General features: G+C 42.4%; 3 protein-coding genes across 8 annotated transcripts; 2 read left to right on the top strand and 1 right to left on the bottom strand.

Annotated features, from left to right (window-relative positions):
• The first annotated feature begins 2,427 nt into the window (after positions 1-2,427).
• On the top strand, positions 2,428-54,738 carry GPR155 (G protein-coupled receptor 155). Of its 3 annotated transcripts, none has more exons than XM_066612258.1 (16): positions 2,428-2,507; positions 15,252-15,766; positions 28,230-28,629; positions 28,969-29,131; positions 30,331-30,486; positions 33,105-33,188; positions 34,008-34,128; positions 34,861-34,945; positions 35,032-35,122; positions 37,216-37,429; positions 38,171-38,275; positions 41,493-41,626; positions 42,895-42,990; positions 45,633-45,697; positions 47,155-47,292; positions 52,719-54,738. In XM_066612258.1, the coding sequence occupies exons 2-16, from the start codon at positions 15,301-15,303 to the stop codon at positions 52,999-53,001; spliced, it is 2,601 nt and encodes an 866-aa protein (XP_066468355.1). In that variant the 5' UTR covers positions 2,428-2,507; positions 15,252-15,300; the 3' UTR covers positions 53,002-54,738. The 3 variants fall into 3 exon arrangements, with proteins under 3 accessions (XP_066468355.1, XP_066468356.1, XP_066468357.1); XM_066612259.1 differs by having other exon boundaries at positions 52,666-52,808; XM_066612260.1 differs by lacking the exons at positions 15,252-15,766; positions 28,230-28,629 and having other exon boundaries at positions 2,450-2,507.
• Positions 54,739-58,275: 3,537 nt separating this feature from the next.
• SCRN3 (secernin 3) lies at positions 58,276-73,935 on the bottom strand. 3 transcript variants are annotated; one of them, XM_066612257.1, is made up of 9 exons: positions 73,747-73,935; positions 72,291-72,462; positions 71,817-71,998; positions 68,605-68,804; positions 65,121-65,333; positions 62,125-62,287; positions 61,292-61,472; positions 59,887-59,997; positions 58,814-58,900 (listed from the first exon to the last, which is right to left on the bottom strand). In XM_066612257.1, the coding sequence occupies exons 1-8, from the start codon at positions 73,758-73,760 to the stop codon at positions 59,935-59,937; spliced, it is 1,188 nt and encodes a 395-aa protein (XP_066468354.1). In that variant the 5' UTR covers positions 73,761-73,935; the 3' UTR covers positions 58,814-58,900; positions 59,887-59,934. The 3 variants fall into 3 exon arrangements, with proteins under 3 accessions (XP_066468353.1, XP_066468352.1, XP_066468354.1); XM_066612256.1 differs by lacking the exon at positions 59,887-59,997 and having other exon boundaries at positions 58,276-58,900; positions 73,711-73,935; XM_066612255.1 differs by lacking the exon at positions 59,887-59,997 and having other exon boundaries at positions 58,276-58,900.
• An 11-nt stretch (positions 73,936-73,946) lies between these two features.
• Positions 73,947-105,771, top strand: CIR1 (corepressor interacting with RBPJ, CIR1). Of its 2 annotated transcripts, XM_066612253.1 has the most exons (10): positions 73,947-74,146; positions 76,472-76,566; positions 77,160-77,233; positions 83,750-83,763; positions 83,953-84,008; positions 84,626-84,674; positions 86,377-86,494; positions 100,070-100,176; positions 102,417-102,502; positions 104,243-105,771. In XM_066612253.1, the coding sequence occupies exons 1-10, from the start codon at positions 74,075-74,077 to the stop codon at positions 104,904-104,906; spliced, it is 1,335 nt and encodes a 444-aa protein (XP_066468350.1). In that variant the 5' UTR covers positions 73,947-74,074; the 3' UTR covers positions 104,907-105,771. The 2 variants fall into 2 exon arrangements, with proteins under 2 accessions (XP_066468350.1, XP_066468351.1); XM_066612254.1 differs by lacking the exons at positions 73,947-74,146; positions 83,750-83,763 and having other exon boundaries at positions 76,479-76,566.
• The last annotated feature ends 9,801 nt before the right edge of the window (positions 105,772-115,572 follow it).

Here is a 115,572-nt window from a genome sequence, read left to right as displayed (position 1 = left end):
AAATACAATAAATTAAATAGGTGACAATGCACTATCTTTCAGTGGAGCTCAAAATCTGCCACCTCTTTTACCAGCAGTGCTTGTTAAAACACCTATTGCATGCTGTCATGGGAGTACTGGGTGAGTGGATTATGTGTAGGGATCCAGTGTAATGGCCAATCGCATGCCTGTATAATTTTGGCTGTGAGAAGAAAACAGAAGGTACATACAAGTAATGTACTAAAATGCTCAAAAACCAAAAAAAGAGGGCTCCTCAAGAAAGAGTCCTGCTGCAGGAAGATGTGGGGAAGAGGGAAAGCTGCAGCGACTCAAAAAAATTGCTTAGGAAGCGCTAAGAAGGTAGGGAATACAATTTGGAGCACACCCCCTTCCTTCCCCCCCTTCCCTTTACTTGTGACAGGTTGCTCCCTCCTCTCCAGCCCTGCTCCACATTGATTCTCTTTGAAATGAATAGGACCAGAGGATGCTGGGAATCCCTGCTTCCATGCACTGTGCCCATCCATTCTACGTCTGCCCTCCCCCATCTCCATGGGGAGATGCACACGCAGAGGCAGCATTAGGGATGGGATTCAAGCAGCCAGGCATGCGCCACCCCTTCAGAAGACTCAGTAGTCAGCCCAATCTGATGCACATGGGCTCTTCTTGGACAATGTCTGACCTACTCATTGGTTTGAAACTGAGAAAATGTTAACTTCCACTCTATATTAGTGTTTCTCAGTATTTGTCCTCCACCGTACCACTTCACACGATCCATCTATTCAAAGTACCACTGGAAGTAACCAGCAATAACATCGCCAGTTACTTCTGGGTTGGGAGGCCAAATGCGACATGACAAGCACCAGTAAGAGGCTTAGGGTGAATACGAGGGCTTTTTCGAGCAAGGAAAAGCATGCTTTGGAGCTCTGTCTACTGAGCTGAGCCTCTTACAGCTGTTTGTTGTGTTGCATTCTTGGTCTCACTGCTGGGTGGCAGGGGTCCAGGGGTCCCATGAGTACCATCAGACACCCAGGGTGACCAGATATCATAACCACAAAAGAGGGCAAGGCACCCCAAAATGCAGGACATCTAACAAAAATATAGGACATGACAAGATCTAAAAATACTCAGATATGGATTTCATGGGTTAATTTAAACACTATATTACTTATTATTAAATTTTAAACTATATTACATATAATTTATTAAGTGCAAGAAGGATGTGCGCTGCCTTCAGGGGCCTGCTCACAGGGAAAAGGAGGGCATTTAAGTCCTTTTCCAGGCCACAAGTCTAAAAAAGAGGACACCTCCTGGGAAAAGAGGGCGTCTGGTCACCCTGCAAACACCACCTCAGGTAGTGGTGGTACCTGTACCACAGGTTGAGAAACACTGTTCTATATCATGTGTAGCTTCAAAGCTGCCTGTAATATTTTCAACTTTGTGATTATCTCATGACAAGATGTCAACTTGTCCTGCTTCTGCATCAACAATGTTGCCACAATGAACTGTAATAAATTCAAAGTCACACATCAGTCAGTGTCCATCATGATTCTTAAAGCAGGAGACCGAATAACTGAAAGGCTTTGTGCCAATCCTATGCCTGGGGATGGTAGGGAGGGAGAAAAAAAAAGACACTGGGCTCACAGGCTGCAATTCTACCCACACTTTCCTGAGAGTAAGCCCCATTGACCACAATAGGACTTACTTCAGAGTAGATTCACTGGTGGAACAGGACTGGCTCCCCCCTATGTAATTATTTATTTTATTTTAATTTAATTATTTATAATTATTTATTTTAATTTGCTTGATGATGTCACTTCTGGCCATGACATCACTTCCAATGGGTCCTGGACAGATTGTCATTCTAAAAAGTGGGTCCCAGTGCTAAAAGTTTGAGAACTGTTGCAATAAGGTGTTAGTAAGTTGACGTGTGTGTGTGTGTGTGTGAGAGAGAGAGAGAGAGAGAGAGACTCTACACGTTTTCAAAATCACTAAAATCAGAGCCTGGAGGAATAATCCCCTCATGTTATATATCAATCAACGCGTAATTTCATGCAGAATGCAATGAAACAAACCACATTGGAATATCTGTGTTCTAACAAAAGGTACAGCCAAAAAACAAGTGGGGGCGGGGCAATGGTCCATCACCACGCCCACCCCCTGAGGCGTTGCCCCGCCCACTACATGGGGTGACACTGGGGGCTCTAAGTTCCCAGAACTGTGGTGCGAGGGCTGATGCTACAGCACGTGGGAGAGCCTTGGTGGTGCGGCTGCAAGTCCCGGGGAGCGCGAGCTTTGACCAGCACCGGTGCTGCTGCTGCTGCTGCTGCTGCTGCCGCCGCCACCGCCATCTTAAGCAGGCGCTCGCTAGGGGGATGGGGCGGGCTTTGCCCGACAGTCCCGCCTCTGCGGTGAGCTCACACGCAGCAGGCTGGGCTCCGCCACACGTGAGCGGCTCCAGCAGGCGGCCAAGTGCTGGAGGGCCGGAGATGCCTGTGTTGTCCTCACTCCCGCTGCTGCAGCCCCCTTAGGTGAGCCAGGAGGGGAAAGGCGTCCAGCCCAGCAGGGGCAGCCGCCCTTCCACTCCGCGCCAGCTACCCCTTCCCTTCCCTTCCCTGCGCTGCGAAAGCAGGCAGCTGGTGCTGCTGCTGAGGGGGTGCTGGGTGGGCAGGCGGTGGCTGCCCGCAGGACGAGGGGCAGAGGGGGCACTAGCCAGAGGGAAGCCCCTGAGGGGAGGCACGTGGAGAGGAGGCGTCCACGCTCTTCTCTGAGCCATAATGCGGACCCTGGTTTGGGACCAGGACTTTGGCAGGTGTTGAAATCGGGGTGGGCGCCTCTCCTCCTACCTCACGGGGTGGGGGGTTGGAAATGTGTGGGGGGCTGAATGTATGGGGAAGTGTATGAGATGGATGGATAGGTGAAGGTGTCTGGCTTGATGTGGTGAATGTGGCTGTAACCCTATGTGCCCTTTTCCTGGGAGTCAGCTCCACCATGTGCTTAATGGGACTTACTTCTGGGTGGGCATGCTTAGGACTGGGCTGTGTGGCTCTCCTGGTGGTGCTTCCTGCAGAGCATGGCTTTGATGGGCACTGTGCTGGTACAGTATTGGGTTTCCCTGTGATTTCCTTCTGCTTCGGTGTTAAGCAGCAACGTCGCTTTGGCTGAAAATCCATTCAAAACCCATGGGTGAATTCCACTTCCTTGGAAACCCCACCCCATGGGCTACAGTAGGCCTTCCGTTTGCCCTCAGTGCCAATTTCTAGTCTGAGTCCTGTGTTTCAACAGTGATCCCAGGTCCATGTGTTCAGTACTGTACTTTTGGTTTTTCATGCGCTGTCAGTTGGGTCCTTGAATGTCTCAACTACAAGGTATGTATTTGGTTCTTTTATATCTGTATACCATGCAGAACATGCTGAGAAATTGATCTTGACCTAGTATTTCTTTTATAAAGTATTACAAGACACTATGTTACTTGTTACTTAGTTTTAGACTGGTGTTCTTCAACCTGGGACCCCAATAGGGTCGTGAGCCTCGGTTATGCAGTTGTGGCAACTTGAGGTACAAAAAAGGTTGAAAACCACTGGAGGAGAGCACTGCCAGGTAAAGGGGGACACATCTAATGTACCTCTTCAGGTACCAGGAGACTGTGTCCTAGTTTCTCGGGATCTCAGCAGTTGTGCTAAAATAGCTTTCACTAGTGCCAGGCTTCATGGTAACTTTTCCTGCTCTCTCTAATAAGAATATTTGGTTACAGTGAACAGTGCTAGGTGGGAAGAACAGAGGCAGACGTGTGTGGATAGGGTCCCAGGAGGGGAGCGGAATTGACAGTGAGTCCCCAGTTTCTTTCATCATGGCACAAAATAGGTTGAAGACCATGGTTTTAGATGATTTGCAGTAAAATAATGATGTTTGCAGCAGTTTTCTCATTGACAAATATCTGCACAAGGGGAAAATAATCAAATCAGTAATGGGCCAAATGCTGTGAAAGACAGGTGCCTCTAAAATCTTCTTTTAAATCCAAGAAAGCGTGTGTGAAAAAATCTCAATACTGTAATTGCATTCCGATTACTATCTCTGGCTTGCACTTTCAACTTGAAGTCTTAAAATCACTAACTTTAAAAGTACAGTTAAAATCACATGGACATAAATAGAACTGCAGTGTTTAGGTGATTGGTTAGATTAATCAATTAAAAACACCTTGATTGACGAAAAGGGTTACCCCGATGAGTTGGCCACTAGATGTGTAATAATGTTATTGACCATTTATTTATAACATTAAGGATACATATGCTGACAAAATGCTAACAGCTGGTATCGGTTTTCTTCCCATTTCAACATGCTCCTTCCTCCAGCTGGTCTGTCCTCTTCGCCCATTATTATATAGCAGGGGTGTCCAAAGTTTTTGGTAGGAGGGCCACATCATTTCTCTGACACTGTGTCGGGGGGCCAGGGAAAAAAAGAATTAATTTATGTTTAAAATTTGAATACATTTACATAAGTTTACATAAATTAATATACTAGAGGTGGAACTTATATGAATGAATGAAGGTCTTGCAATAGCTCAAAGCCTATAAAAGGCCTTGCACAAAGCAAGGCTGGCCTTTTCTTTTCTGCCGCTACTGCATCACAGACGTGAAACAGCAAGCAGTGGAGGGAGCTTACAGTTTACAGGAGAGGTCAAACAGTTGCCCTCACGCTGAGAGCAGTTGTGTTGGGCCAGTGCAGGCTCCAGCAAGTTTCTGGAGGGCCAGAGGCTTATTGGAGACTGGGGTCTCCCTGAGGGCCACATTGGGAGTCCTCGAGGGCCACAGCTGGCCCCAGGGCCGGGGTTTGGGTACCCCTGTCATATAGCATCCTTGACTGTCCTGCTGCTCAGTCTCCTCATTCATCCTGCCCCCCATTTCATACCTGCAAAAACTTCAGATAGCATCCTAAAAGAACTTAAGCCATGGATAGCCATGTAAATGGGTTGTAGCAAAAATAGTCTTGCAGTGCTTTAGAGAACAAGTTTATTTCAGAATTGTGGATTATACCATTTATGATTAAATAAATTGGTGAAAATTGAAACGATTAAATGCATCACAATTATGCTGAAATAAATTGGTTTAAAGTGTTAACGAGACTTCTTGTTGTCCATCTAAAGAGAAGGCATCCCTGTATAAGAGAACAGGGAATGTCTCTTATAGATGATGCTTGCTGTGGCATATGCATGCATTATCTAAGCACAAAAAGTATTGTGTCCTTAAACCAATTTTTCTCCTGTAGATTAAATCAACTAAGGGCACAATCCTAACCAGGTCTACTCAGAAGTAAATCCTACTTTGTTCAATGGGGCTTATTCTCAGGAAAGGGTGGTTGCAGCCTAAATCTTGTATGATTAATCAACTAAAATTTCATTTTGGTTGACAGCCCTACAAATCATTATTTATAAGACTGGGCTATTGTACCTCATTTATTTGGGTATCTGATTTTTTTCCTTCCAATCCTATGCATGATTTGAGCAAGCCTTATATTAGATGGGCTTGATGATCAACAAGACCATGATTGCCATTTGCCTGGGTCATTTGTGATATACAGGTATAGTGCACAATTGTTCCAGCATGGTTGCCATGTCAGCCAAGCCCAATTCAGCCTACATTGTTGGATGACAAAGAAGTTACATGAATTGGCCCTTAGTCCACATGGGACAGTTGGCTAAAGGAAGGTCTTGGGGAAGGGATAAATATATTGTGGCACATGGGCCAAATATTACCCTCTGAAATGAGATATATGGTCTGAAAGGACGGGGGAAGTTACTAGAACTTGCCAACAATTCATAGGGTTTGGTCACCCCATTCACTCTCTTCTTCAAGCCATGTTTTGCTTAATCAACGAAGATAGGGTAGTCCAGCATTTCTCAAATATTTTGCACTGGGCTCATGATCCTCTTCATTGACCTCCACAGGCCCTGGGATGGCTTTTGCATTTTGAAGCCTGCAGAGGCCAATGGAGTGGGTTGTGGGCCTGACACAGCCTGGAAGCAGTCTCTGGTGGCCCCCAGTTAGGCTTTGCAGCACTGTAGGATGCATCGGGTCACAAACCACCACAGAGAACAAAGTGGGCCATGGATCGAGGGGACAATTAAAACATGGCTAGAATTGTTGAAGGAGAATATGACCTGAGAGAAAAGATACTGAAGGCACAACTGTGAACAGTTTTCCCACAAGAAGAAAAGTTGGGAGATGCCTAAGGAAACCAATGCTTTCTAAAAAAAACCGAGAAGCAAAAGAAATATGTACTAGAAGCAGAAGGAGGGATAGTTAGCAAAGTAACAGTAGACAAGTATAACCCGCACCTACAGGGATGACGTCAGGGAAGCTAATGTAAAGAATGAACTGAGGGTGGTGAGGTCTGCCAAAAAATATTTTTAAAAGTGTTTTTTGGTTATGTGTTAAAGAAGTGGTAGGCCTCCTGTGTGAAGAAAATGGGGAAGTGATAACCAAAGAGGGAGAGAAGGCAGTGTTGCTCACTACTTATTTTGAATCTGTCTTCTCCCAGAGGAGAAGGTCACTCAACCTAACAGTTGAACTAATGAATAACAGGAGGGATAACACCTTGACACAAGTAAAGTGATAGTAAGGAAACACCTGGTTATTTTAAATGAACTTGAGTCTCGAGGAATCAGAACTGGATGAAGTATATCACAGAGCACTGAAGGAGCTTGCAGATGACATCTCGGGGTCACTGTCTGCAATCTTTGAGAATTTTTGGAGAATGGGGGAGGTGCTGTAGGACTGGAGACAAGCATATGTTCTCCTTAGATCTGGGAAACTACATACTGGTCAGCCTGACACCAATGCCTGGAAAGATGCTAGAACAGATTAGTGGAATGTCTATGAGCACTTAGAACATAACAGTTATTACTAAGGGTCAGTATGGGTTTGTCAAGAACAAGGTGTACCAGGCTAATCTTTAGTTGGTAGAGCGCGACTAGTTGGTAGTTGACAAAGTCTCCCATGCTATCCTTGCAGATAAAAAAAGTAGAAAGTGGAATAGTTAGTGCTACTGGTGAGTGTGTTCAAAGCTGATTAAATAGTCATTCCCTTCCAGTGCTCCATGTTAATCTGCAGGGGAGTGCTGAGTGGCAAGGCAGTGTCTTGGACCCTGAGCTTCTCAACATTTTCATAAATGATCATAGCGGCCCATACTAACAAGAAGTTCAGACAAATGTAAGTCCTGCTCCTAAGAGCAAAGAATCAGAGGCGCAAGTAGAGGATGGGGGAGACCTGACTTGGCAGCAGCATTTTTGAAAAATGTCTAGTTGTTTTAGTGCACTGCAAGCCGAGCATGAGCTAGAAGTGTGATGCAATTGCCAAAAAAGAGTGTATTGCTGGGCTGCATTACCTGGCTCATAGAGTTCTTGAGAAATAATTGTTCCACTCTATTTGCTGCATTAGTCAGACTTGGAATACTGACTCCATGTTCTAAGGAGGACATTGATAAACTGGTGCAGAGGAGGGCAGCAAAGATGATGAGGGATTGGGAACAAAGTCCTATGAAGAATGGTTAACAGAGCTTGACATGCTTAGCATGGAAAAAGGAAGTGTAGGAGGAGACATGATAGCTGTCTTCAAATGCCTGAAGGGCTGTTACATAGATTTAGAAGCAGCCTTAGTCTTTATGTCGTCTAAAGGCAGAATTAGAACCAAGGGGTTGAAGTTGATTTAGGCGAGACCTGAGGAAGAATTTCTTAACTCAGGGGTTAAGCACTGTGAGATATCGTCAGTGGCCTGTCCGACAATTATGGTATGAAAAATGAGGGATTGTCTTCATAAGCACAGTACGTATAAGTGAAAATCTGTATAGCTAGAGTACTTATGAAGAGGAAGAGTGTATGGGCATTATCTTAAAAACAAAGCATGAATGCTGTGTGCTTGAGAACTATTATTTTTCCCCATTCACAAATTTAATTTTGATCAATTTTTTTTCCAGTTGGGTAACAGCTCTATTTTGTAATCTCTTGTGAACTGAAGTGGTCTCGCAACAGTAGCATTTAGATGTTCTCAGAATAGAGATGGAGAACCAAAACTTAAAACTTTGCTTTCAGATAAAAAAGATGAGATTGCACCATTGTTTTGGAAAGTCTTCTCATCTTGCTGGTTTAGCAAGTATTTTTTTTTTTTAAGTTTAATTACGAGCCCTTCTAAATTATATGCGCTCTTCTCACTTTCTTGTTGCGGGGCATGATCGTTGTCCATCTGTAAACTGTAGGTTTAGATGGCAAGATGGCAGATATTTTTCTTGGTGTACAAGAAGAGAAACTATTCTGTTCAGGAGAGATAACTGGTATAACTTAAACCCAAAAATATGCATCTAACTTCCTCTTTTAGCGGTTTTACTTCTGCTTGGTTTAAAATAGCTCAACCTAATCAATTCAATGTAATTTGCTCAACCTTTGCAAAGCTTCCATCTTGGGTAGCAAATGTTGACAGTGGGGATGTTTCTCTTCATTATAGATGTTTTGTCCTTTTGACTTTTTTGCACTCAGTTTACTGCTATTTTCTGGCACTTTGAGTCTTCTGAAGTAGGAGTTTGAGTTGATCCAAATTAAGTCCTAATAAACATCTTAACACAGTGGTACCCATACTGGTGGGTTGCAACCCACCAGCCAGGGAAGCACTCCTGCCCCCTTAACAATCCCCAGGATCACATTGCTGCCAGGGACAGAAGGAATTTTTTTTCTTTACTTACTCTGGTAGTACTAGCCTCTGAGGGGTGCTAGGAGACCCACAGACACCTCCACAGGGCTTCCCAAGGGACGTGGTAAAAATAGCACTCAGAATGCACTTCTGGTTTCATGATTGAAAAGCAGAAGTGGGTTTTCAGGTGCTATTTTTATTCATTCTGGGGCTTGGGGGCTCTGTGGAGGTGTCTGTGGGTCTCCCACACCACCACCCCCAGAGGCTGGTACTGGCAGGGGTAAGTTTTGTTGTTGTTGTTGTTGTTGTTTTTTTAAAAAGCCTTCAATCCCTGGCAGCAGTGTGATCCTAGGGATCACATTACTGCCATCCCCCCACTCCCATGAAGACTTAGGTAGTTTCCAATCTGTGTAGAAATTTGGAAACCAAGCACAGGTATAAAGGTATAACCAGGTATAAAGCGGGCACAATCACATTTAATCTCACAGTGTTATATCCCCCCCCCCATTTGTGCACATGCAGGAAAAGCCATAGTTCCCTTCTTAAAGGGAGCTGCATATTCTCCATACCCAGTTGCTGTACTTTCACAGTGCATTTTAAAATGTCTGCATTTCCATAAGATTGCAGTCAATTTTCTCCTTTTGAAGAGCAGTTGAAGTTAAAGGGTAACATCAGTGTTAATTTGCCTGTATTGATAATATAGTCAGTTCCAGTTTACAAGCCATATCTCAGAGCAGTTCTCTGTCCCTTGTTAATGCATTGCAATCGTAGCAAAACTGACCAGGATATTAAAAAACTAGGCTTTTAGAAAAATGTTTGCTAACAGTTGGTAGGGTGTGCATGTGGGGGGGGGGGGGAGATGGCATTTAGGAAAGTAACCACAGAGACTTAAAAAGATGTCATATGAATGTGTAGCTCTTCACGATTGAGTAAATCAATGACAGGCTTCATAATTCCATCTCAAATCCTCATGTCCTATGTTTATAAATTACCTATTAATATAATATTTGTTTGGATGGGAAAAGTGAGAGGGATACAGTTGTATCTGCTTAATTTCAACATCTATGTTATTAGAACAGATTTGTCTATGAGTTTCCTGTCCCCAAATCATAGGGACTCAAAACCTTCTCACTATTCAGGAATTATAAGGTGACTTGTCAACCCCCAATTAACTTACACAAGCATAGCACACAGCCTCCTTCCTAAATGGTATAACCTGTCCTATCAAAAGAAAGGGCAGGTTGTGCATCTCTATAAACTTAATGTTTGACCTTGGTTGTTACAATGCCTTGCAGGGTAATATTTAACGTAAGAGATGCTTAAGTATATTATTTATTTGATTTATTTGATTTATACTCTGCCTTTCTCCCCAAAGGGCACCCAAGGCTGGTGTGTGTTCTCTGCTTTTGTGTGCAAGCTTAGGGTCATTCCATTGCATTACATTGCTAGCAAATCATGCACCAATGAAAAATGTTTCCATTTGAGCATTTAAGGGCGCAATCCTAACCAACTTTCCAGCATTGACATAGCTGTGCCAATGTGGTGTGCCCTGCATCCTGCAGTGGGAGGCAGTCAAGGGAGGCCTCCTCAGGCTAAGGGCATGTTTGTTACCTTACCTTGGGGACTGCATTGCGGCTAAGTCAGTACTGGAAAGTTGGTTAGGATTGTGCCCTAAGTCATTAAAAAGAGAGAGAAAAGTCACAGAAAGATTCAAAGTGGAAATAGACGAGATCATTGTTTATTATTAAATTTCACTTGAAGATGGGTGATGAATTTGTTGGCAATTGAGTCATGAAACTCAGTTATGAAAGTCTGTGTTTTGAATTTGGTTGCAGGGTGGTCTGTAAGACAAACTGATTCTTGTAATCTCTACAGGGTTGCAGCTCATGTGTACATAATGTCTTGTATATTTAGAAAATTGAACAATAGAATACAATATTTTAAAATTATTTTGACACTGGGCTTTGTTTACAGTGTGATCTTATGTCACAGTGCCCAATGGAGCACTAAACTACAGTGAGATATGGAAATGTCCATCTTGCAATAGTACAGCAGAGAAAAGCAAAACTTACCACCCAGTGACAACAAGGAGCTTGTAATCGCAACCAAACAGACGCATCATGGGAGCTGCAAGCTTCATACAGTATTGTGCGGAAGGAACTTGCTGGTGCTCCTAAATGCTATTATCTTATGCAGTGTTTCTCAAACTGTGGGTGTGGGTTGTGAGCCAATTTCAGGTGGGTCCCCATTAATTTCAATATTTTATTTTTCATATATTAGACTTGTTGCTCCATGCTCTTTGATGGCATTTGGGGAAATCTTACAGACCTGTACTTTTAACAAACTACTATGTATATTCTTTTAACAATGATGGTAAACAGGATTTACTCCTAGGTAAGTGTGGGTAGGATTGCAGCCTAGGTTTCTGAAAAATTTTCCTGCTTGATGACGTCACTTCTGGTCATGACATCACTTCTGGTGGGTCCTGACAGATTCTCATTCTTAAAGTGGATCCCAGTGCTAAATATGTGAGATAGCTATGCTATGTCTAATAGCATTGTTTCTTGTTTGTCCTGGGGTTGCAGATGTGACTAAACATGTAGGATTTTTTTACACGAGGAATACTTTTGCTGCTCTTTGCAGTGATTTAATAACAAATTAGTACCAGAGGTGTTGGTGTTTTCTGCCATGATGCACTCTACATTTGAGTCTATCACCCCATCCCATTCACAAGGCCATTTCTTTCTTCTGTTTGAAAGCCCTGCACAAAGCCAGTGCCTTCAACACAATTTCTTTCTTGAACCACTCTAATTTTGTCCTGATAGGTTCTCTACTTATACACTCTATGTATATGTGTATGTACATGTGTGTAATTGTGTGCATGTGCCTGAGAACTCGGTGTTCTGGGAATTTTTTCATTCTTATGAAGAAAACTGGAATAAAGTTTTTACCAAAAAGTCTAGTAGCGTCTTTGTTTTAATCTCAAAAACAGAAATCGCTACAAAATTATGCACTCTTAGCTCACTGTTCAAGAGAAACAAAATCATCAAAACCAATAACACAGGTCTGCAAAAAAAAAATTTTGGACAGCTGTTTTGGTTTTGTTGACTGATTCTTACGTTTTTTGGTGCGCTGAATCCAAAAACGATAGCAGTTTTGTCCTGGGACGTCAGGTTTTCGAACAAACGGGTGGTCATCGTTTTAAAAAACCTCTTAACGCAAATATTTTATTTACATGAAAAATAACTCATTTGCACAGGTGTCAACAAAATTAACACCACACTCAAGTAGATTGCTTGTGAAATCGTCTTTTTTTTAAACTCTAAACTTCTTTTTGAGCTTTTCCTCTTGTAGGTGGCTTCCGGAAGATCCCTATACAACATCCAGCAGTAGTCAGCCATCATCGTTACACTCCATTTCCCTTGATACCTTCTTTCCATTTCTTTTATATCTTGATGGAAACGTTCTCCCTGCTCTTCACTCACTGCTCCCAAATTTTCAGGAAAATAGTCAAGGTGTGAGTTGAGAAAATGGACTTTTAAGCTCATGGAGCAACCAGGCTTGTGGAACGCTTTCAACACTGTTTCCACCATTTCCTTGTAATTTGGGTCCTTTTGGTTTCCCAAAAAGTTATTTATGACCACAGTAAAGGCAACCCACGCTTCTTTTTGAGTTGGAGTCATTGAACTGATGAAGTCTTTGTCGGATATGAGTTTTCTAATATCCGGGCCAACAAAAAAACCCTCTTTCAGTTTTGCCTCCGTTAAACCTGGAAACTTGGATCCCAAGTACTTGAAGCATTCGCTATCTTTGGGAAGTGCCTAAACAAATTGCTTCATTAATCCTAATTTTATATGGAGTGGTGGTAATAAAACCTTCTCAGGGGGTACCAATGTATCTCTGAGAACATTCTTTTCACCAACAACTAGACTTCTTGGTGGCCAATTTTTTTGCTTCCAGTGATTTTGTCGGTCTCTACTGTCCCATAAACATAGAAAACAAGGGTATTTGGTGTACCCAGCCTGTTGTCCCAGCAGCATACACAATACTTTTAAATCCCCACATACCAACCAGTTTTGGTTTTGATAACCCACTTTCTTGAGTACCAACTCCAAGTTCTCATAAGTCTCCTTCAAGTACACCGAATGAGCAACAGGAATGGATGCATAACAGCCACCATTGTGAAGTAAAACTGCTTTTAAGCTTCTTTTGGAAGAGTCAATGAAAAGCCTCCATTCAGAAGAATCATACTGAATGTGGAACTGAGCCATCAACCCCTCTAAATCAGAGCAAAACACCAAATTGCCCTCATGAAAAAAGTAAGACAGAAAGTCTTTTTCCTGATGTCTGTACCATGCAAAAGATGTACCTTCCATCAACAAATTTTTGCTTTTAAGTCTAGAACATGTATATTCATGTTTTTGGGAGCACTGGCAGTGAAAATAAATTTGTTTTTCCATGTTCAGTTTTTTTCCCCAAGTATGATGAATTTGAAATTTAGCGATTTCCAGCTACCTGTTTGACCAAGGCACATTTCGATTGTGAAAAAACCTGACGTCCCAGGAAAAAACGGTGGTCATTTTTGAATTCAGCGCACCAAAAAACATAAGAATCAGATAAAATTATGAAAACAGCTTTTTGGTTGCAGACCTGTGTAATGACTGTTGGTCCAGCTACAGATATTGTAAAACTTGCCAAAACTAGCCTAAGTAGAAGGTAGGAAAAAAGCTTTACATAATTATAGTTCCCTTATTCATGATTGTAATCATTGATACTGTTTAGATATAATCAAATACAACTATGTTACTACATGGGATAGTTTGTGATGTTGTGCTGTTTTCACCTTAAGCTGCTCAGTGCATAAGCAGTTCCTTCCTCCACTTTATTTGACATGATGTCATTTTCATGTCAACCTATTAAAACAACAACAAAAGGTCCTTACTGCTTGAGAAAAGGGCTCAGAAAGTGTATACTTGAAGGCTGCATTTGGGACCAAGTGCAGTTGCACAAGGCTGAGGGATGGGAAAAATGTTATTTGTATAACGTATGTAGGTATTGCACAATTTTCTTGGTACAGAAACTAGAATATCTTGCCACACCATTTCGATCATTCTCTTTTCATGTAGACGTGACTCCTTATCATTCCTATTGACTCCTTATCATTCCTATCACCTGCTGTCATACTTCTGGGCAGAGACCACATTTCTTTTGACATACTACATTGCACTTGCCACACCGTTGGTACTAGATAAGCGTTTAGGGAGATCTCCTTTGCTTTCAATGCCTAGTGGGAAGTGGAAGTGCTCAGGGGTTGAAATTCAGAAGTTTTGTTTTGCTAAGTATGTGACAACAGCTTAAAGACTGTTTATATGTTGCATTCCTGGATCTTAAAACTGCCTTTGATCCTGTGAATAGAAAGATATTATGGAACATTCTGATGGACATGGAAAGCAGGCTCTTATATCTGATAAAAAATCTTTATCAAGATAATAGCTGCTGTATTAGACTTGCTGCCTCTAACATCTTGTCAGACCAGGTGCAAATTAATAAAGGAGTGAAGCAGAGGTGCATACACGCCTCCACACTTTTTAATTTATATCTTAATAATTTATCCCCTCTCTTAACTTCTATAGATGTTCATACACCATAGTTAGGTTTACTTCAGATTCCTATTCTGTTATATGCAGATGATATGATATTGCTGTAGCGTACTAAAGTCGGTCTGTCACGCTTGATTAATGCAACAATTGACTATTTGTCTAAACTCAAATTGGAATTAAATTATGAGAAGTCAAAAATTATATTTGGGAAAGTTAACAGATCTCTGAGTTTAAATATTTGGGTATTTGATAAAAGGCATCAGTGGGTTGCCCAATGTAATATGGCCATCAAATTTGCAAAGCTAACAGGCAGTTTTGTGATTTTCTTTTTTTGTAAACCAGGGGAACTCTTGTATCCCATCAACCGTAAAGGTTTTTAATACTAAAATAATCAATTGTTGTATGGTAGCCCAGTGTGGACGACAGGTTTTCTAAAATCATGGAGAAAGTTCAAGCAGCATTTCTTTATAAAATTTTTGTGTGGTGCATTGTGCACCTTATGTAGCTTTATGTCTTGAGTCAGGACAGCATAGAATACAGATGATAGCCTGGGCCAGGTATATTAAAACCTGGATGAATATCTGTTACAAGGCAGATGAAGATCCCTTGTTACAAGATTCTTTTCTATCCCCAGGATTATCCCAATTTTATAAAAAAAAAATACAACTAGGTCTTTCAGGTGATCTGATAGGCACCTTACCTCTAATATCTGCTTACAAAATAAGGATTAGATCGTGGGATATAGAAAAACAAGAACTAACAGCGGCAGCTAGAAAAACTTGCTCACCCCTTTTTTTCATCTATCCTGGGCGCCAGAATCAAGCTGCAATTATTTATACTGTTTGACCAATTCCCAGGAGCGCCGGGCCTTCACTTGATTGGGTTTTACTGAAAGAATACTTGGCCAAAGGCAGTCATTTGAACCTAAATCTCATAATTGGGAAAACATTTACTTGAAATAATCCAGTAATACTGCCTTTCTTACCTTGTTTTACAGATCGGAATTCACACACTATCTTTTCAGAAGTGGTGAATGAATAAGTGGTATGAATATTTTCACACACAGCAGCACAAAGAATCTCTCTTCTTCAGTCAACATGTCTGATCTTCATCTAGGAAAATTTGGGTACCACTTGAATTTAACCAGCAGTGCTCCTTCTATGTCAATAAGTAAGCTTTTTCCAGCCTTGTTACAATGCTTTGGCATAATCCTTTGTGGATATATAGCTGGAAGAGTTAACATAATCACATCAACTCAGGCCAAAGGACTAGGAAACTTCGTCTCCCGTTTTGCACTTCCAGCATTACTGTTCAAAAACATGGTGGTTCTGAATTTTTCCAATGTGAATTGGTCCTTCCTGTACAGTGTCCTGGTTGCCAAAGCATCAGTATTCTTCTTAGTCTGCATTTTGACATTATTGGTGGCAAATCCTGAGCAGCGGTTTAGCAAAGCTGGACTGTTCCCTATTTTTGCAACTCAGAGCAACGACTTTGCACTAGGGTACCCTATAGGTAAGAAGCTATTTTACTTTTGTCTGTCTTGTAATGTATTTTGTAAATTTCTGTATGCTTTAAGGATGCATCATACTCATTTACATAGTATACTCTTTATTTTCACAGTCATTGTTTAGTTCTTTTGAATTAGAATACATTCTGCTGCATTGAAATCTTATAGGTTGCAAGATGTGTCTGTGTAAGAATAAACACATCTGTTGACTGGTGGTTGCAGTGTTTTTGCATTCAGTCAGGTCTCTTAGATGATTCCTGGGGCTTTAAACTTGGGCACTTTGCCTCCCAGATGTTGTGTATCAGTTTTCATTTACATCAGAATTCTTTTGGTCTGCTTTGTAACTTTAACTTCTGCTTAACAGCCCAGTCTTAACGAACTTTCCAGTACTAGTGCAGAGTCATGAAGGCCACTTAAAGGGAACATTTGTTCCCTTACCTAGGGGCTGCACTGAAGTTGCATTGGTTTTAGAAAGTTGGTTAGGATTGGGCTATAAGCCTTTAATACTAACAGAAAATCGTGTTGAATAGCTTCATCTTACTATTTCTGTATGCTCCTGTTTTCTAGGATGAATTGCCATAACTATCTGTGCTTAGGTGGATAGATTTAGGTTGCAAGGGTGCCCAAACCCATTTCCGGCCCTCGGGGATTCCCACTCTGGCCTGTGGGGAGCACCCAGTCTCCAAAGAGCCTCTGGTCCTCCAAAGACTTGCTGGAGTCTATGCTGGCCCAGTGCAACTGCTCTCAGCATGAAGATGACTGTTCAACCTCTCACCTGAGCTGCTGGACAAGGGCTTTCTCCACTATTTGCTGTTTCATGTCTGTAATGCAGCAGTGGTAGTGAAGGAAAGGCTGGCCTTGCTTTATGCAAGGCCTTTTATAGGCTTTGAGCTACTGCAAGACATTCATTCTTATAAGTTCCTTCTCTAATAAATTCATTTATGTAAATTTATTCAAATTTTAAATGTAAATTAATTCTTTTTTTCCCCCGTCCCCTGACAGTGTCAGAGAGATGATGTAGCCCTCCTGCCCAAAAGTTTGGACACCCCTGCTATACACTGACATGGAAGTAAGGCTCATTGAACTCAATGGGGTTTGCTTCTAAGTAGCCTGTATAGGATTCTGCTGTGAATGCTTTCTCACATATTTGCCTAAATATCTGTCTTTATTTAGTATTGCCTGCCTATGTAAACCATCTTGAATTAAAGTCTGAGGAGAAATCTGACGACCAAGAAAGGCTGTATATAAATACCTGTATTACTGTTATTGTTGTTGTTATTATCTTATAAAAACCCCATGAAATCAGAAATGGAGTTCTTTTGAGGGCTATGTACAGTCTTGCTCATTAACAAATCAGATGAAAGCAACTTTTCAAGAGCTGCATTTTATGCAACTTAGCAATTATTTGAATTGGCTGTGGTGCTTATTTGCTATCTTAGTATGAGGACATTGGAATCGGCTCTAAACAATTGTAACCGCTTATGCCAGTTTTACAGATGATGGGTTGTATCCAAATGTTTTTCTTTTTTTGGCCTGAAGGAAGTTTCTTCTTCTGGAGCAAGGAGTCCTTGGGTGACGACCCACAGGTTTGCTTCAAAAAACTGATCAGACATAGCATAGTAGAGTCAACCCAAGACTGGGCCCCAGAAGTGGTATGTCAAATACTGCCTCCCCCATACCTGTTCATGTGCCAGTGTCTGCTCCTTTCACTTCTGAAAAAGAAGTACCATACTTCTATAATAGAAGACACTGCACAAGCAATTCAGTCTTTGGATTTAGTTCCTTTTAACTTGTGCAATACTCTAACACAAGGTATAAAACAGCATTTCCATGAGCAGAGGTTACCTTCCACAAGTGACTTTTTGGGTGTAACCCATAGTCTTTGCATTTTAATAGAATACTCCATTGGTTCCCAAACTGGTGAGTTGTGACCAGCCAGTGAAGTACTTAGTTCTGGCCCCGTAAGGGGTAGGGGCAGAGGAGTTGCAGCAATGCAATCCCCAGGATTGTGCTGCTGCTGGGAAAAGAGGGGGTATTCCTTGCTTTCCTGAAGCCAGTGACAGGGTCCGGGGGTGTGTGGGAAGCCCCGTGGGCACCTCTGCAAGACTCCCCATGCCTGGAAAATTTTAAAATAAAGAAAAAAAGCAATCCAATCATAAAACTAGAAGTGACTTCCAGTCGCATTTTTTTTAAATTTTCCATGCTTGGGAAGTCCTGCCGAGGTGTCTGCTGGGGTCCCTGGGCCCTGTCTCTGGCTTCAGGTAAGCCAGGAACCCCCCCCCCTTTTTCTTTAGCAGCAGCAGGATCTGGGGAATAGCATTGCTACAATCCCCCTGCCCCCACAAGCACTTAGGTCAGTGATTTTCAACCTTTTTCATCTCATGGCACACTGACAAGGTACTAAAATTGTCAAGGCACACCATCAGTTTTTGGACAATTGACAAGGCACACCTTGCTGTTGGTGGGTGACTCATATCCTCCATGGTCCTATTAATAAATGACCCTCCACCACCTGGGCACACCTGGGGACTATTTGTGACACACCAGTGTGCCACGGCACAGTGGTTGAAAATGGGTGACTTAGGTGGTTCCCTCCTCCTAAGGAGGACTTCTGGAACCACTGGAATACTCTGCTGGGCTATTTTTATACCAGTCTTTTCTGGCTCATTTTTAAGATCTTTCTGACTTTTTCAGTGCTACATTCATATTTTTGAATACAGTGTTGTGCCAACGAAAGGGAACCATGTTCAAAGGGGTTATATGAATGTGCACTCTTGGTATCTTGGGACTGGTTTACATGACAACTACTTTTGTATATTGAAGCCAGTGGTTCAGTACATCATATAGCTAGGCTGCTAGACCCCTATTTGTTTCCATGGGATTTAGGTCTCTGTGTAAGATAGTAGCCAATGTGAGTTGAGAGCATGTTCAGTATGTTGTACAGGTCTTATGACTTATTTGTGTTCAAATCTTTACTAATTATGCCTGGTAGTCATTCTGATTTAAAAAGGGAGAAATTTAACCTTTGATGTTTAACTTAAACTGAAACTAATCAAACCTGCAGAACTAGCTCAAGAGAAAGATAATACCCTCAATCCTTTAAGTGGAGAGGCAAGGAGCTGTAATACTGAGAAAGTTTAGCCAGGACTGTGTGTATATTATGTAATAAACAAATGTTGCCCTTCTCCAGAAAACAATCTGCAGCTTATGAAAAATTGAAGATATAGGTCCATCCTGCTTTTCTGTGGATTTGGGACCCACGGATTTACCTCACCGTGGGTTCCAAGCTCATGGTGGAGGGTTGGACTTGAGATCCCAGACGACATTAGAGACATTCACTAGTTGTGTTCGGGAGACTTTCTGAGGCCCACAGAGGTGGAACACAGCTTCTGTGGGCCTCAAAAAGGCCTCCGGAGGTGCCGGAAAAGTATTTCTAGCTTTTATGTGAAAACCTAACGTGCCTTTCTGACACCTCTGAAGGTGTTTTTGAGGCCTACAGAGACTGTGCACGACTTCAGCAGGCCTTGGGACACCTCTGGATGTGACCTAAGCACATCTCTGATCACCTCTAGAGATAACATTGGACTGACCTGTGGATTTGCTTATCTGCATGTTTTGGTATCCATGGGTGAATCTAGGAACGGATTCACCGCTGGCACGAGGTCCAACTGTAATTTACTTTACATACTTTATATTCTGATATTCATGGGGAGGGACAATGGCTGTGCAAAACCATTGAAGTATTATATTTAAATTAAAAGAGGAAATTTGCATTTCGTGGCCAATGCCTATTTCTGAATCCTGACATATTTGCAACCTTTGGCATGAAACTTTAAAAATACACATCAGGGAATCTTGGATACTGAGTTCTTTGGTTATTGTCAAGATAAATGTCATTCAAATGGCTAATATCCCTGTGTTCTCTGAAGTAATATTTTACAGTGTACATGTGCGTCATGTCTCATACGATGTTTAATCTGTGTAAGTCTCTCTTAAATGGAAAGGTAAACGAAGAGTCTCTGGCACAATATAAAAGCAAACATTGACTCATCAAAACCAGGTGGTTTCTGAATTCCTGTTATTAAAAGATACTTAACGGGACCAAAATCTTCTGTTGCATATCTTTCAAGAACCACAGATAATGTTGAGTGCTGTGAATAATTCCAATTATGCAGAGTGGAAAATTTAGTAAACAAATGGTTGACTTTGTGATGCAAGGTGAAGTACTGATTAAATAAGAAATCTAATATACAGTAACTTTTTTTTTTCTCTGTGATTTTTTTCTTTGATTGGTTTCTTAAACTTTAACCTATATCTTTTGGTAAGTTAGCACCGGGTTTCTTCTCCCAAGATTCTTAGCAAAGGTATTTATTTGCAATAACATTTGAGAATATGTAGACTGTGTGCAGGCAATTCATAGTTGTCTCTGTCAGTATGATGATGAAAAATATTTCTTGAGTTTACATAGGTCTCGTATAGATTGGCTGGTATTTTCTCCCTATAGTTACAAATTCTGCAGTTTTAGGGATGGATTATTGTGATATTTTACAGGAGTGGTTCTCAAACTTTTCAGTGTCTGGCACCCTTTTCACTCCTAAAAGGATTACCAGGGAACCCTGCTGGCACACGTACAGAATCCTGGGAAGCCCCACAGAGCCGGTGCTTGCACAGAGTGGCACAGCACTGAGCCCAGTGCCGAAGACTGGCAAAGAGCTGGAAACAGGAGTTCATGAGTCAGGAGGGATAGCTGAGCAACTGGGCAGAGGGCAGATGCTTATGATGGTGTATTTGTGGAGTCCCAGGGCTCACTTTGAGAAACACTGCTTTCCAGGATCCTAGCGAGGTTCCAGCAAAATTCAGCATGCTTGCCTTTGTCTTTCTGGCTGTACATGTCTTCGGCTCAGTATTCCTTGCAGAGTACCTTCTGTGATATATACTTCACTGCTTGAGATGTTCGGGTAGATCTTACTCTGTGTGCCTCCCATGTTGAAGTACACAAGACAGGGCTTTTTAAAAATGAAGATGGCACAACTTTGGAGCATCAGTAGTCCCATTGGGTCCGTCAAGCCTTCTTTTTCCATCAGTGATCCAGCAGATGTCTTTGGGAAAACCACAAGCAGGGCAAGAAGATAAAATCCAACACCTGTTGTTGCCACACTGCAACTGTTATTTAGTTTGTGTAATCACCTTTGAAGTGTTTAAGCTAGTGACCAGCATTACATCCTGCGGCAGCAGATTACATAAATTATGTCCTGTAAGCAGCAGTACTTCCCTTGTCTTTTCTACCCATCAGTTACAGTGAACCTCATAAGAACAGCCCTGCTGGATCAGACCATAGGCCCATCTAGTCCAGCTTCCTGTGTCTCACAGTGGCCCACCAAATGCCCCAGGGAGCACACAAGACAGCAAGAGACCTGCATCCTGATGCCCTCCCTTGCATCTGGCATTCTGACATAGCCCATTTCTAAAATCAGGAGGTTGCACATACACATCATGGCTTGTAACCCATAATGGATTTTACCACCAGAAATTTGTCCAATCCCAAAGATACCAAAAGGTATCTAGGCCCAATGCCATCACCACATCCTGTGGCAAGGAGTTCCACAGACCAACTACACACTGAGTAAAGAAATATTTTCGTTTTTCTGTCCTAACTCTCCCAACACTCAATTTTAGTGGTTGTCCCCTGGTTCTGGTGTTGTGTGAGAGGGAAAAGGGCATCTCTCTATCCACTCTATCCTTCCCGTGAATAATTTGTATGTCTCAATCATGTCCCACCTCCAGTGCCTCTTTTCTAGACTGAAGAGACCCAAACACTATAGCCTTTCATCATAAGGAAGTTGCCCCAACCCAGTAATCATTTTAGTTGCTCTCCTTTGCACCATTTCCATTACCACTATGTCCTTTTTGAAATGTGTTGACCAGAACTGGATGCATTACTCCAGGTGTGGCCTTACCATTGATTTGTACATTAAAATATTAGCAGTTTTGTTCTCAATACCACTTCTAATGATCCCAAGCATAGAATTGACCACCTTCACTGGCGCTGCACATTGGGTCAGCACTTTTATGGAGTTGTCCACCATCACCCCAATATCTCTCTCCTGATTTGTCACAGACAGCTCAGAACCCATTAGCCCTGCAGTTTTCAAACTCTCCGGGAGTTTGAAACCCGCAGTAAGTCTTAGTGGGGGTGGGGGGGGAGGTGTTGCTGAGGGGATTGCAGGGACCGGGATGCACCCTCAGGTCCCTGCAGCAGCTGTCCCTGTCTGTGGGGAGCCCTGCGCAAGCACCTGCAGGATGCCCCAGGTCAGGAAAAGGGAGAGTGGGGCGATCTGCTCTGCCTCCGGAAAAGCAGAAGCGGAGCGTGATCGCCCCACTCTCCCTTTCCCTGACCTGGGTCGCCCTGCAGGGCTCGTGCAGGGCTCCCCGCACACAGGGACGGCTGCTGCAGGGACCGGAGGGTGCATCCCAGTCCCTGCAACCCTGTCAGAAGGGAAAGCAGAGCGATCGTGCTCCGCTTCTGGTTTTGCGGAGTGGGGCGCGATCGCTCCGCTTTCACTTTTCCTGACCTGGGGAGCCCTGCCGAAGGTTGCGTAGGGCTCCCCGCACCACCAGGAGGCTGCAGGAGGCTTAGGTAAGTGCACTCAAGCCCCTGCAGCCCCCCTGAGTGGCACAATTCTGTGGATTGCGCTGCTGCCTTCCTCCTGTCTGCCCCCGCCCCTTAAGGGGGCAGAAGCCAGGACCCACAGGCTGGGGCATCGCGACGCCCCAGTTTGAATACCACTGCATTAGCCTATATGTGGTTTTGATTTTTTGCACCAGTATGCATGACCTTACACTTAATTACATTGAAATGCATCTGCCATTTCACTGCCCAGTTTCCCAGTTTGGAGAGATCCTTCTGGAGTGCCTCACAATCACTTCTGGTCTTCACTACTCGGAAAAGTTTGGTGTCATCTGCAAACTTAGCCACCTTGCTGGTCAACTGTTTCCAGGTCACTTATGAACAGGTTGAAAAGCACCAGTCCCAGAACAGATCCTTGGGGCACACTGCTTTTCACTTCCCTCCATTGTGAAAATTGCAAATTGACACCCACTCTGTTTCCTGATCATCAACCAGATCCCAGTCCATGAAAGGACCTCCCCTCTAATTCCCTGACTGTGGAGTTTTCTTAGTAGCCTTTGGTTAGGGACTGTCAAATGCTGTCTGAAAGTCCAGATATGTAATATCCACAGGTTCTCCCGCATCCACGTGCCTGTTGACCTTTTCAAAGAATTCTAAAAGGTTCGTGAGGCAAGACTTACCCTTACAGAAGCCATGCTAACTCTTTCTCAGCAAGGCTTGTTTGTCTATGTGCTTTGAGATTGTCTTTGATGAGGCATTCCACCATCTTACCTGGAACAGACGTTAGGCTGACTGGCCTATAGTTTCCCGGGTCCCCTCTCATTCCTTTTTTAAAGGTTGATGTGACATTTGCTATCCTCCAATCTTCTGGCACCGTGGCTGTTTTAAGGGACAAGCTGCATATTTTCGTCAAGAGATCAGCAATTTCATCCTTCAGTTCCTTAATAACTCTTGGGTGGATGCCATCAGGGCCCAGTGATTTATTGATCTTTAATTTATCAATGAGGTCTGAAACATCTTCTCTTTTAACCTCTATCTGACTTAATTCCTTGGTCAGTAGAGGCCGTTCGGGCAGCGGTATCTGCCCGAGGTCTTCTGCTGTGAAGACAGATGCAAAGAACTCATTTAATTTCTCTGCCCTCTGTAAGTCTCCTTTTATCTCCACTTTCCCTCCCTCACCATCCAGAGGGCAAACCGCTTCTCTGGCAAGTTTTCTGCTTCTAACATACTGGAAGAAGCTTTTATTATTCCCCTTAATGTTGCTGGCCATGTGTTCCTCATAGTCTCTCTTGGCCTTCTCACATTTCTTTTGCCACTGTTTATGTTCCTTTTTATTCTCCTCATTAGGGCAAGACTTCCATTTACAGAAGGAAGCTTCCTTGCCCTTTATAGCCTCTCTGACTTGGCACTTGGCTCATTAGCCTTGTAGGCACCCTCCTGTACTTAGTCGAGTCCTTCTTCCTTTACAGTATACACTTCTGCTGGGCTTCTATTACTGTTTTAAACAGCCTCCATGCACTCTGGAGAGATTGGACTCTTTTTACCTTCCCTTTCAACCTCCTTCTAACTAGCCTCCTCATTTGAGGGAAGTCTGCTTGTCGGAAGTCAAGAGTTTTTGTGACAGATTTGCCTGGTACTCTTCCCCCGATGTGCTTGTTGAAACAGCATGGATCGCAGCATGGTCACTGTTCCCCAACGGCTTAGTAACATTGACTTCCCTAACCAAGTCCTGAGTACTGCACAATATTAAATCCAGAGTCACCTGTCCTCTGGTGGGCTCCATGACTAGCTACTGTAAGGCACAGTTGTTTAGCATGTCAAGTAATCCAGTCTGTCTTGTGATCAGAACATGAATTGACCCAGTCGATATGAGGATAATTGAAGTCCCTCATAATTACAACCCTATCCCTTCTTGACACCTCCCTGATCTGTTTCCTCATTTCAAGGTCCCCTTCAGGTTTCTGGTCTGGAGGACAATAGTACGCCCCCAGTATTACATCACTCCTCAGGCCTGGTAATTTAACCCTCAAAGATTCTGTGGTGGAGTCGGACTTGCCTTCAGTCTCTACTTTGCTGGATTCTACCCCTTCTTTAACATAAAATCAATGAGCCCAAATTCCAGTTTTTAATAAGAACTTCCTGGTTATGAAAGCCAACTGCTGGATTATGTTGATGGATATGTTGTGAGCATCCTTTACTATCTAACTGTAATAAGAAGGCAGAGTGTAAAATTTAGAAATAAAATATTCATGGGAAGAGAATACATTTTGCTTTATGTTCTGATCAGCAAGTACTTTTCCTGGAGGGCCAGCAGGAGAAGACAGTAAGATATACCAGGCTCCCCTAAATGACCTGCCTTTGTTCTGTTTCCATAAATGCCATGTTCTCCTTTCCTTGGGTGCCTCTAGCTTAGCAATTGGGCTGCCAGGCAGTTCCTCTTAGGGGGCTAGATTTGATCCTGAGGCATTGAATTGCTGGTCTTTACTTCCTTCCTATGAGTGTCTTAAGTTGCTGTTCAAGATTATAAGTACCTTGTCTCCAGCTAACAACTTTGCTCTCTCAAGTAGTACACTTCTCATTTCACATGTTCTACGAGTATTCTGTCTTTTGTATCCTAGTACAAGCTTTTTAAAAATAACCTCTGTAGTACTTGAATAGGCATTCTGGTGAGCCCATACTTTGTCTGAAAGAGTGTAATATCTTCCCTGTGGTGCCTTAACCTTGAGACTTGCTGCATTACTGAGTAATTGCATAGGTCAGAATTACAGATAGAAATGTCAGTCCAAATGTGTTGACTCAGCCAGTAGGATAAAGAGTAGTGTGGATGGTTCTAAGAGTGAAATACCAAGCATCTTCAGTTATGGGATGCCACCCTTTGAATTACAGTGGGTGAAATGACTCCGTCAGAGAAGCTAGTAAACCACTCAGTTGAAGATTGGGACTTAGTTAGCAGTGATTACTGGTGAGGTAGTTCACTAGGCAAAGCTGCTTGTGGTTGCATTGTGACAACTGAGGGAGGACAATTCCCACCCTTGTCTTTGGGTGCTGCAAACAGTTGCCTTTGCTGAGATAACCCTGGCAGTGGCAGCACCCTTTCCACAAAGAATGACAGGAATGTCCCTTTCCCAAGTTGCTGTCTAATAAATTGCCTCATGAGCCACAATTGGTTTGCCCTGGATCACACAAATTGTTGGCAAAGCCTGGCATCCAATCCTTTAACAAGGTCTGTGCTCGCTTTCTTAACAAAGTTTCATTTGCAAATTTCACACTTGGCAATAAACTCAAGGTGATGAATGGCGTCTGTCATGTTTTTGTGGGCAGTAAGTCGGTGTCCAGATAAGCATAGGATGCTTTTACAGTAGGAGACAATGGGCTAGGTAGAATGCTGTGCACTTTAAATTTGCATTGCCCTGCTTTCATTCTGTACCAGGAGGATAAGAAGTACTGTTTTATGTTGTCTATGTACAACAGCAATAATAATGGGAGTTGCAACTGGGAGAGAGAAGCTAAAAACAAAATGCTGAAAATATGTTCATCTGATCGAGAAAGGTTGTTCTTACATCCACTTCTCTTCATTATATCAATTTACAAAGAAATCATCTACATTTTAACAGTAAAGCACCTAGAACCAAGAAAACACTTTTATATACTCATGGGGAAAAAATTTTTCCCTCCAGGTGGTATGTTCACTGATAGTTGTCAGAGCTGCATACACATAATGTGATTGGCACAAAAAAGGCCAGACAAATTCAGGTGCAGGTATATGTACCTGAACAGTTACATAAAATCAGATTGAGCAGCCAAAGGTTTTGTCGTTTAAGGATCTTGCCTGAAATCATTACAAGATTAGCCTTTCAGCACATTCTCTCGCTGCAGTGCTACATGCAAAGGGGGCTTCAGCCTGTGTTGACTCCTTGCCTATTTATAAGACTGATGGGAATCACTGAGATCTGTCTCACCAGCTTCTTGCATCCAGTAAAGAAGTATTCTAGAGTACAGGGCTCTCTATGCTCCCAGCTATGTTCTGTGGACCGTTGGAAAGTGTTGTATGGACAAATATTAATAAGCATTAAAAATGAAGCATTAAAATGTTTATAAAAACAAACATTAAAAATGAAGCTGAAATAAATAGCGTTGCAATGTTTAAGTTTGGTAACATAAATTTTGGTAACAAATTAAAAACGATTTGGTTAAATAAGACTACATTCTTGACAGTGGTGTTCCCAGAGAAGGGGCCAAGCGCCAAGTTTTGCAAAGTGTCTCAATGCACCCTGTAAGCTGCCCTTCCCCCTTTCCATTGGAGCCATTCCAAGCAGCAAGAGCAATATGGAGGAGACGCCTCACTGTTGCTCTTGCTGCTTCAAATGGGTCTGATGGGGAGAGGTAGCTTATAGGGCGCTTAAGGCACCTTGCAAAACTTGACACTTTACACACACAGCCTGCACCGAAACGCAACTGATTCTTGATAGATTGAATAGCAGATTAAGAAATATATATTTTAATACGCGTATTTCTGAAAACCGCTCACAAAGAGCACCGCGACCCACTTTAAGAATGAGAATCTGTCAGGACCCACCAGAAGTGATGTCATAACTGGAAGTGACATCATCAACTTGGAAAATGTTTAACAATCCTAGGCTACAGTCCTACCCACACTTACCTAGGAGTAAGTTCCATTTACTCTCATTGTTAAAAGCATATACCTAGTAGCCTGTTAAGTGTACAAATCTGTAACATTTCCCCAAATGCAGTTGCATACGATGGGAGTATCAAGTCTAATATATTAAAAATAACGTAAAATAAATAAAAATAAATAAAATACTGAAATGAATGGGGACCCACCTGAAATTGGCTCGTGATCCACAGTTTGAGAAACACTGTTCTAGAAGAAATATTTCCACCTTCTCTCTTGCACTGGAATTAATGCTTCTTGGAATATAATGGCTTAAGCCTTAATGCAAGGGTCTCTAAACTTTTCAGCTGAAGGGCCGCATCAAATATCTGGCACGGTGTCAAGGTCTGGAAAAAATAATTAAATATAAAATTTAAATAAATACATTAGAGATGGAACTTAGATGAATGAATAAATGAATAGGCTCAAATGTCAAGGATTTCTCCAAGTATCAGCACAGCCCAAGAAATAAAGCGCACACTTAAATGAACTCCCATTTCCCCCCACCCCACAAGTACAACTTTGGTTGTGTTTGGTCAACTGAGCCAGAGACTCTCAGGAGATCAGATACTGGCCATGGGCTGGATAGAGGCTTGCTGCGGGACCCCTGCCTTAATGTAACACTTTGCTTTCATATATCTAAAAACAGTTTGCTTCAAAACTATGGTTTTTACTTGTATGCTCAATTTAAATGAGGATGTAAAACTCACTCTACCCATGTATATCTAGACTGTATATAACTGAAATGTTAACATTTCGGCAGAATTCCTTGCTAAGCTGTATGCCGTTAATAGTGATGACTGGGATCCAAGGGGTGGGGGGGAGATAGTATGGGAACCCACTCACACAAATTGGTGCATGGATGCTGTCGTTCTGAGTGAACCATGTACAAAACAGTGGAACTACCATACTTGGTAACATGGACGTTGCCGTATATACAAGAACTTGCGCATATGGAACAAAATCTGTGGGTAAGTATGTCTTCCTTAGGTGAGGTTCTGATGAAAATTGCTTGCCTAGTAGGGCTCCTCTGCATGAGCAGTAGATGGCTGGCCCGTGTGATCTGCAGTTGCATGTATTTGTTGGTGTGTAAACTTCTACTAAAATCCTTGTTAATTATGACTTCTCATATCTCTGCTTTTCTCTCTCTCTCTCTCTCTCTCTCTAGTTGAAGCTTTATATCAAACAACATATCCAGAATATCTCCAGTACATTTACCTGGTAGCCCCAATATCTCTTATGATGCTGAACCCCTTAGGATTTATCTTCTGTGAAATACAGAAATCAAGAGACAATCTGAATCTTTCTCACAGCAAAATCAAGATAGTGGGCCTTGGGCTGCTTCGGGTGTTGCAGAACCCAATTGTATTTATGGTCTTCATTGGCATTGCCTCAAACTTCATTCTTGCACAAAAGATTCCTGAATATCTGGAAAACTTCCTTGATGGACTTGCCAGTTCATTTTCTGGCTCAGCACTTTTTTATCTGGGGCTCACTATGGTGGGCCAAATAAAGAAACTGACCAAGGGTACATTTGTTGCACTGATTCTTCTTATCACAGCAAAACTGTAAGTTTTTTTATTCTTATTTTGTTTTCGTTTTTGTGGTTTTCAGTATTATGTCTGAAACTTCAGGACTTTGACACAAGATTTAAACATACTGTATGAAGGAGATGCACTTTACATTTGTTGTCTTAGGGCTATAAAATTAATATTGATTTGTTTTGTTGCCTCTCTTATCTATTTGGGCTGCAATTCTATACCTAATCTTCCACAACTGTGTTAAGCCATTTCAGCCTAATGTTTCATTTATATGCACGTCAATACACATGACCTAGATCTACGTTTTAAGATTAGGAAAAGATTTGTCATTGTGTGATTTATATTTTCCATTCTTCCTTGTTCTAGACTGTTGATGCCACTTCTGTGCAGGGAAATGGTGGAATTGTTGGATAAGAGTGAAAGCTTGAACCACACCAGTCTATCAAACTATGCATTTCTCTATGGGGTCTTTCCAGCAGCTCCTGGTGTGGCTATATTTGCAACACAATTTAATATGGAAGTAGAAATTGTAAGTCTCCTGAACAGTCTTATTTGTTGAATGAATCTTAAATTATTCAGATAAAGCTATCTTCCAGACAGCACTGGCAAAAGCTTTCAGACATAAGATGCCTTTATCTGTTGGTAGAATGCAATTGGGGAGGTGGCCTGGTTAATTTTTTTAAGGAGTGCTTTTCCTATGGTGGCTGCCACAACAGGAAAGGAGTAAGTTCACTTACTCCTTGCTCTTGCTGGGTTTTTTGTTTTGTTTTGTTTTACCTGAGTAAACACTGGAAAACAGAAAAGAATGTCTCCCCAAGAATTCAGATGGATCCACAGTGTTTTGTTCAGTCAAGTGGTAGGGCCAACTTCAAACGCACAAAAGGATCACAGTGCTCCTTCTATTGAAGTAAAAAGGGGAAGCCATGTACAAGGGGTACGCACTGGTGTGGCTGGAACACCCCAGGGCCATGATGTCAAACACCCCCCTCCCCCGTGCCTGACCCTGAAGTAATTTTGATGACATGATGATGTCACCACCAATTACTTTTTGGTTTGCAGCTGCTCGGAGCGATTGTGAGCTGTTCTCAGCAGCCAACAGCCTTTTTTGCGGTTTTTTCAGAAGAAAAGAAAGCCGTTGGCTATTGAGAGTGGCTTGCGACTGCTCTGACTGAGCGCCTGCAGGGGGGAGCAGAGAAGTTATGCAGCAATGAGGCCTCACCGCCCCAGCACTTTCGCCGGTCAGCACTCCCCTCCCCTTGCAGGTGCTTGGTTGCAAGCCGTGTCTGTCCAGCTCGCCTCTTGTGTCTCATCCCCTTTTTGCTCCTCCCTTTCCCCCACACCAGCTCTGGGCATGCCTTCTAATTGGGTGCCAGGGAAACGCACCTTGTTTCAAAGTCCATGGCCAGGGAGGGGCCAGAAGAAGTGACTGAAGCCAGCTATCCAAATGCACATTTCGAACATGAGTTAGTGGAGAGAGTCTAGGGAACCTGCATTGAGCCAGGTCTGTGGAAATAAAATCTGTGGATAAACAGTCTCCACTTGTAGTTCCTTGTGTGTGCGGGAGCTCTCATGCACACCACATTCATTTTCAAGGGTTTTGCACATAATTCTGCTAAAAGAATAACAGTTGTGGTGTTTATATCTCTCTTTTCTGTCTTTGTGATCTGCAGTTTGAGTTGTGTTCTTGATGTATTTTTTAAAAATTGCTAATTTAATATCTGATTGCAGATAACGTCTGGTATGGTGATCAGCACTTTTGTGTCTGCCCCCATCATGTATGTTTCTGCCTGGCTGTTAACCATCCCATCCATGGATTCAAAGAGACTGGCATCTGCAATCCAAAATGTTAGCTTTGATATTAGTGTTGTCAGCCTTGTCTCTTTGGTGAGTATAAAAATCCGAACTACAAAAAATCAGAACAGTTGATAGAGAATGGACACTTTGTTGCCACTGTAGCCAGTTGCTGAAAGGCAAGGTGGGACCGTAGTCACAAGCAATCTTAACCAAAGCAGCATTGCAACCGTTTCCAAAAAAGGACCACCTCTTTTAACAAGTGTTAAACAACATGTTAACAAGTGTCTGATAACAGAAGATGTATACGGCTGTAAAGGCTACATCTTTTAAGAGTTTTTCCCTGCTCCGCAGATAGCATGCAGTAAGTCACTGGTTCAGTCTCTGACATCTTCAGGCAGGGCTGTGAAATGACTCTAGAGAGCTACATCTGTAGAGAATATGAAGCTAGATGAATCTGACCCAGTGCTATAGGCATCCTATGGTACATATCCACAAACAGCCTGACCTTGTGAATGGTGTAATGTGCATTTGACATAACCAGCCAACATGATAAACTAGTTGAGTGGACAATTGGTAGATAAACCATAACTGGACATTTATACATACATACATACCCAGCTTTATCTCCTCAGTGGGCATTCCAAACCTTTCTTGTGTTCTGTTGCAGCAGAACAAAGACTGCTTCATACGTAACACTTTCTTGTAGAGTGGTAAAATCTGGGTTGGAAGAAGTATATATAGTACATCTATACTTCTATTTAATTCATTTAAAAATGTTTATCCTGCTTTTCTGTCCCATTTATGGGACACCCAGAATGACTTTCAGCAAAATGTAAAACCATTTACAGTCACAGTAAAGCAGACAAGTATGCTAATAAATGTTTCATGAGTGAAATATGTGCATGCAGCTCTTTCAACAGGCACATACCTGGCAGGAAGTTGTTTGCTACATATGCAGGCATAGCAAAATAGGAGGTGTGTCTACAGCAGGGGTGTCCAAAGTTTTTGGCAGGAGGGCCACATCATCTCTCTGACACTGTTCTGGGGGCCGGGGAAAAAAGAATAAATTTACATTTAAAATTTGAATAAATTTACATAAGTTTACATAAATGAATATATTAAAGATGGGCTTATATGAATGAATGAAGGTCTTGCAATAGCTCAAGGCCTATAAAAGGCCTTGCACGAAGCAAGACTGGCCTTTCCTTCACTGCCACTACTACATCACAGACATGAAACAGTAAGCAGTGGTGGGGAGCCCTCATCCCACAGATCTCCCAAGAGGTCAAACAGTTGCATCAGGCCAGTGCGGGCTCTAGCAAGTCTCCGGAGCACCAGAGGCTCATTGGAAACTGGGGGCTCCCTGAGGGCCACATTGGGAGTCCTCGAGGGCCACAAGTGGCCCCAGGGCCGGGGTTTGGGCACCCCTGGTCTACAGAATAAAGATGTCACTTACAGAACAACTCGAAAGACTCCCAACAACTTTTCTTTCAGAAAATATTAGTCTAACCTCTGTGTATAGCCTCCATAGTAATACATCTCAAATTGGGGCTCCCAAAGATCCTAACTCTGATATAGAAAGTTATTATTTAAACATCGATTAGCAAATATTGAAGATCTTCCCACCTTTAGAAAATTAGCAATGCAAGAATACTGCTGGACAAAATCGGACGATGAAACTGATACGAAAATGTGTATGCTGGGCCTACAGAGAACAGGAAACTTGAATGCAAGCGGACAGGCGTAGTTTGTTGAAAACTTATTTAAACAAGATTGGGATTGCCTTCAGGAGGAAGCCAAGCAGAAATGCTCTCCACTTTACTTAGGAATCAGATTTCCTGCTAAAGTTACCTTGTCCATCTACTTCAACATGTTGACAGTTCCAAGTGGAGGCAGGCTTGTACAGCCACACACTGTAATGCACTACCAACTGTTCAGATGAAAAGTTGTTTTTAAAAGACGCCATTGGAGCAGTGCTACTGGGACCGTCCTCTGACTGACTTAGACACACCATCACACATTTTGCTGCCCAAAATACACAACAGCCAGGGCTAGATACTTGAATAAGTGGTTGCAAAAATATTCAATGCTCCCAGACCCTCCAAGACTGAAACTACTTTTAAGCAATTTTTGGAAAAGATGCATTGTGGACATGACCGATTTTTTTTTAATGTGTTTTAATTTGAAATTTATAGGTGTACGGCTTATGGGTTGTTTAACCTAACTGACTTTGACGTTCTCCTTCCTTGTATTCACCTTGTATGTAGCATGTGAATTCAAAGGGAAGGAGTTTGATGTTTGAGCTGAAACGAAAGTTTTGGTGTCTTACTGGCATAGGTGCAATAAATATCTTTACTCAATAAGTAGAAGCTTGTGAAACCTTACTGCGTTTGTGGTGTCAGTTTGTATTAAGCAAACTTACACATTTCAAAAATTTGGTAATTAGATTTGGTAAGATTTGAAAAGTGAGAATGATAATTGAGAGAAAAGGTTAGTCTCATATTATGTTCTGGAAAACATTCGGGTTCTTCAATGAAAAGATCAGTAATGACAGTCAGGGAGGTACCTTGGCAGAAAAGCTGATATGAAGAAAAATTTCCTGAAGTGAGAAAGTTTGAATGTCTCTGAGATTAAACCTAATTCTGTCCACTCTTTTATAGGTTTTGGAGGAGGGGAAACACTGATTTATTCTGTACTCTCTGTTTCAGGTCTGGTCCCTCGCTGTTGTTTTTTTGAGTAAAAAGAACAAGCAACTCCCGCACATGCTTACAACTAATTTACTTATTGCCCAGGTCAGTATGTATAATTTGGTCTTCACAATATTTCATGTAGAAATGTTATAAAATTACTTAGGAAGGTTTTGTAGTGAGCTCTCATGATGCAGCGATCCAGTTTTGCGATCCAGGTCCACTCAATGCCTGTGTGGGAAACTTCCTAGGAACCTTCTGTATAAATTGAATTCCACCTTGAATTCCACTATGGAAGAAAACCAGGCTATGTATGAAATTAAGATAAAATACATTATACAGGCATCCCCATGGGGGATGTAAGAACCCTATCTCCACACTCCCTGTGTCCATTAACTCTTGTTTTTAGTCTTACCACTAGTGCAAAGGATGAACATCTCTTGCTTTTACAGGTTGCTATAAGCATGAAATTTATAGACAGATAAGCAGGTCTGTGCAGCATGCAAGAAACCTGCATGCTGTAGGGACAACTCAGAGAACTTCCGGCTTCCTGCAGGGGGCCTCCAGATCCACAGATAAATGAAACTGGGGATACTGGATCCACGGATATGGGCAGGGGTGCTTTTATTTCACTCTTTCGATTCATTGTAAATGTAATATCTGGTGATGAAAATGTGGTGTTCCTTTGCTTCGCAGAGAAGATCTTTCATATAGTGTATTTTCATTTTAGTTTTTAAATTGCCATGGTTGCAGGATATGTGGTTAAAAACTAAATTCTGTTAAACTTTTTAAAAGGTGTCTTTACAAAGTGGCAGATTTTTAAAAAAATAAATATTTTGAATGGTGAAGAAGAATGCTTCTAAAGAATTCTGCTTTTTAATCTCCCTAAAATAAACTAAAAATGACAATTATCTCACTTTTCAGTTTGTGGCTTGCATTGGAATGGTGATGTGGAATTTTGCTGTTCAGGAGAAGAATATCACTATGCAAATACTTGTGTTTGTTTTCCTGTACAGTTCACTTTATAGTTCTTTTCTGTGGACAGGTAAGTGGAAAATTGTTTCTCCAAGACAAATGTAAGCTTTTCTTGGTGGTGGAGAGCTTAGATTCTTAAAAAAAAAAATTTATTGAATTGCTTGTCATTCAGAATGCTAGTAGCAAACATGTGTTCATTATCAATCAATTATAAGTTTTTTTCTCCTTAATTACCACTCCTTTATGACAGAGGTTTTCACATTTCTTTTTATTCCAAGCCAGCCTTTATGTGCTGTGCCCACACTCACTTCTGCAGTGTACTCCAATCCTCATTAACTGTAGTGAGAGTACTCATACTTAATATTAACATTTCTAGCGTTCAGGGCATTTCACGCACATTATTATAGTAATCCCTACAACAGCCCTGTAAGGTAGACTAGTATTGTCCTCATATTGCTGATGGGATGCTGTGGCGGAAAGATAGCCGGCTTGCCAGCAGCCAACTAGTGAATTCCTGCAGTTGAGCTGACAGTCTCTACAACAGGGCTCATTGTCCTGGTGCCTTTGCTATACTGCCTCTCAGATTTGGTTGGATTTCTTTCCTGTACCATCAGCTTAATTTGCTGCTGATATCAAAAGACCTGGCATTATTCCTTCAGTGTGTCCGCTCGTTCTATTATACTTCACTGGCAAGCTTATTATTTGAGTTGGAGACAAGACATCCTGCTTTGGGGAAAAGTCCATTTCCTGAAAATATTAAACCAAGTTTTTTGTTGGCTCTCTTTCTTCCTGCCTATCCCAGGTCTCTTATCTCTTTCTCTGCTGCTCTTGAAAAAAAGAGAAACCTTGAAGGTCCCTGTTGGATTTATTATTGTAGCTGGTTGGGGGTAAGTTTGCAGAGTTTCATAACTGAGATATAAAGGAAGTCTCAAACTAATTAATTTGTATGATTCATCTTGTTTCTTTGTTGCAGCATCCCAGCAATTCTTGTTGGAATCCTGCTAATTGCAGGTCAGCGAAATAGTGATGTCATTGACTCTGCGTTTTTTTATGGAAAATATCAGGTATGAATATTATCCTTCTTAATATCTTTGATGGTGTTTCCAATAAAGGACAACTATTTGTGAACCCTGTTTTCTCTTCCTCTTTATACTCTTGCATGCACGATGATGGGGAAAATAAATGCATTTTTCAGGAAATGGTGGTATTAACACTACTGTCTTCCATTCAACCAAAAACATGAAGAAAGCTTTGTTGAAGAGCCAACCCTTCTATATGTCTGTCAGAACTGAAAAAAAAGAAATGTTGAAAGTGTACTGAAATAGATAAACTCTTTTGGGCTTAAGTGGCTTTAATGTCAGCTGCCACATCTGATTTACCAATTTGAACGGATGAGGTGCAGATGAGTTTCAACAGACACTAGCCCAGGGCAGCTGGGAAATGGAACATGGATTACTGGCCACACAGGCTGGAGAACTAGTAGTGAACAGCTATCACTTAACTTACTAAAATATCCTTGAAAATGTAAGAAAGTTGGTCAGGTATTATGAAGCTTACCAACACAAACTGGCTTTAAAATACATTTGTATTTATAAAATACTTTGCCTTATTGCCTACTAGGCCTGTCAGTATACAAAAAGCCATTGAAACAGTACGGTACTTTTCCATGCCATTGCTGAAAGATACGACAGTGTATTGTGTCAATGCAAAAGAGAAAGAAGATAAAAGACCGACATACTAGGGTCATTGAGCTTGTTCACATTACACATACATGCATTTTACTTATAGTTTGATGAATGGAAGCTGAATTTGTAAATTCTTTGCAAAGCATAATGTGAAAAGATTCTGTCTGCTATTAGATCTGTGATGACTCATCCCAAGTATAAAACCCTCTGTTTGATGCTGTAGTCATCAGATGGTGGACACGTGTGTAATTCAATTTATAGAAACCCAAATGAAGATGGGAAGAGCAGGTTGTTGTTGTTTTTTTAAAAGACTGAGAGTATATGTGATGGAGAAGAAAGCAAAATTAAATCAGTGTGTAAGGAATACTTTTCTGATATAAAAGGCGTTAATTAAATAAGCAATAGTATTTGTTTAGTATTTGTCCTAGTGCAGCATTTCTCAAACTGTGGGTTGAGACTCATGAGGTGGGTCATGAGCCAATTTCAGGTGGGTTGCATAAGCACCTAACTCAGCTGCCATTGAAAATACAGAGGTGAAAATACAGGGTGTAAGAGCTACTGGGCAGGGCAGGCTCCTGAAGGAAGAAAAGCATGCAGCTTTGCAGGGATGTACTCCAGTCGTTGGGCCAAGTCACAAATTGAGTCAGCAACCCCACAACTCTAATTGAATCACAAGTTATAGCATGCCCCGTCGTGACTCAGTTTGTGGAATTTGAGTCATTTCAAGTCGAGTCATGAGTCATTTTGAGAAACAAGTCCTTGAGACTAAAAAAAAAAAAATTTAAGCCTTCCTTCTCCCCTAAACTCCACCATCCCTCACCTTATGGAATCACCTACCCTCTTCCCATCATGTCTGCTGTTGCAATTGGTCTGAAGGCTGCCTTCCAGACTACCCACAAGGTCAAAAAACCAAGCAAGCACACTAGGGACTCAAGTCCATTTGAGTCATGACTCTTTTTCCGGATCACTTCAAGTCATGAGTCAAGTAAGGATCCTTGACATCCACGAGTCAACGAGTACCCCAAAACAGCATATTTGGCAACTCAAAGTGGAGTCACTCAAGTCAAGTGCCATCCCTGGTGCTTTGCCCTAAATAGGTGGGAAGATGGGATACTGGAAAGGGGGGAAGGCTGTGTGGTTGGAGAAGGATCCAAGTCTTGTGTTCTGGTTTAACTTTTGAGCTGGAATGTTTGAATTCTGAGATATGCAAAATAACAGCATGAGCACGCAGTGTAATAGAACCTTTGGCTGATTGTGGCTTAGATTTGAAGCCTTAATTGACTTCCAGCCATAACATTATTTCCAGTGACTTCACTTCTGGTGGGTCCTGAAAGATTGTTGTTCTGAAAAGTGGGTCCCAGTGCTAAAAGGTTTGAGAACCTCTGTCTTAATGAAATAGTGATGATAATTATCAGGTTTTTTTCACACGTCAAAGGATGTGTTTAACTCCTGCTTCTCTCTTCATTTGGCAGATGATTATCACAGCGGTAATTGTATTCGTCAGTATATTGATGTCAGGTGTCTCACTCATGTGTATGAATAGATCTGGTGTGGAAACCAACTATGAGGCATTGAACCAACATTCCCAACGCAGCAGAATGGAGGAGTCTGAAAGGGAAGTGAATGAACAAAGCGGATGTTCAGCAAGTACTTCTCCTGCATTGACAGAGTGTTGCATAGAAAAAGGTATAGTGAATGACTGCATAAACCTTTATGATTAGAACAGCATCTTTCCCCCAACAACAACAACATGCAAAGCATGCAGGTTAGGTTCCACACCTAAATTGTGGTCACCTCTAGTTGTGATTTCTGTGCTTGACATGAAGTAGAGTCCCTTGAATGAGGTGTGAGTGATAGTGGCAACTAGGAATGCAAGTCTAAAATCTGCATTCAAGTTCCACAGGATGGTGAGTTGTGGAAGCTCTCTTGAATTGGAAACAGGTTTTTGTATTTATGTTTGCGCAAAGGAAGTTGTGAATTTACAATTGTGTGCATAAAATATGTACACAAAAGCTATGACTGGTTCAGACAGCCATGAACAAACTGATAAACCCATGTTTGCTCTCCCTCATGTGCCCAGCTGCATTCAATTCCTCCTGATTTCTTATATCACAGTTCTTCATGACTAGAAAACTTGGTTTCTAATGGGAGATCCTGGTTTATTGGAATTCCTTGAACTACAGTTCCCTTGTTTGGAAGTCATAGGAAATGGTGACTTAAACTAGGACATGTTAGATTCCACTGACCATGTGAATTAAACAAAAGAGGATAGTTATAGACTTGTTGACCTGTTCAAAGTCCAGCAAAGGACAATTTCTTGGATAATTTGAGTCAGGCCATTCTATGTTTTCTCTTAAAAGAGAACTGTCCTGTCCTAGTATTACAACACTCTCTGCAAGTATATCACATTCTGATTTTTTTCTATAGAGTGCTGTGCATGCGAGAAACAGAATGGAGAGTTGTGCTGTTCTGAAGGAGAGCCATCATCTCATATTTGTGCCAATGATAACTGCCCTCCCTCAATTGAGAATGGTAAAGAACTCATTTAATTTGGTGATATTCCACTTTGCAAGTACTGAAAGGGTTTTAATTGTAGGTTACCAAATATGTTTGACTAAGGGATATGCATAAGCAGTGGGAGTAGGTTGCCCAAATTGCAGTAGTTGACCTTTCTTCCTCCCAGATACTGTGGTTGGCTGAGGGATCACAAGGTGCATATCTCTCTCTTCTTTAGGTCAGTGTGTATTCTTTGTTCTTTCCTGTTCATCTGCTTCAACAAGACTCTTGTGTAATTATTTGATGATAATTATTTGATGTGGGAGAATCAATTGGATCAAGTTTAATGTCCAAGTAACTAATCTAAAGTGACTTTGGCAGCAGAAATTTTTGATGGGGGTGGGGAGCTGGTCATATCCTCCCATTTATAATGGCAGAAAAAATTATAGCTGTATTTCTATAATTCCTTAGGGATAAAGAGATCCTAATTTTGGGATAGCTGGAAGGACACGGTAACTATTGATCAATCTTTGGCCTCTGAGTATAGCTGGAGGAAATATGTGGACATTGTTATGTTTTCTCTCCTGTTTTGTGGGATAATTGAAATGCAGAAGTCTTGAATTGAACCTCAGACTTCCTTATAGATAGAAAGCAATTATTTATGAATATAGTGTACTTAGACCCTTACTGGAGTGGTAGATGATTAACCCATGAAGGAAGCTATAGAAAAGAGATTTTTCACCTGTTTGACCAAGTAGGGCAGCATATTTTGCAAAATACCTAATGATTGGCCAGAAATATTTGTCTCTTTGGTCCAAGAAACAGGGAGAGGAAATACAATCCTCTCAAACCACTCCTCCTCTATATTAGCAGGGATTATGCTCCTAGGATTGAAAAAGCCAAAAGGATGAATGAACTGCTGTGCAAATGCCCTCTGTGGGTATTTCATAACGTCCTACTGCCATCTAGTGGTAGGTACTAAGATCTTTTTAAAGCTTTCTACCTGAAGTTTTAAAAATAAAAGACAACTGTGCATTTTGGCATGTTGTGTTCTCTAGATTGGGGAAGAAGCAAGAAAATACAGCAGACATTGTATAGACATGTTACTTCCCCCATTGGAATCGGTTTTAGCATTAAATCTGATTTTAGTAAATAATTCAAATATTCTCTTGTGCCAGACTTACCTAATGGTAACCTCCGCTAGCTATGCACGTGTAAGGTTATAAATTGGGTAGCATTGGCTTGTTTTGTCAAACGAAATAGAGCAAATGGTTGTATCAAAATATGTCTTTTCTGCTTGAAGCAAACTACTGAACCCACAATCAGGATTGAAGTGTGGATATAGGCTATATCAGCAGTTCTCAAACTGTGGGTCCAAGGCCCACCAATGGGTCACAACCCAATTTTTGGTGGTTCACAAAACTGACAGGGTAGATTAGGCTATGTGTATCAAGGATAAACAACCTGCTACTTGGGAGAAGCACTGCTACCCAATCATCATTATAGTCACAGAATCTTGACAGGCTAGTAAAGTAAAACGTTTTGAGGGGGTGGGTCCCAATGCTAAAAAGTTTAAGAACCACTGGGCTACATGATATTTTCACTTCTTTGGAGGTAAAAGGCCACTAGGAAAGTTCTTGTTGAGCTTCTCTGGCCTGTGGATGCCAGAGTTGTTACTTGTTTCAACTCCCTGTTCCTGTATGCTTTTTCTCCCAAATTTCTGTTCACTGTGGATGCACAGAGGAAGTTCACACTAAGTCTCCTGAGGTCCTTGTGCTTTTTTTTACTGTTGTCAGCAACAGCCTTGATTGGCAGGTGAATGCAGGGCCAGGGGGAGGTTGTGGACTATCAGGGGCAGTAGGCAGAAGGAGGTAATGGCCTCACCATGGCTACGGGCCTTTATTCCTGATACTTTTGTATAGCTTAATCAGGATGCACCCAATACAGTTATTTATTTATTAGCTGATAATGCAAAAATAAAGCAGGAGACAAAATTTATCTAGCTCCTTGAAATACAGCAGATTTGTCAAACATTGCAATAAAAACAGTAAATGACTTCAGGGAATAAAGAACTCTATGCTTGCTTGAATAACTTGGGTACCATGTGAGCTTCTTGGGGAGAGAATACTACAAGCAGAAGCCACAACCAAGAAGCCACTTTGCCAAACTTTTGCTGGTGCATTCAGATTGCATACTGGCATTTTAACAGATGAATCACAAATGGTGCAGGCTTGATTTAGGGTTATTAAATTGTATGACAGAAACTACCACCTCTGCCACTGTGCTTAGAAATTGAGTCACTTTGTGTGTCAGAGTAAAAAAGTGTACCACCTAAGATATAAAAGTCGTGTTTATAATTTGTGATACTTCCCTTTTAAAATACAGATATGGGAATTTGATCCTTTTGTGCTGTGTCATGGGTAGTTGCCAGCTTGTTTACCAGCCTGTAGTTGTAGGCTATGTCGGGCTGCAGTTTGGATTAGGTCCACAGTGCAGAAGTAGATGATATTTTACTCTTTACCTCCGTGTGGCTTTCTGCTGAGAATCACTTCTACAATGGCAGTTTAAACCTAAAAGTGCAATTTACTACAATGGAGACTTTTAACCTTATAATGCCATTTTAGAAGTAATTTTCAGCAGGAAAACAGTGGGCGAAAAGACTGAAATACTCTTTACCCCAAAGTGCTATTGCACAACTGCTACACATGAGTAAACAAGCCTACAGCTACACACTGACACGTTATTGTTGCGTGTAATCTGGCCTTCATACACTCATACACCTGTTGACAATATCAGTACCAGAGTGCAAAACATTTTGTAAGGAACAAGTATGTATACCATCATGCAAAGTTTTTTGTAAATCTGAAAGGTGGGATAATATTTTAAATGAGATGTTTTAAAAAGAATCACTGAATAACTAGGCAGGGCAAGAGGTTTGATGCAATTAGTGAAGCTATGTTATCAGACTCGAGTGCAGTTCTAGTTAAGCAATGTCATTTTAGATTACACATTTGGGGAACAGGGTCATTATTGTTGTTGTTGTTGTTATTAATAACAACACCCCCGAGTTGGCACAAGCCTAATTCGGGGGTTAGGATTGTACTGTTAGACTGGTGAAACTGCATCTTCTGTTCCCCTGCTGGTTGTGAAGAGTTGTTACCATTATATGAATCAGTGTTGCATGTACACATTATTGAACAGAATGGTACAAAGAAAAAGTCTAAATACATGTGTCACACTTAATGTTTTTCAGCAAATCGTTGCCTAAGTCCATGCAGTTCTCAGACCTGTATATTGGCCCAGGAAGAACAGCTTCTGCAAACTGGAGACAAACAGCTGGCTAGACATGTGCTGCTATGCTTGCTTCTTGTTGTGGGCCTCTTTGCTGTAAATATTTCATTTTGCTGATACTGAATTTATTTTTAATACGTATTAACATTTGGGGAAATGGTGGCACTATTGTGGAACCAGAGAAATAATGCATTTTCACTTTTCCAATAATAGCATAAATGTGTAGAATTTGTGAAAATTCCAGTAGAAAGTTTGATGGCCTGTATGAATAGGCAGATTTTGTTGGACAAGTCATGGAACTGCCATAGACTGTTTCTGTTGGATTCATTAGCTACTTACTAAACACATGAAAAGGACGGGTTCTTCCTTTAAGAATCTAAAACCTTGTTCTGCAGACGACTGCTGCACTACTCACTTATTGCGTATTAGTTGTGCTGCTCACTTTTATACCCTGATTATAAAGAACTGCAACATTACAGAGTGGCTTTCATAATATCAGGTGCAGGACTATCCTATATAAAACCAGCGAAGCAACTCCAGCGCTGTTGTCTTTATGTCAGTTGCTGTCTGATTCTCATTGTTTGATACCTAAATACTTAAATATAAATGTATTGGATATGCCTTGTGTTAGCTTTCTCTATAGTGTCCAAAATCCATGTAGACTACTGTGTCGCTGAGTTGCCCACAGCCTCACTTGTGCTTTCACCACCTACTGCTGTACTGTGTTAACAGTTTTATGCAATGCTAGTATCTTGCATATGGTGATGAGGGAAATTTCCAGCACTGATCTGCCTGTTGATGTAGATTGATGAGGCCATTGAATACCGTTTGTGGTTTTATCTACAATTATTATGCCCCCATTATAAGCATGCATAACACCTTGTAGGGTTGAGCTGTTGAGACATACCCGTCAGTCAGTCTTGCAGGTGAGAATTCAGTCCATCATCTAGCCAAGAATTCTGACTGTTAAGCGGATCAGGTCTGTTGCAGTCTGTGGGGCTGCATGAGCTGAAACCAGAATTCTTGAGTTTGATGGCATTATGGCTGAGGGTTCTAAATATGTAGCTTAGCTTACTTAGCAAAAAGGCACAGATTGCTGGTAGATACTGTATTTGGTAGATACTGAATTTGTTGGTAGATACTGAATTTGATCCTAAGGTTTCCTTCTGAAGAAAGGAACTTCCTCTGAAGGAAAAGTACATTGGGATCCAAGCCAATGTATTTCCTCTTAATTTGTTAAACAAATTCCACCTCATAGCAAGCTCCAAAGTAGATTATAATAAAAGTCATGTTATAATACAAACGAGATTAAAACATATGGATTAAAATATATTGATTCTGTTTTTTCCCTTTCCCTTTTACAGAATTTTTCCAGTTGTTTGTGGTGGTTGTTTAACCAAGAACCTGGAATACTTTATGTGGAACTGCAGTTCTTTTGTGCTGTATTTAATTTTGGTCAGGTAGTTATTCATGTTTTTAAAAAATGTATACCCTGCCTTTCCCTTGCTGAGGCAAATGTCCAAGGCAGCTTACAAAGTTTTTCATAAAAACAAACACGGAACAGCTTACAATACATAGAAAACATATGTCATGGAAGAGGGGGACTCCAAGCAACCACCTGCTGATCTAGGACAGTGGCACCTAGTACCATGGACTCGCTCCCTTCCCACCTCCAACTCTTCCCCTTGGTTTGGACCTGCAACTTAGTAGGGAAAAGTTAGTTAGTTCATTCTAATCTGCTGCCCCCAGCCTGGAGTAGCAGGTTCACCAAAGGAATCCCCTGGGCAGGGCACCTCTCCTAGAATAGCTTGGGGCCACAATGGTCTCTGTTGAACTCATTCTTACAGTAATGTCTGCAGAGTGAGGAGACTCACAATTCCACGGTTATTCCAGAACAAGGCACATTGATTTATACTCAAGAGATTTTATTAAAAGATAACAGAAAAAGGAATAACACTGTTCCAAATGAATAGAAGAAACCATATTAAAAGGCTTGGTTAATACAGAAGCATTTACTATAGGTGCACATATGGTAGATGTTCCTGGTGCTATGCAAGTCTTGCAAGTCTCACACATGTGTGATTTAGCTCCAGACTGCCAGGAGTCTTAAACTACTTTCTAACATATGTGAGTCAAGGACTTGTAATAACACAGCAGGGGATAGACAAATCAAGTAAAACATAACCTGAGGCTTTTCTGCCTAGCACTGATTTTTCTTCTCCGTAACTTTGCTGCTGGGCTTCTCCAAGCAGTTTTCCACTCTAGTCCCAAGAGTGGGCTCTCCCTGATCCATCTGGTATAAAGCACACAAGAAAGACAGCGAACTCCTCTCAGCTTGAGAGTATCGCTTAGCTGGAAGGATGTTTCCTTCCCTTCTGATTGGGAAGGCTGTTGCTTAGTATCAGACCTGGCTTTTGAAATCAGATCCCTACCTTCCCTGGCTTGAATATCCCTTGGGTGTGATTTATAGATGGGTCTTCAGCAGACAAGCATATCTGAAATGTTCCCTAGCCAGAGGCGGGGGAATTCCCCCACAATGAAACACATTCAGGACTCTCTGAAGGGGAAGTAGGTAAAAGCTTAGAGAAATGGTGCATATGAAATAGCAATTTCATCACAACATAAAAACATACACTGTTGACTCTGAAACCAATTCTTACTCTCAGGAAAGTGTGGGTAGGATTGCAACCTGTATGCCCAATCCTATGCATGTCTACTCAGAAGTAAGTCCTATAGTGGTCAATGAAGCTTACTCTGTAGTCTGCCTGCAATAATAACCCCCCAAAAAGAATCAGTGAGATTTCCAGCCCTTCTCAGTACCCAGCTTAAAGTTCTTCTATTTCAGGCATATCAGGATAAAGACCCACCTGGCTTTACAAGTGCAAAACAGAAAATATGCCTCTTACCAGTTCAAGCCACTTTTTTGTCCTTTTTAGTGGGGTAGGAAGGCTGCCTCTGGACATCTGTTGCACTCCAGCTCCATCAGATCAGGACCATTCTGGTGTCCTCACATTCCCCTTTGCCTGGCCTGACCAGCAGCCAAGGCACGTCTGCCTACTTGCGAGTAAACGTGACATGAGGCTGCTTCACTTTCCCTAGGGCTCCATAAACTTGCAGCTGGGAGGGGGGACCTCCTTCTCCATGTTTTAGGGGCTGCATTCATTGGATCAGGACCATTCTGACCTCTCTGGAGTCCTCTCAGCCTGCCTTGACTAAGGCAAGTTCACCTACTCATGAGTAAACGCAACCACGTGGCTTCGTTTCGGGCTCAAACTCGCAGCTGGGAGGGGGGAGCTTCTCAGGTGTTTTTGGGGGGCTGCATTCATTGGATCAGGACCATTCTGGTGTTGTTGAATTCCTCTCAGCCTACCCTTTTCGACAGACTATGGCAAGTATGCCTACTTGTGAGTAAATGCGTGATACGGATCACTTTCACTTTCCATAGGGCTCCATGCATTTTTTCCTTCCGGTTTTTTGGCCATAACTTTTGAACGAAAGGAGCTATTTCACTCAGGTTTTTTGCATTGCACTCCGCTGGCCGTTCCGCATCCAATGGCGTATGGCATGACAGGGTAGCTCCTAACGCTGCAATGTTAGTGTGTCCTCCCCAGGGTGCGTCACCCCCGGCCCGTCACCAGGTGCGACCCGCACTCCTCACACCCTCCTAGCGACACCAGTAGATGGCCCGACACAGAGGCTCAAAATTCTACACTGGGGTCAGCATGGAATCAAATAGCCCCATTGCTGGGCTACCCAGCTTACCTGGGGGAAGGTGATGAAAGTCCCCTTCTCCCACGGAGCAGCTGGTGGTGTCTAAGAGGTGTGCAGGATGCAGCAGCAGTCACTTTTGGCAACACTGCAGTCCTGGTCACTGGGAGCTCAGGATTAGGCTGTGAGTAAGTTGCCCATTTCAGTAGGTTTTAAGCACTTACTATGTTCCTGAAATCCTTCACAGGTTATATCTACTATGTGTACAATTTTTTAAACAGTTGTGTTTCTCCTTGCTTTTAAATGAATAGATATTATGACTTGTCTGTCTCCAAAATTAGCTTATTCTTGGAATGTTTATGAGCTGCTGACACTTTTTTCTCTCTTTTTGCAGGGATTCATTTCTTTTGGAATTTTTGGTTTAGACAAACATTTAATAATTCTTCCATTCAAAAGGAGGTAATTTTAAACATAAGTTTAAATAAATGTTAAATGCTTTTTGTCTCTGTGATTTTAAACCCTGCCAGCATTATTCCTTGCTGCCCTGTTCTCTAGACCCTTTTTTGGTTCAGGCTTAACATAAAAAGCTGCCTTTATAGGGAATCAAACTACTGATCCTAGCTTAGTATTGTCAGCACTGACTGACTCAGTCTCTCCAGGGTTTCAGACAGGGTTCTTTTACTGATCTCTATGGGAATGCCAAGGATTGATCCTGGAACTTTCTGCATTCAAAACAAGTGCTACACTAAAGTATGATATCCACCCACTTTCCGCTGATTTTTCCAAGCAGGACTAAATGCCACAAAAAAGGGGGGCGGGAAGCATTATAGAATAAAAGGATCTGGTAATTCATTAGTTTAAAAGCCCATATGAACAGTTTCTCCCTACAATAATTTAGTAGAGAACATTCACCCTTTAAATAGAAAAAGAACTGTGTTTTGAAAAACAAACTGATTGGTGCCATCTTTAGGATATAGATAATTATTTTCTTGATCTTTAGTGATGTCATGCAATTAGCCAATAGGTATGCTTGCACTGCTGTCTTAACTACAAAAGTGAACTGTTTGGTGGCTGTGGAATGGTAACTGCTTTTTCCTAACAATCCAGTTTTGTTCTCAGAGTACAAAGAAATGCATTTTCTTTGTGGATCACTAGGTAAAGAGGAATGGTCTGAAAATTAGTCTGTAAAAATTCATAAAGCTGCCCTGTAGCTTTAAAAGATCCACACATGCTATTTTTCATCACTATATTTCCTTCACTTGATGATGGAACACATTTATATGTGTTGAATGATACTATTGGGGAGGAATACAGTGTTGAGACAATGTGAAAATCTTGTGATGGTCTATTTGCAGATGTCACATGATTTGCACACATGCATGCTCAGCCCCTTAATAAGTATGGAATTGCATAATATGATTTAGTTATAAAAGTGTTGAATGTATGTGTGGATTGGCTCAAATGTGCTTGAATCCAGGAGCCATGGTTTACTCTCTTCCACATCTTTCTTCCACATCTTTCTTTTAGGAAACACTTGGAGGTTGCCATTTGGAGTCAGACCATTGGTCCATCCATTGAGCTTTCTATTGTTAACAATAATGGCAGTAGATTTCAACCACAATTCTTTCTGTGTCTTACATGGAGATACCTGCCTTGAACCATGAGCCTCCTTTGTGTGCAAAGGATGTATTCTCCAACTGAGTTAAAGCTTCTCCCTTCACTATCCCATGTTCATCATTTCTCAGTTTAAAAAAACTGCTTAGAGACTAAGAAACCATTATATTGCAAAGTCCTGACACAACAGATTGTCTGTGCACATTACCACTGATAAAAGTATTTAAAGCATGCTGTTCTTTTATGCCTATCTTTACAGATGGTGGTGTTGTGATTTGTTCAAAATTTGATTTTTCCCACAGGTTTGAGTTCCTTTGGGGTAGTAGAGATCCGGAGGGAAGTGGAGACTCCCCTGTACCTGAAGAAATCCGAATGACATGCCAACAGTTTGTTCATTACCACAAAGAGATGTGTGTCAGAAGCATTGTCCAAGACAGAAGGTGGGGCTGTTTATCAATGCAAAGATTCTTTTATGCTGTCCTTATGCTTGAACTGAGCAAATGTGACTTGTTCATACTGGGTGTCTTGATAATCTGCGTATTTTGTAGCAGCCAATAATTTTGAATAGCACTAACAGAAAAGTGAAAGAGAACCAGGCATTTTTCCGGTGTTCCCTCCCCCCTTCTCTCAACTATTTTGTTTTCAGTATTAAAACCAAAATGGTATTTTCAAGACTCTTCTTGCAGATTTTTGTAAGAAGTTACATGTAATAAAATCCTGAAATCATCATCCATAATTTAAAGCAAATTTAGTTTTAAGCAAAATTTCCATTTTAAAGTAAAAAAAAAAAAAAAAAAGGGATAAATAGGCTACAGCTGGTGCTGTTGATCAGGAAAGGAAGCAGTGGAAGAACAGAGAGTACTTTGGCTTGATTCTTACCCAAAACTGCATGAAGCCAAGGACCTCAGGGCTCAAGTCCTATAGGTACGTTGAAGTGATCAGGAATGCTATTCATAGAAGGTTTGGTGATCCAAAGCTATTCCATTCTTGGAATCCCAAATCTTCAGTCTGTGTCACTGTATTTTTGGACACAGACTAAGGCTCCATATTGAGGACTGTATCAATGAAACTGCCAAGCTTTCTATGGGGACTAAAAGGAAACTATAAAATCTTGAAGGTCTTTTCTTTTTTAAATTTTTAACTACTGTTCTATTTAGAAAAGCTTTCAGATCAGATGAATGAGAATTACACACACACACACACACACACACACACACACACACACACACACAGAGGACACCAAGATTGAAGTAGACTTGAATGGAGCTAGACATTAGGTGGTATGGTAAATTTAATTTTTATGTGATTCTATTTTGGTTTTGAATTGTTCTGAGCAGTTCAGTGGGACCTCACTGTGGTTCAGCATAAAGATTTTTAAAAGACTGAACAGAACTTGGTGGTATTAAGACAAATTTAAAACAAACCATGAGTCATTTCCATTGGGTATGAGGAAATATTTCCATATTTTGATGCCTTTACTGTGCGATGCTTGTTTTGAAATGGAATTGTTTTGTTCAATACTGTATATGCATTATTAACAGCTCTCCTGTTTTTACGTTTTGATACAGTGTATGCACTCCTTTGTTCCTCTTCTCATTTATGTGTTTGTTTCTAATGTTTACCTTTTCTCCGTTTCCTTCTGTTTGTTGCTCCAGCATTTTGTTCATTGAATTTTCTTCTCTCCTTCACTCCAAATTAATATTTGCTCTATCTTGCTGCTCATTTTTCATAGAAATGCTGAGAAGCTCCTTGGTGGTAGTTTGCTATCTTGTGTAGTTTTCATCTTGGCTTGCTGCAAGTCTAGAAACTTGCTTTGCATGAGAGTGTTGAGATGAGCAGAGACACTTGCTTTGGAATGATCCTTCTGCTGCAATAGGATTTCTCTATCACCATATCAAAAAGAATAGAACTTGATTATTTTCACATGTCCAATTTAGTGGACTAGGCAAGCTAATTACTGTTCTCCTGCAGTGGTAAGAAATACTTCGTTCTTAAAGGCAGCTAGTCAATTACTATTGCCACATTATATTCGTGTCAAGTCCCCATATGGAAACTTCCAAAAAAACTATGAAAATGCTTCATGTAGTGCAGAGGCATCACTAGGGTTTGTGTCACCTTGTGCAAGAGCTCTTTGTGTCACATGATGGTCCTCCTCCTGTACCAAACCAAACAGAATAAATTACAATATCATATGCACAGCCTATGATGCAGTGGCATCACTAGGATAGGTGTAACCCCCACTAACTTTATTTAATATATAACAGTACAGGTCACCCAACAGTAACCAGTAATCAGTAACCAACAAAAAACCAGTGGCCAACTTGATGGCATTCACGTAGCTGAATAAGAGTTCTAATTCTGATCATGCAAATAAGAGCTGACTTATACTGGCACCTCATTTGTTCCCTGCTGTGTCATTGGCTCTCAGAACAATCAGTCTCATTGGTCAGTTTTGAGTTAGGAAAATCCACTTTTTGTTAAATAAAGTAGTTTTCTTTTTCTAGTTATTTGTCCATAACTTTTGATAGAATACAGATATTGTTGAATTGCATTCTGCATGAAATTCCACATTGAATGACTTATAACACGATAGTACGAGTATTACAGGTGCTGCCTATTTATCCACGGATTTTTTATCTGCGGATTTGTCTCAATGCGAATGGGATGGGGTACTGAATGTCACACACATCTTTGCCTCCTTTGCTGGCATCTCATCTCCCTCCGTTTCCAGGCAGCCCAAAACACAGCAAAAAGTTTCCTCCTCGACCAGGCAAGGAATAGTCCTGGAGCCCTGGAAGAGGTTCCCCTTGCAAAGGAACAGTAACATTCCTGGAGCCCCTGAGTCTGAAGAGGGGACAGGGGGAAGAATCTCTGTAGCCAGAACATGTGCAGTGGGGTGGAGGTGGAGCGCTCTCTCTCTCATGCATGCACATACGCAGGGCAGGTGCCGCAGCAACAGAGGGGATTGCTTTAAAAGAGAAGAGGACATTGCTTTAAAGAACCCAGGGAGTGTTTGCCAAATTCCCCCCCCCCCAAGATGGTGCAGGCTATCACAAAGCCTTCCCACCAAGCAAAGCATGTGATTTACAGCCCAATCCTCTCCACACTTTCCTGGGAGTAAGCCCCATTGATTGGAATGGGGCTTCCGAGTAGAAATGCATAGGGCTGGACTCTTAAAAGATCAGCATCCCACCTGTGAAAGAAGCCGGGCAGCTGGCAATGGGGAGGGCTCAGGAGGGGAGGGGAGGGGATTGCTTTAAAAAACCCAGGGAGTGTTTACTGAACACCCCCCCCCCAAGATGATGCAGGCTCTTGGGAAGCCTTCGAGAGAAATGTGATGAGCAGAGAGCCGAACTACAAGTCCCAGAATGCTCTGGGGCAGAGGAGTTTCCATGATGGTGGTTGGGAGGGTTGCAGGAGCTGCAGCAACAAAGAGGAGGAGGAGAAGAACCTGCAGCGCTGTTGGGAGGCCACCTGGGACACAGAGGCCTCCCAAGCAAGCTCACTATTCCAACTGTGAAAGAAGCAGGACAGCTGGCAACGGGAGGGCTGAGTACGGAGGGGAGGGGATGGAATTGAGAACGACTGCCTTAGTTTCCTTCCAACCAGAGGTGTCAGGCTGCAGCCTATTTGCTCTATGGACTCTAACTCTATGGACTCAGCACAACGTGTTTTTTGTTAATCGTGCTGAGTCATAGAACGGAACTAACGCGGATAAATAGGCTCTACCTGTATTAGAAAATACCATGATCTCACAATTTTGTCGATTAGTAGTGTTACCCCCCCAATGCATCATCCAATGTGGTCTGCACCCCCATAGTGATGCCACTGGTATGGTGGTTGGAATGTTTAAAATTAATTATATTTGCGCCACATCAGTGTGGCACTGCCAGATATATAGAGTGACAGCATGCATGCTAAAGAGCTTTAAAATTCACCTATGTTGCATGGAGCGTTGCCACAGGAAGAACTGTTTGGCAGCCTCAGTAGAGGGGCCTTAGTTTTTAAATCAATTTTTCATTGAAAAACAGAACATTGCTCCAGAAATAGTGCTAGTATTAGCTCTTTAGCAGGGATGGGGGGTTGTTGCAACAGTAAAATTGCTTTATGGCGGTGCATGCTCAAGATCAGGGGTGTCCAAACATTTTGGCAGGAGGGCCACATCATCTCTCTGACACTGTGTCAGGGGCCAGGAAAAAAAAGAATTAATTTACATTTAAAATTTGAATAAATTTACATAAATGACTGTATTAGAGATGGAACTTGTATGAATGAATGAAGGTCTTGCAGTAGCTCAAGGCCTATAAAAGGCCTTGTACAAAGCAAGGCCAGCCTTTCCTTCGCTGCCACTGCTGCCTCACAGATGTGAAACAGCAAGTAGTGGAGGGAGCCCTCGTCCCACAGCTCAGGTGAGAGGTAGAATAGTCATCCTCATGCTGAGAGCAGTTGCATTGGGCCAGCACGGGCTCCAGCAAGACTCCAGTGGGCCAGAAGCTCATAGGAGACTGGGGGCTCCTTGAGGGCTGGATTGAGAACCCCCGAGGGCCACATGTGGCCCCTGGGCCGGGGTTTCGGCACCCCTGCTCAAGATCATTGGCACATTGATCAGTTAGCACTTGATAAGCACTTTCAGGACTCTGAGAATGAGTTCATCCAAATGATAGATGAGGTGGCAAAACTGTCTCAGGACTGTCCACTTTAGATACACAAGAGCAAAGAAAGTGGTAAACCTTTTCTTGAACTGTAGCACTTCAGACTGAGTATGACTGACTATTTTCCCATTTAAAAAAAAAATCCCTGCTGAAATTTGCACAATAATATTTGCTATTTTTATACTATCTGAGTATTCAGTGAGCCCTTTTGGGACAGGCAGCTATTAAGTCAAATAACTAATCTGTAAACCATGTTGTGAACTTTTGTTGAAAAGTGGTATATAAATACTGTTAATAATAATTTTATGTGCATTACCACATTTGGGTCTTCAAAAGCTAGAGCTGTTCACTATGATAGTGGTTCCTAAACTTTTTAGCAATAGGGCCCACTTTTTAAAACACTCTCCCAGGACCCAACTAGATTTACCAAACTTTATGAAAAGGAGATCTAGGAAGAAATGTTTTTTTATTTATAAGTAATAGCAACTAGAAAAAAGATCCTTGAACTTTATCTTTCTATATTTACACATGCTTGCAAGCTGCAGGAGCTGAGCTCTTTACAGGGTAATTACCAGCTAAGATATCTGATTTTTGAATAGCCTTGGGCTCTGAGGCAATTAATTATCTGTTCTTTCCATCACCCTTTGGCAACCCAACAGTGGATCCCAATCCAAAGTGGGTTGGACAAAATGACATCATTTTCTATGTGCAGATAACTTTTTTAAATTGAAGACAAAATTCCTCACTTCCAGTCTGAAATGTGAAACCTGTTTTTGTACTATATCCTCTTATCTGCTCTTTTGTACTGGTTATAATCCATGGGATTAACAAGTGGTGGTACAATAGATTTTCTCCATTCCTCCTGTGCATGTTTGTCTTGAGTAGAGCTCTTAATCCAGATCTGTGATGATGAATGTGGGATTATTGATTGTCCATTCTGTACTAATTCATATAACACAATGTGGTCTTGTGTGTGTGTGTCCTAGCTTTAGCAGACTTGCATATGCGTTTTGACTGTGATTAATAGAAAAGGGTAGCCATGTTCCAAAAAAACTTTAATATACATATGGCTAATCGGTTCTTTTTTAACATGCTTTTAACTGTCATGCTATCTTTCCTTGTTTTCCCCTATTTCTTTCCTTGCCTTCACCCTTCAAACAGTGGTGGTGCAAGATTTAGAGAACATATGGGTGAATCATTCCTTTGACATACAGGTGTGGTGCAAAGACTGCAACGGAAGTCTTCTTTGGCTGCGACCTGGTGAACTGGCTCATCGAAGTTGGCCTTGCCTTAGACCGTGGGGGAGCAGTGGTGTACGGAGACAGGCTGGTGAAAGGAGGCATCATCCAGCATATTACCAATGAATTTGAGTTTCGGGATGAGCGATTACACTATCGTTTCATTCCTAGGAGATCTGCAGTGAGAGATAGTTACAGAAATGAGGATGTACTTGGAAACTCACCACAAAGTTTCCACAGACTTACTGCTGACACCTAAAGCATGTGCTTTTTTAAATGACATCCATACAGTTGTGTTGTTGGCTATTTATCTTCTACCCACAGAGAATTATGTCTAGCATGTATTTGAATGCTGACTAATACAAGTCACTTCAGGGAATTGATTTTAAAGGTATAATTTGCTCAGTTTCTTTCTTTCTTTTTCATTTGGAGACAATAGGAAAAGAACCACCACACAGTTTTCTTTCCTTGCCTATGCAAATAATGCTAGGGACAGATCTCTTATTGAAGAAACCATTGTGTTCTGTCTTCTGTCTAATTTTGTTTTTGTATCAGGTCAGAGATGCACTGGCAAAAATTGAAGAGTCAACTGATGGGGGGAATTTTTAACTTCAGCAGTCTGCTCTTTCCTCTCAAAGATAAAGTTCTCCTATTTATACTAATATGATAACCATGAAGTTTGATGTGGTGTCAGAGGATCCGAATTGAGAAAAAAGCAGATATGTTTTGCTGTTCATAGTTGTAGGTCTTTTAAAGCCAGTCCTTTTTTAAAGAACAGAAAAGTACTTTGCCATCCCATGCACCAACAGACTACTTAAATCCTATTCGAGAGAACAGAAGTTAAAACAGCCTAATTGCGCAGAGGACTAGCTGCCTTGGCATAATTTGTTCTTTAGAGTTGTCCTTGGTTCATAAATTGCTCTGAAAAAGGGATTGACTGTTTATTACTGAAAATTGAGCCATTCATTTTCATGACTCTCAGAAGTACTGAACAGACTCTGACTTCAGTTGAGGTCTATGAGGGTGTGGTTTGTTTGCACCTTTTAATTAGACTACAAGCCTATTAAAGAAAACCAAAACCAAGTACTTGAATTAGTACTCTTTTCAATATGCAACTTAAACTTGTTTTTAAATCTTCTGTTAGACAACGTTGCAATACGGATTCGCAAAACTCCATCTTGTGGGCTCTTGATAAAATGCAATCAAATACCAATAACTCCCATCTCACCCACTTAGAACATCTCATATTTTTTAGACTGATGTATTTTCTTGTCTGCGTTAAGGAACATTGGATTTTAAAGAGTATATCTTTTTTACTCTAAGCTGCTATTACAAGATAATAACAGTAGAGAATTGCCATTTTAAATCTTTTTAAAAAGGGAAGGAGTGTCCAACACTTTCCATACAGTGGTACTAGTTAACGCAACTGGAAGAAACAAACAGTTTGTAACAAGGCTTTGTTTCTTCTTGCAGTAGTTTGATCTTGACTATCTTTCTCTTAACTCTTCATTTTATTTTTTGCAATGTGGGTGGTGTATTTATTTTGTATGAATGATATTTGAAATACAGGCTTCTTGCACTTGTGGCTGTTATCCCCTTGTAGTAGGAGTTAGTCCTAACAGCCCAAATTATAATCATTGTTTCAGTAGTCACAATCCACATACAGCAACATGCATGAAAGATGTGTACAGATAAACCATTTCCTTTTGCTGTCAACCATGTAATGGTGTTACATAGATGTCTCATGTGAACTGGCATATTGACAGTGTTTCTTCTGTATTGTATACAAACAGGTGAAGAAAATTTGTCATTATAGCAAAATTGGTTTGATCTGACATGCAGCTGTAATGGGAGGTATACTGTTATATTTCTGAAGCCTATCGTGGTTCTTCCTAATTTAGGGAGAGTTACAAAGAAATGTACACTGGAAGTAGTTGGTATTTTTGCATTCTTGTTGTTCCAGTTTCTCAATAAATACAAATGCTTTTGTCTTGTAGTTCTGAGTATTCTGTTTCAGAGTGGAAGGGAACTGAGTTACTGCTATAAGCACTAAGTCCAGCATCAGTATTTGTAGCTGTACTTGCTATCACATATTCCCCCAATAGTCAGTACTAGAGTTGGATTTCCAAGTATCAGGAGCAGTTGCCATTGGTTTGTGAATTGATCTTTCATGCACACATTCTTATTGCTGTTCTCCTAACCATATTCTTTTTGGTTCTGAAGTAGATCAGCTTGGCCTCCATGGTTTCAAATTGTTTTATTTAAACCAAATGAATTATCTAGATCATGTGCCACAAATGATCTGTAGTGTGCCACATGAGTTTGGGGGTCATTTATTAGTAGGGCCATTGGGGGGTGTGAACCCCCCACTGACATGCCTTGTCAGTTGTAAAAAAAAAAACCCAATGCTGTGCCTTGGCACTGTTAAAGACCATCTGGACAATGTTAAAGACCATTTAGACCAACCCTCTGCTCAGTGGAGGCAGCTGCTATAGCATTCCTGAAAGGTGGCTGTCTAATCTCCAACTTCTGGTTTTCAAGAAGTAGGGACAGTCTTCTGCTGCATGAAGCAGACTGTTCCAGTGCTACAGTTTTTAGTTAGGAAGTTCTTCCTCATGTCCAGCCTAAATCTTCCATGTGGCTTCCACCCATTTGTTCTAGTCCTGCCCTCAGGAACCACAAAATGTAAGTCTTCCCCATCTGTACTAAAACCCACTCAAACTCTCTCTTCACCAAGCTAAACAGACGAAGCTCTTTTAGCTATTCTTCACAGGGTTTCCAGACCCCTCACCATTTCAGTTGACCTCTTCTGAGCCTGCGCAAGCTTCTCAATGTCTCTCTTAAAATATGATGCCTGAAACATGAAATCTGACTAGTGCAGAATATAGTAGAATTATTACTTATTGTGATCTAACCTCTATTAATGCAGCCCAGGATTGGATTAACTTTTTTTTTGCAGCCACATCACACTGCTGGCTCATGTTTAAGAGACACCTAGGTCCTTTTTGCATATGCTGCTGATCTTTAGATCGCCCTCTTCTTGTATGTGTTCCTCTGATTCTTTGTACAGACTTGCATTTATCTCCACTGAACTTCATCTTGTTGATATTGACCTAACTTTGAATCCTGATTAAGTCCTCCCCTTCCCCTGTCCTTTAAAGGGACAGGGGGAACCTTTACACAAACTGGTGGCTTGCGACCCACCAGTTTCAGAACCACTGCTCTAGGCTATTATCTCCCCCCCCTTCCCCCATGATCTCTGCAAATGTTATGGGCATTCCTTCTGCCTTCCTTCTTCACCCTGGTCATTAATATAAATAGTGAACAGCACAGAACCCTGTAGCACTCCACTCAATACTTCCTTCCAGGTTGATGCCGAGCTGTTTATTAGCACTAATTGGACCTGCTTTAAATATAGTTAGTTGCAGAAACCAGCCAAGGAAGCTGCAGAATTATCACAAAAAACCCGCCACTCTATATAAGATTGTAGCCCCAATTAGGAGCCATGGCCACCAGTTGAAAAAAGTTTGGGAACAAATGCTCTACTAGAAAGAATTAAGGAGTCTTTTAATTATAGTAATTCAACCTAATTTTAATTGCTGAAAACTAGATGGATAGATGTTTTAAAAGACCAATTTGTAACTATGGCATTTTTCTAATGCAGTGACATCAGAACTATATGCTTTGAGTTGTCTTATAGTACAATCCTAAGAAGTTCCACTATGTTCAATATAACTTCCTCCCAGGAAAGTGTGTATAGGATTGCAGCCTTAATAGTGACTGCTACCAGTATGAATATTGGATCAGCACATTTCCTAGCTGCAGGAGTTTGTTTTGTTAACTGAATAAAAATTTTGCATTTCAATAAAAATAAAACACATTTTTTCAAACACATTTTCAGCAACTTTATCTTTACAACTGGCCTTTAACGTTCCCTACAGAAATCTGAGGAACAAATTAAATGTACTTTTAAGATTACAAATGAACATGATTGTCATACAAAGGAAGGTGGATGAAACACTCTTACTGCAACACTTCCAGCTGGTTGATAAACAAATTATTTAATTCTTTCCATGGGTTTCTGTTTCGCATTTTACTATTACACTATTTGGCCAAGATTCAACACAGAGTTAAGAGACTGAATACTGTGTTCAGCTGTAGCTAGTCCTGGGTAGAATCCAGGAAAGGTTAGACATAGCTAATACCTATTAAAAGCTTCAGAACATGACTTTCATAGCTTTCAGTTGGGCTTTTCTGTGGCTACTGTTGGCTGTACACTATTGGCAATGTCACACTAACAGTTCTACAGTGTCTCAGAATTCTCTAGGATAAAAATCTGGTGTGCTCCCTGGGGCATTTGGTGGGCCGCTTGAGATACAGAAAGCTGGACTAGATGGGCCTATGGCCTGATGCAGTGGGGCTGTTCTTATGTTCTTAAAAATAAACCTTCAAACATCATTGAGGGGTTTATACTGAATATGTCAGCCTTAGACTTTAGAGAAGTTTCTTTGAAGTAGCATTCTCAAAAATATCTGAACTGTGTGATATAAACATGTACTGTCATCTTTGGATTTGATTCTACAAATTATAAAAGCACTACCTACAGAGGAGTTAGATATTTGCATAGTAAACATCACATTCTGATCACAAAACCACTTTTCCCAGAACTGAACAGAAAGCAACAGTAGAATCATATATAAATGTTTACCTGTCATAAGTACCTCAACTACAAAAACATTTTTGGAAGCAGTTTCAAACATTGAAATTTAACAGTGCACATTTTAATAAGTTTTGAAAACTGATTACGAACTCATCTTTGGCAATTTTCTTGAATGGTGTTCCTTGTTAACACATTTTAGCTTAAAGTTAGCTTGTATGCTGTTATCAGTGTACACTATTTGAATCTATATAAATACATTAAGGCCCTTATATATATATCTTAGGTGCTAGGAGTCTGTACGTAAGTTGAAACTGTAGCTCGAAACATCTGGTTCTTACTGGCCCAGTGCTATCACATCCGTACAAAAGCACCAATGTGGCCATCCATAATTTGGATGTCCATAACTCAGGGAACCAGACACTCATTACAAAGGCCTACAAAACTGAGGGTCAGAAAAGTTTTTACCAAACTTTATGGTGGTTTGATATGAATTTGGGGTGCTGATTCCAAAAATGGCATCCGTTTTGCCCTATCATGTCTAGTTTTGGAGCTATAGTATAGCCATGGTGTAGGCTTCCTCATGCGAAAGCTGCTTGAACCATTCACTAAAGAGGCTATGCCGTGTCTCCAAAACTAGACATGATAGGACAAAACAGATGCTATTTTTGGAATCAGCACCCCAAATATACCCAGCAATTGGTGTAACGTTTAAGAAAGCAAAATGTGTGTTGGCCTGTGTTATCTGTCGTAATTCAGTGAAAGAACACATACTTTACACCGAGAAACTCTCACATTAAATCCCTAGCATCTCCATGTATGGTAGAGAAAAATTCGTGTCTGAAACTGACTTCCAGTTAACAACAATGTCTTGACTTTGTATAAATTTTCTCTGTTCATATTTTATTTTAACTCTTTCTGTGCAGCCAGATTTTTCAGGCAAGGAAGATACACACTTAACATTTACACAGAATTTTTACCTTCTAAAGATGTTATATCTGCACAAACCAAAGACAACTCTTCCAATCCAACAAATGTTAAGGGATCAGGAGGAAGACACATGTTTTAATCTTAAAGGTTACTTAGTATTACGGTTTGTGCTGAGTTTGAAACATACCAGACACACTGCTATGCACAGTGAAAATTTCCATCACTAGTGACAATATTTTCACAGGCATTTTACATGTATCCTGTGATATTAAAGCTTTCCAGTTGATCACATCCACTAAATTCTATATACCCATAACTAGTAAAATGCACAGGACACAATTACTTAGGGAAGTAAAAACAGCAGTTATTTAGCTGAGTCAAATGATACCAAACTCTACTACATCTGAGTTAACACTTAGGCATATGCAGCAATTTCTTCTTCTGTGCAATTTGAGAAGAGGTGAACTGCTTTGTCAACATCAAGGCACCCACTCTGTAGAATATGCTCCATCTCATTGAGCTTCTCTTTCTCCAATTTTTGAATGTGTTTCAGCATCATTTCACCTTTTTCCTATACAAAACACATTTAAAAATAAGACTAAAATGCATTATTGTAACATAAATGAGAACTTTTTGCCACTTGGAAAAGTTTCATACCAAGGTCCATCCACAAATGCCAGTGGAGATGTTAAAATTCTACATCATTTATTTAAGCTTGAGTTCTTACTCTTGCATTGCACTTTTCTACAGCCTATCCCCGGTGGGTTCACTCAGTGCAGTGGTGACAAAATGGCTACTGCTGCATCCAGCAGCACTGGCAGGGCCATCAGAGGTCTCCTAAGGGAAAGAGGAATTTGTCCCCTTCACACAGGGAAAGCTCCAGGCCCCACAATGGGACTTCTCACATCTGCATCAACTATTTTGCTGGCACAGACTTGAGAACCTCTATGTCCAGCTTTGCAGCCTGACATGGAGGATAGGATATGGCAGAGCAGATTCCTGCCAGTCCCACCCCACCCAAGGCTGGTTCCTCCCCCCATCCCTCAATGCCACCCTTAGCTGTTACCGTGCTCCAAGTGGTGTTCATCTGGTGGTGGGGCCAGTGCCCCCTTGCTGGAGGGTGCCATAAACGCACTTATGATAACGACATAAAGACACCCAGAGCCAGTGGTGTGAGCCCTTAGGATTGGGTTTCTAGTCTCCTTAAGCATAGTAGTCTGGTAGACTACCTAGGAAAATGGTAGTTTTTTGGATAAAGGGCACCTTTGACATGGTTCAGGAAAGTAGAGCTGAAGGGAGGGAATGGCAAAACTAGGAGCCAATGCCAGGAATGAAGGACCTTGATTTCAACCACAAACAGTACTCCAACATGTACCATGAACTCAAGATGGGATAACTACACTGCCTTGTGATTGGTGATTGCTGTCTAGCTTTGGTGATTAAATGCTAGTTCTACAACAAGCAGATAGGCTTTGAATTGGTGAAGATCTGTGGGAATTGACATGAACTTTAAAAGGAAATATTTGAAATTCTCTACAAGTGTATTTTTGTTTTTACCATTTCAAGATAGGTCTCAGTTGTTCAGTTACATCCACACACAGGACCTCAGCATATCACCACAGACTTCTGAGATAAGCATACTTTAAGCCCACCTGGAGGGGGGGCAGGCTTGAAGACAAGGAGGAAGGGTAATTTGCAAGAGACAATTAGTAAGTGAAAAAAATGGTTACGTAGCCCACTTCCCTTGCTTGCTGATTCTACTACTAAGGAACACAGGCAAGGACAATAAAGGGGGGGTGTAGACCACATGTAATGTAAAACAGCTATATGGTCATGTAAAAATAGCTATAGATGTATAGCTGAATGACTTGTTGATGCAAGGCTTTTACTGAAGGTCTGAGACAACTAAAACTATGCTTTTAAGGGGTACTTGGCATTAACTGGCTTTGCCAGAGCCTACAAACATGTTGAATCACCATTGACATATATCTTCTTGACCTTTCAAAAATTATTAGGTTCTGTGACTGAAAGGTTAGATGCCAGAGCAGTCTTTACTTGTCCACAACTGAAGTATGGAATCACATCGCATCAGATATAGAAACTCAGTAAGTAAAATCCTTACTTTGAACTTCATTCTAAGAGCAACAAAATTCCTTTTAATGCAACCCTGCACATGTCATGCACAATTGATTAAAAAACTAATTAGACTAAAACATGCCTCCACAATTAAAACAAATGATCTTTAATACAAGTTGAAGCTGCTCCCCCAAAAAGATCTTTGTCCCATCTGAAGTATATTTGGTTGAGACACGGGAAATGGTCTTCCTGATGGCAACATAGAAAGGACTGTCATACCCCTTCTCTGTTGAAATTCCACAGGCAAAGACCTTCCTTTTTAGACAAGCTTTTGTGTGGAATTAATATGTGAAACTTCAAGCTACAAATGTTGGGAATAAAAAAAATGTTCAGTGACAAAGCAGGAAGGGATATAAAATGTTATAAAAAACTGCAGGTGGAAAAGTACAATCTTAAGAGGCATTACACCTTATTTCTCAATAAACAGAACATTTCATCTAAAATTATGGCAGTTTACAACTCATGTCTCCATCACTGAAAACAAAACAAGCAAACATCTTGTTTCAGAAGGTTTTTTTTACCCACACATAGATTTAAACAATAGACAAACTAAAACCATGTAATCAATCAACAAAACATTTATTTAATCAGATGACATAATTCTACACTTAAGGGCGTAATCCTAACCCTTACGTCAGTGCTTTCCAGCATTGACATAAGGGCAATGCAGCTCTGAGGTAAGGAAACAAACATTCCCTTACTTTGAGGAGGCCTCCGTGAATGACACCCAACTGCAGGATGCAGCACACGTCCCATTGGCTGCTGGAAAGCACTGACATAAGGGTTTTGGATTGTGCCCTAACAGATCTAACTTAAATCAACACACCTTAGAGGACTCCATCATGACAGCTGCACTTTCATGTTTTTTGTAAAGTTCATGCCTTCTATCTGGCCGACTCTGAAATCGTGGCTTCTTTTTAACTGGATCCTCTGGACCAAACACTGGGGAGCTTGTTTTTACCAGTTGGGTAATGTTTGGCACAAAAATGAATGGTTTAAACACAGACCTAGATAACAAAATAAAATTTAGCAAACATGAGTACTGTGTGTTTCTGAAAGAAAGGAAGGAGAAGAAACAATTCCAAGTATTTTCATCCCCACCAACATTACAAAATTGTATATGTATGTTTAACACAAATGCCATAGGTAGACAAATCCTTATTTGAATTTTTTAGCCCCATAGGTTCTCTTAAAATCAGTGGGGATGTAACTGTCAGCCAAGAGGAAGTTCCTCCATTATTACTTGTGATTCAGACTTGCATGACATTTTGAGTTATTTAACATAAGCCTAACTCAGATGTCACATGAAACTATGGACTGGCATCACAATCATGAGCCTTGGCACTCACCTTTCCACTTCATACGTGAGAGATGTTTCTGCTTCCACTGGTGATTCAGAACAACATACGAGCTCAACAAATCGCAGCATGTGGAGAAGCCAGAATTTAGCCCAGTGTCATGGACTGGCTTGCTCACAACCTGGCATTTGCTGAATCCAGACATTATACCAATTTCCAGCTTATACTAAACCACTAAGAAAAGGGGAAGGGGTGAATGAGCCCACGCTAAACGGAGTCATTGTTAAAAGTCAGTAGCAAATTGCACAAAGGAAAGTTACACTGTTAGAATTCAATGAGTTTGACCAGTTATTTGTGTCACCTGTCAGGGTCTGGGGTTCCAGTGAAGAAATGAATGCAAGGCAGGTTGGGTTCTTGAGGGAGTATGGAAACCATGCTTCCTGTGGTCATAAAGCTACCTTCCATATTTATGCCACTGTCTTTATCCCGAAGGATTGCCATCATTGTTTCAGCAGTTATCTTGCCTATGCAAAACAATACATGATTCGTTGTCATACAAATGTAACCATTGTATCTAAACAGCACTCACTCTAAATGTCGTGTACACATTTGTTAAAAATCAAGCAATACAGTGGCTAGGAATATGATTGGTATAAAACAGAAAGAAGGCTGCAACACAATGCAGCATTCATCAGAAAATTATCCAAACACAATCAATATCTTTCAAGCCCCACAAGAATTTGTTCAGTGAAATTTTAAACTGTTATAAAGAGAAATTCTTTCTATATAAGAACCCGGCTGCATGAGGCTGAGTCCACCTAGCTCAACAGTTCATTTCCAATCGTGGACCAGGCAGCTGCATCCAGAAAAAACAAAAGCAAAGCATGGAGGCAACAGCTCTCCTCCAGTGTATATTCCCAGTATTCAAAGCCATGCTCCTTCTGAACATGGAGTCCCATAAGGGCTGCATGCCAACAATTTGCCTGATCCTATTCAAAGCAATCCAAGCACATCAACTAAAAAAGCTGTGTTCGTCATAGAGCCAATTCAGTTCTTTCTAGGTGGAGATAAGCTCACATCCCACCAATCATCTGTTTTGGGTGGAGGAAAAGATCCACAAGAGCTACAGATCTTATAGCTATCAAGATGCTAACTGCTTCTCTCAAAACCATAAAGTGGAGAAAAAAGAGAACACTTTATCCATATTTTAATGCTCTACAAGTTTTTGTTGCAGCAGTGATGAAGTATCTGTCAGTGACCGGCTCAACAGTCTGTCTGTCACAGAAAGACAGGCAAGGCTGCTATGATGTTACATCATGACAATACAGGCAAACTTCCTAGGGAAAAGGAGATAAAACAAGGAAAGGTCTAGGAAAGCAAGGCAAAGAAAGGATATTCTCAGGAGAATGAGGCAAACAAAACAGAGAGAGAGAGAGAGAGAGAGAGAACAGGCAGACAGAAGAGGTTCACATGGCGAGAAGCTAAAGTTTAGAAAGGCTGAAAGTTCACATAAATGACCCACCAAATTTTAAGACTACAATCCTTTCTAATCAGTATCATAACACCAGTAAAGGTTCCTAAATCTGAATCTAATCAGTGTGAATAAATTTCTCTTTCAGAAAGACTTACCCAAAATGACCAGTTTTCTAATTTAGATTTTAAATGGTTTTTTCTCCTACATTTTCAGACTAGCCAATGAGCCGTTCACAACAGAAATCACAATATTATAAAAATAAATCCACCATACCAATTTTCAAAAAAAAAAAAAAAACTTTTAACAACTGAAAGTAAAATCTCTACAGACTGATGTATTAACAATAATGATTCCCTCAAGGTTTGTAAAAATAGCTTAGACAGCATCAGCCTGATAACTTGAACACCTGGAGTGTCTTAAAAACAGCTGAGGTAAATATCTGAAAATGGGGATTTAGAATGAAGACACTGATGAAACCTCAACAAGGCCATCACATTAGATAGGCATTAAAAATGTTCAGTATTCAGAACCTACAATTCCCCAAATGAATGTAGGATTTGCATGATCACAGGAGTATTATATCCATAAGTAATCCACTAGGAGGCACAGACTAACTGCTGCAATTGGGGTATCAGGGCTCAGCAGAATGAATACTGAAACAGAAGGATGCAATTTTATTTGGGCTTAATTTTTTTCAATTCATATGCAACTATATATGCAATTTTGAAATATATGAAGGAAGCAAATAATACCAGATTAACAACTGGAGTAAGAATCTAGAAGTTAGAAGTGTTCAAAACATAATATAACTCTTATAGTGTCCTATATTGTTACACACTTCCTCTAAAGTCACGCTCTTCAAAGTGTGAGGTGAATCACCTTGAAGAAATGCAATCATCATATTCTCCTATAGTCAAGTTCATTCTTAATTCACCCCAAAGTTTGTGCAGGCTTAGCTGATCAAGAGCTTTGCACTAAAAAATCTTAGCTTTCTGCACTGAATAGATGGCATTGAAAACTATTCCTATATTCCAGATTGTTAGTCATGAAGCATAAAACTGAGGCCCTGTGCAAATGTGCATTTTGAAGCTGTGTAGTCCTCCAGCAGGAACTTCATGAAGGGCACAATCCTAACCCCTTATGTCAGTGCTTTCCACTGACATTTTGAGTTATTTAACATAGGCCTAGCTCAGATGTCACATGCCAATGGGGCATGTGCTGCATCCTGCAGTTGGGTGTCACTCACGGAGGCCTCCTCAAAGTAAGGGAATGTTTGTTCCCTTACCTCAGGGCTGCATTGCCCTTATGTCAGTGTTGGAAAGGGGTTAGGATTGTGCCCTAAATCAGTTGTTTATCTGGAGCAGGGCATCTCAAACTGCCACGCTACATAAAACTTGCATCACTTACAACACCAGAGAGGAGGCTTGAAAATCACCTTCCTCTTAGATGTACAAGCTTCATAATCGTCACATGGTCCACTTAAGAAAATGCTTTTTCACATGAACTGGAGGAGATGGTGATATACACGTATGTACAAACAAACCTTAAAAGACACTTAAACTGGAATTATCAAGTTATTTACAGTGAACTACTTTGAAAAGGTAAAAGTTTGAGATTTGCTGCTGCCTCTGGATGGCAGCGAACCAAGCGCTTGTTGAAAGCAAAAAGTTAGCACCTTAACAGAAAATTAAGTAACAGAAAATTACTGAATTGGGTCTTTCCTCTCAATTCAAGTAAAAAGAGGTTGATAAATCTATTGAAGACCTGTCTGTCTAATGACTCAAATTAACATCCATGTTCCCAATGGTTGGATTATCAAAACATTTAAAATCAGTTATCTAAATGCACAAATGTATATTCACTCATGACAGAACAAAAGGTACCTTCATGTGTCTTCAGTAGTTTATAGCCTTCACAGTATCTGCCTCTTGTAGTAGTCATTCTGGCAGTATTTACGTATGAATATGTGGCAGCAAAATCCAGGTCTTTTTTGCCATCCCACCAGCCATTGCTTCTAGCATAACTCTTAATTTCTGGATGTTCACGATCAATCTTAGTTGTTATTGATAACTGATTGGAGATATTCCGTACTCCTTCTGTTTAAGAAAGAGTGAAAACAAGCCTCTTAATTGCACTTCTTAACATTTCCTCTATCAATTGACCCAATGTCTTATTTGTTTACCTTTATGTTCCAGAATACTGACTTTATGATGCAAGCTAGATCTCAAAATGTTATTTTGTGACTGCTTGTTGATTCCTATCAATTTATATCTTGCCTTTCCACTGGATACAATTAAGGTAGCTGACAAAATCAAAACTACAGAAAACAATTACAATAAAATTGTGCAAAATAATTAAAAACATGCCCAAAGTGATTACCTCCAACCAGATGCAAGGGATTGGCAACAAGATACAGGTATCATGTTGTTTTCAGTGCTCCCTGAGGCATCTGGTGGGCCACTGTGAGATACAGGATGCTGGAATAGATGAGCCTGGCCTGATTCAGCAGGGCTCTTCTTATGTGCAACTGTGTTCATTTAGAAGATTAAGACAGAAACACCAATAGCAGGTTTTGGGCCATTCCTTTGCTACTAAGTTAGCATCATCCTTTGGACAAGCAAGTTACAATAATAAATGGAGGTTGCTTTCACTTCCTTCTCTTGCTGCGCCCCTCCCCTCAAATCAGGCATGCTTCTTAATATTTTTGAATTATATACTTTTGCCATTTGTTTGTATAGAGTTTTATGTTCAAATGCTCAGTTCTTCCTCAGTGGCATCACTAGGATTCGCGTCACCCAGTGCGGGAGGCCTTCGCATCACCCCATGCAGTGGGCGGGGCAACAGCCCAGGTGGTGATGTACCATCGCCCCGCCCCCAATGGTTTTTTGGCTATACCTTTTGTTAGAACACAGATATTTCAATGTGGTTTGTTTCATTCCATTCTGCATGAAATTACGTATTGATTGATATATAACATGATAGTATTATTCCTCCAAACTCTGATTTTAGTGATTTTGAAAACTTGTAGAGTCACACACACACACACACACACACCCCTGTGTCAACTTACTAACAACTTATTGCAGCAGTTCTCAAACTTTTAGCACTGGGACCCACTTTTTAGAATGACAATCTGTCCAGGACCCATTGGAAGTGATGTCATGGCCAGAAGTGACATCATCAAGCAAATTAAAATAAAAGAAATCCTGCAATAACAACTCCCCAAAAAGAATCAGTGAGATTTCCAGCCCTCCAGCCCCCCAGTGCCCAGTTTAAAGTTCTTCTATTTTAGGCATATCAATACAAAGACCCTCCTGGCTTCACAAGTGCAAAATATAAAACTTTCCCCTTACCAGTTCAAGCCTCTGTTTTGTCCTTTTTAGTGGGGGGGGGGGGAGGCTGCCTTCTGGAGCATCTCCAGCTCCATCAGATCGGGCCCCTTCTGGTGTCCTCACATTCCCCTTTGCCTGGCCTGACCAGCAGCCAAGGCACGTCTGCCTGCTCGCGAGTAAACATGACCGTGAGGTTGCTTGGCTTTCCATAGGACTCCATAGACTGCAGCCAGGAGGGAGACAGGAACTTCCTTCTCCCTTTTGTGTTTTTGGGGGCTGCACTGATTGGATCAGGACCATTCTGACGTCCTTGAAGTCCTCTCAGCCTACCCTTTCCGACGGACGACTCACAAGTAAATGCGGCCACGTGGCTTCGTTTGGGCTCAGACTGCAGCTGGGAGGGATGGGACCTTCTCGGGTGTTTTTTGGAGGCTGCATTCACTGGATCAGGACCATTCTGGTGTCGTTGTATTCCTTTCCGCCTGCCCTTTCCGACAGACTATGGCAAGTGCGCCTACTCACGAGTAAACGCGCAATACGGCTCACTTTCACTTTCCATAGGGCTCCATGCATTTTTTCCTTCTGGTTTTCTGGCCATAACTTTTGAAGGAAAGGAGCTATTTCAATTCTGTTTTTTGCACTGCACTCCACTGGCCATTCCGCATCCAACGGTATGACGCGGTAGCTCCTAATGCCGTGAAGTTAGCACGTCCTCCCCCCAGGGCGCATCACCGCCCCGGGCACGTCACCCGGTGTGGCCCACATCCCCCTAGCGAAGCCAGTGTTCTTCCTATATTGCACCGGTAGTGATCCTGGCCCCAGTACTGCCTGGGGCCACAACTGCAGGCTACTGCCCCCCCCGGTTGAGGTGCCACCCCGACCAGCGGGCTGCCACCCCATCTACCTTTCTGGAAGCCCGGGGAGGCTGCTCAGACCCTCCCTGACCCTCTGAAGGCCTTTTAAAAGCCTTGAAAGGCAAAAAAAAATCACTTCTAGTTTCACAAAGAAACCGGAAGTGACATTTTCAAGCCCATAGAAGGGCTAGCCTAAGGGCTAAAAAGTCAATTCCTGTTTCTTCTGTGAAACCAGAATTGGTGTATTTTGACCCTTCAAGTCCTTTACAAGGCTTTCAGAGGGACAGGGAGGCGGTGCGCTGCTTCCCCAGCGCTCAGAACACCTCTGGGACCCGAATACCTGAGTGACATGGAGGGGAGCACCTTGGGGGTGGTGGGTGGTAGTGCGGTGCCACCACCCAGGCAGGCGCCTGGGGCATTTGTCCCCCTTACCTCCCCTCAAGCACGTCACTGTATTGCATGTTGGCCCATCCAACACATCTTACATTTTTTATCTCTGTCAGTTCAGCTATCACAATCAAAACACCAGGGCTGTTCCTTGGGCTGAGGTGCTACAGCTTACTCTTCCTTCCTGCTGCTTTGTCATACAATACTCCCCCTCACTTCCTAGCTTATAGGAATTAATATTTACTATGACATCTGAGTCAGGCAAATGATGGTTATCAAAAGCTACTGTTTGCCTCCAAACCAGAATTGGAAAGCACAGTTTGCACTGGGTTTCCAAAGACATTTTGGAGATAAACAATAGTTTGTGGTAAACTATCCTAGTCTGCAACTAAATGCAGCTAGTTCCAATGTCATAACAAAAACTATAATTATTTCTAACCAGGCAGTATTGGAAGATATCAAAGCACACCAAAGCAGGGGAGGAGGAAGCATGCAAGCCTAAGACAGGGTCTTGATGGCCAACTACGGTTTAGTCAAAACAATGGTTACAAATCTTGTCTACTTGCTTAATCTTGCCATGGTAAATTTCTGCTAGCAGATAAATGATTATCAGCAAAAAAATAAACTTCATACAAATATGGAATAAATCTTGCTTTTTATCAAGCCACACTAAACACCAATTATGTCACCTTTGTCAGCATATAAATCCATGCTCAAGCAGTACACAAAAGACAGGAATTTCCAAGTCAAATATTTACAATCTACCAAAGACTTTGAGCGGCAAACATTCATACCTTCTACTTTCTCTGCAGCCCAATATTTCCCAGAGGTTTCCAGTACCCAAGCTTGCTTTCTGTCTGCTATCAGAAAGCTATTATGGTAGGTAAATGCCATGTGACTCTCCATACAGTTTCCACCTTGACCATATTTTTCCAACAATTCAACAATGACACTGACAGCTTTTTCTGCAGTATCAGCTCTTTCAAGTCCAAGTCTAAAACAAAATTAAAGTGTTAACTTCATTCCTTTCTTAAACCATAACAGCAAGTGTTTAATTGGAACATAACTGCAATTGGATGCTGTCATAAAATCACTATATTTTAATTTGTATTTCTGAATGATCCTCATGGTTTTGGACAGTGGTTCCCAAACTTACCTAGGTCGCGATGCACCTGCAATCTCTTCTTCCCAGCTCAGCTGGACACCACAATCTTGGAGAGCCCAAATTTCATGAGATTTTACAAGACCCCAGATGCCAGTACCCAAAAAAAACAGGTAAGGGGGGCCACCAGGGACACTCCATGGGGCTCCTGTGAGTGTGCCTTAAGGTGTTTGGGAACCCCTGGTTTTGGGCAATTTTATCCATCCTCCCTGCCTCTTGCTACCAAGGAGTATTTCACAGATCCTGCTTTTGTTCACAAGCCTTTATTTGCATCTTACTTCCTCTGCTGGGATTTTGGAATGGTTGAGTTAGAAATGATCTAGCTGATTGGTTGTTCTCCAGACAGGGAAAAAGTAGAGATCAAACAACAAGCTGATGTCATTCCAGGCAAGAAAGAAAACAAGTTCCCTGATGGAACTTTGTTTTTTTCCTCCAGCCATCCAGAGAAGAGCCCACCAGCCACTTGCTAAAGCGGTGAAGGAAAAGCATCCCCATCACCCCAGTAAGATCAGATGAGAAACTATATAGATAGACAATTGTTAGAATTTTATGTTTACTTTAGTGTTTGTCTCCTCTAAGCCATGCTACAGCACTTCTAAAACTCAACTGAAGTTCATGATAAAGGTCGCACATACATGAGATTCTGCAACACCTCAGCGTCATCAAATGACTGCATTAACCTTTTCCTGCCAAATTCAGTTCTCCTTACTCTCTTTTCTTGTTCATTTGGTTTTATTATCCCCTTCTTCTTTTATTGGACTTTTAATAAACCTTTTACAGGTTAAACAGGAATCTGCCTGGTGACAGTCCTGTACATCTCCTCACTCTGCAGGCACTACTGTGAGACTGATTTCCATGGAGACCCACAAGGTTTAGTATTGTACAGTGAGGAAGGTTCTGCCATGGAGCCCCTCTAGTTAGCCTGATCTCCTGGGTTAGTGACAGTGGATTCAGTCTGCCAAGACATTTTCCCATTCAGGTGTGTGTCCAATCAGGGGAGAGAAGGGAGCAAGCATGCTAACCACTTGGCACTACTGACCTGGAATAGAGTGCAGTTGCTGACAGCCCTTTTCTTGACCCTGACAGGTACACATTAATCTATCTAGAACAGTGGTTCCCAAACTGTGAGTCAGGACTCACTGGTGGGTCGTGACCTGAGTTTTGGTGGGTCCTGTAGCAGCCAAACAAAGCTTCTGGTGAAAAGATCAGATAACTAAGGGCGCAATCCTGAGTGCACCTTGGGCTGGCACAAGTCCCTTGTGAGGACCCAGGAGGGTTGCAAACATGCCATACAGCATGTTTGCAGCCCCTTGAGCTTCGGCTGCACCAGTGCTCAGCCTACGCATGCTGGCCTACGAAGGCGGAATCCAGCATCCATGCTCACTCAAGCAGGGAGAGTTGTGTCGGTCTGGGGAGGGCAGGGAGGAGGCAGGAGGGATGCGTTCTGGGGCATGAGACTGAGGGCAGGAGGAGGATGGTCCTGGGGCTGGGCGGGTGGGTAGCGGGAGGCAGGGCTGGGACCTGGCAGAAGCTAGATCCTAACCCCGTCCCCCAAGCAGCGCGGAGCAGCTTCAAGCTGCTCTGCTCTCCACAGACTTATGCCACCTCCTAAGGTGGTGCAAGACTGAGGAGACCTATTGGGGCTGTGGTGGCTTACCTGGGAATAAAGGGAAGAGTTTCCCCTTGTCTCTGGCAGAGCCACATTGGGCCCCTAACTTGCGCTGGATACAGCGCAGGCTTCCTGGCCTGCCTGTTCCAGCACAAGACTGGATTGCGATTTAACTATCTCAAGCCCTGAGGCTATTCAAAAATCAGACAGCTGCTAATTGTCCTGCAAGCAGCTCAGGTCCTGCAGTTTGCAAGCATGTGTAGATATAGACAGATGCATTTTTAGCATCTTTTTTCCTGGTTATTACTACTGGTAAAAAAATAATTTCTTCCTATAGCAGAGTTTCTTTTTCAGTCTCATAAAGCTAGGTGGGACCTGATAGAGTGTCATTTTAAAAAGTGGGTCCCAGAGCTAAAAAATTTGGGAAACACTGACCTGGAAGGTTCAGAAAGCTACATTTTTACCTCATCCCTGGCTGTAGCTTATCTTTTTGGGTGAAGGAGGGGTTGCAAGAAGGACACAAACAAGTTTAACTTGGTTCCAAATTCCACACTGATTTTTATAGCAGGGCCATAAGACTGTTTGAGAGCCTAATCTATCCTAGTGCTTGGTTGCATATGTAAGCCTATGCATGTTTTCTCATAAGTTGTCCCACTCTATTCAGTGGAGCTTACTCCCAGACAAACATGCATAGCATTGTAGCCCAAGTCTTTTGATCAGTCTTTTTCTGAATTTTAATATTTGTAACTCTACGTTGTGCTTTTTCTCTTTTTTTCCCTAAAATTTATTGCCATTTTCTCATATCTTTATTTGCTATGTAAGCCACCTAACGGGAGCTTAGCTGTAAAAGACAGCTTAAAAACCTATTAGATAAAATATTTAAATCATCTCAAACAATACTTTTCAAAAGAAGGCTGTTCATGCATTCAGCTCTAAGGGCCAAATCCTACCCAACTTTCCAACAAGCGCTGGTGCAACCATGCCTGCATCTTGCAGTAGGGGACACTCATGGAGGCCTCCTCCAGGTAAGGGAATGCTTGTTCCCTTTCCTCAAGGCTGCATTGCGGCTACACCAGTACTGGAAAGTTGGATAGGATTGGGCCCTAAGTCATTAAGTGCAGAGTAATACAAAGATGAAAGAGGTGGCTGTTCGGCTGGCAGTATACTGACCCATCAATTCTCACTTGTAACAATAACATTTTCTATAGTAAGTGCAATGCAAACTGTTTGCAGACCTGACAAGGTCCATGCCTAGGAGCGCTTCATCATCACAGACTTCTTCTTTGCCCCACACCGCTTCATTTCCGATGCAAACTCCATGTTCATTGGCCCCCATTTCAGCACCCCAAAGCCATGATGGACGACTCAGGATAACCGCATATGTCTCTGGCACTTGGTCAATTTCTATATAAGTACACTAAAATAAAAATCAAACCAGAAAAAGCATAGTAAGAAACAAAAAGCACTTCCTGAATGTCATGCAATATTTTTATTCAACTTGATGTTTCTGAAGAGAGACTTTGTTCACTGTAGGACTAAAACCTGTTAGTCATAACTGGCTTCTGCATTGGCTTCTAATTCCATTCAAATTTTAAATGACAGTCAAGCAAATAATTTTATTTTGGAAGCAAATATTTCTTTCTCCAACTTCATCCTTTCAGTTTTATGGATAAAACACCCCCACCTAATACGGTTTGATCAACACTTACTTCAACCTTTTCTCCCGGCTCATGCTTTGCAGCATGGAAATACACAACCTCCTGGACCTCATCAGAAGGCCTATCTGAGTTTTTTCCAAAGATGATTCTGTTGCCAAGTGTAGCCGGAGGCAGAGCCACAAAAGTGTCACAAGAGGAAAGTTCGGTGATCCTGGAAGCCATCCTAGAAAATAATGTAAAAAGACAAACAACTCTGTTGATCCACCGAAATCATAAATAGCAATCATAATGCTCATTGAGGAAGCATTCATTGAGGAGCAAGTTCACATGCTTGACACTCTTTGGTACAGTCCACTGATTTGCTGATTGTACAAACTGAACCCAGCTAGCTTCAACAACAATACTTACCAAAAATATATGGTCAAATGTATACAGTGTGCATACTCCAGCTATATTAGTTGCAGACAAACAAAGCAAATTTCAAGAATAAGAACAGTCTTCCAGCACCTTATTATTGTGGCAACAGCTCTGATAGACTAATAACCTACTTTGTCAAAATGCATGATGCAGTAGAACAGTGGTCTTCAATTTTTGTAGTGCCAGGATCTCACATCAGTAATGTACAAGACTGGGGACCCCACCATAGATCCAACCCCCTCCCAGGGCCTTATCTGCCCACTCCCCACCCCCATAACACCCTCCCAGCACTGTTCACTGTAACCAAATATTCTTATTAGAGACAAATATTCTTATTAGAGACAGCAGAAACAGTTATTATGAAGCCTGGCACTAGTGAAAGCTATTTTAGCACAACTGCTAAGAACCTGAGCAGGACTGGGACACAATCTCCTGGTATCTGGTACCTGAAGGGGTACACCAGATGCCTCCCCCTTTGCCTGGTGGCACTCTAGACCAGTGGTCCTCTCACAACTGAGGCTTCACAACCCATTGGGGTCCGGACCCCAAGGCTGATGAATACTGGAGTAGACTCTATGCGATATTTCTAACATTACAATGCTTAAACACACACATAGTAAGAACAAATGATCGCTGCTGTAAATAGTCACAGAGCTGACACACAGCCCAATCCTATGCACGTCTACTCATAAGTCCCTTTGGATTCAATGGGGCTTACTCCCAGGAAAGTGTGGAGAGGATTGGGTTGCTAGTCTGAACACAGTAGTAGTTTCCTGGGAGTAAGTCACATTGACTATAAAGAGACGGGTTTTTGAGTAGACATGCATAGGATTGGCTGCGACACATTTACCTGGGAGTAAGCCTCACTGACTAGAATGAGATTTACTTCTGAGTAGACATGCCTAGGAGTGGGCTGTACGCCACCTGAGGCTACAATCCCATCCACGCTTACCTGGGAGTAAGCCCCATTGACTATAATGGGACTTACTACTGAGTAGACACGCCTAGGATTGGGCTGTAAGCCTTCCGAGGCTGCAATCTTATGCGCACTAACCTGGGAGTAAGCCCCGTTAACTACAATGGGTCTTACTTCCGAGTAGACATGCAGGAGCTCCCAGTGCGGCGGGTGTGCAGCTTGAGAGCTGGGAGGGGGGCAGGCCGCGGGGGGGAGGGGGGCTGGCGGGGCGGCGTCCGCTCAGGCTTCCTGGGCCTCCCGCGCGCCGCCCGAGCGGAGGCGTCGGAGGAGGAGCCTCCCCGCCTCCGCCACTCCTCCCTCCGAGCCTCGTCGCGAGAGGACGCCGCCTGCCGCCCCGGAAGCCCCGGGTCGCCTTCGAGAGCCGGGGCCGCCGCCGAGGGGAGCAGGGGCGAGAGAGCGGCAGGGAAAAGCGGCGCCTCCTCGGGGCTCCTGGGCCGCCGCCATGGGGAAGTCGTTCGCCAACTTCATGTGCAAGAAGGACTTCCACCCCGCCTCCAAGTCCAACATCAAGAAGGTCCGCCCGCGCCTCTCCCCCAGCCGGGGGCCGTGGCGGAGCTGGGGGGGCCGCTCGCCCACCTCCCTGCCGGCTGAGTGCCGCGCCCCCTCCGGCTACGCCACCGCCAGTGGGGCAGTGCCTGGGGCGCCTTCCCCGCTCGCTGGGCGAGAGGCACCTGCTCCGCGCCTGCCCTCCTCGCCCCCAGCAGCGTCTCTCCTGCTCTGCTGCCTTCTTCAAGCCTCCTTTCCCCCAGCCCTCTTCGACCACACTGAGCACACCGGTGTGCCACGGGCGGTCCCCAGGTGTGCCCCGGGAGTTTGGTGGAGGGTCATTTTTTTAGCAGGACCTTTTAGCAGGACGAGCCTCCCACCAACAGCGTGGTGTCCTCTGTCAGAAACTGGTGGGGTGGTTTTTCCTCCTCCTGAACGTATTTTTAACTCCTGTGATGGCATTAAAAGCTCCTCTTCCGGCCTCAGTTCCACCAGCAACAGGCAGAAAGGAGTCAACAGAGAACTGCATCATCTGTCTGTATTTTAGTAAGAAAAGTACTCTCCCTCAGGGTAATCAGACGTCCTCTTTTTCGAGGACATGTTCTCTTTTTAGCCTTGTGTCCTGGAAAAGAAGTGTCCTCCTTTTCCCTGTGAGTGGCTACCTGCAGGCAGAGCATAGCCTCCTTGGACTTAATAAATTATATATAATATAATTTTAAAGTTAATAAGTAATATAGAGTTTAAGTTAACAACATGAAATCAACATATGTGTGTTTTAGGTCATGTCCCACATGACATGAGCTAAAATTTGTCAAGTCCTACATTTTTCTTGATTTCCTACATATTGGTGTGCCTTGTCCTCTTTTGCGGTTATGACATCTGGTCACCCTACTCTCAGTGTATGTGTAGAGCAGGGGTCTCCAAACTTTTAGGCCAGAGGGCCACATCAAATATCTGGCGTGATGTGCAGGGCCGGGAAAAAAATTTAAATATAAAATTTAAATAAATAAATTAGAGATGGAACTTAGATGAGTGAATAAATGAATGAATGCATGGGCTCATTCATTCAACCTCTCTGGCCCTCAGAACACTCTCCAGACACAATCAGAGCATAGTTCTAGTCATGTTCAGTTGAGTTGAGGTTTTCAGGGGACAAGAGGTTGGCCATGGGCTGGAAAGAGGCTTGCTGCGGGCCGCATCTGGCCCCCGGGCCGGGGTTTGGAGAGCCCTGGTGTAGAGTGTCTTCAAGTATCTATCTATGTATCTATGTATCAAGTAGCTATGTATGTATGAGTGCATGTGTACAGTTATTCAAGTAGCTACGGGGCTTGGGGGGGAGAGTACCTTGTTTGTGGTCATTCTCCTTCACTTGCATGCCACCAATGTTTTCCCTTCCCATCCTTTAACGGGGTAAATAAGTGACCCCTTTTTAAATGGTGGTTCTCTTAAATTTACCAGAGGGGTGGCAACTTCCCCTCTCCATCCCAGCATAGGGTTTCTCCACTGGCTTTGCCAGTATCATCTTCATGTGAGTGAGTGAGATTTTGTGCATCTTTGGGGCTGGGGAATATTTTATTTGCTTCATGAAATGCTTTTGTGGTGAAAGCAGTATATAAATATACTTATTATACCATTCACTGATTAACTCCGATTGCCCATGGTGTAAACACTCTTATCAGGGAAAGTCCCTTTTGAAAGTTCTACTTCTTAGACAGTTTCCCAGTCCTTTCCTTCCTGGGAAAGATTCCCTCTCTCAGACATGGATCTGTGGGAGTTTTCAGATAAACTGGCAAAACAAATCTACATATGAAACAGATGAATAGAATGCTAAGTGTGTGATTATCACCATGTTCCAAAATATATTTACTTAAAAATAAGTCCCATTGGCAAATGAAACTTCCAGCTTGTACAGAAATGATATATTAACATACTAAGGGCACAATCCTAACCCTTTATGTCAGTGCTTTCCAGCACTGGCATCATGGTGCCAATGGGGCATGTGCTGCATCCTGCAGTTGGGTGTCACTCATGGAGGCCTCCTCAAAGTAAGGGAATGTTTGTTCCCTTACCTCAGAGCTGCAATGCCCTTAAGTCAGTACTGGAAAACACTGACATAAGAGGTTAGGATTGTGCCCCAAATTGGAACTATCCCAGTTTTGCTGTCAACGTTCCAGACAGTGTAAAATAAACTGCAAAATAATGCAGAAAGATAGTGCAAATGTTGGCCATTTTTTGTAACCCTTGCGCTTTGCAGGATTTCTGTTCTATGCATATACAAAATGAAATTCCACAAAGTAAAATTAGAAGACATTTATAAAGAAATTATTATTTAAACCACATCTATTGTAACTAGGTATGGATGGCAGAACAGAAAATATCTTACGACAAGAAAAAACAAGAAGAATTAATGCAACAGTACCTGAAGGAGCAGGAATCTTACGATAACAGGTGAGAAATGTGTTGTTTTCGTAGAAAAGAATAAAACATTCTTCTTAAAATAAAAATAAGCACCTGAGTTCAATTAATTGTTGTTTTCCTTTTCATACATGTTGTTCTCTTTTTGAGAATGTCAGGTTTTAGTTTTAAAGATACTTAGTTCTGACTACAACAACTGTGACAACAATTAGCAGGTGCACAAATTACCAGGTCAGGCCTCCTTTTTGCTGTATAATTCCTTGCTGTCCTTGCTAGCACTAGAGCCCTACTGATCACATGATCACTACCTCACCCTTCATAAGTGTTATCAAAAATATTGTCAAATCTTACCATAAATATTATGCAGCTGCTGGCAGTTTTTCATAACGTACTTGGATTAGAGAATTAAATACCTTGCCCATCGCATCCAGAGCATGAAATTTTAATTTTTGTTAAAATTTTATTTAATTATATGCTGAGCCCTTATGGTACGATGCAAATGAGTCTGCCAGGCAAAAAAATTGAATTGTAGATTATTCTTGAATCATTTTTTGTCACATTTATTTTGAATGTTTTTAGTATCTACTGCATGGTACTTGTGGTATACCCTTGTTTTTCCTGTGTAGGTTGCTTATGGGTGATGAACGTGTGAAGAATGGCCTAAATTTTATGTATGAAGCCCCACCTGGAGCAAAGAAAGGTAATTTTAATGGCTTGTATAGTATCTATTGTCAAATGTATTGTGAACGTAACATAAGAACAGCCCCACTGGATCAGGCCATAGGCCCATCTAGTCCAGCTTCTTGTATCTCACAGCGGCCCACCAAATGCCCCAGGGAGCACACCAGATAACAAGAGACCTCATCCTGGTGCCCTCCCCTACATCTGGCATTCTGACTTAACCCATTCCTATAATCAGGAGGTTGCGCATACACATCATGGCTTGTACCCCATAATGGATTTTTCCTCCAGAAACTCGTCCAATCCCCTTTTAAAGGCGTCTAGGCTAGACGCCAGCACCACATCCTGTGGCAAGGAGTTCCACAGACCGACCACGCGCTGAGTAAAGAAATATTTCCTTTTGTCTGTCCTAACCCTCCCAACACTCAATTTTAGTGGATGTCCCCTGGTTCTGGTATTATGTGAGAGTGTAAAGAGCATCTCCCTATCCACTCTGTCCATCCCCTGCATAATTTTGTATGTCTCAATCATGTCCCCCCTCAAGCGTCTCTTTTCTAGGCTGAAGAGGCCCAAACGCCGTAGCCTTTCCTCATAAGGAAGGTGCCCCAGCCCCGTAATCATCTTAGTCGCTCTCTTTTGCACCTTTTCCATTTCCACTATGTCTTTCCATTTCCATTTCCATTTTCCACTAACACTAGTGGAAAATCTGCAGGACCTTTTTGTTTTAATCACTGTGCTTATTTTATTTTTTAAAGCTGTACAGTACAACTAATTTTTCTTTTAACATATTAAAGGTAATTAGATAGATTCAAACACCTGTCGGCAGAAGCAAGTGAGCAGAACATGATTTTCCAACACCCCATTTTCTTCCTTAAAAGTTGTGCCTGAGGTTCAAGGGCCCTTATGCAAGGTAACTCTGCCCAGTGTCAGTGGATTGTCTCCTCTTCTGCAGCTCCCTACGCTCCCTACTATCCTGTTTTCCAAGGGCCCCTGACCTTCTGAGGTGACTTTTCAGGGAGCTGCAGTGGGGAAGACTGGGCAGGAAGGTCAACTCCCATGAGCTTTCTTCCACTGTGTGCTTTTTTGAATTCACCCCAGTCCTTATAAAAGATGTAGCTTTTTAGAATTTGGGTAAAGTCTGCTTCAAAAGTTGTATTATGTTTATCAGTGGTCCTCAAACTTTTCAGCACCAGGACCCACATTTTAGAATGACGGTGTGCCAGGACCCACCTGAAGTGATGTCATCAACCTGGAAGTGATGTCATGGCTGAAGTGACACAATCAATTTAAGCTTCAAACCTAAGCCTCTGTCAACCAATGGGCCCATTACATAGTGCGCTCATGCTGTTATTTTGTGTAGCTCAAAATTCAAACATTCCAGCTTGGAAGTCAAAGCAGAATCAGATTTGGATTCTTCACCATCACATAGCCCTCCCCCCTTTCCAGCATCCCATTTTCACACCTATTCAGGGCAAAACAAAATGCTTCCCTCCCACCAAGAGCCCACCCTGCCCAGCAACTTTTTACCCTGTATTTTCAGCTCTGGAACTTTGGTGACAGTTGGTTAAATATTTTCAAAGAATGGCAGTTATTTGTAAAACTTCAGACAGTTCTATCTGGAACTATACAACGCTAAGGGATTTTGGGGTGATATGTTACAAATGACAGCCTGTTCAAAAAAGGAGAACATCATGCAACTTCTCACTCATAAATATGACCAAATTGTTTTTTGCATGTGTTGCTCTAAAATAGTATAAAACAGTGGTTCCCAAACTATGGTCGGGACCCACTTGGTGGGTCGCAATCCGATTTCTGGTGGGTTGCGAGAAGCTGGCGGCAGCCATCTTGGAAGATGGCAAAGCGCCATTTTGGAAGTAGGCAATGCCTGGGTGTCGCCATTTTAAGCTTCTCGGCATTGAGATGTAACTAAGAGTGGCTTGCACATTTGCAAAGAAAGCAGCATGCCACTTTTCCCCAGAAAGCGTGCTTCTGGCTTCCAGCTGGACCTCCCTCTATATCTGGAGGCTTCCCTCGGGGGGGGGGGCAATTGCAGCCAGCCAGGCTTTTCCCCACCAACCTTTGTCAGCTTGGCTGCCTTGTCGGGATGGGCTGCCTTGGGGTTGCAAGAAAGAGCAGCTCCCCCACCCCGTAGTTGGACTGGACTGGAGAGTGTAGGCGGAGACCTGAACACAGGGCTTGGGTGAGTAGAGGCAGATCCGTGTGATCTTCCCTCTTGTGAGCCTACCTTGAAAGCGGCATCGCCGCCGCCACCACCACCCCATTGCCGTTCTCGTCATCTGCATCATGACCTGTCTCCCTCTCTGAAAGCCTGGAAGCCTCGATCCTTTCCAGCCCTGGCTAGCGTGTCCTCTCTTTATATATTTGCAGCGGTGAAGGGGGATCCCTGGCTGCCTGGCTGTCAAGAGAGCAGCTGGGGAGGGAGGGCGGGCAAGCCTGGCATGTTAGGGGAACACCCAGGGAGAGTGCTGGTCCCCCAGCCACTTCTCTGATGTGTACCCTTCCCCTCTTATTTCTCTCTTAGGCTGCAATTCTGTCTACTCTTAGCTGGGAGTAAGCACCATTGCCAATAATGGGAGTCAATTCTGAGTAGACATGCTTAGGCTTGGGGGAGATGAGCGGAAGCATCTTTGCTTATCTTGGTTCTGAGGGGGATACTACTGTTTTTATTTCCTTTATTTACAAAAGCTCAAGCTACTTCTTGTATTGAGGTTAATGAGTAGGGTGCACTTGTTTCTGGCTAATGCTGAGCACAGTATCAATAGCCACATCAATGTTTGTTAAAGCGCAATACAAGAAGTAGCTTGAGATTTTGTAAATATAGACAGAAATAAAAACAGCAGTAAATCGACAAATATTTTGTTCCAGATGTTTTATTTTTTGCTTGATAGCAATGGTAGTGAGGGCAGGGAGAATTGGAAGAAGCTTCTGAGCTGGAATACTGTCTCTTGTCATTTACAGCTTGAGTTTCCAGGCAAGAACTTCCTGCTTGATGACATCACTTCCAACTCTGACATCAGTGATGTCACTTCCTGTTTGATGATGTCATTTCTGGCTATGACATCACTTCCAGGTTGCTGACATCACTTCTGGTGGGCCCCAGACAGATTGTCATTCTCAGAAGTGGGTCCCAGGCTAAAAAGGATGAGAACCACTGGTATAAAAGATTTATTGCAAAAGGGGGAAAATCACATTTGAGTTTATTTCAGTGATGATGCTTTATGTTCATGGGTGCTGTATGTTATGTATTTCTTACACACTTTATGAAGGCTTTGTGGATAGTCATTTTATTACTTTCAGAATTCAAAGCAAGCTGTAAATTTATTATTTGGTGGTGCATCCTGTGGATCGGTGTAAGCTGCAGCAATGATCATAAGTAGAGTGTGAGTTTTTTTCTGGAAAGGCTATCTTAATATTTTGACAACACAGATGGAACAGCTTCCATATTTCCAACGCATCAAAAAAGTCTATAACAGCGGTTACTTAACTTTTTGCAGCTGTGGCCCACCTCATCCTCAATGTTTGGTCATGAACTGATGCTTGCTGTCGCACTGCAAAACATTACTGGGAGTCACCAGAGGCTGCTTCTGAGTTGCACTGGGTCTTCAACCTACTCCATTGGCTCCCCAAAATACCGCAGACACCCGCCTAAAAGTCAATCTCACAGATAAGTTGAGGGCAGGTTTTGAGGCAAGAATCATAGAATTTTCTATGACCCTTTGATAAGTCAGGGTCATAAACTTGGGGGGTGTCTGATTTTACCCTAGGCCAGATCCTGAAAAATAACCTACCAGTAATTGTTACCTAAGAACTGACAGTCTCTAATTTATTAAAAATTTAGTAAAAGATCATAAGATTCATTTTTATTCGTAAACTTTTAAATTCTGGTCTTCACCATCTTTTTGTAAACACTATCAAAGTGTAAGTGCACTGTAAACAACGTACTAATATAATAGTGGTTCCCAACCTGGGGTTCATGTACCCCCAGGGGCACTCAACAGGACCCTTAGGGGTACTTGAAAGAGAATGGAATAATGGCAGTGCTCCAGAATGCCTTGCAGGGCCAGCAAGGCAGGAAGGGAGGTAGCTAGTTGACTGTGAAAGCCTCACCAATAGCTAATTTTTGGTGATCAATTCATGTATGAACCAGTGATTGAAGACCAGCACAGGAAAAAAACTAAAACATAAAAAAGTGATCTATCACTCAGAATTTCTCAGGACACTTCTGGTGCAAAACAGTGCAAAGGCAGAGTCTTCTGCTCTTAAGCCAGAAGCTCTACATATAACATACAACTTAGAACACAACTGGGAGTGTGCAATTCAATTCACAGCAGAGACAAGCAACAGCAAATGGCTGTGACCAAGTGCAGCTGCACATAGCTGAAACCCTATTTACTCAGAAGCAGACCCATTGCTTTCCCTGGGTGTTATTTTTAAGTAATGGTGCTCTGAATTGTAGTTTTGAGACATTTGATGGGAGTGTTTCCACTTTCAGGGAAGATGCATCCTGCAGCTGCAACAAGCCCACCCTCACCTGGTCTGAGGGCTGTTTCCTCCCCTTGATTTACAGCAGGATCAAGGCTGTCAGGGGGGTTCCTGGTCAGTTTCCCTGATTGCATGGCTTGTAAATAGGGGGCAGAGAAAGAGGGACAGTGGGGAAGGGAGAAGAGAAGGGGGAGAAAACAGTACAACAGAGTGAAGGCTGGTGGAGGGAAGAGAGGGGCTGGGGCTGAAGGGCAGAGAGAAGCAGGCAGTGCAGGAATGAGGGCAGGAGGGAGGAAAGCTGTGGGGGGGCTCCCCTCTTCCTCAAAGAAGCAGATGCAGAGCTGTAGACTGCATAAAGAAGCAGCCCTCCCGTTTCTCTCCCCATCTTCAAGCTACAGTCTTTTCCTGGGAGTAAGCCCCATTGACAATAATGGAAGTTACTTCTGAGTAGGCATGCACAGGCTTAGGCTCAAAGGCTGCCATCCTATGCGCACTTTCCTGGGAGTAAGCCCCACTGACCATATGCATGGGATGCGCTCCAGGCTCCTGCTCCCCTTTCCTGTCCTTGCGAAGATGAGCGGGGGGGGGGGCGGTGGAGGAGGAAGTCAGAGCCAAGGAGACCAGGCTTGGGGAGCCTAGGCGGGCGGGCGGGCAGGCAGGCAGGCAGGCAGAGCAGCTCCATCAGTCTCCCTGCTCCAGGTGGGAAGGAGGGAGCAGCAGGCGACCTGCTGGGTCAGGCTCCCCGTGTGCGGTGGGGGAGCGGGTGACATGTCACACACACACCCCCAGCAGCATCACAGCTGTTCTGCAGTGAACCTGAAAACAGCCCTGACCTGAGTGGCCCCACAGATAAGGCGAAGGGTAGATTCAGGAGCTATCTGTTGGGGCAAATTTATCACCCTATAGGCGAGCATCTACAGTACCTTGCAGAATCCGAATACCTTGCACCCTCAATCGGAAGCTGAGGGTGCAAACCAGAAGTCACATCTGCGAGAGATTTTGGGGGTCGTGGCCAGTGGAATGGGTCATAGGCCTGGCATGACCTGGAAGCAACCTCTGATGGCTCTTAGTAAAGCTTTGCGGTGTGACAGCAAGTATTAGGTCACGACTCACAATTTGGGAAACAGTGGGGTATAGGATATAGTGCAGAAAGTTGGAAGGAACCCAATCCTTCCACGACAGTGGTTCCCAGCCTTTAGGAGCCCACGGACCACTGAGGCAAAAATTGGAATCATCATGGACCACATGCAATCCACCACTCCCTGCACACTAATAATACAATTAAATTTGTAACAATTAGAGAAGATTTGTTAGAGATTTATTTCTAGAGATTTGTAGATTGCTGCTTTTGTTGCTGGCTGTGGGCTATTCTTTTCTGTCCTCTCTGGTGTTTCATGGGGAAGCATCTCCTGATCAAGTGCTGTCCCACGGACCACCATAGAGAGCAGAGAATGGAATGCTCACAGCTGAAGCTGACACTTCAGTGCTGGCTGTGGGTAGTCCATTCTCTGCCCTCTCTGGTAGTCCGTGGGGGAGCACATGCTCAGTGAAATGTTGGAAGTGATAGGAGAACTTTTTTTCCTAAGACCTCATGATCGCTTCTCAGGGTCCCATGGACCACAGGTTGGGAACCACTGTTCCAGGATAACCTAATGACCTGTAGTGTACATATGCTGCAGTGTATATATGCTGCGGAACAGCTTCTAGCACAATGCAAAGGAATCAAATGTCTTTTCCTGCTCAAACAGACTTTTGCAGCTGGCCCATATAATCAGGCTATTGGGTCTTTTTATTTCTGTGTTATATCCAAAATTTGATTACTAGGAAAAGACTCTTTCTTATGAAGTTTAAAAATAAGACCTTGAGTTTTACATGATTGCAGATGAATAAGCGCATTTTAAAATAAGAAAAATGTTTACACTGTTGGTATAAGTTCTGTAAAGTCAGTACTAAACTGCAGTACTAAGATCTGCAGCATGTGTATCTAATGTCATGTCTTCTTTTTTTCCCCACACTTTGCTGATTATCGAAGAAGAGACCAAAGAGGTAATTTAGAAATTAATGCTGCAATCCTGTACACACCTTCTTTGGAGTATGCCCCATTGAACACAATGGGATTTACTTCTGAGTAGCCATGCATGGAATTATGCTGTCTTATATTTTTCTTATATATATTTGGTTTAACCTTTAAACCAATTATTTTTTCAACTTGCCTTTATATTTTTACTCTTTCAGCAAGAGGGAGAGACTGAGTACAAATTTGAATGGCAGAAAGTAGCTCCACGTGAAAAGTAAGAATTCTTTTATTTGGTCAATATTCTTTTGAGAAATTATATCTGCCCTTCAGAGAAGTTTCTATAAAAAACTGTTTTTCCTCTAATTGTCTCTTCAAACTTGGATCAGCTAAGCATAAAGACTTTCACATAAAATTTTAATAACTTATAAAATCCATAAATCTGACAGATAGTAAATAAGAAAAATCCTGATCAGATTTAGCAAAATACACTGTCTGTATTGTTTCATATTAATCACACGGTGTGTTTTTTAAGTGTTTATATGCTACTTTTTTCTTAAGTGTACATTGTCGCTCACAAAAATAAACAGTAAAATAAGAACATCTTGATTTGGAGCCTCACAAATGTATAGAATATATGGCATAATTTACAAACAAAAGGTTTTATAAGTTGGTAGTTATCATTTTTTATACTTTATTATTATGAATATATTTTACCACTCTTCAAAAAATGTTTTCAAAGTAATTTACATTGCAAAAGAAATTTAAGCATATATTTATGTACTGTAATTTATTTGAATTATATCCCAGTATATCTAAAGTACAGATCCTATGCATGGTATAATCTTACTAATGTGAAAATATATGAATTCTTCTTTTTTTTTAATTTAACAGATATGCAAAGGATGACATGAACATCAGAGATCAGCCATTTGGCATCCAGGCAAGTTTTGTATATTTTTTCCTAATTTTAGATTAATTTCAAAGATTGAATTAATATATTTCTATTCCACTTTTCTTAAATCTTCACACAGAGTGATATGCAAGATAAAACCAAAAAAGTGTAAAAAAAAAAAAAAAACCAAGAATGAGAAGAGAAGATAACAAACAGCAATAAAACAGCACTATCAGATAAAATTCTAAAACAGCAGAAATAAAATTAATAAAATGTTAATGCCAAATGGAATAAATATATTTTAAGAACCCACTCTTAAAACCATCAGTGTGGGACCTGGTGGACCTTCTCTCAGCTATTCCATACTCATGATACCACCACAGGCAGCCCAGTCCTGAGCTTCCTGGGGCGCCCAGCCTTGGCGGCACCAAGAACAGCTGCCACCAGATCCTGTGCACCCTGGGCTACCGTGGGTGACACCTAGGCAGAAGGGGACTTTTGTCCCCTTCTCCCGGGTAAAATAAGCAATCCCGCAATGGGGCTACTCACTTTACCGCTGACCAAAAGGCTGGCGGTAAGTAAATGCATTTGTGTAGGGTGCCGAGCCCTCCACGAACACCTCGGATCTGGTGGAGGGGAGCTCCACAAACCCGCCTCCCTGTCTCCCCCTGGCACACCTCCTGCCTGTCCCCTCCCCGCCCCCACCTCCCCATCACACCTCCCCTCCGCCCTCTCTCCGCCCCCTGCCGGCCTCCCCCTTCCCTGGAACACCTCCTCCCCGCCCTCGCTTACTATGCTGTGGCTCGGCATTCCATTGGACCACCAAGCAGCGGAGGCTGGGCGACCACCCTGCGCTAGCCTAGTGCTGGGCTAGCATAGGCGGTAGCCCGGCGGTGAGGCACGTTTACGACAGTGCACGGCAGCACAAAGCCGCGGCACCGAACCCAGGATTTATCTCCTAGAAGGCTATATCTCTGATTTCTGCCAGTTGCACTTTTGTAAGCAGTAGGCCAGGGAGCAGGTGTTGAGGCTTTTGGCCTTGGGTTAGCTAATATGTGCTTAGGCAGTTCTTAAGGTAAATTGGTTTTAGACCATGAAGGACTGTAAAAATAGTGACCAACATCTTGAATTGGGCCCAGAAAAATCTGGTAGCTAATGCAATTATTACTGGGTGATATGCTCGGAGCATCTTGCACCAGTTAGCAACCAAGTGCCTGTATTTTTCCAACTAATAGCACCTCCACCATTAGGACTAAATTTTGATTTATACATCTCCTTCCAGACTAGAACTGCCTTCATACTTTGCTTCAAGGTTTCCACTATCTCCCTGGAATTAGCAGCTGGAAACAAGAGGTAGAGGTGGATGTTACCTGCACTCTGATAACAGGCACAACCCACATCTTCAAAAAAAACCTCTCCTAGTTATTTACTGTAGATGTTATATATAGAATGGAGCCCTGGGCTACCCCATAAACCAAAGGCCACAGGGCAATTCTAAAATCTGCCTCGTACCACCTTTTGGAAGGCCAGGAAGGACTAGAGCCCCCAAATCTTGACCTGGTTCACCAATCCTAAAGGATACCATGGTTGATTGAAACAGAAACTGCTGCCTGGTCTTGAATTGGTACCTCACAAGATTTAGTGATACACAGAATATTTTACTATAATTCTAGTTAAGCATTCATTTTTTTGGACAGAAGAATATAAATACGTACTGAAATGAAGAATTAATATCACTATTGTTTTCCAGGTGCGGAATGTGAGATGCATTAAATGTCACAAATGGGGGCATGTAAACACAGACCGAGAATGCCCTTTGTTTGGTCTTTCTGGAATAAATGCAAGCTCAGTTTCCAATGATGGATCAGGTAGGTCCTTGAAGTTAATTTATGTTGCAGCCCTATGCATGCTTAGTTGGGAATAAGTACTATTGAATTGGGGCTTGTTTCTGAATAGACATACATAAGGTTGCACTTATATATAGTGTTTTCAAGTGATATTTGCTATCTTTTCTCAAATTCACATGAATTATAGTGATACATTGTAATGAATCACTATAGTTAGAATGTTTAGTTAGAAGGCTTTTGGATTACATTATGTTGTATTTTGTCACTTCAAAATTCTGAAGACTTGTTTGTGGTTTATGAAATCATTTAACTGTAAAGATAAAATACTAGTTCAGAACAAATGTATATGTGGAGAAAATTTTTCAGGAGAAGCATTTGGGTGTTCTCTGAAAGCAATAATGGCCCTTTTGTTCCCAACTGGTATGTATTATGGACCATCTAAATCAGCGGTCTTCAAACTGGAGATCACTGCACGCCAAAAACCCTTCCTTGGCATGAACGGAGCTTACTGTTCCACCAGACAACCTCCTCTCTATGCCTCTGATCACCCCCAAACTTTGCACTAGCCAGCTGCATCTGACAGGAAATTCAGGCACAAAACTTGCTGGGGCGATGGAACATGGAAACAGCTGGCCGTGCAAAGTTTGGGGGCGATTGGAGGCACAGATAGGAGGCTGCCCAGCAGAATGGTAAATTCCGTTCACAAGGGGGAAGTGTTGTAATGGGCAACGAATCCAGCCCGTGGGCCAAGTTTTGACACCTGCTGATCCCAAACACTGCATGTGAGAACATAATAGTGTTACAAAGCGTGCTTTGCAGATATATGCATATGGAGATACGCACACACAAACCTCTTGCTTTTCTGTAGGGATCGTTCCCTCCCGTCTCCTTTATTTGTGAATAAAAATTAAGAAAACAGAACAATGATGACAAATCCAAAAGAAAATGAAAAAGGGAAAAATACATATAGAATGTGCATGAAATATAGATTACAAAACTTATCAATGTACAGTCTACAGAAACACTCTTAATACACAATCTATGCCTAAGACTGCAATCCTGTCCACTCTTATCTGGGAGTAAGCTACATTGACTATAATAGTACTTACTGCTGAGTTGACATGCATAGGATTGGGCTCTTAAGGCCAATCCTATACTTACCTAGCTCTAGCTCTGAGCCCTAGTGCCAGCGCTGGGTACCATAAATGTGCCATAAAGCACATTCACAGCACCTGGAGAGTAGGGAGCGTTGGCGGTGGACCCACGCCAGTCAGGCACCGAACCAGTGCTGGTAGGAGGAGGACATGCCCAGTGGCAGGCCAGGCGAGAGGGCAGGAGGGGCAAAAGCCCCAGGTGCCACGTCCATGGGCTCTATGGAGCAACACCCTTGCACCCGCCACAGTGCTGCCTCTACCTGCACACCACTGCTGCCACCTCCACCCACCCTCCGGAGCCATTCCGGGGGCAGGCAAAGCCCAGCATGACCTTCTCCTGGGTACTCCAGAAGCTGTCTGAGGCTTCTGCAGCCCCCCCCCCCATAACAGTACTTGGTTTTCCATCGGAACAGTAGTTTTAATGCTCTCCAGAAGCCTCATACGGCTTTTGGAAGGTCGTGTGAGGCCCCATGCAATCAGGTAAATATGGGATGGGGGTGGCAGGGGAGCAACATGTGGATCTGGCCTTGGCCGGTACAGCGGCCTGGACCATAACTGAATGCACCGTCACCAGGGGTGAGAGTGCTGGGCAGTGGTGCAGGCTCGGGGGAGGGGGGAATGTAGGCTGGAAGGCCCAGCACTAATGCTGTTGCATCTGCACCAGCAAAATCGCTGGCACAGACGCAAGGGCACCCATTGCTGGGCCCAGCGCTTTCCTTGGGGAAAAGGGCGATGAAAATCCTCTTCCCCTGAGGAGACTCCCGAAGGTTTCCTGGCACCTGCTGGATACAGCAGTAGCCATTTTGGCACCGCTGTTCCAGCAGCTGCCAGGGAGCAGAGGATTGGGCTGCCCTCTCTAAAAAAGTTATGAAAAGCTGCTGATCAGTAGCACCTAAACCCCAGGCTTTATAACTTTTACCTGAGCAATTAAGTTCAACTAGACTGGAATTCTGGGATTCTGTCAGATTGACTTTTCTTGGAAGTTTAGAGATAAGAAAGGCACAAGCATAAACTCTCCAGTCATTTTCACCAAAGGCAGTAAATTGCATTGCAGGCATTGTGGACTTTCTCTGTATATCAGGAAGGTGAAGGCCAATTTTCTAATGTAGGAAGCCAGGCACTGCATATCTATTCCAAATACTGTCTCCCATTACTTTGTTTTATTACAGCCCAATCCTAACCAACTTTCCAGTATCTATGCAGCTGTGCCAATGGGGCATGTGCTACATTCAGCGGTGCAGGGGCAATCACAGAGGCCTCCTCAAGGTAAGGGAATGTGTGTTCCCTTACCTTGGGGCTGCATTGCAGCTGCATTGGTTCTAGAAAGTTGGTTGGGATTGGGCTGTCAGCAATACAACTATGCCATTTTACTTGAACTGATTCTGAAATTGACTTTTGCATTTGGTGTTTTTTTAGTTCTTCAGTTTTCATAAGAATGTAAAAGTGGAATGTGTTGAAAAGTGTGTTGACAGAAAAGCATAAGTGGACAAAGCTATCTTAATCTATATGAAAATGTATGTTTATGGGAAGCCCAAATATGCTATTGTCTTTGCTTGACTAAATTCAGGTGTTTCCAGTGCTTAAATTCAGACTAATTGCAACTAAAGGACTTTGAAGTTATTGCATAAACAAGCAAACTACTCACTGAATGCTGATGTTTGCTTAGTGGTTGATCATTGAATCAGAAGAGATAATTAACTGCAATATGGTATTGCTGTCTAGCAATGGATTATGGAGTTATGCTAATAAAAGATTGCCATGTCCTGGTTGCAATTTCAGTCTTCTTGATTACCTGCTATTCATATCCAATGCCTAACACAAACAAAACAATATCAACCTTAACTAAAAATCTTATAAAATGCTATATCACCTATAAATCAAAATTTGTGTGTATTATCTAAACCAGACATGGGATGAAGGGTCTTGTATGTTCTGTTTTTGTTGGAACTCTTGTGATTCACTGATGTGTTTTAAACTTACAAAGCAAGAATGCAAACTTGGAATCTCCTAAGAGTCAAACATAACCAGACTTTGCTAAATGATTTTAAATATGTATTGTTGCTTAAGAAGATAACATACAGATAAAGTTGCTGGATAAAGTAACATACAGTTTGGGTAATGTCTGGGAAGCCATCGGCTAAAAGACAAGGGTGAAATTAGAATATCATTATTATAATTAAAATTACCAGCTTTTTTGGATTTTAAGAAAAGAAACATAACAGGAAAATTGTGGTTTTTTTTAAGAATATGGTTTTATTTTATTATGTGCTGGAATTAGAAGTTTCAAGATAATTTCCAGGGAGGATAGCTGTTGGAAAAATAATACAGTTTCAAAGGAACATTAACCTTTGGAACCCTCAACGCCCTCGCAACCCATTGAAAAGCAGCACCCTTCCATGAAAGCCCAATATTAAGCAAACGATTTTATTAAAATCAAGAATTTTGGAGCTCTTAAGAGATTGTCCTGCACCAGATCCCTTCAATCTGCCCCCACCACCCACCATCTTTTTGCTATTTCTTACTCATGCTGGAGGAGGGCTGAGCTGAAATTCTGATAGGTAAAGGGTGTCAAGATGTTTTTTATGTGCTGTCTGCAGTCATTTGGGTACTGAGTGAGAGTTAATAAGCTGAAATTAAATCCAGTCAAAACAGAGGTCCTTCAGGTCCAGAAATCCATGACCCAGCTGCTAGATTGTCTACCTGTTCTGAACAGGGTGGAACTATCTCTGCAGGAACAGGTCCTCCTATATCCATAGCTAATCCTGGGTCTCCAGGTGGTGGCTGTAGCCAAGGGGCTTTGGCTCAGCTTCTGCTGGTGGGATAAGTGCAGCTGTACTAGAGTCAGTTGGACCTGGCCATGGTGATCTGTGATCTGAAAGGTAACATTTCAATGTGCTCTATGGGGGCTGCCATTGAAGTCTGTTTGGAAACTAGTGCAGAAATCTGTGGCTCAAGCGGTTACTGGCACTCCACAGTTAAGCTATGTTGGGCTGCTGCTCCAGTGACTGCACTGGCTGCCAATTTTAGTGATGTCCCCTGCTTCTGGTGATATGTGAGAGGAAAAAGAATATCCCTCTATGCACTCTATCCATCCACTGCATAATTTTGTATGTATTAATCAAGTTTCCCCTCAGGCACCTTTTTTCTAGACCAAACAGTCCCTAACACTGTAACCTTTCCTCTTAAGGGAGGTGCCCCAGCCCAATAATCATTTTGGTCACTCTCTTCTGCACCTTTTCCATTTCCTCTATATATTTTTTAAGATCTGGTGACCGAAACGATACGCAATACTCCAGATGTGGCCATACCATTGATTTGTATAGTGGCATTATAATACTGGCTATTTTACTCTCAGTCTATTTTTTAATGAGCTTAAGCATGGAATTAGCCTTTTTTTGCCACCATCACACATTGGGTCGACACTTTCATTGAGCTATCCACCAACGCGCCAACATCTGAGCTGTCTATTCTGTGCATGAAGTTTTGATTTTTTTTTTTGTCCCAACATACATTACTTTACACTTATATTGAAACACATCTACCATTTTGTTGCCCGTTCTCCCAGTTTGGAGAAATCCTTCTGGAATGCTTCGCAATCCCTTATTCTTTTCACCATTTGGAAAGGTTTGATGTTGTCTGCAAACTTGGCCGCCCTGCTTATCCTTCGCTTATCTCTATCTCCAGATCATTTATGAACAAGTTGTAAATCACTGGTCCCAGGACAGATCCTTGGGGTATACTGTTTTTCACCCCACTTGGTTGTGAAAATTGCCTATTGACACCCACTCTGTTTCCTGGTCCTCAACCAGTTTCTAATCCATGAGAGGACCTGCCCTCTTATTCCCTGAGTCCAGGGAAGCATGAAGTTTTCTCAGCAGCCTTTAGTGAGGGACCATGTCAAATGCCTTCTGAAAATCCAGATGTATAATATCCATGGTTTGCTTGCATCCATAGGCCTGTTGACATTTTCAGAGAATTTTAAAAGGTTTATGAAGCAAGGCATACCCTTACAGAAACCATGGTGATTCTCCCTCAGTAAGGCTTGTTCTTCTGTTTTTATGAGCTTTCCACCATCTTACCTGGAACAGATGTTAGGGTGAGCAGCTTGTAATTTCCCAGGTCCCCTTTCCTTTCTTTTTTGAAAATCAGTGTGACATTTGCTCCAGTCATCTGGCACTGTTGCCATTTTAAGGGACAAGTTGCATATTTTACTCAAGAGATCAGCAGCTTCATTCTTCTGTTCCTTAAGAACTCTTGGGTGGATGCCATCTGGGCCCGATGACTTACTAACCATTAATTTGTCAATTAGGTATGAAACGTCTTCTCTATCTGATTTACAGCGCAATTCTAACCTGCCCTGGAGCAGGCCTACACTGCATCCAAGGCAGGATTGGAGCTGAAAGCAGCTCAGCCTGGGGCAAGGGGAATCGCTTCTCCTTACCTGGGTAAAGCCACAGCAGTCCCAATGGGGCTACTCAGATTTACCTCAAGATGTAGCACAAATATGAGCAGCCCGGGACTGCCCCAGGCGGCCTGGGAACAAGGTTAGGATCAGGCATAACCATCAGATCCTGGCCCCACCTCCCGCTCCCCACCTGTCAGCCCCCAGGAACGCCCATCCGCCTGCCCTCCCCGTCCCGAAACATTTCTCTCCCACCTCCTCCCCACACATTCTCCAGACCCCTCTGTCGGCCAAGCTCAGCCAACGCAACTCACCCTCTCCTTGGGGCCCGCATTGGTTCAAGGAGGCTGGCGCACATCCTTCTGCCAGCCTGTCTCCCTGTTGAATGGCACAGTCAGGAGGGGCAGTTCGGGCAGCAGTATCTGCCCGAGGTCTTCTGCCATCAAGACAGATGCAAAGAACTCATTTAACTTCTCTGCAATCTCCAAATCCTTTTTTATCTACCCTTTCCCTCCCTTGCCATCCTGATGGCCAACTGCTTCTCTGGCAGATAACTTGCTTCTAACATGAAGAAACTTTTACTATTCCCCTTAATGTTGCTGGCCATATGCTTCTTGGCCTTCCATATCATTTTCTTACATCTCTTTTGCCACAGTTTATGTTTCTTTTTCTTTTCCTCATTAGGAAAAGACTTCCATTTACAGAAGTTTTAGTTACAGCCTCTCTTACTCTGCTTGTTAGCCATGTGGCAGCTTCCTGGACTTAATTGAACCCTTCTTCCTTTGCAGTATAAATTTCCACTGGGCCTCTATTTACTGTTTTAAATTTTGTTAGACTCCTTGTGGTCTAGAAAGGTGGTATATCTCTTAAATAAGTAATACTACTTCCCAGATCCAGAGTATACAGGGCACAGCAGAAGGCTTTAAATGTGTTGCTAAGCTTAGAGGCAGCCTGTACCCCTGAAGTCATGGGCAAATGCAGATGAAGGAGCTGGAAAAATGTGGCTGCAATTCTGCACACAATAACAAATATCAGAACTCACTGACTTATAGGATTTAGAATTCTATAATGCTATTTAGAATATTCTATATAGACATACAATTCTATGTAGGATATATAGAAATAGAATTATAGCAAGTCTTATAGGATTGTAGCCCAAAAGACTTGGTTATGCAGAAGTACCACATCTCTTCTATGAAAGTCAGTGTTCTTTGTACCCACAGGGATTACCCACTGTTTATCCAGAACATTCCCCTTTTTATAGAAGAATGCTCGTGTGGCTCTCCCTGTGCACATTAGAACTACTGGATCACAGAGCATGTTTGTACCCCATCTACAAATCTTCAATTGATTTCACTGGCTTTGTATAGAATTGCTCCAGGATGATTGTGCCCATACAGATTAAAGCCCATGTCTGATGCTAATGAGTGTCTTGTTCTATAAGAATTGGTGCCTGCTTTCACAATACAGAACCCCACAGCTCTATACTGTAGCAAATGGAGGAAATAACAAGTATTCTGTCAGTGTGGGTTACATTTTTTCCTTTGTATACAGGCTGTAGTACTAATCCAGTTGGTGATTCAGACTTTAAAAAAATATAATCTTTCTGCTTTCAAAAGTCTATTGAATAATATATCTTGCTGGTGAATGGAGATTATTTTTGCAATAAGGCAATTTCACTGGATGTGGTTATCATGGGATAATCTCACTCCTGGGGTACAGCCTTGTCTGTAATCTCCCAGGAGTGTAATTATTTCATGACAACTGCACCCCCCTGCTGTTGCGTTTATTTCCATTATGAAATCTTAGTTTGATATATAAAGTAACTGACTTTGATCACTGGAAGCTACATAGTAGTGTTAGAATGTTCCAGCTGTGAGGTTTACCGAGACCAGCCATAAGCGTTCATACATTCCTTACAAAGTTAAATTAGGCAATCAAAATGCTTATTTAGGCTAAGCTGGTTTAGATTTTTTAAACCATATTAACTTTCCAGATTCATAATCAAGATAAGGTAAAAATGTGTTGCAAAGCTGAAAACGTGGTGCTGAAGTGGCATTGTGTATTTTAGTGAAGAGTCATTATTTGTTGCCAAGTACATCCTGATTTTCATATAGGCCTTGGCTTTCTAAATAACTGCCAGCCTTTATCATTTATGCCTTTGAACCATGAAACCTAGTTCTTATTCTTCTAAGAAATAACCTAGACTTTATGAGAACACACACTTGCCACACAGTTGGTTCCCCTACTCTCTCTGTAATCTTTATTAGAACTTGTTTTGTGTGAAAGAAAAGTGATGGAGAGTAGAGCAAGCGTAATGCTTAGTGGTTTGCTGTGGCCCTTACTCTATTGGTTAATATGGGATTGGACTGGTAGCAAAGAGACTACCAGTTTCCCAGAAAGAGGAAAGCTCTTGGGGGGAAGCCTCTCTCCCATAGTAGTACTAAGCCCTTTAGAAAATGAGCAGTAGATGAATGGGATGGTCTTAGGTGGCTTGTCAAATCCACTCCTTTCCAAGTGAACTTGGATCAGCCAGGCAAAACAATAAAAATATAAGAAGTCTCTCAGTATGCTTAATCTGGGGTTAATGTAAGAAACTTCAGATCCTTTCATTCTGGGATGTATGTGTGAGAGAGTGAGAATTAGTATTGGTTCTGAGACCTAAGATTTCAATCTGTTGATAAAATGCTTTAACAATTTTGAAACCCCGCATGAATTTGTCTGTCAAGCCCAAGCATAAATTAATCTATTTTAGATCATGGTTGCGGTGTGTTGGAATTAGATGATAGAAGTTAGAGGAACTGAAAGTTGGTTGAGTTTGCAATGCATTCTCTACCTTTTCTGTCCTGGTAAAAAGATTCACAGCTACTTCCAAAATGTTAAAAGACCAGATTTTTCCTTCTGTATGTTTAAAGTAATAGGGCTTCAGTTTATGTGCCTAACTAGTAAGTCTGATTGAACATGATGGTACTTCTGGGCAAATATAAATTGGATGGCACTATAAGTCAGTTTCAAAAACCTATAATTATCCATCTTTTGTTTAACCAAAGTTATGGATGAACGTTTTTCTTCCAATTCTGTGCAGCTCATATTCTCACTACCATTTAATGAGTAGAAAGTAAATTCAACTGTTCGTTTTGTTCTTAGCTCCCTGATATGCCAGAACCACTACTAGGGCATTTAGTAACTCTTTTATGCCTGTAATCTCTGAAATTATTCCCAACATAAACTAGGAAGTTCTAAAATAAACGAAATTCTGCCATATGTGGCTCAAAGGCATGCTCTTCGATATCTTATACCATTTTAATAAATCATATAGATTTTATAGTAGTTTTATGTTAAATTTAATCATGATTCACTCTTAACTACATTTTTGCATATTATCCATGGTTGTGTGTGTTAACCCATTCTGGACTACCATCCATGGGAAGGGGTGGAATACAGAGGTCCAATAACTGTAGCAAGCACAAGACCTCTCCCTTTGGACATTGTGTTTGGTAAAATATTTTTAAACTATAAGTGCAAAGCCAGTTGCCTTGCCGCAAACACAAGACTTTACATAGTATACTGTATTTTATCTTGTATAACTGCTAAGGTACTTATCTGCAGAGTCTAAACTAGAGCAGGTTTTCAACATCAAAAACCAGGGATGGATTTAAAAACATTTACATGTCCATTCTCAGTCTTGTATGTACCACAACCAGCCTCTAGAGAGCAGCATGCTCACTCCATATCACTGAGAACTACACAACTTCTAGTACCAAGCCAAGCTTATGTAAAAATTAAACTCAGCTGAAGCGTGGCTATAAAGTTAGCAAATGTATCTTCAATATTTGTAGTGATTCTCAAGCCAGAACTTTACACACAGGCATCTGTGAGCCTTTCAGTATTGCTGGTATTCTCACTCATAATATTTTTCTCAATCAGCATTTTGTTTCCTTACTCATTTGTCTTGCCTGACAGTGAAAATATCTATCCATCCATGCCTTGCCTATAATCCTTGTTGGTGCTGCTATTTGATAACAGGGCTGAGGCTGGAAGACCATACCCTTCTTCACTTTACTCAGCATTACTCAGCCTCTAGTGCTGACAGCAGTCTGTATAATGATTTCTGTTCCTATCCCTGCCCTTTAGCCCAGCATCCAGGCTTCCACTGGTGCTGGGCAAACAAGGAGACCCAGTTGTGTCTCATCTTGTCCCTTCCCTTGAACATAATCAAGCAGTGTCCCCACAATCTACCTACTGAAATCCAAATTTAAAGACCAAATAAACATACAAACCTCAAAATATCAATTAACGTGCATTCTCTGATTAGGCCTATTCTGAGTTGACTTGGATGAGACATGCTGTAACCCTTTTGGGGTTAGTAAGGAGGACAAAGAGATATCATAGGAAAATTTGCTTGGGTATGGTTAAGATTAAATTTCAAAAAGTAATTATTTTAAGAGCAGTTTAATATTTCTCTTTATAATTTATAACCAGAGAGAGAGAAGGGCATTTTTGATAAATACATGTAATCTGAAAGACAAATGGAGAGGTACCTGCCCACTGTTGTGTTTTCTAAATAGTATTCTGAGCCTGTTTCTCCCACCAGTCTGTAAATTTAGAACAGCACATGTGACTTTCAGTTGCAGTAATTAGTGTCACCTCTGTGTATTTCTGTCAAAAGAGTAACCTTTACAAACTGTATTGAACATTCAGTTTACTCCCCTTTTGCAAACTGCTTTTGACATCAGCTGGCCCTGCATACTTAAATACATGTTTATATGTTTCACTGAGGATTTGGGGGCAAACTGAGACACCACAATATGTTCAACAATTTTTCTGAAATGCTCTGTGTTCATTTTTCTATAAAGGTTTTGGCCCAACCCCCTACTACACTGTGCCTAAGCAAGTGTACATAATAAATGTTTGCTTATGCTTTCCTTGCATCTACTTTCTTCCCCTTTTTCTGTTGTCTTCCTTGATTCTCTATTAGATTATGAGCCTTTGGGTCAGGGACTTTCCTTCACTTCATATAAAACACCACGAACGTTAGTGCTATTGAAATAAAATAAATAAGAGCTTACTGTTTAAAAGGCTTTAATGCTGGACAGGAAAAATGTATGCATAATTGACTTGGCAATTTTAAATTATTTATTGGTACAAAATCAGTGTTTGGTGTATAAAGGTGTTCCTAAAAACCACTAGAATTTACAGGCATCTTGCTGTTTAGCTGTAAACTAAAACTTTTTTTTTAAAAAAAGGCGAGATTACAGAGCCCAGCTTTGCAGAGCAGTTAGGAGGGTGTTTACTCTGCTGAATTAGACACTGAAACCACTTCGGCCCCAAACCTGTCCTACTGAGGAAATCATATACAACAGCAGCAATTTCTGAAGAGAGGACCTGTGGTGGCAAATCAATAACCTGAAGTAAGGTGACACAAAATGTTAAAAATCCAAAATTCACCTTCTTTGTTCCTTACTTGCAGGCAACTTTGTCCTTATATGATCCTGTATGTATATAAAACCTCTGAATCTGCAGTTACACTACTTTGATATAAATGCTGCTGAAATTAAAAGTAAAGATGCGTAACATGTTAGGTCATGGTAATGGCATAGTTCTCCACTTCTAAACTTGTTATATTTACTCCAACCATTTCCAGCATGATTTTATTAGGGAGCAGCATCACAAAAGCCAACTGAGTACTGAAGGCTCTTGCTGGCTATGGAGAGAGATTGTGCTGTGAGCAGCAGATTGTAGGCACATATATCCCATTCCTGAGAATTTGTTTAATCATTTTTGTTTAATAAATGAGTGAACGCAAATAGAAGGAAGAAATGGTGAGTGTATAGCAGGTAGTTCTATGTACGTTGATAATATTTTTATACCACCCTTCTTCCAAGGAGCTTGGGGTAGTGTACATAGTTCCTCCCCTCCTTTTGTCCTTACAACAACCCTGTGAGGGTAGGTGAGACTGAGAGATAGTGACTGGCCCAAGGTCATCCTGGAAGCTTCATGGCTGAGCAGGGACTTGAACCTGGATCTTCCAGGTAAAAATTCAACACCAGAACCACTACACCATCTTAGCTCTCATTACTGCACATGACTCTTATTAGTTCGCAACTGTAAACAGTCAGGCATGATGAAAGGCTGCCAGCTGTCCCTCCATAGTCAAAGGAGCAAACCATACTGAACCCCACAGAGGCTGCTTGCATCTGCATGCTTTTTCTGCAAGGCTCAGAATGGCCGAGAAGGTCAAAAAATTGCAACTTCCAATTTCTTTGGGGAAACTGGAAGTGACGTTTTACCTTATAAGGTATTCTGAGGGCAGGGGAAGCCCTCCAGGGCGTCAGAATGCCTTATAAAGCGAGAAACCGTCACTTCCAGTTTACCAAACAAATTAGAAGCCGTGATTTTTCTGCCTTTTCGACCATTCTGAGTCTTGGAGAGGGAGCGTACAGATGCGAGCAGCTTCTGTGGGGTTCAGAAAAGCCCCCAGAAGTGAGGGGAACACTGTTCCCTTTGGCTTCAGATGCTTAGACAGGTGATGTCGTTTAACATCCGGTATCACTTGATGACAAGGGTGCAGGAGTGCATCCCCATTATTAAGCGATGCACACCTGTAATTCTGGTGATTCTAGAGCTCTTCCACAAGCCATGGGCCTTACACAAGGAATTGTATCCAAAGAAAGTTAGGAGTAAGTGCAATTGAAGTCAGTAGGACCAAGTAAGTTGTGAGTGACTCAAACCCCATTAATTTCAAAGATACTTATTTGATTTTTCTCTGTAAACTGCTTTGTGAACTTTTGTTGAAAAGCGGTATATAAATACTGTTAATAATAATAATACTTAGCCCAATCCTACCCAGGGCTGACAGAGTGGGGGCACATGGCCCACACTGTATCCAGCACTGGAATAGAGCAGGCTGGAGATCTTGGGGTAAGGGAAATAGCTGGCACAAGTCCAAGAAGCGCTGTGTAGGGCTTCCAGGCCCAGGAAGAGGTTTGGGGCTTGGCAAAGTTGTCCTCCACCAACTCTGCCCTCCGCCAGAGCCTGATCCACCCCACTCCGCTCGCCCTCACCCCTGCACTGCTCAGTGCTGTACTCACCAATGCCATGCAGACCACGGGTCTGGATTCAGCACTGGTGGATTGGCACAAGCCTTCTTCCTAATGCTTCTTACTCCTAAAGTCACAGCATGTGCTTACGTGTTTGTGATGGCTAGTTCCTGCAAATAGAATTGTGAATAGGATTGCGTTGTTAATCATGATTATCTGTGCAATCCCGTGTATCCTATGCATCCTTGCACAGGAATCAGCACCATTAAACATAATGGGAGTACCTTCTGAATAAACCTGTATAACATTGCATTGTTGGAAGACCACACTTAGGGCCCAATCCTATCCAACTTCCCAGCACTGGCATAGGGAGTGGAAGAGGTGGGGTGTGCGCTGCAGCCTGTGGTGGGAGGGTAGTTATGGAGGCCTCCATAAGATACATTTGTTCCCTTGCCTTGGGGCTACATTGCAACTGTACCAGCCCTGGAAAGTTGGATAGGATTGGACCCTAAAAATGTGTGAAATAGTGGTTAACATTTGAGAATTATACTGAAACTTTTAATGTACTGTTGAAAGAGAGAATAATATAAAAATTTAAAGTGTTTGGCTTAAAATGTGTTTTCATATTGTTCTTATGCCAGGGAGTGTTTAAGATTTAAATTTGGCTTGGCTTTCTGAGCCTGCTTTTTTATTTTTATTTTTTTACTTTTCTCAAAAAACTTACAGCAAGACAATACCTAAAATATATTGTTTTCAACATGACAAAGTTACATAAGAAGAGAATCCCCTTGTACTTAAATAAAAATGCAATTATTTTCTACTCTGAATCTCCAGACTGCTGTTTTAGAAAATCATATCTGATTATTTGCTCAGCAGAAGATTATTGAGTTGATTTAGCTGTGATTTTACTTAACAAAGCTTCAACTGAATTCCCACTGTGGAGTCCAAAAAAGGTAGAGAGATATAAATGATACATTCAAACTGTGATTTTGGTGAACAGGGCCATCAATGCACCCCTCGGAGCTAATAGCGGAGATGAGAAACAGTGGGTTTGCACTGAAACAAAATGTACTGGGGAGAAACTTGACCGCAAATGATCCATCACAGGTAATGATCTTTTTATCAGTAAGCTGAAAATGTCTGTAAATCTAAATGTGATTGCTTGTGAATTGTTACTTAATGTTTTTATAATATGCATATCCATAGGAAAGCTGAGTAGATAGAGTTAGAGATGTCCTGAAACTTACTCGGTTTTCTACTTCTTTTCCCTGTTAGCCAGAGTGACAGATCTAAAATAATTTTTCCAGCCCATAGTTTAATAAATGAAATGCCTCCTGTGGGTTAGCAGATATTTAATATCTCGCAGAGGAAATGGTTTCGGCTTTTACTATGATGCTTATGATAAGATACTAACTGCTTTATCCAGAGCAACCTCCTAGATGAAGTCAGGGAAGCGAATGGAAGTGCTGTTCAGGGAATGCTGTTTTTGAAAGATACCATCCAGAATACTGCCCCCTGTGTGCTGTTCAAGTAGGGCACAGCTTTCCCTACACACCTATGGACAGCCAGGTCTGTCACATCATGCTTGTGGTTGAAAAATTGCAGTTGCTGCAGATGTCTTATTTCCACTGGCACTTTCTTGATTCTTGCTAGGGTTTCGCAAACTGCTAGTCTGCAGAAGCCCCTAGGCAGGGAACAGAGAATATCCACTAATCATGAATGGGCCCGCAGCGACTGACTTTTGAAACAGCTTCTCCCCACCACAGAGAAGAGCACAGCCACAAGGACACAGGATTTCTGGATGCTCTGTAGGTTCACCTGGACTAAGGAAAAAAGGGAACGTGGTGCTGTGCCCTACATGCTGCACAGTATGTGTGGACTGACAGCCCAGTCCTATGTGTGTGTATGCAGAAGTGACTCCCATTATGGGGCTTGCTCCCAGAAAAGTTTGGATAGGATTGGGTAGTCAGACCCTTAATTTGTATCACTTCATGTACAGCAAACTCAGTATGATAGCCCCTTCAGTCACACAGGGTTGCCACAGTCACATAGATCCAACCCCCTCCTGTGGTTTACCTCTTTGCAGCCCCTTTCCACAAACTATCCTCCCAGTTTGAACTGTCAGAAGTTCTCCTGGCTGAGAAAAAAGTACTTGGAAGAGGGAGAAGCTGCAGGGAGATAAAACATGGGAGAGGGAAAGATTCCACTCACCATGCACCCCTTTTGCTTTTAAAATCGGATTTTCCACCTCTTTCTATAGATTGGAGCAGTCTCATGTTTAAACACATGAAACCCCTGCCATCATGTCTCCTTTGACCTGCAGCGGAGCTCTTTTTTGATTAAACTTGCTAACGATGGTTGTTATTACACTAGTGATGGTGCATGTCATTATCTTGCCTAGTGCTGTGACTCCTATGTGGGATCCCACAAGTTGCTTTTTCAGTTTGGGGTCTTAAGGTCCTGTCCTTAACCTCACTTAAAACTATGGCCAGTTCTAATGTTACTCACTAGGAAGAAATCTCAACCTGGTAACCTGCTGGGATGCTTGTATCTTGTTCTTGCACCACAAAGATGAAATAACATCTGATTCAGGCCATTTACTACTATGTTCCCTATGATTATTAAATATTACTTGTTATTATGTTATGACTAAGTTCATTTGAATAAAGTGTATTTTTCTGCTTCAGTCAAAAACCTCCATTTTTATTCTCCCTGTTGTGAGATACAGAAGACCCAAACTCTAAACTTGGGTTGAGATTTCTCCCAGCAAGCAATGTCGGTACAGCAACCATTTTAATTTTATTTGTATTAATTTTTAGTTGCTTTTCCATTTTTTATAAGTTATGCGCAAAGCAATGTACAAAAACAAAATGAAAAACCTAATGAAGCACTAAAATTTAAACATTCAAAATTTGAAGGTTCTGAAAAACTAAAACCAGTCAATACCTCTGGAAATGTTATGTTCTTCAGCTGACTCTCATTGACTTTCATAGAACCAGAATTATTGGAAACCCTTGAATGTTTTTGCCTACACAATGTCCTCCTTCCCATGACTTTACAAAGCTACTTCAGTGTGAATATATTTCAAGAACCTCTTTTCAAACACAAATTCTACTGTAGCTTCTAACAAATTCTTTAAAACCCCCTCTACTTACTCACAGTGCAATCCTATGCATGTCTACTTAGAAGTAAGTTCAATAGAGCTCAAAGGGACTTACTCCCTGGTAAATGTGTATAGGATTGCAACCTCAGTCATCTTAAAAGTAACATTCATATTGTTGCTGTAATGTAAGTGCCACCCATTCCATTCATATTTCATAGCCATGCATTCCCTTTTCTCTTTACAGGAATTTGTTGCTAGTGAAGGAGAAGATGACCCAGAAGTGGAATTCTTGAAATCCTTGACAACTAAGCAGAAACAAAAACTTTTGAGGTAACTGTTGGACTACATTATACCATCTCTGTTCATACTAAATACTTGCCAACAGATACCTGGTTGGAGTTGCTATACTGCTTATATGAGAATGCCAGTTTACATTATCAAGGCTTTAATCACAAAAGTTTTGAGAGTTCTGAAATTCAGAAGCCTGTTTCCATTAGTTCTTTCTGTATCCTTAAGCCAGTATATAGAGTACCTAGAACTGTGTGAAGGCAACTACACAGCTGAAGATGACATGTAAATAGAATCTTCTAAGTGTGGACACAAGAAAACTCTCCTTGTCAGTCCTTGTAAATCCATGTCCACTGGTGCGCTTCTACAATTGAAACAGTTGGTGAGTCATCATCCCCCCCCCCCCCGCTTGATAGCATTTTAAAAAAATTGGATATTTGTTCTTGTTGGCATTAACCCATTTTTGCCGGCCCACAGATGTACACATTTGGTCCCTGGTTTGTATATGCAATGTTGGGCAGAAATGGCAAAGGGCCCAATCCTATCCAGTTTTCCAGCACTGGTGCAGCCGCAATGTAGCTCCAAGGTAAGGAAATAAATGTTCCCATACCTTAAGGAGGCGTCTGTGATTGCTGCCCCACCACAAAATGCAGTGCATGCCCCTTTGGCACAGCTGCACCGGCACTGGAAAATTGGATAGGATTGGGCCCTAAATCTACTCTTGACATCTATAATTTATTTATTTAAAATGAATAACCTGTCCTTCTAATAAGAACAGGGAGGCTTACAATATGCAAACTTAAAAATTGTAAACCACTTTAATTTTAACAGCTTGCTGTATTTTGGGGGAAGAAGGTATTTGCATATTACTGATCCTCTTAAAGCTGTAGAGGGAGCTCACTACATATTTTTTGTGCTACTTCTGACAAACTGTGCATACACACTACAACCAGGAGTGTATATATGTAGTCCTGTGAGCCAAAGCAGTAGTGATTCTGATAAGCTGTTTGATAGAGAAGGGGGAGTGAGAGATCCTAAATTCAGTTTCATTTTGCTTCCCCTCCCAAACTACATATCAATGCTATCACTGCTGGATCAAGCAAGGAAATCTCAGACAGCCACTGTGTGCAGACAGTTCTCCATCTGCTAAGCAGGCTTGCATGAATTCTGGCCCTTAGTTGAATCAGGATGATTCTTTCTCCTTCTGTAGAAATCAGTGGCACATTTTTATGTGATGCTAGTAGAACAAGATTGAAGCCATATTCTTTGGCACATGAACATTTTAACTTAAAAAGTATTTAAATACTCTGTGATGATAAACCTCTCAAATGTTTTTAAAGATCAGTGAAAGTCCCAATAGAACAGTATATTGAGTACAGTAGATGTAAATATGTGTTACTCTCTTTTCTCATAAACTAAAGTGATTATCTAGAAAAATCTTTTTAATTTTAAAAAAATTTCAAATGAGGCTAATTAAAAAATAAAACATGATACTGTTTTCAATACTGTATGGCCCAGGTTCATATTGTATGCCCACTTTCCATTAGGTTGTGTACAAGATAGCTTTTGAATAGCTTTTACAATAAGACTTCAAAAGGGGCCAAGTGGTAAGTTTGGGGAAGAGATGAAGTGTTTTATTACTATTCTTAAATAATAAACTCATCATAGTCTGATATTTATTGTATTGGATTCACTGAACTACTGACCTCTAAAGGAGAGCAGTCTTCTCCTGTTATGCCTCTCTGCTTAATTGCTCAATTTTTTCTATGTCCACAATAAAAGGAAACTGGATCGCCTAGAGAAAAAGAAGAAGAAAGACAGAAAGAAGAAAAAGCAGCAGAAGAGAAAAAGCAAAGGTAAACATAGGAAACATAAGAGCAGATCGTCTTCCACATCCTCCAGTGAGTCTTCAGTAAGCAGCAGTGACAGTGAGACTGACAGCCAAGATAAAGCGGCACAAAAGAAGATGGATTCTAAGGAAAGAAGAAAAGCCAAGTTTTCAGAGGCTAGCAGCAGTGATTCTGAAGGGAAGGCGAAGGCTAAGAGAAAACTTTATGAAGAGCCCTCCAGCAGTCATGGTAACAAGGACAAAGATAGGGAGAAGTGTAGACTTTTAAAGCAAGATAGTTCTGTGGAGAACAACAAATGGAGCGTCTGTAAGAGCGAAAGAAAACCCACAAGCAGGAATGATAACACAGACAAGAGAAGAGAATCTGAGAGATACGGGAGCAGCACAAGCAAAAGCAAGGAGGAAAGGAATGAGAGAGGCTCTCACACAAGGCACAGGAGTTACAGTCCCAGTGAGGAACGGCACTGGAAAAAGGAAACCAAATGCCACAGCTCAAATGTCTGTAGAGAGCAGCAGACACATAAAGAAAGTTGCAGAGACAAGTATAGTAAAGCGGAGCACAGAGAGAGAAACAGAAGCAGGGAGATGAAAAAATAGATAATGTGGGTGGCAGGTGCAGATTTTTGTCATTTGAACACCTTTAGCAAGGGCTCTTCCTTTTTGAGGGAGATGGGGGTTTTCAGTAAAATGCCATCGTCTTACTTCCAATAGCTCTATACATTTTGTACCTATATTTACAAATACAGGGTTTTGAATTTCATCAGCACATTAGAATGTTGTTAAATGTGTGTTATTTCTCTGTCAAGCCACATTGTTTTATTTTGGAGGACAAGCTTTTGGTAAATCAAATGTTCTTTGGGCTTAGAAATTCATGTGGAAAAGTACTTGCTGTGCCTCAATGAAACTGATGCTTCACCAGAAAATATTGTTTCTCCTTGCTTTGTAATAGATGGGAGTACTTTTGTGAGAAGCAGAGAAAGGATTTCAGAGTAGATTAAATGACACTGAAAGTATCGGACATAGCTGTGGATAAAATCACTGTTACAGACCACAAAATGCTACATTATTTTTTCAACCGAAGCATTTTTTCCCCCAAGTTCCACCTAAGAGGACAATTTTATGAGTTAAAACAACAGAGCAACATAGTTCCACATAAGTGTGTAGCCAACATTTTTGATCTCCTGCAGAGTATAACTTGGTCAAGGCTATCTAAACATCTTGAACCCCTGTTGGTATATGTCAGTACAGTGTCAAGTTATTGTTCAATAATTTCTCAAGACATGGGAAGAATATTTACTGTCTCAACAGTTTCTAGGTATTGTGTGCTTTAGGAATCCAATGCCAGCTCCAGTCTTACCTGTTGTCAGGCTTCAGCTTTTTAGAGAATTAGAGATTTTTTTAAAAACAAGGTGTTATATGAAAATATGAACTACATATATTAAATAAACTTTGATTCTGAGAATGACTTGCCTTTTTTCTCTGCATTGTTCAGCTTTATTGAAGACACAGGTAGAAAAGTCAAGTGCTGGTTTTTCTTTGCAGTTCTCAGGGAGAGAAAAACTCATGCATTATTAGAGGATCAAAGTGGTGCTGTTGAATTCAAGGTACAAGCAAGCAACATTTTAGTGTCTTTGTTTCTGCTGTAGTATGAGTGGGCTTTGTTGTTGTGTCTCAATCTATTTTACACCACTATGCAGATGCTTTTGCATATGCAAGAGAGTTAGTTGTAGAGGTATCTTTAATGCCTTGCAAAACTCACACTTTCCTGCGTGTTATGCCATCATCTAAGTATGACTATGAGAAATGCTAAAGATAATACATTAGAATACTAAGGAACTGCAGACTATGTTAGGGCGCAATCCTAACCCCTTATGTCAGTGCTTTCCAGCACTGACATAAGGGCAATGCAGCTCTGAGGTAAGGGAACAAACATTCCCTTACTTTGAGGAGGCCTCCATGAGTGACACCCAACTGCCCGATGCAGCACATGTCCCATTGGCACTGCTATGCCAGTGCTGGAAAGCACTGACATAAGGGGTTAGGATTGCGGCCTTATTTGGTTAAATCTATCATGAGAAATAAGGTAGATAGCACCAGAGTGACAATCCTGTGCGTCCTTTCTCAGAAATTAACCCACTGAGTTCAGTGGGCCTTTGCTTCCTAGTAAATACGTAGAGGGTTGGAGTCAGGCTACAAAAAGAAAAGAAGAAAAACAGATTGAACTATAATAAACCCAAACAACTGTAAATTATCATGAGACTCCACAGCTAGTCCATCTTACATGTTCACTGTTCAAAAACTGTTATACATTTTCAACACTGCATTCTAACAGGATGGATAACTTTAAAAAATTATGAACATTTTATATATGCAAGTAAAACCTGAAAAATAGGTTGAGTGGATGAAGCTGCTTTATACAGAGTCAAACCATTGGCCTATCTTGTCTGAATGGCTCTCCAGGTTTCCAGAAAAGCATCTTTCCCAATCCTATTTTTCTCCAGGACCTTCTGCATGCAAAGCAGGTGCTTTACCACTGACCTCTACAGTCCTGTCCCCATAAAATTAATCTCTCCCATCCCGTACACATTCTGCTACACTCTATTTGCTAAAAACAAACCCACATAGAAAGGTTTTATAGCACTCCTATGCAATATGTAATATTGGACTTCATTGAGAATCTAGAGTAAGGGCCTTCCAATAGCCATATAGTATCCACCAAGGCTTCTGTACTTAGCGTTGCTATTTAGTCTTGTCCCATGAATGGTATTGAGTGCTGCCAGCTGATCTTGAATGAATTGCAATGAGGCATAGAAACAAAAGCAGTCTCTTGGACATGTTGGGCCTGCAAGCAGTTGTTTTTGCTGCAATAAGTGATCTGGAAACATGTAAGAGAGGCAGTGCTCCTATACCTGCTCCTCAACAGACATGGTTAAGAACTTAATATGAAGTGAATGGGCCACTCTTTTGTCAGAGTACATTCTCACAAGTAAAGAGAAGACATCATTGCAGTGTAAAGTCTACATTTGCAAGTGTCTTTCAGCCCAGTAAAATTTTGACCCCACTTTGAAAGGGCCTTTGGAAAAACACATGTGTAGTGCAAGACATCTATTACTCTCTTTCTCTCTGAAGAGAAAGAGAAAGTGTCTCTTCTTCCCCTTTCTCTCTGTGGCCTATTTTACTGTACGCAGAAAAGGGGCATTGGTTCAAGGCTGTCTGTGCTGGCGGCTTGCCACCCAGCTGCTGCCATTACACTTAATCCTTACAAGAGAAAAGTATCAGCCCCTCTATTTTTAGTAAACATTTATGTGTGCTTGAGGTTTACTTTCTGTTGGAGCAGTTTATAAAGGTATACCATAAGCACGTGACTGCAATTTTGCTGGTGTGTTTCTGGTTGAATGGAGAGGCCTTATTTTGCCATTCAGCTGTCTAATTCATCTTTCTTTACCTGACCCTTCCATGCAACATTGAGCAGACAAAATTGTACCAGTTGGCACATATCTCAGGTTGATGCACTAGTAAGAATACTACTGAGATGCTTATGTTGACGAGGAAAATGACAAGGAAAATCGGAACAGTCCTGCCATGACTAACATTGATTGTGATTTGAGATCCCTTGTCAGCATCTCAAGACAAGCCTGTGAACCCTGCATGACATGGAAGCCATTGAGGAGATGTCTTTATTTTAGGTTCACCTTGTTGTTTTGTCCTTTGGACAAAGAAGGTTTTTGAATACTACTTGCAGTGCAAACAAAAGGAAGTTCAGTTGTTCAGGAGTTATTTTCTTTTGAGGTGAGAAGAATAGGGAGATGTGTGGAATATATACTAGAATGTAGTGGGGGATGGATAAAGACTTTCCCTGCCTCTTTTATCTTTTTGCTGTCATGCTGTGTGTTTCAAACAATAATTAAAACCTGATTTAATTTGCTGAAGTGAAGCTCCTGTGTTCCCAAACATATCTGCCTAGCACAAGCGTGTTTGCTATTCGGCCTCTCCCTCTGATAAGTTCTCTGATGTTGGGCCTGTTCACGTGCTATGCTTTTGGGAGTGCGCCAAAGACATTTTTAAGCATGAGTGCCATAAATGTGTTTGTGAGATGTGTGTGTTATATAGGTACTTGCCAAGGAGTCCCAATGGGCTGTGACTATATCCTTGTTGAGGTGAATGGTGGTGGCAGATCGCAGCGATTTTGTTGCTGGGCAATGTGTGAAACAGCCATTAGTTGTGAATATGTTAAGATCTGGTCCCAGAAACCCATCTTTAGGAGTTATTCAAAAGAAAGAAGTGGAAAAGGGATTTGATGGTGAGTAAATGAACGTTGGCCTAGTAATTAACAGAGAGCAAAAGAGAGAGAGCCAACTCTGCTATTTGTGTTAATTTGACAACGGCAAATTAAACCCTGTAGGAGGTGCTGTTGGTTTACAAATGACCACCATCGCCTGCTATTAAGGTCTGTAAGAAAATGACTGCTGCAATGCTGGGCTGTCACACACACACTGTGTTTGCTGGTGGGTTAATCTTCGGCAACTGGGTCCAGACAGTTGCCCAGAAAACGGGCTGCGCCAAACTTAAGTAGAAGTCCAAGGGGGAGGCAACAGACAGCCTCAAAGGTGATTTAGGGCTCAGTTGAGATGGCTTACTAAGGGGAGGGGGCCTGTTGTGGCCCCAATCCACCGATTCTGGGCAGGAAGGGCAGCAAAGGCCATCATCAGTGCTCTTCTATTTCATCTGAACAATGAGATGAGTTTTGCCCACTGAAGTTCACACCAGATGAAATGGGTGCTTTAAGGTTGCCACATAATTTTCCTTTTGAATTTTGAGCCCAGTCCTATCCCATTTTCCAGTGCCATGCCAGTACATTCCAGGACCTGTACAGCTTCCTGTGGTGGGGAGGCTGCCACAGAGGTCTCTTTGTTCCCTTCCCCGGGGGCTGCATTGCAGCTGCACTGGTGCTGGAAAGTTGGATAGGGTTGGGCCCTTACTCTAATGCTTGCAGGCAGGAGGCAGGTCTCCTCTCCAGCTCTTAGCATAGAGCTTTTGCTGCAGCCTCTTCAGCTGGTGGGTGTGTGTGTGAGAGAGAGAGAGCCACCAGGAAACACAGCATCAGCCAGTCCCCAGTCACTGGAAGTTGGGGGGGGGGGGTGGAGTTGCATGGAGAGGGCGATTACAGAGACCAGGTAGCCCACTCCCCGCGGGGGTGGGACCACACACAGCCTTCCCTTTCAAAGTCCAGTAGCAACCACCATTTCAAAGGCTTTACACTTGACATTTCCTCACTCAGAGGAGGTCTGAGTGTCCTTCCAAAGAGCTCTGCTCGAAGGAGGGTGGAGAGGCAAGAGGCTCCGGGCTGGGAGCCCCGAGCAGCCCATCCTTTCATTGGCGCCCGAGCTGCAGCCATCAGACTCGGTGGTCATCACGGACCCCGCTGCACTGGGACGAGAAGAGAGTGAAGGACCTGATCGTTAACGCCCTGGGCGCCTTCCTCCCCTCCCGCGGCAGAGGTCCCTCTCTCCCATTGAAGTGAATGGGCAATGCGCAGTGACTGCTGTGGACGTGAAGGATCTCGACCCGATCGTGCAGGCAGCTCTGGCCGGGTCTCCTCCTAAGCAGACCCACCGCAAGAGTCCTGCTGTGGAAGGGACGGGAGTTGCTGCTGCTTGGATTCTGCCGGGCAGGGCAGGTCCTTCGCCACTCTGGGTTTTAGACCACATCGAATATAGTAGCATGAGGTTTGCGGCCTTTCCAAGCTGTCTAATTACAGGGGGCCGGTAGGGCTGGGGACTGTGTCCATGCCAGACACCCGTGCCTTTGGGTGGCCAGATCCAATGGAGGACAGACCGCCCGTACCTTTACCCATTGTGGAGAAGAGGGAATTTGGGCAGGTGCAGCTTTTCAAACCCTTCCATGTTGAGGTGCACCGCCCCCCACTTTGTATCTGGCCAGCCTCTCCATGCAGATCCCCTCCGTGAGGTTAGGAGGCAGTCCAGACCAGAACCAGGGTTAGTGGTCCCGCCCTGCGTTTTGGCACAGTCAATGGTGGCCCCATTCACATCACAGAGCTTGGCGCCGCTCTCCGCTGCTGACTTCGGCTGCAATCCCATCCTGAGAGTAATTGCCTGGGAGTAAGCCCCATTGAGTATAATGGGACCTGCTTCCGAGTAGACCCGCAGAGGATTGGGCTCTTTGGCTTCAGTTCCATCCACACTTACCTGGGAGTAAGCCCCATTGAGTAGAACGGGACTTACTTCTGAGTAGACATGGTCAAGCCTTGAGCCCTGAGTCCAATCAATGTGCTCGCAGGGGAGCCAGCAGCGGGTGAAACGGTTTGTGGAGCACAGCCTGGGAAAAGGGAGTCCATACCTACAAGCTGGTGAGGCCCGTTCAACAATTTACTCCAGTGGGAGTGGGTGCGAGTCCATCCACCCCTGCTGGAGAACTGACCAATAAGCCACGAGAGAGCCGACCTTGGTGTTTGGACCTCTGGCTTTAGCGGGAGGGGGGCACTCTTCCTGGCCAGTTGGGAAATGTGCCTCCTTACTTGGATCGGAAAGATCGCTTAACTAACCTGTTTCTGCCCAGCCCACAGGTGTACACATTGGATTCCTGTTGCGTATATGCAACGTTGGGCAGAAATGGCTTTTAAAAAGCAAGAAGAACTTTGCAGTCGCCTGGAAGAGCTCCGAGATGGAGGGCAGGGGCTCCTTTTGTTGCCTAAGGCTGCAATCCTATCCATGCTTTCCTGGGAGTAAATCTCATTGAACGCAACTGGGCTTACTTCTGAGTAGACTTGCCTCGGACTGGGCTGTGAATTTTTACGCTTCTTGGAGTTGGTGCTGGGAGGGAGATCTTGAGGTCTCCTCTTTGAATTCTCCTTTTGACTTACAGCCAGTGGGGAGTGTGTGTGTGTATGGAAGGGCGGGGGGGGGGGTTGAGCTTAGGCGACAGCTTTAAAACGGAGATGGTGCCGGGGAATAAATTATTACTAATTGAAAAGTAAATAAACAGGTGACTTTTCCAGCTCAGATTCCCTCTTGGATCGTTACAATAAATATCCCCCGAAGGAAGCTCTCTATTTATGTTGTCATTGATTAATTCGCGCTACCTCATTTGATTTCGATTTAGAACGATTTGATTCTAATTTAATTAGCATGTAATTTGGATGTACATAATTACTGTAATTATGACATTCAGGTAAGGCAGCTTTAGGCTGAAAGGCAATTTGGAAAAAAAAAAAAATTGCGCCCCCCCCCCCTTCAGCAAAAACCCGATCTGGTGGCAGGGACTGGCCAAGGAGGACTTTGCGCCTGCTCTCCAAGTAGTAATTACTCATCTCGGGAGTAGGCAGCGCAGCCTGCGAGAGGCAGATCCAGCCAGCAGCCCAGGGAGCGGAGGCGGAGCCTGCTGCGCAAGCCATCAGGGCCTGTTTACACTGATGACCGCACCAAGAACTCTTCTCCCCCCACCCACCCCGCTTGGTGGGAATCCCAGGGCCGAGCCGCTTGACTCCCTCTGGAGTGGCCCCTCTGATCTCTCCAAGCCGTGCGCTCCACTTGCCTGCTTGGGGTTTGCAGCTCGGTGGCGGAAAGGGCTGCTCGCGGGTCTTCTTCGCAAGGGGCTGGGCGGGTGGGGAGCGCTTCTCCTCCACTGGGAGCAGGGACAAGCCTGGCTGTGCAATCCACACTTTCCTGGGAGTAAGCCCCATTGAACACAGTGGGACACAGTTCTGAGTAAACATGCAGAGGATTGTGCTCTTAGGCTGCGATCCGATCCATACTTTCCTGGGAGTAAGCCCCACTGAACACAATGGGACTCACTGCTGAGTAAACATGCAAATGATTGTGCTCTTAGGATGAAATGCTATCCACACTTATCTGGGAATAAGGTCCATTGACGATAATGGGACTTGCTTCTGAGGAAACGTGCATGGGAGGCTGGACGAGGAGAGATGAGCCTTGGACCGCGAACCAGCTCTTCGTGTCTGGGATCTCGATCGCAGTTCCCCTCTTGATGCCTGGGGTTTGATCTCAGCCAAGCTCCCGGACAGTTCCCTGCCCACCCCTCTCGCCAATTTTCCCAAAACGCCACATTATAGTCAATGGGGCTTACTTCCCAGAAAAACGTGGATAGGATTGCAGCCTCAGATGTCTTAAGCCCAATCCTAGACACTTCTACTCGGAAGTAAGTCCCATTACGGTCAATGCGGTTTACTCCCAATGTGGGAGTCAAGTGTGGATAGGGTTGCAGCCTTGTTTGGGAGGAAGAAGCACCCCTCCCCCCCATTTCAGGGAACGCGGATTTGGGTGAAACGATCTGGGCGCCTTCGCCAGGCTCCGGGTTGTGACTGAACCCCCGCCGTCGAGGATTGATTCCATGCGTACTGCAAGCCGCTTAGTGTGCCTTTCCTTAGTTGACAAGCGGCTTATAAGTATTCTGAATGACAACGGTTTCTTAGCTGGGGTCCCCGAATTTGTTTGGAAAGAAAGAAAGAAAGAAAGAAAGAAAGAAAGAAAGAAAGAAAGAAAGGCAGGCAGGCAGGCAGGCAGGCAGGCAGGCAGGCAGGCAGGCGGATAAGGTCACTTTTTCTTTTGATTCTTAAGGAGTTTTAACTAGGGCTGCAATCCTAGCCACACTTACCTGGGAGTAAGCCCCACTGTCTGTAATTGGGCTTACTTCTGAGCAGACACGCACTGGATTGGGTTGTGCATCCGCACAAATTTCAGTCTTTTCCCCCGTTTTCGGTCTCTTGCAAGAACAGCCATTGATTCACACGTGGCTCAAATGCTTGCAAGAGGCTGCCAGGCATTTTTTTACCCCGGTCTGGCCTGAAAATTATCTCAGTGACAAAACGCTGCCCTCTAGTCATTTGAAAGAGCTCTTAAGGATGAACGGACATTAACACATAAGGGGGGGGGAGTTAAATGAGCTTAAAACCCAGAGGTTCTCCCTTCTGTGTTAGCCCTTAAAAATGAACTGATTTCCCAATAGATCGTTCGCACCAGCTGAAAATCCGGTACCAGCTTTTGCACAGCAGACTCAGAGTTTTACGGGTCTCAGAAGGGCTATTAGCTTAATTCTTCTGGAGAACAGGCAAGATAGAGAGCGTGGTTTCCGGAAGGAATCCAAAGCGCTTCCCTCCCTACCACCTCTAGATGGCACCAAAGAGTAAGAAATTATACAAGAGTTTCTCCCCCCCCCCCCTTCCTTTTTATTTTCTCTTCTCAAAAGGACTCAAAAGTGACTGTCAAACATAAAGGCAAATCAGAGTTTTCAGGGTGTGTTTTTTTTTTCCCCGTAATATGTTAAGAATGTTATTCCTTAAGAAAATTTGTAGCTAAATTATTCTCACTTAAAATAAACACTTTATTACGCACCAATTACCCAAATAGGCTGGATTTTCTGTGAGCATTTGCTTCCTCGGTGCAGAAAAGAATCCGAAGTGAATACAGCACCGAAAACGGCTGCCCATAAAGGAGAGATTAAATACATTTGCCCGTGTGTGTGTGTGTGGCTTTTAAAAACACGGAAGAATCAAGCAACTGACTCGGATTTTATAAGAATGTTGTGAGCAGGAAAAACTTTTTTTCAGGAGAAAGACACATTTTATATATACCTAGAACAATTTTATGCATATATACTTAGAACAGAAAACTGTAATTGCTGCGGGGGAGGACAGATCTCCTGCTGAATCCGAGACAGGCAGGCATCAGATGCCCCTTGCGCTTCCACAACCCCCTCCCCCAGTCCACCTCTCGAGGCTGTGGTTTCTCCACCCTGGTCTCCTACCTCTGTAAACTCCGCGCTCTGATGGGCACCTACCGGAAGTAACAATTCCTAGGAGAATAAGGCTGCAAGGCTATGCATCTCTACTCAGAAGTAAGTCCCATTATAGTCAACTATAGGCTTACTCCCAGGAAAGTGTGGATAGGATTGCAGCCTCAGATGTCTTTGCAGCCCTGTCCTAGGCTTGTTTACTCAGAAGTAAGTCCCATTAGAGTCAGTGGGGCTTACTCGGAGGAAAGTATGCATAGGATTGTAGCCTAAGACTGAAATCCTACACACACACTTCCCTGGAAGTAAGCCCCATTGAATAGAGTGGGACTGACTTCTGAGTAGACACGCAAAGGACTGTGCGGTAAGAAAGCTAAACGGAGTTACTGAATTTGACTAAGGAGCGCAAGGGAAGGAAGGAATGAAGGAAGAGAAGGAATTCTGCAATGATCCTTTCCTTTTTGAAATCACAGTCAGTGAAGCCAGCTTCCCCTTGCGCCCCCCACGGTGCTTTACGGTCTTGGCTTTCTACCCCCACCCCCCCAAAAGGTGGCGGATCTCAGGTAAGGCAAAAGGAAAATTAAACGGGTTTTCTTTGCTGCTCTGCTTGCTCATCCCACCACTCCAAGGTCTGCGATGCGAAGACGCTACAGTTATCCCCAAAGCCCAATCTTATGCCTGTCAACTCCGAAGTAAGTTCCATTAAAGTCAATGGGGCTTACTCCCAGGAGTGGACAGGACTGGAGCCTGTGTCGCTTTATCAAAGAGCGACACACAAAACACAACACAAAAGTTCGGGTCGCTTCTACACGTCCTCTGCCGTCCCCTCCAAAGTTTGCTCTCTCTCTCTCTCTCTCTCTCTCTCTCTCTCTCTCTCTCTCTCTCTCTCTCGCTATTTCTGGGGAGTCTGCCAGTGATGGACATTTTCTGACCCGCGGGGGCAAAGGCGCCGCGAAGAGGTCCTTGATCACCGAGCTGCGACCTGGCACCCTGGCCTGGCCGAAACTGGACTCGGAGGCGCGCCTTTGATCTGCTTGATTGCGGCCGGCAGACAAAGCGGACTCCTGCCCGGCGCCCCGCGCGCACGCATTCCTCCCAAAGCCCACAACAACCGAGGGAGGGAGGGAGGGAGGGACAGGACAGCGCCCGGGACGTCGCTCTGTTTACTTGGCCCCTGCCCCAGCGTGTCCACCCACCCGCAGTCAACACACTCCTCCCAGAGCCCAGGCCCACCTCGGGGAGGCCAGAAGATGGATGTGCCGCCCCTGCTTAACCAGGGGACTGCCTGCCTGCCTGCCTGCCTTCTCCAAAGTTCAGCTCGCAACGTGAAGACAAGAGGATCAAGGCGCGCCGGGGGAGGAAGAGGAGGGCAGGCGACTGCTCTCGACCCGCGTCCTTAAGAGGTTGAGGCAGAAAAGGTGGCCAAAAGGATCCACCCCTGAAATAAACCCATCCAGACTGCGATCAGTCTTTGCATCAGCCTGACATCGCCCTTCTC

This window comes from Tiliqua scincoides, chromosome 1 (assembly GCF_035046505.1).
Source record: "Tiliqua scincoides isolate rTilSci1 chromosome 1, rTilSci1.hap2, whole genome shotgun sequence".
In the NCBI taxonomy this organism is placed as follows: Eukaryota; Metazoa; Chordata; class Lepidosauria; order Squamata; family Scincidae; genus Tiliqua; species Tiliqua scincoides.
Note: the sequence above shows the minus strand (reverse complement) of the source record. Positions and strands in the feature narration are given on the sequence as shown.

What these genes read in the sequence shown, in the direction of transcription:
- SCRN3 (XM_066612255.1), bottom strand. An exon ending in CTAGGCATGGACCTTGTCAG is followed by an intron (nt 68,805 to 71,816) that starts GTCTGCAAACAG and finishes ATTTTGTTTTAG; the next exon opens with ACTTGGACTTGAAAGAGCTG. An exon ending in GGAACCCCAGACCCTGACAG is followed by an intron (nt 61,473 to 62,124) that starts GTGACACAAATA and finishes TTTGTTATCTAG; the next exon opens with GTCTGTGTTTAAACCATTCA.
- GPR155 (XM_066612258.1), top strand. Translation starts at nt 15,301, where the DNA reads ATGAATATTTTCACACACAGCAGCACAAAGAATCTCTCTTCTTCAGTC. An exon ending in TTAATATGGAAGTAGAAATT is followed by an intron (nt 29,132 to 30,330) that starts GTAAGTCTCCTG and finishes ATCTGATTGCAG; the next exon opens with ATAACGTCTGGTATGGTGAT. An exon ending in TAGTTCTTTTCTGTGGACAG is followed by an intron (nt 34,129 to 34,860) that starts GTAAGTGGAAAA and finishes TGCCTATCCCAG; the next exon opens with GTCTCTTATCTCTTTCTCTG.
- CIR1 (XM_066612253.1), top strand. Translation starts at nt 74,075, where the DNA reads ATGGGGAAGTCGTTCGCCAACTTCATGTGCAAGAAGGACTTCCACCCC. An exon ending in CAGGAATCTTACGATAACAG is followed by an intron (nt 76,567 to 77,159) that starts GTGAGAAATGTG and finishes TTTCCTGTGTAG; the next exon opens with GTTGCTTATGGGTGATGAAC. An exon ending in CCGCAAATGATCCATCACAG is followed by an intron (nt 100,177 to 102,416) that starts GTAATGATCTTT and finishes TTCTCTTTACAG; the next exon opens with GAATTTGTTGCTAGTGAAGG.